The 144,179-nt window shown below is 27.1% G+C and overlaps 5 protein-coding genes and 1 long non-coding RNA gene across 9 annotated transcripts; all 6 read right to left on the bottom strand.

Moving 5' to 3' along the window:
• Positions 1-87: 87 nt before the first annotated feature.
• LOC135924574 (14 kDa phosphohistidine phosphatase-like) lies at positions 88-908 on the bottom strand. Its single transcript, XM_065459646.1, has 3 exons — positions 773-908; positions 609-730; positions 88-563 (listed from the first exon to the last, which is right to left on the bottom strand). The coding sequence occupies exons 1-3, from the start codon at positions 897-899 to the stop codon at positions 468-470; spliced, it is 345 nt and encodes a 114-aa protein (XP_065315718.1). The 5' UTR covers positions 900-908; the 3' UTR covers positions 88-467.
• Positions 909-25,223: 24,315 nt separating this feature from the next.
• On the bottom strand, positions 25,224-34,364 carry LOC135923956 (retinol dehydrogenase 13-like). 3 transcript variants are annotated; one of them, XM_065458986.1, is made up of 8 exons: positions 34,200-34,364; positions 33,890-34,035; positions 33,688-33,843; positions 33,524-33,628; positions 33,295-33,481; positions 27,064-27,188; positions 25,927-26,146; positions 25,224-25,522 (listed from the first exon to the last, which is right to left on the bottom strand). In XM_065458986.1, the coding sequence occupies exons 1-8, from the start codon at positions 34,268-34,270 to the stop codon at positions 25,396-25,398; spliced, it is 1,137 nt and encodes a 378-aa protein (XP_065315058.1). In that variant the 5' UTR covers positions 34,271-34,364; the 3' UTR covers positions 25,224-25,395. The 3 variants fall into 3 exon arrangements, with proteins under 3 accessions (XP_065315058.1, XP_065315060.1, XP_065315059.1); XM_065458988.1 differs by having other exon boundaries at positions 33,890-34,008; positions 34,216-34,364; XM_065458987.1 differs by having other exon boundaries at positions 25,249-25,522; positions 33,890-34,008.
• A 34,751-nt stretch (positions 34,365-69,115) lies between these two features.
• LOC135924315 (uncharacterized) lies at positions 69,116-90,744 on the bottom strand. The gene is made up of 13 exons (XM_065459369.1): positions 90,721-90,744; positions 90,420-90,652; positions 86,269-86,420; positions 81,624-81,928; positions 80,644-80,832; positions 78,627-78,731; positions 78,142-78,375; positions 77,499-78,059; positions 76,664-76,997; positions 76,341-76,493; positions 75,980-76,224; positions 70,027-70,062; positions 69,116-69,711 (listed from the first exon to the last, which is right to left on the bottom strand). The coding sequence occupies exons 1-13, from the start codon at positions 90,742-90,744 to the stop codon at positions 69,208-69,210; spliced, it is 3,075 nt and encodes a 1,024-aa protein (XP_065315441.1). The 3' UTR covers positions 69,116-69,207.
• An 8,218-nt stretch (positions 90,745-98,962) lies between these two features.
• Positions 98,963-100,450, bottom strand: LOC135924314 (zinc finger BED domain-containing protein 4-like). Its single transcript, XM_065459368.1, has one exon. The coding sequence runs from the start codon at positions 100,448-100,450 to the stop codon at positions 98,963-98,965; it is 1,488 nt and encodes a 495-aa protein (XP_065315440.1).
• Positions 100,451-100,786: 336 nt separating this feature from the next.
• Positions 100,787-101,767, bottom strand: LOC135925283 (uncharacterized). The gene is made up of 3 exons (XR_010571604.1): positions 101,716-101,767; positions 101,605-101,669; positions 100,787-100,940 (listed from the first exon to the last, which is right to left on the bottom strand). It is a non-coding gene; the product is annotated as an uncharacterized LOC135925283 (long non-coding RNA).
• A 1,909-nt stretch (positions 101,768-103,676) lies between these two features.
• On the bottom strand, positions 103,677-137,480 carry LOC135923737 (segment polarity protein dishevelled-like). 2 transcript variants are annotated; one of them, XM_065458650.1, is made up of 7 exons: positions 137,399-137,480; positions 127,057-127,701; positions 126,367-126,563; positions 125,336-125,839; positions 120,575-120,887; positions 106,638-107,093; positions 103,677-104,166 (listed from the first exon to the last, which is right to left on the bottom strand). In XM_065458650.1, the coding sequence occupies exons 2-7, from the start codon at positions 127,598-127,600 to the stop codon at positions 104,003-104,005; spliced, it is 2,178 nt and encodes a 725-aa protein (XP_065314722.1). In that variant the 5' UTR covers positions 127,601-127,701; positions 137,399-137,480; the 3' UTR covers positions 103,677-104,002. The 2 variants fall into 2 exon arrangements, with proteins under 2 accessions (XP_065314722.1, XP_065314723.1); XM_065458651.1 differs by having other exon boundaries at positions 127,057-127,659; positions 137,399-137,431.
• Between the last annotated feature and the right edge of the window lie 6,699 nt (positions 137,481-144,179).

The raw sequence follows: 144,179 nt of genomic DNA, 5'->3' as shown, positions 1-144,179 counted from the left end.
GAATTAAATTATTGGTTTATGGGTCCTGAGGGCAGGTATGCCAGCAACACTATATTGTTATCAACATTAAGATAAAATTATAAATAATTTGAAAGGACTAATTTTTTATTTCAAAGTTAATAAGAGGGGTATCTAGAAATTGCATGGTTTTAAAATAATAGGCAAATAAATCGTATTTATATAACAAACAGGGTATATTATGAGGGGTGCCAATCCCTTCACCAAAAAATTAAAAATAATATCTTCAACACAATTAAGTTTTATAGACCCCACACTTCTTCCTTTTAATAATATACCCTAGTATAACATCTTTTTTAATAATTATTAACAACAGTAATAGTTGATAAAAGCAGGACAATAATTATCTCTGGTATCATTATCAAAATGATATTGGATCTAGATAAGCAACATTTATTGATATATAATTGAGGCAGTAATTGGTAGATATTAAAGTATTTAAAATCTTTTCAATATCCTTCGTCAGACCAACTAATTTTTGAATAATCTTTAAAATGATTTTTGAGAATACCAACTGTTATATCATGATTTGCTTTTCCAAATCCCTGTTAATAAAAAAAATAAAACCAATTGGAATGTATATTTATAACTTGAGAATAACCATATACCATTATCTCTTTGTTTTCCGGATTATGGTTAATACGACCACCTCCCAAACATTCCAATTTTAATTTTTTATTAAATGATTCACTGACTTCATCAAATATATCCGCTTATAAAAATATGATTTATATTATAAGACACTAATATTTACAATGATAAGGGGATCGCTTGTATCCCCTAACGATTAGTTTATTCTCGTCATTTGAAGATATCTTTATCAATATATACTTAAAAATTCCTTCATCAATAATAACATCTGGTATATTTAAAAGTGACATTTTTATGACAATTAGGCATATAATGTTCTGTTAATCAGCTGGGATTAAAATAATAATATATTTCTAATTTTTTTGAATTATGGCTAAAGAAAGGGAAAAATTATTAAATTAAATATCTATTGTATAAAATTATTAATAATATTAGGCGTTCTAAAATATATGTATAAGAAAAAGCCTTCTATTTTTAAATTATTATTTACATCTTTCGTATTGATCATGGTTAGATAACCAATATCAGTGGCCAATGGCGTCGCTAGGAGGGGGCGCACAGGGGGTCAAGCCCCCTGAAAAATTTGAATAGCCCCCTGAAGCAAAACGTTTTTTTTAATGACTCTTTAATATCCCCTTGAACTAAAAATAAATTTTTTTAATTGCTCCCTAAAAATTTATTTTATAATTCTATTGAGCAATATATAGATTTAATTTTATTATTTAAATTTTAATAAGACTATCTGAATTTTTATTAAATGAATACTATTTTATTAATTATTAGATTATATTAATACATATAAATTATATTTTCACTATGTCAGCTTGCGATCAAATTCTGTGTTAAAAATATATCAATATCACTCACTAAATATTAATTTAGCATTAACAGTTGAATCTTAATTGACGTTTATTATTTAAATTAATATAATCATTTATTAATTGATTAACAAATATAATTGTAATTAGTCGAGTTTAACATCACTAATCAAGTATATTATTGATTTTTAAATTTAATTATCATGTCTCTTTCTAAAATTATTCTCAAGGTCCAAATCTAAAAAAAATATAAGAGATTTATTTATAAAAAGTAAGTATACATATAGTTTATAATCCTCTATTATATATAATTATTTATAAAATATTAGGTAAAATGTCACTTTTGCAGACGTATTTGACATTGTTGATTACACATGAAACGCGAGAGGATATTAAGAAAATCTCAGAGTTTTATTCTGATGATTTATCAGGATCGTGTGATAAGTTACTTTGTGATGTCGAATTTTGGTATAAAAATCTCGACAGAATAGAGTACTCTTTGAGACCTAAAAATGCTTTGCAGGCTCTTTCCATGTGTAATTGCACTTTAGATTCCCTGCCAAATATCAATACATTACTTTTATTTTAGCTACTTTACCGATTAGTACCTGCACCAATGAAAGGTCTTTTTCAACTTTGAAAAGGTTAAAAACCTATTTAAGAAAAAGCACCGGTGAAAACCGTTTAAATGGATTAGCCCTTTTAAATATTTATAAGGAGATTATTCTAGATAAAAATTTGATTCTTGATGAATTAGCCAAATCTCAGAGAAAAGTAGACCTCTCTTTATAAATTCAAATCTATGATTATCATATTTTCTTAGTCATAAAATTTTTATATGCAAAACTTAATTATAATGAATTCTTAGTCATAATATTTATATATTTTTAATAAAAGTATTGCTTTTGCAATAAGAAATATTTATAGATTATTTTGTATTAATTATAATTGTTAAATTATATTTTTTAAAATACCGTACAAGAATTACTTATATTTTATTAAATTATATATTTTTTAAATATAGTTATTTACAATAAATTTTTAATATAATAATCTACATAAAAATTTCTACATTTTGAAATTTTATTGTATATTATCATTAAAATAAATGCATAGTTAAATAAAGAGATTTTATTTATACTAAAGTATTTTAATAATAAATAAAATCTATATCTAAAATTTAAAAAAGAATTATTTTTAACACTCAATCAGGTATATTGAGTGATCTTAAAAAATGTAAGGTTCGGGGGGCAAATTTTTTTCTTTCTAAGCTATATGGATTAATTTACAATTGACTAAACATAGATTAAATTTTTAGAATAATGTTTTCAGTGTTCAGTCGCTTATTAATCATAAATTTAGCCAAAATTGTTACTAATATTTTTTTTATTCATGCTTGTTACTATAGTGATTAGACACTAATAAAGCACATAATATTGCCAATAATAAAAGGTTATAAATATTTTGATAGATCATTTAATTATAAGTAAAACTTTTTGATAAAAAAATATGATTTTGTTTCGTATACCTTCTAAAAAAATGAAAATAAGCGGTTATAGAGTGGTATTTCTTTACTTGGAGCGAGAGCTAGCTCCTTTCAAAAATGTAGTAGCGGGAGCGGGAGCTAGCTCCTCTTGAGAAGGTAGAAGCGGGAGCTAGCTACTTTTAAAAAGTAGCGTTAACAACTCTGCTTATTAATAATGTATATATTTCTATGCATTTTAAAATAAAAAATATTTAAAAAATTAATACCCTATTTGAAATAAATGTTAATTATGACACAATAAAATACTAAAATTTTTGAAATTGCAAAAAACTAAAATCGTGTTGTTAAAAAATGAAGTTTTTACCGTTCAAACCTTGAGTCGGAGTAGTAAAAATTGGGTCAGGCTCAAGCCCACTCAGGAGTTGGATTAAGCCGGCACTGGAACTTCTTGAGTCTAATTTTGAGCCAAAGTTTATATATTTATTTACTATTTAGAAAGAATATAAAAAAATAATAATCTAGAATTTGTGTACCATGCCTAGCTGCCTCATATATATATATTTTTTTTGCTTTTAAATTTTTTTTTACATAATAATTTATTTTTTAATATAGAAATTAATATATAAACCATTTTTTTTCTTCCAAACTAATGATATTTTGATAAATAATCCTTCATTAACTCAATGTTCCCCGTTTTCATGAAATGTTGTTTTAGATCTTACCACAATCTTTCAATTGTTTAAAGAAATTTTGAGAAGATTGCTCAAAGATTTTTTTAATTTTTTAATTTTTTATTTTATATTTTATATTTTTTATGATTTTATTTCTTTATTTTTTCATAGAATTTGATGTAAATATTAAAAAAAATTTTTTTTTGAATTTTAAACATTTTAAAGGTGGTTTTATTAATATTAAATATTCTTTGATTTTTTTAGCATTTTAAAAGATGGTTTTATTGATTATTTTTCATATAGAGCCTTTTGAGTTGACTATTGACATTTCTATCATATCAACAAAGTTAAGTTATTTTACCTTATAATTATATTCATTTTGCCTCATGTTGGAAAATCCTCTCGCTGAACCACTTGAGTGGACTCTAGAATCTTAGGTAGCTCACATTCTTATTTTTAACAAGTATAAATATATTTAAAAATTCTTCCACTCTATATACTTTTTTTGGATAATTTTGAATAATGCTTCAGTTTCTAAAGTAACTTTATTTTAAGAAAATAATAAAAACACAAAAACATCTAAGATTAATTTTTCTTTTAGTGCTGCTTCATCTATTTTACTTTAATATTTTTTTTGATTAGGTAAAGAATACATTTATATATAATAAATATGATAATATGACACTAGTGGCTTAGGAATGGGGGGGGGTGTGTGAGTTGACAGTGTTTTTGCTGATGAGACTTCTGACGTGGCCTATATAGAGCAACTATCTATAGCCATTGGTTTTATTGATCTGGAATCAGCAGATTTTAAAATGAAGGAACTGTTTTTTAAATTTATTTCATTGCATTATACTAAATCGGAGACGATAGGGAAGAAATTATATCATCACTTCAAGGCTTAGGGTTAAATTTTAACTTGATTAGAGGCCAAGGATATGATGGACTCCCTCGTTGAGTGGTCATGTTACAGGTGTGCAGTCAAAGATAATAGAGCTTTACAGCACAGCCTTCTATGTTCAATGTAGTTCACATTGTCTAAATTGAATTATATCTGAGGCGTGTGAAATAAGGGACATCAGGAACAGTTTATGTGAACCGATTTTAATTTAATTAGAATTTATTAGTTTTTAATATTTTTATGTATGTTTAATATATATTAACTTTAATAATGCTAATATATTTTACGAAATTTAGAAACAATATCTTTGATTTAGAACTATTTCACACCACCCAAGAAGAGGGAATTGTTTATTCAAACGTATCATGACATTGACTAAAAATCAAAAATAGAAACTAAAAAGATTTTGTTCAACAAGATTCTATTTATTTAATTTAACCTGACGTGATAATTTTGAGCCAAGCCCTATAATATTATACACAAACACACTGAAAATGATAAAATATGAATGAAATGAATGATGTTGATTTATTATTGATGAAAATAAAACAGGATAGAAAGAAATTTACAAACTAGACATGTTTTATTTTAAATTTACTTAAAAATTATCAATTACTGTCTCAATTATTTATATATTAAAAACGTTAAAATGCTAAACAAAATTGTGCGGGAGAAATTAAAAAATTGCGGTAGATTTTTGCGGGAGGGAGATTTCCAATAGCTGTAGTTTTGCGGGAGTGAGATGTCTGCGTGTAAGCTAATAAATTGCGGGAGTCTCCCGCTGATAGGGGGAGACATGGCAACCCTGTTCATGAGTCGGTGAAACTATTTATTGACTATATTATGTTGTATTTGCAGCATGCAGCACTGGAATTTTATACATCAAGCAAGGAAAGAGATTCGGCATATGCTGTGAATCTTTTGCATGCTATTATTAAGCCACAATTTTTAATATCAATTCAATGTGTTTATTTTTTATTTAATTATACATGTGATTTTAGCAAAATGCTACAAAAAATTGATTTGGATTTAGAGGTTATGAATAAGCGTTGAAATATTAACAAATTCAGAGAATATGGATGAAAAATTACATGAAATATATGAGTAAGTAAAGGAGATTGCTAGTATGTTTGGGTTTGAAATTTTTAAACCTAAAGTAGTTTCTAGACATTTCAATCGCTCAAATATTGATACATCTACGATTGAGAATTTTAATAAAATAAACATTTTTATTCCCCTTTATTTCAATTAAAGAAAAGATTTGTTATTCATAATTTTATTTTAAAAAGCTTTTATTTTCTTTTGCCGGTCGAGTCTAACTGTTGATTACATTTGAAACACGAGAGGATAGTAAGAAAATCTGTGATATCAAATTTTGGTAAAAAAATCTTGACAGAATAGAGTATCAACCAAAAAATGTTATGCAAGCTCTTTCCATGTGTAATTGCACTTTAGATTCCCTGCCTAAAATATCAAAATATTATTAATTATTTTAGCTTCCTTACCAATTCGTATCTGCACTAATGAAAGATCTTTTCCAACTTTAAAAAGGTTAAAAACTTATTTTAGAGATACCACCGGTGAAAAACATTTAAATGTAGCCCTATTAAATATTTATAAAGAGATTATTCTAGATAAAAATTTGATTCTAAATGAATTAGCCAAATCTCAAAGAAAAGTAACCTAATAATCAAATTTTTTCGTAAAATGAAATTCTTAGTTATAACATTTATATAATTTTTGTATTAACTCTTAAAATTTATGCAATTAATCAGGGTTGGCAAGTCGGTCAATTGGCAGGTCAAATTCAGTCAATTGAGATGGTCAAACACTCTAAAAAAAATCTGAAGAAAAAAAATATTAAAAATGTTTAAAAAGAGAAAAATGAAATAAATACATGTGATCATAATGCTTATTTTTTTTAGGTCCCCGATATCAAGAGGAGCATCATTGGCAGTGAAGAAACAGCCATTTTACAAGGTGGTGACCAAAATATTTTAAGTGATATAATTAATTTCAGAAGTATAAACGACATGTTTAATAGTTATATGGTAATCAGTAATTTCCATAAGAAATAATCAATTTCGACCTAGGGTTAGTGGAATACTTTGCCAATCATGCCCATTAAGAGACTAACAATTCCTAGTTTTACTTTTTCTTTAGAAAGAAATAGGTTGATTTGGGATATTCTTACAAAAACAGAAATCGATTGAAGATCTTGACATCAGGAAAATTGATTTAAAAAATTAAAGAAAATGATAATATTGAATATGAATCAGAACAAATTTCTGCTACTGAGAGCTGAAAGTTAGTTATTAAATTACAATGAATTAAAAAATTGTTAATATCAATTCATTCTACTATTATATTCAAAATAAGTTAATATTGACTTAAAAAAACATTTATTTGAATTTTACCATACCAAAATGTATTTGACTGGTCAAATACAAAGTACTGTGTATTATGTATATTTGATAATATCGTCATATTTTTATTATACAGTAAAAATTGTTAATATTATAATCTGTATAAAATATCTACATTTTGAAATTTATTTTAAATAATGAAAATCTATAATGAAATATTCTCTAAAATTTTGTTATATGCAAATATTTAAAATAAAAAATATATTCTATAAAGAATAATAGCGCCTGGCTTCTAACACGAATTAAATATATCTATTTATTTGACAAAATATAGTAATATCGCAAGATAAAAATTTAAGCCAGACCCTGTTCGAAAAAAATATATTAGGCCCTAACCTAAATTATTTTTTAAAAAATAGGGTACGAGCCAGGGGTATAGTGCCATCTAAAAGTTATGGAACAAATTTAGCTAGCCCACTCATGTTGCTCATCGAGCTAGCTTAAATTTTTTCCCTCAAAATAGAGATAGAACACTATTTCTACATAATTATAATATTAAATGTCTTATTCACAAATAAATAAATTTCTGCTCAAAAGTCGGCTTGAGCCAACTCCTGAGCCGTTTTGAGTCTGAGTCGATTTTTTGACTCAAAAACTGATTGAGTTTAGGGCTAAGTTAGCTTGGCTCAGCTATTAAACAATACTAATCTTATTACTTAAAAACGAAGGTTAAACAAGGTAAAAAAAATATTTTAATTATAATCATCGTTCGTTACAAATTTTCGGCCTAATAATTTTACGTCTTTTATATATTAAAATAAAAATTATTTGTTGATGTACTGCAATAGTTCTATTACACAGGGAGCATTTCCTTTGCCATTTCTTCGGCGTTTCCACAAATATTTTTTTGCAAAAATCATCGCTAGATTTCAACGAGATCAAACTTTCAACTAATATCTTTAAAAAATTATCATTTATATGATTTTATAGCATAGCTAACAGAAATATAAATTTACCTGAAGATCTTCACCAAATTAAGATTGACTATTCAATAGTGAAGATTCAAAATTTGTGGAATCATCCAAGAATGATAAACTGTCTGATGGGGTGAAAATAATGTCATCCTGATTGATCCATAATTTATAAAAGTAATCAATTTTTTAAAATTAAAAAAATTTTTTATTTTAATAAAAGTAATAAAAATATTATATTTTAAAATAAAATTATGTTGGTTTATATATCGGGCAGCAAAGGAAATTTTCTTTATTCGAACGAAAATGTAAACAGAGGAATAAAATAAAACTTCACATCATTTTTAATTTAAAAAAAATATCAATTGCACAGGGAGACCTGACAAAAATAATAATGAGCCTATTATCGCCTTTTTTTAATTTTGCATCCTCTTTTTAAATCCCTTATTAAAATTGTTAAACGAAATTATAGCTTTGCATTTCCCTAATAAGCCTAAAATAAACTCAGGTAAAACATTCATGAAATATTGATCTTTTAATATAATTTTAAGCCAATAAAAAATTTCTAAACCATCCCTCCCCCCGCAACATCTTCTCTCAAAAATGTTTACAATTTATTAAAAGAATTTGAAATTTTTGAAATAACGACCATAATGTAAAATTTTTAGAAAAAAGCATTTATAAAAAATAAAATCAAAAATACTCATCGTCGACTCGCTGGGTCGGCTCAATTTTTTAAATTTATTTATAAGTAAATTATAATTTTTTATATCTTCTTATCTTATCTATCACATTGGTCATAGATCTGCCGAAAGTGAGCGAATGTGAATTATAAGGAGACCCACCCTCCCTATAATTTTGCTGATTTTTTTTCTCAGGGATACCAACACTTGTAATACAGATGTATATTTATCAAAATGAGTGGAATTACGCCCTATCCAATTTGTAGTTCTAGAGTGAGGTATAGTTATGAGTGTGAAGGAGGAAAAGGTAAGAAAATAAAAACTATATCTTCTAAATGCAAAATCGCTATTAATTATTTAGTTAAAAAAAATTTCCATTTTAGATATTGTATTTTAAACATTTAGTAAATATTATGTACAGTAAAATACATATGACTTAATAGATTATCCTTATATATCTTAGTTTCACTTTGTAATCGGAAAAAATTATATTTTGCTTCTCATAGTATTTCTAACATCAAAAATTGTATAAAATCAAAATAGAATTTAAAATAAATTAAAAGAATGATAAAATTTTTAAAACTATTAAATCTCATTAATTTTGAACTTTAACGTAAATAAAGAAAATTATATCTCGTTAAATTTGCATCAACAATTTACTAAGGATATCAATAAAAAATGTCTACAAATTATTGTATCTCATATTTGCCCTAAGCCTATTTTAAATTTACTAAACGTTCTTTCACAATTCAATTGCGTAAATTATAATGTTAAGATATATTAATAAAAAATAATCGAGATTATTATAATCAGTTGTGTGCAGATTTTGGGAAATAGTTTAAAATAGCAAATTACATACCTTAATAACCTTGTTATTTTCACATTTTTAAAATCTAACGAAGAGCATATGTTGACAATATATTGTGTGTCATTTAACGTAATCCTTATTTTCATTATTTTTAAAGGAAAATCCATGATTTAAATTTTTATTTTCAAATTTTATAAATGTTTTGTTGTGGTTTGATCTTGTGTTGCATAATTGGCGAAAAACTATTTTAATTAGGTTTAGCCTAAAAATCAGCTGAACTAATTAGGCATTGGCTAAGGATTTCGGCTAATTATCCGTAGGCATTACACAATTTTTCTTTATATTTATTAAAAATTATTTTATTTATATTTATAATATAACCATAAGGGTGATTAGAAGAAATCCTTATCCGATGTATAATTTTTTATTAATTAATATTATGCTATGTAAATTAAGATTATTACTACAGCTGCTGAGAGCATATGATTGCATATTTTAGATAAACAATATGGACAACTGTGTAGTCGTTATATATCATTAAAGGTGGAAGATAATCTTTTAGAAATTTAATATCTCACATTAATTTTCTCGATTACTTATCTAGCTTCCATCATGTCATCTAAAAGGAAGATCTAATTACCATATAGTTTTATGATTTGATTTGGTCTTTTATATTCTCTTCTTCAAAAATGGTTGATTTATTTTAGGCCTATAAATTTTTCCTCATTAGTCCATTTTGTAAAACATTGTCTAAGATGGTAAGAGAGAGTTATATTAGTTTCATGACAATGTAAGTTGCTAAGAATTATATTATATTATGTGGTTTTCAAAATCCATTATCCATTGAGGCATATGATTAATTAATCTTTTTTATCACTTATAATTCTTTAGACGCAAAATTTTTTTATATCAGCAATCGAAAATATTTTATACTATAATAAATAGATTTTGTATTAAAAAATATTATTTTTAGTCTTGTATTGTTTTAATTATTTATATTTTGGTATGCATAATATAATAAATGACTATGAAATTCAAAATAATTGTTCAGAGTAAACAAATTTTAAAAACGTATTATATATTAATATAAACCCTGCCGAAGGCCGGTAGTTGAGCCCCCTGAGATTGTATAGGCTAGCGACGCCCCTGAACAATATAATTATAATCTATAAATAAATAACGTCCCCTTACAACAGACTCCCCTCCCCGTGCTAATAAGAATAATATAGCGAATATAATAACCATTAACCATTATTGTTCTTTTTCGTTCCTAAAAATTCTTTTTATTTGCTATATATGTATACCAATATTTGTATTATATCCCTTATCGGAAATTTGGTTTTTATTAACAATAAAGCATCCAAATATAGAAGCCTTAAAGGCCAATATATTTGGGCTAAATTTTATCATGTAAAAACATAAGCATATTGTTAAAGATGAAAAAAAAAGTTTTTTTTATCCCCCTCTTTTATTATGGTTAAGATGAAAAAGTTTTTTTAATCCCCCTCTTTTGTTTATGTTAAAGTTAAATAAAGTTTTTTTTAATCCCCCTCTTTTGTTTATGTTAAAGTTAAATAAAGTTTTTTAATACCCCTCCTTTGTTTACAATATAATGAAAGTTAAAAAAAAGGTTTCTCTTTTTGGTCCCTCTCTTGTTTTAAGTTAAACACAGTGAAAGTAAAACATATGGCTTTTATGTTTTCTCTCACTTTACTGGATTTCTTACTTTAGGAGTCCTCAGTAAGGTTATCCGAAGATATGAGTTAGACCGTTGGGTCCGGGAGACCACCCTGCATTCCAAGGTATATTTTGAGTTTCGGGAAGTATAGGGGGTTGGTTTTATCCCCAATTATGTACGATAAAACTAACACAACTCGTTTTCACAAAAACGTTCTTTTTTTCACTTTGCGCCAATTTAATTTTAATTTATAATTGCGCCATTTATTTTCCCTATAAAAGGGACGAATTTTTTATAGTTTAGATATACTTTATTTTTTCTGTAAAATAATTTTGAAAATCTTTATTAATACACACTTTTTTATGTTTAAAAATAATTTTGAAATTTTTATTAATTTAAACTTTTTAGTTTTGTAAAATTTTGATAAAAATTATTTTAGTTATTTTGTTAAACAATAAATTTTGATAATAAATTATTATGACTTCGACCCGATCTCAAAATCATTCAAACGAAGTGTCTCAAAATTCTTCACATATAAAATTTAATAGCGTAAAGTCAAGAGCGGTTATAATATTATTCTACATCTATCTGACAATTATTATAAAAATTTCCTAAATATTTATTTATAAGTCTAAAATAACTGATTATTACCAAGTATCACACAAAAATTCCAAATACTGGTTAACAATTGATTATTATTCATATTTTTTATAAAAAATTATGGTCAAGCATTTATCAAGTGTCAACGTTCATCAGTTCCATACTCCTTTACATAAATCCCTTTTCATTGTTCATCTTGAGTTAGAGTGCATCGATTACCAATTTTCATACGTAGTCAGAGTGCATCGGCTATCATATTTCATACGTACTTTATTTTCCATGGTTCCAATTAAAATTTTTTAAAATAAATTATTGTTATATAAAAATATCAAGCATACATTTATTAGGACTAATAACTATTTCTAATATATAAATTAATATGAATTATAAAAAATTAAATATATAAACCGATATATAAAAATAAATTTGATTTAAAAAATATTAAACGGATATAACCGGCGGCATATAAATACTTTAAATAAATCTGAATTATAAAATATAAAGTGGTTATAACCAGGATATGATGACTATAAAATAAATAATCCATAATAGAAATTTAAATTTTTTTGAGCTTTTAAAATTTATATATAAAGTATAAAAAATCGAAATGTTGGAAATATGAATAATTATATTTTTTATGTAAAAGAAAAATATATAAGACATTAAAAAATGATAGCACAAAAAATATAGAAACATTATATTTTTATAATGTAAAATCCAATCTTTGTTGGGAGTGAGCTAATTTTTCAATTATCTCATCCGTGTTTGGCGTCAAATGACTATGAATATTCAAAAGGGCCAGACCATTCAACCTACTTTCAGAAGTTGTACTTCTTAGGTACGTTTTTAATCTTCTTAAAGAAGAGAATGTTCTCTCATTAGTTGCAGTACTAATGGGAAGAGTTGCTAATATATATAATAATTTCAATATATTGGGAAAATAATCTAAAAGATGTTTGAAATGATGCAAAGCATCCATAGAATTTTTTGGGACTATATCAACCATAGTTAATCTTTTATACCATAGTTGGCATTCAGCTAATAAAGCATCATGAGATACATTAATGTCTTCATGATAAAACTCTTCCAAATATTTTATTTTTTTTCTATCACTATCTGAAAAAGGTTAAGAGGGCTTTTGCGGAAGTAATATCTGCAGATTGATAAGTGCTTCTTGATGAATTAAAAACCTTTCATTTACTTGGGTTATAAATGTATCCAAAAGAGGTATAAAGACATTTATTTTATAATATTCTTCTATTGACCCTATATTAATATTTGGCCGATAAATTTGCCTTACTGCAAGTCGAGGGAGACAAATATTGAACTCGTATAGCTCTGCTTTTGATTCAACATTAACATATAAAATATGAAATTCCTCATCAGCATTAGCTTTAATTTCTTTGAGTTCTAATAAAATTGTCTCTGCTATTCTCATCATCTCAATCAAATCAATATCAGGTTTTTGAAAAGTATTACATAAAATAGTTGTATAATTAAATAATTTATTAATACATTCTAATGCGAAAAAAAAATTGGTATAAGTATTGAATCCAGTAACTTGCTTGCTTCTGAAGAAATATCTCTTTCAGACCATTGTGATATTTCTGTAGAGCATTAATAATCGGCTCTTCTAACTCAATAAAAGCTGTTACTGCTTGATGTCGAAGACTCCATCTTGTTGGACAAGCTTTTTGCAATTTTTTTCTCCTTGTTGGGCAAGGAGTTTCAGATATAATTCTGTTCAAAATATTTTGACGCTTGGGGTATCTAAACATCTCATAGATGCTAGATATTTTACCTGATATAAATATAAAAAATTTAATTTTAATAATTAAAAACCTAAGCAATTTGATATCAATGGTAAAGAACATGAATCCGATATTGCTAAGTTGAATGAATGGGCAGCACAGTGGACATATATAGCTGTTGGGCATTTTTTTTTAATAAGTGCCTGAATCCCATTGAATTGAACTCATCGCACGTGCTCCATCATATCCTTGCCCACTATCATATTTATATTTAGCTATATTTTTGAAAATAATTATATAATAAGATTAATTATTACTTTTAATTTTTTAAGATTCACAAATATTACATCAGCTAAAGCAGACCCAGTCATGCTTGAAACAGGAATAAATTGGAGAAACATACGACATCTGCTCAATGCCAGCAATGTCCGTGGTCTCATCTGCCAAAATTGAGAAGCATGGGGCAGAATTGATTTCAACAATCAATTTTTCTAAAATGATATTGTTGCAAACATCAATTATCTCATTTTGTATCCTAGGGCTGAGATAAGTAGCATTTTTATTGGTACTAATGAGGCTCTCCATTAATACAGGATCACCTAATGCTTTAAATTTTAAAAGTCCACGGAAATTACCTCCGTTATCATTATTATTAAAATTTAAGCTTCCTGAATCCTTGTGGCCACGAAGTGCTAGGCCTTGCAAGCCACAATATAAAATAGCCTCAATAGTTAGTTTTATCTTGCCTCTATTTTCTTTTGCAATTTTAACCCTATTTTTATCAATTATTGATGAAATGGGAATCATATCCCCCTTTTGAATTGATTCTTTTGAGGATATCATCAGTTCACAGCTTTTGTTTATTAAATTATTATACTATACTTTTTTGCTTTTTGGCATGATTTTCACCTTCAGCGTTTTTTAAAAAAAGTCTAATATCCATGACTAGAAATTTGAAAATTATAATACCGGGAAATTTAAAAATAATAGATAAATATTACCCCACAAGGAAAACTTGAAAATGAAATTAATTGATAAAGTAAATTAGTAAATGAAAAAGATAATAATATAAAAATTTAAAAAGAAATAGATATGAATATTTATAATAAAATATAAAAAATAATATTTTTAAAAAATATGTCCGGCATCTGCATTTTGGCTTTGGGGGGGGGGGGGGGATTTGTCTTCCTTCCCCCCCCCCCCCCGCTGCATACGCCAATGCTCTTCCCATATGTCTTCTGAGATTTTATTATCTCTCCGCTAATCAAAGGTTAAATGTAGTAAATATACTAATATTACCGCACAATCCATTAGCTTAATTCAAATATTAAAGTCGAGTTTATTATCATAATAATTTTATATAATTATTAATTAACTTACAAACCTCAACAATGGCGATTTACAAATATCACCTTACGCATTTTATTCTTTTATTTCTATATAATATAAAAAGTTAATAAAATTGAGATTTAGACAAGTAAATAAATTGACCTCTATCTCATTTTTATTACCATAATCTACAAATAATTTTACTTATTGTTCTCTACCCTTGAGTCGATCATTATTACATCACATCCACTCTTGTTCCCATTCTTATGCGAATTAACTTCTCACCGATATTGTTCAATACAATACCCTTTTATCATTTATTTTTCTTATAAACTTTTCCCTTGGATTTATGGTCCGAAGCTCCATATTTACCTTCGGTTTCAATAAATTAAATAAAATCTTGGTCCTACTTCCGAAATACGCGAATTATTATAATACAATTTGGTCATCCATACGTCGCTTTTTTCTAATGGCCTTTCTTATCCAATTTTTAACAATCGCTACCATTTCCTCAGACTGTCCATTGGAGCTGGGATGATATTGTCGCGCCAATAAGTGTCTGGTTTGTGTCTCGGCAAAAAATTGTCTAAATCGTTCACTTACTAAAGCCGAACCCCCATCGGATACAATGGTCTCAGGTATATCAAACCTGACCCATAACATTTGTAACATTTTAATAATCCCTTGTGTCTTTAAACCATGGACCTCCTTATATTCAGTCCATTCTGAATACGCGTCCACCATCAAAAGAATTTTTTCTTGTTTAATCAAAAAAATCTGTGTGAATGCGATCTCATGCTCGATTCATCTTTGGCCAAATACTGCCCATCTCATTTCGGGGTATGGTTGCTCAGGTATTACAAGAAATACATTTCTTTGTAATTGTTTTAATCTCCGCTTCCTGCTCGGCTATCACACATATTCTTGAGTCCAACGCTTAACCCTTTCCGTTCCTTGGTCTTCAGTATGATAGGTTAGAAAATTGTATCCCTCAATTTAAATAGTAACCTTGCGATGTCTACACAGCGTCTACATGAGCGGGAGAGGTAGGAACAGTTTGCATCCTATTTTTTTGAGGGGGTAGTGGGTAAGCTGCTTTAATGGGGGTCGGATAAATTTTTTGGGGGGTTATCTATTAAATTTTGAGATGAACTAGGACAAAATTTATTGCTGTAAAAATTAATACTTTTATTATAGAATTATTATAATACAATTATCGACCAAATCTATATATTGCACAATCATACACATTGTTTTCCAAATAAAACTTTCTGCTATCCTTTTAAATTACATTTAATAGGTTTAGATTTATCAGCAAGCTCATATACCATAATAATTAATTCACTGTAAATAATGGAGATTTTGATTGAATTTATTATCTAAAAAATAAATTCTTCATAATCAAAAAAATAAATTCTTAAAATTAGTTGGTAGAGATAGATAAATTTAAGTTATCTTTATAAATTCTTCAAAATATAAATAAAAAGACACCGCCGCCGAAGGCGGCGGCAATTTTTTAAGGGGGTAGGCAAATGTTTTTGAAGGGGGTTTGCATCCAATGAAAATCCTGTCATGTAGACGCTGTGTCTACATATCACACATTCGCCTTCGATAGAGAACACGATTTTTTAACTCCTATAAATAATATTTTAACTGATTAATTCTTTATCCTTTATCATATTAAATGGGTCTCCAATTAGTAAGACCTCCCTTCAGAGAACGAATCAATGCTTCTTCTCTAACTGTTATATCTTTCTAGTTTCCATCGGGATCTACGTTGCTCGTGACTGACAAAATATCTGGCTGGTAGTTTTCTTTACCGATATCCCAATTCAAAATTGAAACTACCTAGGATCCACAACCATCATTGCAAATAGGGGGATATCATTAATTCCTTATTGTTATTTCTAAAAAGGGAAATTAATGGCTTGTGATCAATATATACAATATGTTTTATACAGATCAAATATTCGCAACATTTGGTCATATCAAATGTTATTGTTAACTCTTCTTGTTCAATTACCGAGTATCGCAGCTCAACCTCCTTAAAGGTTGGCGAGAAAAAAACTAACCCATCTATTACATGTAATAATGTTCCTCCTACACTCTTACTAGAAGAATCCATCGCTAAAATGATTCTAAGTCATTGTTAAAACAAACTAAAATAGGATGTTCTTTTTTAACATATAAAATCTATTGTTCTTCACTACCTAGAAAAGACTGCAGCTTCGCTTTATTTCATGGGTGCACTCATATCTTCTATATTAATTCAAATTTTTTCTTGAGGATTTACCTTAATTCCATTAATTTTATCACCTAAATACACAATTTTGGTAACCCCAAAAACACTTTTATCTCGGCTGGCTCTTAAACCCTTGTTAAGAATCATCTTAAAAACTTCTTCCAGACGATGATTATGTGGTTCCGTGGTCACTGACGTAATAACACATTGTTCACATTATAAAAAAAAATCCCTTTCAAACCTTGGAATATCCTTATATAATGAAATTTGCCTAAAACTATTAGGACTTTTGTTATAATTCCCAAGAAAAACCATCTTATAGCATTGTGTGATTTCTACCAAAGAAATATTTTAACCTTAACGTACGCTTCCACCAAACAAAATTTATGACAAGCAATCCGTATATGATATAGCAGTAATTTTAGTGGTTTTATCGGGGCTAATAAATGGTTAAAGAATAATCTTTTAAATTTACTGTTATCAAAAGTCTTGAATAAACAACTTTCCTCACCATCAAATGTATCATCTTCTAATGCTAAGGCACACCACATAAGCTTTAACAAAATTCACGCCTTTATCTGTTACAGAGCATTATAACATTCAAAGATATTCCAAATTTATTATGGACTTTATCCATTGTATTAGTGATTTTCTTAAAGTATGACACCCTTCAAATTTTCTAAAAACCAGGACCTTTGAAATAGTTTGAAGGATAATTTAATCATTATTGCACTCTCAACGGGGTACAAATAGGAAACGTTGTTTTGGCATCATTAATCTCTTCCTTAGCAAATCATGCATTATCTAGATAATCTTTAAGCTATATTGGCGATTAACTTGAATTTTTCTGTCTAATATTAGCTCTGTACTAAAAATGAATATAATATGCGCTTCCCCATTCCAGTTCATTTGACGACATAAATAAACAAACGCAATTTGTTAGAGTTTAACTCGGATCACAAATATTGGTTTAATTTTTTAATTATAATTTAGTATTTTTTTATATTTTATATACAAATATAAGATCATAATATTAGTTTTGTTGATTCTCAAAACATTTTTTTCCCAAATATAAATCACGAAAAATATTTTTTGAGAAATTTTTACCTGATGTTATTATTTTCAAAATTAAGTTTATCTTGAAATCCAAAATTTTTTATCTTTGTTTCCAAGCCGTATATTGATACTTATGGAAGAAAATTAAAAATATCAATTATAAAGAGTTATATAAACTGAATGTAATTCATTGATGAATAATAGTAACACTACGCTATCCAAATATTTTTCCAATCAAATCACTAATGACTAATTAGTATTATAAACTAATATATTTTTTTCATTGAATTAGACAAATATTTGAGGGTGTCTTCTGTTATAAACTTCATTTAAAAATAGTTTCTTTTTTATCCTTCGTATTTGTCTTCAATACATAAAAAATTAAATAAAGTTTTTCTTTTTTGTTACCCTTTTTTTGTTTTAAATACATAAAAAATTAAATAAAGTTTTTGTTTTGAATTAAGTACATTTAAGATTAACAAATGGTTTTTGTGTTTTCTTTTTACTTAGGAGTTTTTCTTACTTTTGGAGTCCTTAATAGGGTGTTTGGCAAATATAAGTTAGATATTTAGGTCCGGGAGATCGCCCTGCATCCAGAGGTATAATTAGAGTTCCGGAAAGTATAGGGGGGTAGGTTTTATCCCTAATTATGTAAGATAAAACTAACACAACTCCTTTTTGCAAATACGTTCTTTTTTTCACTTTGCGTTAATTTTATTTTATAATTGCGCGTTTTATTTTCCCTATAAAAGGGACAAATTTTTATATTTAAAGATATACTTTATTTTTTGTTTAAATTATACTTAAATATTTAATTAATTTTTATATTAATAAATTTGATTTAAAGTTTTTTTGAGTAAATTATTTATGTCTCTTACAAGATCTCAGATAGATGAACTCTCTACCTGTTCAACAGTTACTGAAGCCCCGACACTTCATATTCATTGATTAATTTAAGGTTGTAATGAAAGATCTAAGAAATACTGCTTTAGAAAACAACTTCTATAAAGTAAAATTCGCCTTTATAATATAATATTATAATTTAGGTGTTATAGGGAGGGTCATATCACTATGGGTTAAAACTATTGCTGTAAAGAAACACTGATGAAGGTAACGTCGTTACCTTTTTTGAGGAAAGGGAACTATCTTACTCTCTTTTTTGTTATCTTACTCGTTTTCGCTTAACACTTATAAATTCACACTTTAAATCTATTACCTTTTATTATCGAATTTTCAAATCTTTAATATTAAATATCAAATATTTTTTACAAAACATACAATATTTAATAAAATATTTCGTAATGTCATAATTTAATAATGAATCAAAAAATTACATCTTCTATTTTCAAAATCATAATAATCATATTTATTTTTTTTATTATTATTTTATTCCCGACCAATAAACAATATGCAAATTGTTGATTGACTGTTGCCTTATAATTTAATACATATATCCTGAAAATTGCATAAAACTGGGACATACCACCTCTTTATGGGCAAGAGGCATTTACCAAAAAAAATTATTATACATATTATATATCAAAATGTATATAAAGAAAATACATTAAATTTATTATATAAACTAATTAAATAAAGGCCACCTTTATAAAATATTTTCAAAAAAAAAATATAAGTACCAAGAAACAATTTTTAAAAAAAATAAACACAACTATAACGGTTTGACTAAACTACAAATGCCAAGGTAAACTGCAAATGCTTAGGTACAATTTTTTGATATATTCTTTCTTAATTGGAGCGAGGTTCTTTTCTTATTATATAAATAACTTATAAAAATTAAATTCTTAGATATATTCAATAATAAATGAATAATTATAATTACTTTTTAAATTTCATTAATATTAAATCCGCAAGGGCGTATTAATATTTAATGAAAAAAAATTAAAATATAATACGCCAAGTGGCGGATTTTATATTATTGTAATTTAAAATCTTATTATAATCCTTTTTTTAAGATAATTATATTTATACATTTACCTATTTATTATGAGATAAAAGAAAATACAACTATTAATGTCTATTCATTTGTTATTGATTTTTTTTCCGGTCATGGGTTACTTTATTTGAATTTTTACTGATATGATATGATGTCAAAATGTATTAGCAAATAATTAATTTTTTTAAAAGGTAAAATAAATAAAGGTGAAATTGTAGAAATAGAATTTACGGGAAAGGATAGGGGATAAAAAAAATGGAAGCTTGGAAAATGGAAGGTTATTCAATGGAAGAGATGAAGCTTAGATAGTTAGAACGAATGATGGCGGTAGAGGCTGGTCAGTTTTTTCGCGGATCTGTTTGCCTAAATCCTTGAAAAAACGTTGAGCTTTGCTACCGAAGGTGGTGAGAATGGTGCAGGCGATGGGTATGAATAAGAAAGAAGGTTCTAAGGAACTGTACTTTATGGTTTTGAGGTATTCAGCGAGGGTGAGGGCATCGACGTTATGGTTAGATGGTGCATTTGGGTCAATGCAGGTGAAGTCCCAAACCAGGAGCTGACCCCTTTACCAGGAGATCAAGGACATTCCATCAGGACGTTTTCCATCGGTTCTGAAAATTCCGTATGGTTCTAGTCTAGATGGAATGCCTCCTGATTTGAGGGCGCGTAAAATGATGTCATTGTATTTGGTGTGCCGTGAAAAGTGGCCACGACAAAAGCTACAATGGAGGCAGTGCCTACCCTTGCTGTCGACGCTGGTTTCGCAATGTTTGCATTGGTACGGAAGAACAATTTCGCAATTGAGCCGTAGTCCAATAGCAAATCTTAGCTCGTCAGCAGTGAGCAACAAATCGAGGTTGTTGGAGGGTATGGTTTCCAGAAACTCGTAGCCAGATCCTTGGTTCAATTGGTGAAAAACTGTGAGATCGTCGTCGTGAAGGCTCGATTTTAGGTAAGCGACGGAGCCTTCGTTGAGTGGAATATCCCAGTCTCTCTGTGAACATGAGGAGGGTCGTGTTGTCCCAAATGGTCTGGGTTTCGGCTAATAAGGGGTCAGGGAAGTTGGAAAGCTGGCTAATGTGTGAGTCGGATGAAAGACGAGAGGCGATGAAACCACTGATGGAAAGAGTTAGAAGTTAGCGTAAGCCGATACCCCCAAGCTTACATGGAAGTGATGCTTGTAACCATGAATTATGGTTAACGCTGAGATTAAGGATCTCTACGGCGAGAGATTTGACGGAGATTTCAAAAGATTTTAATGAGTTGGGGAATTTGAAAATTGAGGTGGATCGAAGGGCGTATAGAATTTTAGGAATGTAATAAAAGTTTTTGAGGAGAAAAAAAGCTTGATGTGGAGGGAGAAGAGTTGTTTTTGAAATGAAGTAAGCTGAATGATGCGTTAGTGAAGAAGTGATTGATGGATTCCAGGCCACCGACTGGAGAGCCGAGATGACTGAGGGATGAGAGTTCGGTTGTGTGGAAGTTGTGGTTGATGGGATGGAGCAATGAAATGGGCAGATCTCAGTTTTTTGTTCGTTGAGTGAGAGACTCATAGCGTGGGAATGTGTTTTGATGATGGTGAGTGCATTAGCAACCTCGTTAGGGGGACCGCAGATATTCCGTCACTAACATTATTTTTATAACATATCATAAGAAAATGAATCTCACTCAATTATTACAGAATATGTCAAATGCTTACTATCAAGTGAATGTATGGAAATATTTAAAATACCAACCTAATTTGCTAAATACCGACCAAAATTTATTAAAATGTACCTTTATTATTTAATATATTATAACGGAATCACGTGGTCGAGTCCGGCCTCCTATATATCATCCCCCCAAGGATGGAACCACCAAGTTAAATTAAGAAAAAAGAAATGACCATTTCCGGGATTCGAACCCATGACCATGTGATCAGTAAGCGAAGCTCTTGACTACTAGGGCATAGAGGCTTTCCAAAAATAACGATTTTTCAAATATATATTATAAATATATTTGGTAGTGCCTATCCAAATGAAAAATAAACAAAATTCAAATTTGATAGGCATTACTTGGCATTTGAGTTTAGTTAAACACCTTTTTAAATAATAATATAATATGATTTTAAAATATACTAAAACAAAAAAAAATTTTCATGAAATAATAAACGCCAACTTGCGGATTTAATAATATTGAAATTTAAAATGTAATTACTAATTATTATTATTTTTAATTTAATTATATTAAAGGATTTAAACTATTTATTATGAGATAAAAGGAAATAATGTATTTTTTATTGATTATATCTAATTTTTATAAGTTATTCAAATCATAAGAAAATGAATCTCATTCCAATTAATAGAATATATATCAAAAAAATTTACCTAAGCATTTGCAGTTTAGTCAAACCCCTACTATAACCTATTTATTTACAATTGTTAAAAAAAATGTGCGGTGCGAAAAATAAAACTTGTAGTGGTGCGTATGTAAAGAAAAATGGAGAAGGAGAAAAAAATCTCTTCTGACGGGATTCAATGAACCTGCCATCACTGTTTTCTACCAATTTTACTCCTTTTCATTTTCATAATAATTGAAAATGTTACTTATCGAAACTAACAAATTTATTAAGTACCCTCAGGATTATATCATAAATCAATTAATTTCATGATTTTTTTTGTGCTACATCTTACTCAAAATTGTAAACTATAATATCAGGCAATCGTAAACTATCATATTAAAAGCAATGTTAATGTTAAAGCACATTTATCATATTATCCTATACATTTTTCTCCTAATCGAAGATCGCCATAACCCCATTTATTAGTAATATTTCATTTAATTTCGAACCTATGATCTACTACCTTGCACCAACTTAATTTTTTGTTATCAAATAAACGTGGTCAAACCATATGGCCCACAATAAATTTAACCCTTAGATCTATGGGGATTATATCACTATTTCTTTTTAATTTTAACAAATATAACGGAACCTTGGTTCTTCGACCAAGAAGCAACTTTGAAGGATTAATACCTTTTCGGTTACGAGAATTAAGATAATAAAATTGAGACATATAAGCCTCGCCCATTTCTTTTCTAGCCTTTCTCAGCTAATTTTTCACAATTGCCACCATCCTCTCAGCTTGTCCATTTGAGCTGGGATGATATTGTGGGGCAAACATGTGTTTGTCGGCACTAAACGGTTTAAAATCACCGATTAAAGAGGTTGACCCTTTATCGGAAACAATTGTATCCGGTAAACCGAACCTAGTTCATAATTTTTTAATAACAATTTTTGTTGTATAACTGTGCACCTCTTCCTATTCTATCCACTTCAAATATGAATCATCTTAAAAGAATGATTTTTTATTCAAATCAAAAAAATCGACGTGGATATGGCCTATTTGATTTGAGCCAACTATTGCCTACCTCATTACGGATAACGGCATATGAATAATAGGGGATACATTTCTTTGTAATTTTTTCAATATCATTACCCATACCAGACCACCATACATATCCACGAGCCCAAGATTTCATTTTATCCCGATCCTGATGTCCGGCATGTAATAAATTCACAATTTTACTTTCAAAGGAATTATGGCCCTATTTCCCCGCATTAAACAATCATCCACAGACAATTCTCTTTCACTTTTTCTATAAATTTTATAATTATTTTTCCCATAATTTTATTTGACTTAATTTCTAATCCTTTAAAGTATTGAGTTGAGTTTGAGATCCTCCCAATTCGTAGGATCACCTTTCAACATATGTGAAAGAGAACAAACCAATGCTTTCTCATTATCCATGCCTTTATTCTTTATTAGATTGAGATCTTCGCTCGATCCCAACGTAGATAAAATATCCGGCAAACAATTTTCTTTATCTCGCCTATATCTTATTCCACATTAAAACTTCTCACTAATAACAACCACCGTTGTAATGTTGAGACAACATCAATTTTCGATTACTTTTTTTGAATAATGGTTTATGATCGGTTTAAATTACAAACATTTTACCGATAAATATTCACGGCACTTGGTTAAACCAAAAATGACCGCTAACGCTTCTTGCTTAACGGAATATCGTGCTTGCACTTCTGGGAAAATCTCGAAAAAAAATATAATTGGTCTTTCATTTAGTAACTTTTATTATTCAATTTTCAAATCTTTAACATTAATCAAATATTTTTTATAAAATATACAACTATTTAATAAAATATAATTTCATGTCATAATTTAATAACGAATCAAAAACTTACATCATCGAAAAATCATCTATTATCAAAATCATAATATTCATATTATATTTTATCATTTAATATATATATCCTGAAAATTGCATAAAACTGGGACAGAACATTATTGTCACTTATTTTTAAAGGTAAGAAGTAACGCATTTTTTTGAGTAACGATAACGCAAAAAGTTCCTCGTTACTTTAAATTTTTTCTTAAAAAAGTATAGAAAATATATATTATATTTTAAGGCAGTTTTTATTTCAGATCAACCACCCTAATCCTCCATTTTTAATTTATTTATAATCAATCTTTTTTATAAAAAATTATATAAAAAGCTATAAAAATTAATAAAATATATTTAAAAGAATATAATATAAATATAATTAATTAAAAATAAATATTTGCGTTCCCAAATGGAGTCGTATTTTTGTCGGAATATTACAGGTTAAATTCTTGTCGGATAAAATGGTATTTCGTATCGTTGGTAAAATATCTGATTTTGAGGCTGGAGTTTTTAAAAGTTTAGGCGAAAGGGACTTTTGTGGAGATCATTATCGGGGTAAAATAATATTGTTAAAATCTTATTTTTTAATCTTTTTTGATTTTGGCTTGGGGTTAATAAATTTTAGTATGTTAGAAGATTCTGATTGCATAATCTTAGTTTCCATTTATTTTGATTTAGTTCTAAGCTGCCTTCATAGTGAAGACTGATATTTGATTAAAAGTCAATCATGTTTTTAGATTGAGACTATCGAAACTAGCAAAGCAACTATATGAAAAATTATATCATTGAGATTGTCTTTTGACGGATCGGATGTGAAGACAGCTTATGGTAATTTTAAACATGAATATCAATCACAATCAAAAAAATTAAAACTGTAAGCGTCAGAAAATATAATATTTGATAAGAGTGGCTTTAATTAAAAAAATAATAATTTCTAAAATTTACAAAAAATTAAATATTTAGTGTGAATAATTTAAATTAATTATTTGTCAATTTTTTTTATTATTATTCATATCTGATAATAAAAAATCGAATAATTTTCAATAGGCCCGAGCTAAAAAATATTTTACATAAAATATCATTATTAAAAATTTTATTTATGAAAGCTTAAACGTGCTCACACACAACTGTAAATCAAGGCAATAGGTCTAATATGTTTCTAAACTAGTTCTATTCATCAAATTTGATTGCACAATTAAATAATTATGAGTAATATAAAAACTAAAAATATTTATATAAATAAATTAGGAATCATGATTGATTAGCATATTGGGCCCAGTTGATACTTAACTCCCATAATTCTCGGGACAATTTTTCTTTTCTATCATCAGGATCAACTATTTTTGCTAGCGGAGTTTCAATAAATCTGCCATTTTTACTATATTAATAACATAATTAAATTTTTTGTTTATTAGAAAAATTTCAATAATAAATTTTTTATATGTTAGTTTTTAGCCAAATTTAATTTAATTTTTAAAGCTTTTATATAAGTTAATCAATGTTGATGAAAAAATAATATAGCGAACCAGATCATTTAATATTTCCAAGGTATATAAAATTTAAATAATTCCCGAATTACAAAATTTCTCAGATAGAGTGCAACATGTCTTCTAGGACCTTAAAACCAAAACAACAAAAATAAACTGTCAATGCCAATAATAAAGATGATAAATTAGAAATACCAAGAGGTCCAAAAAATTTCACAAAGATGCTTAGATAAATAATTAAAAAAAGGCGACGCTGTCCATGCAAGTAAAATAAATAATAATTTATAATGAAGACCTAGTGACATAGATGACGTCGTCTTCTTTTTTAGCGCTATCACCAATCTCATGTAACGAGGCATAAATGGCAGTTTGAGCGGCGTGACGAGCGTCTTTCATGAACATATATTCGAAAATTGATCGCCATGTGTATCTGGCTAGCTGAGATTTTTTGTAAGGCAAATATCGCCTTAATTCTGTGTTAACCAATCCCGGATCAACGCAATACACTTTCAGTTCTATATTAATTAATAAATGTAATACGTGAGGAATATTTTTAATATTTTATATCTGTAAAAATATGATAAATATTTTTTTGCAGGAATTTAGTCAATATCTTTAATTCAGTTGCAAATGACTCATAAAATTAGTGCTATAACTACTGGGGGAGGGGGCAATTGGTGAACTAGCCCTTCCAACTTGATTTTTTGAAAAAATTTAAAATTTGTCTTATTGGATAAAAGTTAATTGTAATTGAAAAATAAGCTAACAAATTTTTTAAATTTTTGATTTAATCACCAGGATAATATATATTAGAGCCAATGAGTGCGAGTAAATGGCTCGGCTCAATGCCACTCCGAAATGGCATGATCGAGTTTTTCGTTAAAAAACTAGTCCCATGCCTCAACGCCAAGACGACAAAAAGCCCTTTGCACCTTTTTCAAAAAAAGGGATTCACTTGGAGTTTTAAAAGAAAAAAAAGGCTCGCGCCTTGAGACTGAGCTGGAGGTGCCTAGTCAAAAGTGTTTGGAGTCTGAAGGTTCCTGGAAAGTGGCATCATTATGAAGGGGTAAAAGGGTGATCGGTGTCTAAATAAGATTGCACGTATAGAATATTTCATATATTTAAGAATAAAACGTTTTTTGCGCAAGTCAATAAATAAAGAGTTTACCTTATTATTTTTAGCAAAGCGAAAATAAGGGCTAGCGAAGCTAAAACATTTACCATAAATCAATCTGATAATCATCATTATTTAAAAAAATATACCAAAAATTGATGTGAATTTTCTGTGTTGTGATTTTATGTGCTTATGTAACTTTATTAAACTTTTCTCATTTAAATATTTAAGCTTATAAATATTTATTTTTAAATTAATGAAGATAATATATATATTGGTATCATTTTAAAATGTTACACTATAAAAAGTATTCATTACTAGATTTATAATTATGGGCTAGAGAATCACTCATCAAAACTAAGGCTAATTTGCTATCCATGTAAGCTTGCATAGCTTCGTATTTGGTATCTGCATATTCTAGCAGAGGCTGATCTATATTATCTCTTTATAAGTGATAAATATTAAAGAGTGTGTATAGAGGTCGTCACTTTTATGAGTTGGGTTAATTATATTTAAACATAGAAGATCAAAAGATTGTCTTTTTGGAAACGAAAAATCATTTTTTTATTTATTAAAAAAGAATTATATATTTATTTATTACTATTACAGAGTTGGCAAATCAGTCAATTGACCGATCAAATCAATTGACTGAACGAGTACTCTAAAATATTTATATTGACTAAATTAACTAATATGTATTTAAAGCATAATCTAATTGCGTTACAATTTATTTAAAAATATATTTGTATCATAAAGGCATCAATCTAATTTTAACTTTATATTAAAATATAAGATTTTCATTTTAAAATATAAAAATAAAAGAATTTTTATCATTAGTAATTTGACTAGATCTCAATATATAATATATTGGGTACATTTATTCAAACAAGATGGGCATCATCATTAAAACTAAGGAGCAATACAAATATGCAAGAAATCTCTGAGAGCTGCTGTTGAAGAAGTTGGATATTTGCCCAAAAGATATAGAAATATTTTGGACGAAAAATTTAAAATATTCTTTAACATTTAGCTATCTTATTGTTGCAAGTGGAAAGGGGTAAATGTACTTTGGCCCACGTAAAAAACGAGATGCTTTTTGGGAAACATAATTCAATCATGCCATGATTTTATAATTTCCACCTGAAGAAAAAGAAAAATACGTTTGAAAAGAAGACACAATACAAATACATGTGGTCACACTGCTAATTGGACCCTTAATATAAGGGGAGCATCTTAGTGTTAGTGAGTTTGATAAAGCATGTGATATAATACAAGAATTATGCATTTACTCAGTGATGATAATTAAATATTTTAAGTGATATCATAAATTTCAGAAATAAAAGTGGTGGTATATTTAATAGCCAAAATATGTGGGAAACAATAAATTTCATAAAAAACAATCATGAATATTAATAGAAGTGACTACTAACAATTCTTAGTTATACTTCTTTTTCAGAAGGAAATTGGTCAGTTTGGGGCAATATTCATACGAAGAAAAGAAATTCGAAGATCTCATGAAAATTAGTAAGAAATTATCATAACCTAAGATTTATTAAAAATTTTATTTATTATAATTCACATGACTCTGCTATGGAGAGCAAAACATTAATTATAGAATTTAAAAATTAATTTAATATTACATAGATTCATTTATTAGTATATATATAATAAAGTTAATTTGTCTTAAAAAACATTTATTTGAATTTGACCATATTTGATCAGTCAATTGACCAAATCATATTTGACTTTTGCACAACCCTGCTAATGACAATATAAAAAATAATAATGTCGCTATAATAAAATTTTGAAAGATACAATAAATTTAACAATTTGTATTTATAGAGATATAGATTAAATTTTGACAAATTCTACAAAAATGGGTAGTTCCTAAAACTGGTAATATATTAGACCTTAATATATCATTGCCCAAGTATAGTGTTGCTAAACAGCTCCTTTGAGCAAATTTTTTAAAATGACTAACTCAATATATTAACCAGAAAAATATTGCCAAAGCCTCGAGATTTCGCTGAAAAATTTTCAGGCTTGCATAATATTTTTTGGATAAAATATTGAGTTGGGTGTTTTTAAAAATGGGTTCAAACCAAGCTGTTTAACAACATTGTTAAAAGTTACAGTGTTTTATATTCATTTTTTAAAACATTTTTAGGGAGAGTATTAAGAAAATGTCTTTTATATTTTAAATATGAGATCATGATGTATATTCTAAATTATATTTTAACATTTTTATTGTTGATTGGAAGAATATATATCAGAAAAAAGTGGGTCACTGAATATATTACAAATCCTCTATCCTAAATATTTAGTCACATCTCCTACAGTTTTCCTCATAATCTAGATTCATTTTATAGATGGCTAATATCTAGTCTACCTCTGTCAGAAATATTAGAAATTTTAATTCTTGTTTAAAAATATAGAGCATACTTATTTATACATTCATTCTTTAAAATCATTTATTAAATTATTCAAACTCAAATTGATGATAAATAAGGTATCATTTTATAAATTTATTTATTTATTTATTTATTTTTTTTTTATATTAAACTGTATTTTATTTTTTGATTTTCATTAAAATTACAGAGGATTAAAAAATATATATTAAAATGGATATATTAAAAATTAAATATAAAAAAAAAGAAATATATAATATATATATGATCTATGAAGACATTAAAAAAGACTATAAAAAAAAATATATGGGTTTTAAAAAAAGGGGGGGGGGTATATATCATCCAAGAGAAGAGTGAATACTTAAAAAATTAGACCGGCAAATTTCTAGGGAAATCTGCTGGCGAAGGTAAAATCCTTCATTGGGGTCCCCTGAGATCTGTCTCATTTTTTTTCCTATAATTTTAATGAAATTGAGGGCCTCGTTTCCAAACATGCCTAGGGTATTGGTAACGATAGGAATGAACATAGTGTTGGCGAGGCAAGCGTATTTATTTTTTTTAAGGATTTCTGCCTTTTCGATAGCAGAAAATGAGAGGTTAGACTTGGCAGCAAAATCAACGCAAGTGTAATCCCATGTTAGCGGAAGACCATTAGACCAGGGTATGAGAGAAATACCATCCGGGCGTATGGCGTATTCGTTTGAAAGACCCACTGGTTCGAGGGTAGATGGGATATTAACTTTTTTGAGGGCGGCTAGTAAAATGTTATTGATAGACTTATGACGAGGTTGTCGTCCACGGGAGAACTTGCAGTGCAAGGGATGGTAAGCCTTCGATTCAATGGGCTGACCACAATCGATGCAGATGGAGGGAACTACGACATTACAGCCGAGGCGGAGAGTTATAGATATACGTAGCTGTTCGCCAGTCATGAGGAGACCAAGATTGGCGCTGGGGATGGCTTCCAACCATTCGTAGCCAGAGTTTGCATTTAGTACCAAATTATTGGGATTTTCCTCAAAGGGCCTGTTCGAAATAAGATATTCAACGGAACGGGCGATCAGAGGAGCATCCCAGTCTTTTTGGGTACTGGAAGCGGGACGGCTAAGGGTGGGAGAGCAGTTGTTGTCCCAAGAGGTCAGTATCTGAAGGAGTAGATCCATTGTCGATAATAGATTGAGCAGCAAGACGAGATGAGATAAAGGCTGAGAGGGAAAGTTGTAAGGGGGATCGGATACCAATACCACCAGACTTGCATGGAAGGGTGGCCTGGAGCCAAGATGAATTGGAGAATTTAAGGTTTAATATGTTTTCTAGGAGATCCTTAATTTGGGTTTCGTGGGAAACTAGCAAATGGCTGCATTTGAAGATCGGTGAGGATCTCAGGGCATAGAGGATTTTGGGTATATTAAAATAGTTTTTGATTAAAAAAAAGGATTGATGAGTGGGTAGGTAATTAAAAAGTGAGTTTAAATTAGATAAATTGTTGAGGGATTTGTTTAAAAAAGTTTCGATTGCTTTTTCACCCCCTATCGGTGATCCAAGATGTGTCATCTCTTCTCTGTTGATGGCGAGGAATGTGGTTTCTGAAGGGATGGATGTTGTAGGGTTTAAGAAGCAAATCTCACATTTGGGGAAGTTGAGAGATAGTCCTGTTATATAAGAGAGATTTTCGATGATGGGGGGAATGGACATGACTGTGGAGAGGTTGCCTGAGACTATACCGTCATCGAGGTACCAGGAATTTAGAGTGAGGTTAGATATAGATTGAATATCTAGGATTATCTTGTGTATCCCGATGCAAAAAGGGCTGGGCCTAAGGGGTCTCCTTGTTAAATTCCCTCCTGAGATTTTATTATGTTGTTATTGTACTTTAAAAAAGTAGGAACTGTTGAGAATGTATGTAGAATATTGAGGATATTTGTGGCAAAACAAGGGAACGAAATATTGACGTTTGATTGTATTGAAAGCATTTTTGAAATCAAGTTTTAAAACGACATTGTCAGGAATATTATTTGAGAGGGTAATGCGAGCAAGATGGGCCGAAATTTCAGATCCTCCAGGTACACCAAACCCTAGCTGAAGTGGCGACAGGAATGAAGAAAGAGATTCCTTTATTCGTGAGGCAATGATCTTAGAGATAGTCCTTCTGAAGAACGACCCAACAGCAGTTGGGCGGATACCTCCATCCTTTTTTTTGAGGGCTATAAGGCGGGCACCAAAGAGAATAGGAATGATAGGTGGTGGGAGGGGCCCATTAAGAATTAAATTTAATAACCTGGTAAGGTTCTGCAAGAGGGTTTTGCATGATATGTTAGGTTTTAAAATGTCTTGGATGAAAATAGCACGAATGCCATCAAGGCCTCCAGAAGAGTCTCTTTTGAAAGATCTGACAGCTTTGATCGTCTCATCAGAGTTGATTTCAGGGGCTATATGATCGTTTTGGCTTGAGAAGGCAAATTCTGAATCACATGAAGGGTGTTTTAGAAGCAAGGCTTCTAGAGTGGACTCATTGTTTGGAGCTAAGGAATCTTCAGAGGTCATGACCCGAAGGGCTGAATTGATATTAAAGCTGTTTATTTTGTTTGAAACTATTTTAGCCTTATGGGCAATAGGGAGTGGATTGGATTGGTGGGTCTGAGGTGTAGGGGTTGGAATAGAGTCAGGTTTGAAAAGAGATATTGAAGTTTTAATGTGTTTAGATAATTGGATATTTTTATTATCGGGAATTTTAAGGGTGGAATTAGTAAAACTTAGTAAGTTTTTCCAATTTGATAGGTTTGCAGGATTGTTTACTGTTAATAGGATTAACTTGTTAAAGGATTCTGCAAAAAAATTGCGAGCACCACGCGGAATACGGGATATGGTGGAAACATTGGGTACTGATAAAAAATCATTGGCCCATGATTGTAAGTTGGGAGTTTGCTGACTAGGGGGCAAGTTGGTAGCAACAATAGGCAGGGGATGGCTTGCTAAATTTAATAGGCTGAATGGAGGAGGATCTGTAGGTGTTATGCATGGTAACCCTGAACCTAGGCATCTAGAGGATGGGGGGCCATGAACTTGAAACTTTCTAGCTTTGGTAATTTTAGTATATTTATGGCAAGAGGGGCATAAATTATGCATTTGGATTATAGTTGCCAAACTTATAATTGTTGTATTCTTGCTTCACATAGCTATTTAGGCATGTATTATCCATTAATTTTGGAATATATGTAGGAATAGTTATCAAAATTTTGCTTGACAAATATTAGGACAAGGACCACATGAACCATTTGTTTGTATTTTTGAGATTTTTGGTGATGGATTGTTAGATTATATGGGTTTTGTTGTAGATGAGTGCAGAATAATCAATTATTTATTGTACCAGTGAGTGTTTATTTTTATTTCATTGAAAATGTTTTATAGCTCTGAAGATATTGATGTAGGTGGTGGGGGAAAATTAGAGGGTTTTAAAGTTGTAGAAGGGGTCAGAATAATTAAATATGTATAGTGCATGTAAGTGTTGTATTTTTATTTCCTTGATGTGTTGTAAATAGTTTCAATAAGAGTAAGCTTGTTATAAACTATGAAGTTATAGGTGCAGGAGGTATAGAAAAAATTAAATTTCAATCATTTATTTATTGTTTTTAAAAGGATTTCAATTGGAAATATGATAAGAACTTATTTGTATAGCTTTGATTCCATGAACAGCTGTAAGGATGGATGTATTACACATATGGAAATAAATTTTTTAAATTTTTTATAAATTTTTTATTTTACTTTATATTTTATTGAAATAAATTTAAAATAACAGGTAAATTAAGTTTAACTTTTTTTCTCAGTATAGAACTCAATTGCTAATAAAAATTATAGAATTCCACCTAAAAAATTTTAGATCTGGTATATCTCAAAATGAATAGAAAATATAGCATTTTTATGAACGTTTTCATTACAATAGTATTGTAGACAAGTTTTATATGCAGTCATTATGATGATAGACCAATATTGCTCCCTGGCTGGTCAACAATTGTCTTTTTCATTAAAAATATGTTTATATTTTAATTACATCCCTATATCCCTCAGAAAAATGTGTAGCTTTATAAAAGTAGTTTTATTCATTGGTCTGGAAAATTAATACTATATTATTAAAAAACAGTACCTATTATTTTTGTTTGTTTTATTAATGACTTGCAAATTTCTATTTCTTTCTTCCTTGATCATTTCTAAATCTAAAATTCCACCTATAAAACTTTTATCAATCACATTTATGATTTTGGAAGGTCTATTATCATTGTTATCTTGTGATAACAATTTAGGTAACAATAAATATGTGAGTAGAAAATGGCCTGTTAAAAAATATTACATTAAAATAAGTTAATTCAATTTACCTAAATAATTTACCCCAAAATGAGCTTCAAATCCATTTTGTGTAAAAGATTTGGGACAATTCATTATTCCAGCATTATTTATGAGTATGTTAATGTTTGTTTCACCTATTGATATAAAAGATAATATAGCATGTATGTAATTTTTATAATATAAACATTCAAACTTTTTGTTATATTTTGCGCAAAGGTGTTTATAGATTTAAATGAGGCTAAATTTAGATATTTACAAATAACATTTGGATTTTTTGTTTCTAAGACAATTTCTTTACGACTTTCTTCACATTTACTCATGTCCCTACATGCCATTATTATTCTGGCATCTATATAAAAAAAAACAGTTAAAAAAATAACTTAATTTAATAAAACTTTTGGAGGCCAATGTTCTGGCAATTTCTTTCCCTATTCCCTTATTTGAACCTGTGATGATAACTGTTTGATCTTTCAAATTGTCTTTACATTTGTACACTGGCCCATTTATGTAATCTCTTACATAAGGATAAATATAAATATATCTAGAAAAGCTATACTACATGTACTTAATTTTGTTGGAAATATATATTAAAAATTAAAAGTATAACCAGACCAAATATTTTTAAAAAATAATTTATAAGCTTAGGGTGAGAATTAAATATTATTCACTAGTATGAATGGGTATTTAAATTAGTAAAAAAATCACTTGAATATAAGAATACCGCCACAGACTGCGCCAACCGTGGTGATGATTGTAAATGAAGGGAGTTTGGACATCAAATACCATCGAAAAGTTATATTTATAATTTTTTTAAAGGGTAACCTTAACCTCGTCTCCAAAGGTTTATTATGGTTGATAAAACTTTCATATAAAAATTCATTAAATATTTGCGAAATTTAATATATATATATAACATAACAATGGTAATATTATGCTACTAAACCCTTGGCTTAATTCTAAATTTTTTTTAAAATCTTAGTTTAGGTAATGGCATTGTTAAAAATCCTATCTGTGTTTTTAAAAAGGGGCCAATTAATATTTTAGCCAAAATAATATTATATTATGTAAGCGTAAAGATCTGGCATATATAGATCTATATTTTTCTGCTGTATATATGAGAAATTTTTAGGCTTACATTTATTTTGGCTAAAATATTAATCGCCCTTTTTTTTTAAATTTATAAAAATCGGAGTTTTTACCAACACTAATAGGTACAAGTAAACAAGAATAGGGGGAGTTTTATGGAAATTTTACTTTATACAATTGTCGGGCTTTCATCTTGGTATTGTCTAATCTTTGGCCTTACAATAGTCCTAGTCTAACGGCAGTTATGTAGCCAATATCTAATGAGGGGGTTTACATAGACTTATTAATCAACTTTTCAAGCGAAAATCTCAATCTCAATTTGTTTAAAAAGGGTACAGAATAATTTTTTAACAAATAACATATATATATATGCATGATTATTTTTAATAGGCATAGCCAGAGGGAGGGGGGGGGGGTTGTCCCATCGAAAATCGTCTGTTATTGTAAATAATATTTTAGGCTAATGAAAATCCTTCATCCTTATTTAATCACCCCCCCCCCCTCCACCGAAATGTATAAATAAAATATTTTCTTAGATTGTTAAACGGCTCATTTAGGTTAATTTTTAAAAACGATTCCATGAAGATTTCAGCCAATAATATAATTTTGCCAAAAATCTTAATCGATCTGCTTTTAAAAATTGAACCAAATCGAACTGTATAACAACACTACTGTTAAAGTTTTCTAAAAATATTTATAAAACGGCCGAGATTTTAGGTGAATAAATCGGCTAAATCTAATTAGGCTAAGCCTAAAAATCGGCTAAACCTAAAAATTGGCTAAGCCTAAAAATGGGCTAAGTCTAAAAATTGGCTAAAATAAATTAGTCAAAAATTCTGCATCGATGTCTAGCATTAATTATTATTTATTTATTTTAGTAAAATAATTTATTTTATTTATATTTAATGTAAATAATTTATTATTACCAACAAATAATATGATATTTAATATTTTTTATTTATATTGTTTTATTTTGAAATGAAAATAAATTTATTTATTTGATGTTTTTTTTAATAAAACAAATAATATGCTGCCATTGTAAAAATGTAATATTCTTTTTAATATAATTTATTAGTGATTTTCACAATATTCTTTGTAAATACATTTTTTATTGAGGAATTATATTGTAAATTTTATTAGATAAAAAAACAATCTTTTAGGTGAAATCTTTTATAAATTTTTTTCAACAATTTTGTAAAATTATCTATTTTTTTTTAAATGATGTGTTTTTTTTAAATAATGTTTTAAAAATATTTATATTAAACTTTTTTGATGTTATTTTATATGATCTGTTTAAAGATAATATTTTAATGTGACAATTGTCATAATCGTTATTTTTAAAGTTTTTTGATTTTTTTTAACGAAAATAGATTAAAATAAGTATTGATAACATGTTTAAATAAAATTTAATGAAGATATACCGTAAAAAAGTGACAATTGTCATAATCATTATTTTTATAGTTTTTTGATTTTTTTTTGACGAAAATAGATTAAAATAAGTATTGATATCATGTTTAAATAAAAATTTAGTGAAGATGTACCGTAGAAAAGTGACAATTGTCTTAATCGTTATTTTTAAAGCTTTTTGATTTTTTTTTTGATTTACATCAAATTTTATGAAAAAATAGAAGAAAAAATGTCGAGTTAATAATTGATTATTTATCAATCAAATTATCTTTAGCTTAAAAAAAAGGAATATTTGTATTTTAATTTCTTAACCTATAAAATTAGTTATAACACTAATTTTAACCCATTTGCTTCAAAAAACTTAAAATATATGATTATGACAATTGTCTCTTATCTAGAGCACATCTTCACTAAATTTTTATTTAAACATGTTATCAATACTTATTTTAACATATTTTCGTAAATAAAATTCAAAAAACTTTAAAAATAACGATTATGACAATTGTCACTTTTCTACGGTACATCTTCATTAAATTTTATTTAAACATGTTATCAATACTTATTTTAGACTATTTACGTCAAAAAACTTTAAAATCTACGATTATGACAATTGTCACTTATCTATGATATATCTTCACTAAATTTTTATTTAAACATGTTATCAATACTTATTTTAGTCCATTTACATTAAAAAAATTCAAAAAACTTTAAAAACTACGATTATGACAATTGTCACTTATCTATGGTACATCTTAACTAAATTTTATTTAAACATGTTATCAATATTTATTTTAACATTATTTCGTCAAAAAAATTCAAAAATTGAAAATAACGATTATGACAATTGTCATTTTTCTATGGTACATCTTCACTAAATTTTATTTAAACCTGTTATCAATACTTATTTTAATCTATTTTCGTCAAAAAAAATCAAAAAACTTTAAAAATAACGATTATGACAATTGTCACATTAATATATTATCCTTAAAAAGATCATATAAAATAACATCAAAAAAGTTTAATATAAATATTTTTAAAAAAATTATTTAAAAAAATACACCTCATTTAAAAAAAATAGATAATTTTACAAAATTGATAAAAAAAAAATTATAAAAGATTTCACCTAAAAGGTTTGTTTATCTAATAAAATTTACAATATAATTCCTCAATAAAATATGTATTTACAAAGAAGATTGTGAAAATCACTAATAAATTATATTAAAATGAATATTACATTTTTACAATAGCAGCATATTATTTTTTTTATTAAGAAAACATCAAATAAATAAATTTATTTTCATTTCAAAATATAAATAAAAAATATTAAATCATATCATGTTTATTTGTTGATAATAATTAAATATTTACATTAAATATAAATGAAATAAATTGTTTTACTAAAATAAATAAATAATAATTAATGCTAGGCATAGATGCAGAATTTTTGACTAATTTATTTTAGCCAATTTTTAGGCTTAGCCGATATTTAGGCTTAGCCGATTTTTAGGTTTAGCCTTATTAGGCTTAGCCTTATTAGGCTTAGGCGTAGTTTTTAGCCGATTACGCAACACTAGTAGTTGCTAACAGAGTTGTTAAAGTAGCGCGCTACTAGCGCGCTAACTTTTTTGGTAGCTATAGCTAATAGCGGCTACTTTTTTTGTAATTATTTAATTTTTTAGCGCGCTACTTTTTTTGAAAGTAGCTAAGTAGCCGCTACTTCGCTACTTTTAAAAAATATAATGAAGGTAAGTATAAATATGAAAATTTAAATATAATATCATAATTAATTATAATTTTTATGATTTATTATTTAATTTTGAAATTAAAATATAATTTCAATTTGTAATTTATATTTTCATTTGTATTATAAACCTAAATCACGTGTTAATAATTTAAAATGTCATCGCTTATGGATATCAAAATCGTTGAAAGTGATTCAGACAATGATATTAATGAAATGGAAGATACCAGGGAAGAAAATGTTCTTAATAGCTATATTATAAATTTCCCATTCCCTAGATTTGAAAATTTTTTTAAATAAATATATAACCAAAACTGGTTTCAAATTTATTTGTTTAAAATGTAGAAAAAAATATTTGCTCAAATCAATCCAGTAGCTATAACCTCTCAAGAACGACCTAAAGGTAAATTGCATTTTTACATCCTAATAATATTTATTAAAGACTGTTCATGAGTTTTAAGGAAATGGAGAAACATCTAAATATTTTTGGTATATGCGACTCTACATTCAAAAAGACTAATTCAATTCAATCCAGATTAATTAATAATGCAAATGACAATATTTATCAGAAATTGGCTGATAAAGTTATTGTTGATTTTATAATTTATACAGTTCAGCCAATGTCCTTAGTTAATAATCCATCATTTACTATGATGATTAAGACTCTATCCTCTGGTATAACAATTTTATGCCGCAAGACACTAATGATAAAATAGCAGATAACTTTAAAATGATGAAAGATTCTCTAATAGTAGAGTTATCAGAGATAGGGAGATAGTTGAACACATAACAGAAGGTAAAAACATATTTATATTTATAAATTGATCTGATTAAATATTTTTGAGCTTATTTGGGAATCACAGGCGATTGGCTAGCACCTAGAACTTTAAAAAGAAGATCTGTGGCATTAGCTCAAAATGATAATAGGATGCAAGACATACGATGTACTTGCAAATAAAATTATTGATAATCAATCTTATATTAAAAATAATTATATAAGATTAGATACGCCCTTATCAAGTGCTAGTGTCGAGAGATTATTTAATAAGGTAAAACTTATACTTTCTGATCGTCGCTCTAGACTTGGGGATGATAATATTGAAATGATTTTATTATTAAAATGCAACAAATTACCATAAATATTTATTTTTATCATAAATTTTTTTATAATCAAAACTAACTATATTTTAATATTTATAAATGTTGATTTTTATATATTTACTATACAATAACATTATAAGCAAAAAATAAAAAATTTGTTTGTAAATTTTTTTTATAAAAAGTGGCTTAAAAAGTAGCTAAAGCTATTTTTAAAAGGTAGTAGCTAATAGCGAGCTACCTATTTTGACAAATAGCGGTAGCGCGCTATATTTTTTAGCAAATAGCAATAGCGGTAGCGCACTACTTTTAAAAGTAGCGTTTAACAACTCTGGTTGTTAATTGGTTGGTTGTGTATAACCCACACCCGGTGCAACATGCTTGAATCACTCATGTATTTAAATCACTCTTTATGGCCTATTTTAATGAGTAAATTTAATGAGTAAATTTAATGAGTAAATTTAATATTTATTCTTCTATTATAATGTATTTACATATCTGAGTAAGTTTTTAACAGTGTATTTGCAATAATGATATAATTTTAAAAAATGTTTTATAATTTAATTTCAATTTTTTCTAACTTGTCAATCAAAAAACATAAATTTTCTATAAAATTATTTTTTTTGACCATTTCCTATTAGCCATGACAGTTGATAATGAAGAAAGTAAATTAAATATTTAAATTTTATATAACTTTTTTAGATTATGAAGAAATTAAAAATTTCATAATGTATCAAAAGTACCCCACCCGTTTAGCAAAGAAAAATGGGGAAAAGAGGAATTTAAGGGTGAAAGCATCTAGGTTTACTATGCGCAAAGAAAAATTATATCACCATACGCACAATGGTGAAGTCATAATGATGACTACTAGACGAATTGAACTTATTAAAACATTTCACAGTGGATGTGATGATAATATTAAAGCAGTCTCACTTGATGGCCATTTTGGCATTAACAAGACTTATAAAAAATTGGCTAATTCCTGTGACACTTGTCAAAGGTGTAATACAAGATTTGATAAAACTACAAATGAGTTACAATCAATTCCTGTTAGAGCAAAGGTAGTAAAATTTATTATATAAAAATCATTGATTTGTTAAATTTTTTATAGTTTTAGTCATTTTAACTGTATGTTTTTTAATATATTTTTTACTTATAGTCTTATTAATGGCATGACAATATTATATATAAATATGTGACACTTGTTTTTATAAGTTATGTTATTTTCACATATTGAACCATTTAAATTTTAAGTTAGTTAATTATATCTTCTATCCTTATTAGAAGAACGGGTATGACTAAATACTGTCTTGCTAAACTGTCTTGCTAAAAAGCAATTAATCATAATCAATCATAATTTGATGATATAATATCTTTTAAAAAAAATTTTTCAAAAACATTTTTTTTATTTTACATAAATCAATTTTTAATCAATTAAAAAATTGATATTAAATATCAAATAATTAAAAATTCTATTTTTACTTAATATTATTGGAAAAAAAATATATTTACTAGCTTATTACAACTTAAATTTTATTTTTCAATTACAAAATTTAACAAATTTATGTCCATAAGAGGGCGTTAAATACATAAATATGAAAATATATTCTTAGGAAACCAGAATAAATATTGGATAGCGCTTTTTTTGTATTTGGTGTAAATACATGTGAAAAACCTTAAAAATTTTTTAAAAATAGAGGTTTCTTTGAAATTTAATTAATGAGTAGGTTTAGAATCAAAAAATAGTAGAAAGTTTGTAAGAAACATATTGCTGGCATTATTGATGAAAATCTCTTCATTTTTGGTTTATATCTGTATATTTAGGTGTTAAACATTATCCTAAAAAATATTTTGAAAATATTATGATTTGACCGAATGCCAAGCTTAAAACCGACCATTTACTAAATATTCGATCTACCAAATTTGGTAGTAATATTATTTGGAAAATGTTCATTTTTGGTTTAAATATCTATATATACGTGTAAATCATTATCCCAAAATATATTTTAAAAATATCGTGATTTGACCGATAACTGATTTGAAACCGAAATACTGCCTTGCTGGCGTTATACATTAAAAAATCTTCATTTTTGACGTGGTAAGCATCATCCTAATTAATTTTTTGAAAATATTATGATTTGACCGAATGGCGAGCTCAAAACCGACCACTTACTAAATATTCCATCTACCAAATTTGGTAGTAATATTATTTGGAAAATGTTTATTTTTGGTTAATTTAAAACCGAAATACTGCTTTGCTGACGCTCTCCATAGAATTCTTTATTTTTGGTTTATAAGTTAACAATAAGGTGTTAAGCATTATCCTAAATTATTTTTTGAAAATATTAAGATATGATCGAATACCGAGCTCAGATAATCTTAATTATAATACATTTTTAATCTCCAAAAAAAATAATTTCTATAAAAAATCACCCCTCCCCTCACCTCCATCGAAAATTCTCGTGTTCCTGTTATTTTTTTTATTATTTTTTAAAAAATAATTTAGCATATTCCTAAAAAAAATAAAAATTAATGTGCATAAAAAAATAATAAATAAATAAATAATTAATTTTAAATATTTTCCGTTAAAATTTATTATTATTATATAATTATAAATATTCTTTTTGAATGCCTGATTTCCTGCCCTATATGAATCGGTATGTTTTATAAAATTATAAATATTAATTTTTTTTTATATTAGATTAATAGAGAAGCCATCTCCTCGAAATTCTTAAAGAGATAAAAAAGGAAGATATTGTGCCTATGATGTATCATTCTTCAAATGGACTAGTCGGGTATGTTGATGTTTACTAGGCATATATTAGAGAGAATTCAGCCAACAATATCATTGAAGTAAATATAAATATATACATATATTACAAAAACAATCAGAGACTTTTAATCTTGGCCCCGGGTATATGTAGCAGGCCATATTTTAATTTTTTAAAATATAAAAAAAACAATGGCCTTACCAAAAAATTTTCTAAAATAAAAATTCTACCCGGGTTGGTATTTTTTTAAAAAAATTCGGCCAAGCCGTTTAAAAGGAAAATCTGCTTTTATATGAATATTGATTAGATAATATGAACTATATTAAACTTTTATTTGAATCATTTTTAATTGTTTAATAAATAATGAATATTTTTTTAAAAACAAACTATATTATTAAGATTTTCACCAAGGAAAACGATTGGTGATGGAAATTGCCTATATCGTGCTGTGTCATTAGCAATTTTCGGTGAAGAAACGTACCACATTTATTTACGTATTATAGCCGCAATCGAGGTCATACTCAATAGAGACTTTTATGATTCACAAAATGTTAATTATATTTTACCAGTTTCCATGAGAGAACGTATTTTATTTTATTCTTATAATCATACTTTAAATAACATACTTAAAATAGGGGATTGGTCGGGCATGATTATTATTTTTGTTTTAAGTGGTGCTTTAAATACGCCTATTAAATCTTTTTGTCCCCCTTTATCATTTAATTTATTAAGCCCAAGTCCTTATACCCTTGATATATATGGTCGGGATGTTAGCAGATGTTCTGATATAAATTCAACATAATGTGGACATCTTGTAGTATACCCGATGATATTTTAAATATTTCTATAAATCATTTTATTTATTTACAAAAGCTTAATTTCAAACCACATGATAAAATAGTTAATATTATTTGATACTATATCTATTAATGAATCCCATGATTTTACAACTATTACGGATAATGTTAAAAAATCGAATTTAAATTATATAAACTCTTCCCCAATTAATGATATCAGCGGTAATTATGATAAAAAATCTATTAATGAATCGCCTAAATTTATAACTATAAGATCAAATTTAAATAATATAAAATTTTTCCCAATTAATGATGATTATGATAAAAAATCTATTAACGAATCGCCTAAATTTATACCTATAATTTTAAATTTACATTATATAAACTCTTCCCCAATTAATGATATCAGCGGTAATTATGATAATAAATCTATTAACGAACCGCATGAATTTACACCTATAAAATCAAATTCGGGTTTGAGCTCGCCATTCGGTCATATCTTAATATTTTTAAAAAATTAATTAGGATAATGCTTAACACGTTATTCACATATAAACCAAAAATGAAGAATTTTCCTTGTATAACGCCAGCAAGACAGTATTTCGGTTTCAAATCGGTTATCGGTCAAATCACGATATTTTTAAAATATTTTTTGGGATAAAGATTTGCACGTATTTATAGATAAATAAACCAAAAATGATTATTTTCCAAATAATAATACTACCAAATTTGGTAGATCGAATATTTAGTAAGTGGTCGGTTTTGAGCTCGCCATTCGGTCAAATCATAATATTTTCAAAATATTTTTTAGGATAATGTTTAACACCTAAATATACACCTATAAACCAAAAATGAAGAGATTTTCTATGTATAACGCCAGCAAGACAGTATTTCGGTTTCAAATCGGTTATCGGTCAAATCACGATATTTTTAAAATATTTTTTGGGATAATGATTTGCACGTATTTATAGATATATTAACCAAAAATGAACATTTTCCAAATAATATTACTACCAAATTTGGTAGATCGAATATTTAGTAAGTGGTCGGTTTTGAGCTCGCCATTCGGTCAAATCATAATATTTTCAAAATATTTTTTAGGATAATGTTTAACACCTAAATATACACCTATAAACAAATATGAAGAGATTTTCTATGTATAACGCCAGCAAGACAGTATTTCGGTTTCAAATCGGTTATCGGTCAAATCACGATATTTTTAAAATATTTTTTGGGATAATGATTTACACGTATATATAGATATTTAAACCAAAAATGAACATTTTCCAAATAATATTACTATCAAATTTGGTAGACGAATATTTAGTAAGTGGTTTTTTTGAGCACGCCATTAGGTCAAATCTTAATATTTTCAAAAAATTAATTAGGATGATGCTTACCACGTTATTGCTTACATATAAACCAAATATAAAGAATTTTCCAAGTATAATGCCAGCAAGACAGTATTTCGGTTTCAAATCGATTATCGGTCAAATCACGATATTTTTAAAATATTTTTGGGATGATGATTTGCACGTATTTATAGATAAATTAACCAAAAATGAATATTTTCCAAATAATATTACTACCAAATTTGGTAGATCGAATATTTAGTAAGTGGTCGATTTTGAGCTCGCCATTGGTCAAATCATAATATTTTCAAAATATTTTTTAGGATAATGTTTAACACCTAAATATACACCTATAAACCAAAAATGAAGAGATTTTTTGTATAACGCCAGCAAGACAGTATTTCGGTTTCAAATCGGTTATCGGTCAAATCACGATATTTTTAAAATATTTTTTGGGATAATGATTTACACGTATATATAGATATTTAAACCAAAAATGAACATTTTCCAAATAATATTACTATCAAATTTGGTAGACGAATATTTAGTAAGTGGTTTTTTTGAGCACGCCATTAGGTCAAATCTTAATATTTTCAAAAAATTAATTAGGATGATGCTTACCACGTTATTGCTTACATATAAACCAAATATAAAGAATTTTCCAAGTATAATGCCAGCAAGACAGTATTTCGGTTTCAAATCGATTATCGGTCAAATCACGATATTTTTAAAATATTTTTGGGATGATGATTTGCACGTATTTATAGATAAATTAACCAAAAATGAATATTTTCCAAATAATATTACTACCAAATTTGGTAGATCGAATATTTAGTAAGTGATCGGTTTTGAGCTCGCCCTTCGGTCAAATCATAATATTTTCAAAAATTTAATTAGGATTATGCTTAACACTTATTTTTCACGTATAAACCCAAAATGAAGAATTTTCCATGTATAACGCTAGCAAGACAGTATTTAGTCATGACCGGTTTCAAATCGGTTTTCTGTCAAATCACGATATTTTTAAAATATTTTTGGGGATAATGATTTACACTTATATATAGATATCTAAACCAAAAATGAACATTTTCCAAATAATATTAGTACCAAATTTGGTAGATCGATAATTTAGTAAGTGGTCGGGTTTGAGCTCGCCATTCGGTCAAATCTTAATATTTTCAAAAAATTAATTAGGTTGATGCTTACCACGTTAGTGTTCACATATAAACCAAAAATAAAGAATTTTCCATGTATAACGCCAGCAAGGCAGTATTTCGGTTTCAAATCGGTTATCAGATATCCAAAATATGATAAGGGTGTGATTGGAAATGATTATTCTACCGAACGGATTATTGGTGATGGGAATTGATTCTTCAGGTATTTTTATTTACAATAAATTATTGTTAATCATTATTATAGATGTATAAGCAAAGAAGTTTGTGAAGACGAATGCCATTATGATTTTCTGAGACAGCAATGCTGTCTCTTTATGAGAAGCAAGGATATTGTTGAACAGAGGGAGAGGTTTTTGGGAGAACCTGTTGATGTATATTTGGAGAGAACAGGCATGACCCTAAATGCAACTTATGGAACAGAGATGGAGATAGTTGCTATGGCAACTATGCTTCAGACAAATATTATTATTCATACTATTTATAAATGGGCTTATTATACCCCAATAAAAATATTACATAATGTAAATATATATTTAAGAAATTATTGCGAGCATTTTGACCGCATAATAAATTTTATTTAATCTTATTTATATCCCGTATTTTATTCACATCATATATAGGCAGAGGCGTCGCTAGCTTTTACAATCTCAGGGGGCTCAACTTAAAAAAATGGGGGGCTTCGCCCCCATACTCCCCATTTACGGGCCTTCGGCCCGCTTTTGCCCGGTCTTCGGCCGGGTATTATATTAATATATTATACTTTTTAAAAATTTGCTAACTCTTAATAATTATTATGAATTCTATATTTTAAATTATGCATACAAAATAAACTAGCCTATAAATAATTAAAACAATAAAACATTTCTAAAAATATTATTTTTTAATACAAAATTTATTTATTACAGTATAATATATTTTCGATTGCTGATATAAAAAATTTGCGTCTAAAGAATTACAAGTGATAAAAAAGGTTAATTAATTCATATATATGCCTCAATTGGTAACTGTTTTTATAAACTACATATTATAAAATTATCAACTTACATAGACAAAAGGTCAAGAAACTAATATAACACTCTGATACCATTTTTAGACAATGTTTTATAGAATGGACTAATAAGGAAAAATTTATAGGCCTAACCAAATCAACATTTCTTGAAGAAGAGGATATAAACGACCAATCCAAATCATAAAACTATATGGTGGTTAGAGCTTTCTCTTAAATGACATGATGGAAGCTAGATAAGTAAATGAGAAAAAAATTGTGAGATATTAAATTTCTAAAAGATTATATTCCATTTTTAATGGTATATAAACAACTACACAGTTGACCATTATTGCTTATAAAATATGCAATCATATGCTCTCAGCAGCTGTAATAATAATCTAAAATCAAATAGCCACACAAATAATAGATGCTGGTTAATTTGCAGTCATAGCCATTGTTGTAATTGTGGTAACATGCAAATTTACTAGATTAAGAAAAACGCCAGACAGGCAAATTATTTTTAAACAAAATTACGAAGCCCAAAGATATTCAAATCTACAAGAATTAAATCTCGGTACAAATTGAAACTATGCAAATGTTGATTAAAGAAAGAGGATATATAAAGAGAAATTATGATGCGAAAAAGGATGATTAAATTATGATTTTACGAACTTAATTTTTTTTAATCTTTAATTTTTAATTTTAATTTATATTAATTTATTTTGATTATGTTTTTATCTTATTATTTAATAAAGATTTAGTATCATTTTACTGCTAACTTTTCTTTATTTGACGAATATTATAGAAAAGTATATATAATCGAGGATATTAGTCTGATTTAGTATCATTTTAGATCTAACCTTTCTTTATTTGACAACGGTTCTAATCACCCAATCCTTCTAAATTCTTCAAAATGTTACATGGTTGTTGGAGAGCGGAGGAGACCGGGCCATTACAATAATTCAGTCTAATTAACTCTGAAAAGAGATTCTAAATTAAGGGGGAAGGGGATGTATGAAATGACTATCGACACAAAGACAAAGAATGAGGTCAATGAAACATGGTGTCAATATCAATGGGCGTAATTCGAAAAAGAATAGAATTAGTCGTTTAATTAAAAGGAATTCGTCACAAGAGATCGTTATACGTACAAGTGATCGATGTAGCTAAAAGAAATTCGTTATAAATTGTTATTAAAGATATACGGTTAACTGTTATTTAAGTTGATAATATTTAGCAAAATATCAGGTTGTTGATTTAAAAAATCTTCATAAAGAGAAACGGTTTTTCGTCATTAGAAAATTTATGCCGCAATCGAGCTCAATTAGAGATCGGATTATTATTTTGGATCAAAAGATACAAGAAATCATTATCGTATAAGAGATCTTAAGGCAACGAGGATATCTTGACAAGTGACTAGGTAGAACAAGTGGTCAAGACCAGGATGCTATCGTTAATCGTTGACAAATTATCGCCAGTTGCTTATCAAAACTTTAGTATAGGATAAAAAATCGATGATCTTAGAAACAAGAAGTCGTGGAAACCATCGTTACTCGCAGACAAATTATCGGCAATCGTTTACCGTCATTAGTTACTAGAAACCGTTAGAAACAAGCAAAGACTAGGATAATTTGGGATTAAAACGAAATATAATTAAAAGAGCTAGAAGAATGTATCGGGAATCATGTTAGTTCGTCAATGGCCTATAGAGATCAAGAGATAATCGTTTACAAGGGGTTGACAAGAAACAGAAGGAATCAAGAATTTCGGAGTGTAATCGGATACAAACAGTCCTTAGAAGTGAAGAATATTAGACAATAGACCGCCGTCGTTAGAAACTAGAAGACATTAAAGATTAAGACGAATAGATTTGGTGGAGAAACAAGATCAGTAAAGTCAAAATCGGAAGAAAGGAGATCATTCGCAGAATGGTGGGACTAATATAAGTGGAAAGGTGTTGTAATTGTGGTAACATGCAAATTTACTAGATTAAGAAAAACGCCAGACAGGCAAATTACTTTTAAACAAAATTACGAAGCCCAAAGATATTCAAATCTACAAGAATTAAATCTCGGTACAAATTGAGACTATGAATGTTGATTAAAGAAAGAGGATATATAAGGAGAAATTATGATGCGAAAAATGATGATAAAATTATGATTTTACGAACTTAATTTTTTTAATCTTTAATTTTTAATTTTAATTTATATTAATTTATTTTTATTATGTTTTTATCTTATTATTTAATAAAGATTTAGTATCATTTTAGTTCTAACTTTTCTTATTTGACGAATATTATAGAAAAGTATATATAATCGAGGATATTAGTCTGATTTAGTATCATTTTAGTTCTAACCTTTCTTTATTTGACAACGTTTCTAATCACTCAATCCTTATAAAAACATCAAAATGTTACAGCCATGACATTCACTATATTATCTTATATCAGAATTTATTATGCTAGATAAATTGATAAAACAAAAACACTAAAAATCTTTAGAAGAAATTATGTAAATATAATGAAGTCTTGAGTTATTTTTACGGCAATGATGCCATATTAGAAATGAAACATTTTGTAACTATAAAATAAGAACCAGAATGATATGATTAATGTAATTAAGATTTTATATATTATTATCGCACCACCTCTAATTGGTATATTATATCTTAAAATAGTAGTAGTATGTATTAATATCAAAAATATACTAGTATTAAAAATTTAATTCAAAACTGTTTTTCAAATAAGAAAAAAATAGCTTTCCAAAAACACATAAAAAAGAGAAGAAAAGTTATTTAATTTATTACATACATTCTGGGATAAATAATAAGATGTTAAATTTTTAAAAATATATAAATAAATAGATGGCGTTAAATATTTAAAAGCAATTTTTACTAATATTTATTATCAAAAGCATTTATTAGTATAATTTATTAAAATATTAACTGTAATTTATTATATAACTGCCAACGTCTGTAAAAGTGGTATTTAAACTAATCTTTTGTAATCAATTATATCTAATAGAGGATTATAAACTATAGGTTTACTTACTTTTTATAAATAAATCTCTTATACTTATTTGGATTTGGACCTTGAAAATAATTTTAAAAAGAGGCGGTAATTAAATTTAAATATAAATAATATAGTTGATTTGTGATTTTGAACTCGGCTAATTAGAATATTAAATTTGTTATTTTTCAATTAATATTTATTTAATAGGGTTATATAATAATTTAAATAATAAAAGTCAATAAAGCTTCAACTGTTGATGCTAAATTAATATTTAGTGAGTGATATTATATTAATATTCTATTTTAACACAGAATTTGATTGCAAGCTGACATAGTGAAAATATAATTTATAAGTATTAATCTAATCTAATAATTAAAATAGTATTCATTTAAGAATAATTTAGATAGACTTATTAATTATTAAATTATAAAATTAAATCTATATATTACTCAATAAAATTATAAAAGAAATCATTCAGTGGGCAATCAAAAAAATTTATTTTTCAAGGGGATATTAAGGAGCCATCAAAAAAAAAATTTTTTGCTTCAAGGGGCTATTCAAATTTTAGGGGGCTCAAGCCCCCACGCTCCCCCTCCCTTGCGACGCCGCTGTATATAGGTATTCATATCACGTTTCTTATTTACAGCATATATCTTAACTATATCACGTATCTTATTTACATCATATATCTTAATTATATCGCATATCTTATTTATATCGTGTATTAATTATATCGCGTATCATTAGTGTATCTTATATTGACATTGCGTATCTTAATTATGATCATACGCGTATCTTATTTATATCATATTTTTTTAATTAGTTTTGACCTTTTCAAGTTATAAATAAATTTTGCAAGGAGAATAAAAAATTGTCATAAATGTCAAATAAGTGTGTAATTTTTATAATGATGTTAATATCACTATATTTATTATATTTAATCTTTACAAGTAGTCAAAAATGTCAATTTCCTTAACTAAATGAGTAATTTTTATAAGGATAAAATAAGTCAGTTCAAAATGTCAATATCATTAAATAGAGTAGTTAATATAAGGAGTAAAATATTTCAGTCAAAAATGTCAATTTCTTTAACTAAATGAGTTATTTTTATAAGGAGTAAAACATGTAAGTCAAAAATATCAATATCACTAAATTTATTATATTTAATTTTTACAAATCAGTCAAAAATGTCAATATCACTAAATTTATCATTTAATTTTTACAAGTCAGTCAAAAATGTCAATATCATTAAATATATTCTATTTAATTTTTACAAGTCAGTCAAAAATGTCAATATCACTAAATTTATTATATTTAAGTCAGTCAAAAATGTCAATATCACTAAAAAATATAATATTAAATTTATGCACGTCAATCGTAAATGTCAATATCACTAAATAAATGAGTAATTTTAATACAGAGTAAAAATAGCACGTTGCACGGGGTTGGGAGTCTAAAAAATTGACCAAACTAGTTACGAGCCACGAACCCCGAGCACAGACCCGGAGTTCAGACCCAGGGTCCAGATCCACCTAATAAAAAGTAAAAAATAAATCTCAATTAAAGCTTTGTTTATTATTTTATTATATATTAATCTAATTTTCTTTCAATTTAAATATTTGTTTAAATTTGGGATTTTATTCCAAATAGTTCAAATAAAAAATATTTACCAAAAATATAAACATGACATTTTCTATGGTTAGATAGTAAAATACTGCAAGCAACTCAGCTTAGGGTTAAAAATTTTTAATCGGGACCACTTAGGGCTTAGAAATACCAAAAAATAGGATTCAAATGAATTATTAAATTGGTTAGCCGAGCGATTAATTACAGCTATACCAACCTAGTTCAGAATTAGATACGAACTTTCTGGCCGGATTTGTTTAATTTTAACGCTATTCTTTTTTCTAATTTTAGAAATGTATGTTAGATAAGTACATTTGATAACATTAGTTTATAAATTCGGGCAAGATTGAGCTTGAATGGGATATTTTTACTTTTGGAACGTTTTTATTCAGGGGGGGGGGGGTTGGTTATAAACAAGCATCTTTTTTCTTGCTTATTCTGAAGTCAAAATATATAAAATCTCCAATTTACACTTTTTATAAAAAAATAAAAATTAATAATAAACTTAACAATTAAAGTTAAATTTAATAAAAAAATATTTCCTTAAAAAAAATAAGTAAATAACTAAAAAAATAATAATTAATAAACAACTTCAAAAATATAAAAAAAACGCATGTGACTTTGCCATTTTTTATTATAAAATTATAAATTTACAACATAATTTATTTTTGTTATTTAAACATGCATGGCGTTTAATTTAATTTTTATTTTTTGTCCATATTTTATTTCAATTAAAATCTTACTTTGTTTACCCCCTTTTATTGTATATTTAATAATAATAATACTCGTTTCACTTCACTATAATCGGAAATTATGTGGGGGTGAAATTTGTTTATAAAAAATAATACATATTGTTAATAAAAAGTAAAAGAATTATATTTTTTATTTATTAATTTATAATTATATATATTATTAAAAAAAAGAAGGAAAAGTCACTGCAGGATTTATATTTTGATTTAAAAATTTCAAATAAAGAATGTTGCATATTGTATAATACATTAGAAATCGGGCTGAGCCTAATATTTTTGGAAAAAATTACGGCCAGGTTGGGTCGAGCCTTGGAATTTTTTTTTAAATATATCTAAATTTATCAATTTTATAATGAATTTTTTATGTAAAATAAAAATATTTTATTTTATTTATAGAAACTAGAGAGAGACGACACGCTATAAAACATATATCTTTTATTTTGAGTAATTATAAAAATTGATTTCTATATTTAAATAATTCTGGCCGTGCCGGTAAATATTTTTTAAAAAATATTCGTGTATAATAAAATAATAAACAAAGCTTTAAATGAGATTTATTTTTTTTACTTTTCATTAAGTGGGTCTGGACCCCGGGTTCATGTTCAGAGAAGGCCTGAGCACATAATTGGGTCGTAAGTTTTACTACCAAGCAAATTAACAACACTACCTGCAGGTTTCTGATTTATATATGTATATAAATACTTATTTTATTTGGCTCGAATAAGTTAATTTATAAAAAAAATTGTTTATTCATTATCTTAAAAAAAATATGCACAAGGATATTAAATTCATTTTACATAAATTTAACAAATTATAAAAGTAGCATTTCTATAATTTCGTTCAATTAAAAAAAGTTAAAATCTTTCTTTTTTTTTATTTATTACTCGCTGTTTCTATAAATATTTTCCAGCACTTTTATTTTATACTTCTTTAAATTTGTTAACATTCTATTTTTTGTAGTGTTGTTAAAGTAACTAGATGCAATAACTAGTTACCTGCTAAAAAATAACTGTAACTAGTTATATTTTAAAAATTGTAACTAGTAACTGTAACTATTTATATTTTTTGAAATGTAACTGCCAAAAGTAACTAGTTACTTTAAAAAAAATATACATGTATAAATCTAAATAATTTATTCCAGTAATTAATTTTATTTTTAATATATATTTTTTTAAAAATAATATAATTATTCATTAAAATTATTATACTATATCTACATTCTATGTAAAATATTTCTTTCTTTCTTTCAAATAAAATAAAATAATGTGTTTATTGGTCGGCGTGTCTTAATGACGTAGGTATAGATATACATTTGAATCGACAAATTTTGATTGATATTCTTTGTCGTAGGTAGAAGCCTTTTTTAGATCATCTGTGATTAAACGTAATCTTTGCCCTATAGTTTTGAATAATTTTAGGGCTTGGGGTCCAAATGATCCACAGGTGTCTGAGATTACCCGAACGAACAAAAGATCATTAAGGTGGTTATATTTATTTGTTTTTGTATTTTCAGCTTTGTGATAGAGTTGAAATAAGATCTGGCGAAACGATCTACACATGTATAATCCCAAGCGAGGGGTATACATTGGTCAACGGGACTAGCGTCATCCCATCAAGGCTGAAGCCAAAGGGTTCTAGTGTAGAGAGAATATTTGCGAATTTTAAGATTCTATTGATATCGTGATGGCATAATGCCTGGATAATTTGCCTTTTTAAAAACGACAGTATGGGGTGAGGGGTGTCTAAGGCTATCGATATGAGTTTCACAAGGGACACATGATATCGGCGTTACGATTTCACAAAACAAAGACCTATAGCTATTCTAAGTTCTTCGTTGGTTAATAAACAAGCCTAAATTAGAACTAGGTATAGTTTCTAACCATCCGTAGCCAGGGTGGCATATGGCTGAGGCTGGAATTATTTGATCTATCAAAAGAGTCGTATTGTTGTCATTCTTTATACTCGGGGTTGCGTTTTAGGGGAGAAAGAGCGATGGAGATTTTCTGTGAACAGCTTTGAAGTGTAAGTATTCAACGCAATGCTGTATAAATGGTGAATTCAAGTCTCTTTGTCTTAAATTTGGATATGAGCGGCTTGGAGAATCTTTGCTCCAGTGGTTTAATCTTGCCATATGATGTGGATTAGTGAGGTCACAGTCCGGTCGTCGGGACTGGATCGATACCCTCGGACCGGACTGGACCACAGTCCTTAAGAAAAAGATCGATCCAGACCGTGGTCCTAAATAAAAAGACCGGTTCAGGACCCGTTTTTTTATTTGTTTAAAAACATATTTTTTTTAACCTAATTTAATTTATTTTATCATTTTATTAAATATAAGAGTATTATATAAACAATATAAAATTAATTGTGAATAATATAATGATTAATACAAATAGTTAATTTAAAAATATGCTAATGTCTTTGTTTATAGAACTTCCATGGAAGGAATTAGTAGGGACTTAATAAAGGCGGTAGATCTATTCCATTCTTTAACCAAGAGCCCATACACATCAAAGCTTGTATTATTTTGTTTGAAAGCCTGTTCCTTTTTTAGTGACATTATCTTTTGCTTTCGAAAATATTTGTTCACAGGGGACAGTTGCTGCTTAAATTGCTAAAAAATTTCTAGCTGCTAATGAGAGGACTATTATATTGACTATTTACAAAATATAAAAAACCTTTCACTATTGGCTTTCCACCATACTAATATGTCATCCTTTAATGAAACAAGAAGTTCATTCAAATAGGTGTGAATTCTGTAAAATATCCATGCTTTTTAGGATGTTATTGGCATTATCTGAAGTACAGGCCAGTATATTCTCCTCCAATTGATATACATCAATTACTTCTTTTATAGCTAAGGATATTTCTTCAGAAGTATGAGGAAATGGGATATGATTTATATCAATAAAATATTTTTTAATAAAAAAGAAGAATCAATATAATGTGCAGTAATGGCTATAAATGAAATTCTATTTATATTGCTCCACATATCTGTGGGCTTATTAAAGAATTATTTTTATTTAAAATATCTTTTAGAGAATTTCTTAGTTTCTCAAAATTAGCTGTATAAAAATTTTTAACTTTGTTTTTTGACCAAATTGTAGCAGTTGAGTTTAAATATTTGATTAAATTATGAAGACCTGAACTTTCAAAAGTCTTCGTTGGCAGATAGTCCATTATTACCCATTTTATAATGAGTTGTTCATATGATCTGTTTGGAATTTATCCAATGGTATTGAAGAAGGTGATTTTGTGAGGGCATATTAAAATTAACCCTTTGACGCCCAACTTTTTATTAATTAAAAAAAAATTTTTTTTTTATCACTCCATAGGTGTCTAATATTTATTTCAACTTTTATTTTTTAAATATACAATTAAAAAAAATATGATGATGCCAAATCAAATCATCAGGCTTTTGTGTAATAAAAAAATACAAATATTTATTTATTATGAAAATGTCGAAAACAATTTCTAAATTGATTAAAACATAAATATATATTACATTTTCCACAGTTTGTTCTTGAGTATGCATTTATGCATAACTTGCACCTTTGCCTAGTTTTGCAGGAATCTGGCCAATGACCTATGTTATCATATCTGATATAGGAGCCATTATAGAAGAAATTTTTTTAAATCGGTTTATTTAAAGGCCTCCCTGATTTTCTTATACTAGTTTTTCCTGCCGATAACAATGCTTTAACAATATGTGTTTTAAATTGTATAAGTTTCATGATTTTATTAGCCTTTTCATGGCATATTTGCCGTTTATACAAAAGCCATGAATTTACTACACATTTCTATGAGATGAAAAATAATTCTTAAGTAGAATCTTTTTCCTTTGATATCTACTCTATAGCATTCAACAAGCATATTGTGTAAATCGACTCCTCCCATACCTTCATTATATATTTTTAATACATTTGGTCTTGGAACTTCAATGTATTATTTGTTACTCAGTGACCATCTTTTTACATTTACTACCGGATGAACACCGACAAATGTTGAGATGATGTGCACAAATTTATTGTCATACCATTTGACAATTATTATATTTTTTTTTATCAACTTTATATACATAGCTCCCACGACCTTCTTTTTTTAAGTCTTTATCGCATTTTAACTTGCAATCTTTCAAACGGTTACTTCTAATAGTCCCTACCATAAATATACCTTTTCCTTTTAATTTTTTAGCCAATGCTATTGAAGAAAAATAATTATCGCAAAAGAGTTTATGATTTTGAAATTCCGGGATATTTTTAGCCAATTGGAGGACTATATCACCACTTATCCCTAATTCTGAGGGTGTTAAATTAGTTTGCTTTCCCGCATAAATCTTAAAATCATATACAATACCGGAGGATCCAGCTAATGCAAAAATTTTGATACCCCATTTATGAGGCTTCGATTTTATATATTGTTTTAAAGAACTCCGCCCTTTGAACGGGATGATTAATTCATCAACACATACTCTTTCCTCCATCTCTAATTTTTGTATATTATTTTGAATCTCTTTAATAAATGGCCTAATTTTAAAACATTTATCATATCCAGCGTCTACATGAGCGGGAGGGGTAGGAACAGCTTGCATCCTATTTTTTTGAGGGGGTAGGCGGCTTTAATGGGGGTAGGATAAATTTTTGGGGGGATTATCTATTGAATTTTGAGATGAAATAGGACAAAATTTATTGCTGTAAAAATTAATACTATTATTATAGAACTATTATAATACAATTCATCGATTAAATCTATATATTGCAAACAATTATACATATTGTTTTCCAATTTCTGCTATCCTTTTAAATTACATTTAAAAGGTTTAGATATTTCAGCAAGCCCATAAAGTTATAATAATAAATTCATTGTAAATAATGGAGGATTTAATTTGAATTTATTATCTAACAAATCAATCCTTTAGAAAAATTTTTAGGGGGGTAGGCAAAGGTTTTTGAAGGGGGTTTGCATCCAGTGAAAATCCTGTCATGTAGACGCATATCCATCTTGATTTCTTGGGATAAGTTGAGAATTATCATTAAAATGTAAATATTTTCGCAATATTTGGAACCTGGTTCGAGACATAATTTCGTAACCTGAGGGAACGCTAATTCTGCAGACCAATACTATCTATATGAAGGAACTTTGACCAAAGAAGAAAAAAGATGTATGCCTATAAATTGTTTTAATTCATTTATATCTAGATTTAGCGATCGATTTATTTGCTAAAAACTGTATAAATTACTTTGCTCACATATATTATTTAGCATATTATTTGAAATAAATAATTTGAAGTATTGATACGGAGTTAATATATTGGTTGAAGTGGAAAATTTATTAGCATAATTTGTGTCCAATTGATGTATATCACCTACTCTCCATTTCATATTATTTTGAATGATAATGTTATCATTAATTTCTCTATCCTCTATCTCGATTTGAAGATTATTAGATATTGGAGTTGATGAAGTTGAAGGGGAATCATCGTAGAGAGTATACAAATTAAATTCCTCATGATCTGATTCATCGATATCAGCTTCTAAAATATCTCCCTCCACTATTAATAAATTATTTGGCATCTATAAATTATATAGAATCAAAAAATATAATAAATGTAAAATTATAATATAAGTCAGAGATATAGGTCTTATGAACCCCAAATTCAAAAATCGTATGGTCTGATTGGATTTAGAATACATTTTATGGTAAAATTTAATTATAACTATAGAAAACCATTATAAATATAAAACGAAAAAAAATATTTAAAAATTGTATTCTAAAATCCCATTGACTTATTTTGGCATCGTGCACTTTGAGTTGATATAAAAAAGAGCATAGTCATTTTTAATAAAATAATTGATCATAATATTATACTCTTACCTTTAATAATTAATAAGAATTTTAGGAATAATATATATTTTCCACAGATGTTTTATTGTCGTTATAAAATCGTAAAATTCAGAAAAATGGAAAAAAAATAAATTATGAAAATATAATTGGTTCAAATTTAAAAATAAAAAAATATACGTTATTAATTTTAAGAAAATGCGAAAGTATTTTTATTATATTTATATCATATGATGTTAAATTAAATCTATAGGCTTTTATAAATTTTAAAAATATAATTATATTATATGATGTCAAAACAAATCAAGAGTAGATTGTGTTTTTGAGATATTTCCATTTTCATCATTAGAAGTATATATTTTATGTTTTATCAGATGTCTGCTTAATGTACCTAATTATTTTATTAAGAATAAGGTTAAGTTATTTTGACAATGAATTATTCAGACAGTTTCTTAAGAAAAAATAGAACTATATAAATAATAACCAAAATATTTTAATAATAATACTGCTTATTTTGATTATTTTATTGATTAAAAAATTATAAACAATTATTTTGTTACTTGTTGCTGACGATTAAATTTGGTACTGCAGACATATACTCTATATTTTTTATTGGGATTATTAGTAAAATGTTTCTTGGACAAACTTATGGTTTTCATATTGTAAAATAAAAATTAACAAAATCTAAAATAACTCCTCTAGAAAAATATCATAAAATAAAATATACAAAAAAATTATATTGTAAAGCAAACTTAAATATTAATAAAAGACCGGTTCGGACCGCGTTCAGGACCGTAAAAAATAAAAAGACCGGTCCGGACCACGGTCCTCAAAAAAGATCGGTCCGACAATCTGTCTGGTTCGGTCCCGGTGGGACCGTTGACATTTACTAATGTGGATTCGATAATATCCAAGTCTCCAAGTATGTATGGAAATTTAACAACTGAAGATAAAAAAGCTGAAATGCTTAAAGATATGGGGGAATGGATACCTATAACACCTAGCTTTGGTGGAAGGGCAGCTTGCATACTGAATAGTGAAGAGAATTTGATATTTAAAGTAGATTAGAGAGTATTTTTTATAATGAACCTCAAAATAATATTTCAAGGGATTAAAATTGTTGATGAACGAAAGGCATGTCAAATTTTAGGAATGAATAAAAAATATTTGGATAAATAAAAAGTCTGATGAGCAGGCAAATGTTTTAAAATATTTTTAATTCTATTAAATTTGACAAAAAATTTATCTCTGAAATGAAATATAGCACTTTCACATCCAATGGGTGAACCTATGTGGGTAAAGCTAGTTTTGTCCACTACAATAAAATTTCTAGGTGGGCAGACCGATTCAAGGAAAATAATTTTTTTTAAAAATTTAGTAATTTAAAATTTTGTTTAAATGTCTGATTGTGTTGACAAAGATGCAACAATAATATAATTTCCCGTCCAAATAGATTTTCTTTTCCTAAATTGTTACATTGCTTTAATAAACCTATTCTTTAATATTATATTTCTTTACCTATTTAGCACAATATATTCCATATTTTTTGCCCTCAAGTTGCTGGTAATATTTATGGAATTACATATAAATGTATTTTTTTTTTAAATTTTACTAAATTAGATCATAGAACTTAGTATAAGGAACGACAACGACTTAGATTATTTAAAAATTAGATATTTTTTGAATAAACTATTAGTAATCATTACTTACTAATAAGAAAAATTTAGACCCGATTTTTTATAAATATATTATATTTATTTTTGATTTTTATAGCTAATAATAGCGATTTTCAATATTCGGTTTTAAAATATACGGCCTGGCCTGGATATTTTTTTTTAAATTTCAGGCCCGACCTGAGTATATTTAAAAAAAATTAAAATACGTCCCAGCCTTTTTACCCGGAAAGGGCTTAGGCCGGGCCTGCAGGTCTCTAATAAATATATTCTATTTTCCGATATTTTTTTTAGGTTTAATTATTTTTTATATAAATAAATTGTATATTTTTTCAAATAATTGATTATAATTATTATATCCTAATTTTTTTATATTAAATAAATGCGTTCAGTAAATAAATAATGTGTTTATGAATGATGTATAAAGTAACTTATTATGTAACTAGTGTCTTTTGAAATATAACTGTAACTAATAACTAGTTACATTTTTATAACTGTAACTAGTAACTGTAACTAGTTATATTTTTACCAATGTAACTAGTAACTGTAACTATTCATATTTCAAAGTAACTTTTAACAACACTAATTTTTTGTAATTAATTTTATAGATAAAATATATTATAGAATTTTAAAATTGAATAGACTTGAATTTATATCAAAAAAAATGTATTTATCATAGCAATAATATTATTCATATTTTAAGTGTGATTTAATTTTAGCAGACTTAACATACTTTTAAAATGTATTAAAAAAACAGATATAAATGTAAATTCTAGAAAAGTTCGATACCAATATAAATATAATTATTTTCAAAAATATCAAATACATAACATTATTGATTCACTTTTGATTTATTATCGAAAGTTTTTAAATAATATTATATAAAAATAACAATAATTATCACTTGTATTAGCCAGGGACGTCGCTAGCCTTTATAATCTCATGGGGCTCAGTCTTCTGCCGAGTTTTATATAAATATATTATACTTTTTTTCAATTTGCTAACTCTGAACAATTATTCCGAATTTCATATTTTTAAAATAAACTAGCATATAAATAATGAAAACAATACAAGACATTTCTAAAAATAATTAAAAAATATATTACAATATTAAATATTTTCGATTGCAGATATAAAATTTTTGCGTCTAAAGAATTACAAGTGATACAAAAGGTTAATTAATTCATACATATGCCTCAATTAATAATGGTTTTTAAAAACCTCATAATATAATATAATTCCTAGCAACTTGCATTGAGAAAAGGTCATGAAACTAATATAAATCTTTCTTACCATTTTAGACAATGTTTTACAGAATGAATTAATAATGATAAATTCATTGGTCTAACTAAATCAAAAATTCTTGAAGAAGAGAATATAAATGACCAATCTAATCATAAAACTATATGGTGGTTAGTACTTCCTCTTAGATGACATCATGGAAGCTAGATAAGTAATCGATAAAATTATTGTGAGATATTAAATTTCTTAAAGATAATCTTCCATTTTTAATGATATATAAACGACTACACAGTTGGCAATTATTGCTTATCTAAAATATGCAATCAAACTCAGCAGTTGTAGTAACAATCTTAAATTATATAGCCACACAAATAATAGATGTTGTTTAATATGCAGTCCTAGCCATGACAGTCACGATGTTAACTCATATCAGAATTTATTATGTTAGATAAATTGATAAAAAAATACTTAAAATCTTTAGAAGAAATTATGCAAATATATTAAAGCCTTAAGTTATTTACACGGCAAGGATGCCATAATAGAAATGGAACAATTTTTACACTAAAATAAGACCAGAGAGATATGATGATAGCAATTAAGATTTTATACATTATTGTCGTACCATAGTTGGCAGTGGCCCCTACACTTTCTGAGGGTTGGAAGCAGAATACCCCTCCCCCCCCCCCTGAAAAGTCCCACCCCTCTCGAAAAAATGGTCAATTATTTTTTGACACCCATAAATTTAAAAATAATTTTTATTGCAACAATCTATAATAGAGAAAGCGAAAGTATTTATAATTATATCAATATTTATTGCAGAGACCTTCATGGGCCTTAATTTTTTGACCAAGCCAGGCCCATGCCCGCAGTAAAAAAAATTTTTAGGCCCAAGCCCGGTCCGACCCATATCTAATGTTAAAAAAAATTCCCAAGCCCAAGCCCATGTTAAGTTTCAAAAGTATTTCCTAAACCCGTTCCAAGCCCATATCCAAAAGTTTAATTTTTTTTATTTAATGAAAATAAACAATATTTAAATATATTTAGGCAATCATTTTGTTTACAATACTGAAATTTATTATTATTAGAAGAAAAAAAAGGCAATATTTCTTTAAATTAGCACCATGAAGTTGTTTAACTAAATTTTTTTCCAATGATAAAATTCGATTTCTCTCCTTCACAAAATCATGTGCTTTTGAAAAAAAATCCAATTCAGTGTTATTATTCATTAGTAAAAAATAATTAAAGACAATAATTTAAATTATATTTCTCAAATTAATCAGGCAATCTTTTGACAATTCAATTTGATTTATTGCAAACCCTATATCCTTCGTAATGGTTTGAAATTTTGTACAATCCAAACTTGTTATCAACAATATTTTATCCAAAACACAAAGTGGTAAAATAAAATGAAAATTTTCTATTCTAAAGACTATAGCACTAGCCATAGTGGAAGTGGCAGTATCTTCAGAATCCTTTAAATTTGTTAAAGCGGCCCTCAAGGCATCATAAGCTAGAAAAAATTTACAATAGCTTTATAAGACGATAGCCAGCTTCAATCTAAGCAAATAAGATAATATTACCGAGTGGTTTTCTTGATGCTTAGAAATCGTTGCGATTTTGTCACTGCATTACTCTCATGCTTTGAGCACCTCATATCTTTTAACACCATTAAAATATATTTAATCTGGTCTAATATTCTTAAAACATTTAGTAATTCATTTATTGATTGACATAATTGACAATGATTAATTTAATCGATGACAATAGCATCAAATAAAAGCTGCCTTTGGCGCCTCGGCTCTAATCAAAGCCTGCACTCCATTGATTCTTCCACTGATGTTTGAGACGCCATCATAGCTTTGTCCAACTAGGAATTTAAGAGGTAAATTCATGGAGCCAAGTTTGGATATTATATTCCTTTTAATATCGAGACCAGTTGTATTTCCCATACAATGTATGTCTATCAGTCAATCTTTCAATGGGCTTAGGCGTGTCACTATTTTTATATATTAATATCAAAGCTATTGCTTCTGATTTCGAAACATCATATGTGCCATCAACTATAATTGAAAAGCACCTGTAAAATTCACTCTCATTTAAAAAAATTTTTATAACCATATTCATGGTTTCAATGAGAATATTTTATGATAATAGATTTGAATATAATTTAGTTTTTAATCCCTTATTTTGTTTTCTCCCAGTACAGGCTCAGAATCTGCAATGAGTTTAATAAGGTCCATCATATTGCCTTATTGTTACCTGTTCCCCCAGAAGACTTGGTTACGTGATATTAAATAACCTAACATCATATTATTATTCTTATGATAGACAAACATTCTTTCTGGGGTATTATAAATTGTAATCTGGAATTTTTGTTGTGTGAAAGCCTTCCATAATCGGCCATCATATGTGCCTGAAGATTTATGAACAATAATATCACTATTAAATTTCATGATCATTAAAAGAGTCAGATATTTTATTTTCTTCTAACACATTTTATTTTTTTTGGTTAATATTTTTGGGCATATTTTGAAATTGGAATAATAATTTATGACAAGAAATCTCGGATAACAACCTAATTTACTAAACATCGACAAATCTTCCGTCAGTACATATTAAATTAAATAATAAGTGGGGGGGGGGGGTCTTATTATTACATACATAAACCAGAAATCAGGGTTTCAAACCGAACCGAAGCGCCAAACCGGAATGAACCGTTATGATTTTCTGAACCGTAACCTTAACCGAACCGTTATAAAGAAAATATAAAAAGAGCGAACCGAACCGTTATAAATTATAATAATACTTGCTAATAATTTAGGAAAAAATTAAATAATTCTACTATTAATAACTAACATCTAATAGAAATCAAGTATTATTTACATTCATTTTTATATTATATGGTTTATTTATTATCTCATTTTAAAAACTTAGATAATTGAATTTAAATGACAATAAATAAAATGGTCAGCAATATTTTAATGATATAATAATTTTTTATTTATAATCATATTGTTTTTTTAAATTCAGGATTCTAATATTCATTTAAGTCATTATAAATTATTTATTATTAAAATAATATTTTTAACATTTGAAGAAAGAGAGATCCCCAGAAAGCATCTGTAAAACTTGGAACTTGATACAAAGTCTTAATAATCAGAATATTGAAATTCTAAATACTATGCCTACGTGTTCGCATTCGAAAGATAATTTAGATGATGATTTTGAAGATTTCGCATGAAAGTCTTAATAAGAATAATTCTCAGGGCATAGAAAATTATAATAAATGTATAGAAAGAATATATAATTCGGTCATTTGATAATATAGAGAGATTAGAAAAAGATACTGATCTTTTGAATTATTGGGAAAATGTAAATAATAGTATGCCAGAACTTTATAAGTTAGCTATAACTGTGCTAGCAGTTCCAGCTACGCATGTATCCGTAGAAAGAGTATTTTCTAGCATTAAGTTTATACTCTCTGCGCAGAGAACTAAATTAAATCCTAAAATATTAGAAAATATTTTAGTTATCCGTTAGTATACATTATTTATGCGTTATTTTATTCATCATTGTATTCATGCATGTTTGTTTTTATCATATTTATTTATAAAATAAAAAAAATTAATTTGTCTAATTTATATTTACTAAGTTTAATAAAAATATCTATTAGATTATCATGGTTAAATTAAATAAGAAATTATAAATTAAAAAGATTTTTCTCTAAAATTAATATATACATGGTTAATGATTAATTTTTTCTTAAATCAAATTTATAAAAACCGGAACAAACCGAAAAGAACCGTTATAAATTATAAACCGAACCGAACCGATATGATTTTTTTTTAAAAAAACCAAAATGGAACAAAACCTTTATAAAATTCTAAACTAAAAACCGGAACTTAGTAACTATATGTTTACTTACTCGGCTAATTACAATATTAATTTGTTAATACTTTCAATTAATAAATGATTATATTTATTTAATTAGGGTTATCTAATAATTTAAATAATAAAAGTCAATTAAGCTTCAACTGTTAATGCTAAATTAATATTTAGTGAGTTATATTGATATTCTATTTTTCACAGAATTTGATTGCAGCTGACACAGTGAAAATATAATTTATATGTATTTATCTAATCTAATAATTAAAATAGTATATATTTAATAAAAATTTAGATAGTCTTATTAATTTCTAAATATTAAAATTAGACCTATATCTTAATAGAATTATAAAAGAAATCTTTCAAAGGGCAATCAAAAAATTTATTTTTAGCGGGGATATTAAGGAGCCATTAAAAAAAATAATTTTTGTTTCAGGGGGCTATTCAAATTTTTCAGGGGGCTCGAGCCCCTGCGCGCTCCTCCCTAGTGACGCCACTGGTATTAGCTCTTCTTAATAACTAGACACCCATTTAAGCTTTATGCATTTGTGGAGAATGGTAACTAATACATATTAATCGTATATTGATTTTTGGCTTCAGATGAGAATTACAATGGGCATCAAATTATTTCCTTTACCCGAAATCAAAGCTTTATTTTATATCTAATTTCATTACTATCAAGTGATTATAAAAGGATATAGTTTATACATTATGATGGCAAAACAAAATATATTAAAAAGCTTTGATGAAGTTAGGTCCAGTGTCTATTAATGCTTATTTTATAATTCATTATAGAATAGTATAGTTTTCAATCTTTACCATTGTAAATCTTATTGCTCAATAAAACAATATATAATAATTATAATGAATTATTAATTTAAACATAACATGGGTAATAATAATGTAATGTTAATTCAGTGGCTTAACCAGGATATATTCAAAGGGTTGGGGGTGGGGGTGGGGGTGGGGTTATGATTTTTTTTGGTAGACCTCGCACCCCAAACTCGTATTTGCTCTTCATTTTCCCGTAATTATTATTTTGCTTTTTAAAATATATAATATCTATATATCATTTTCGTTAAAGTTGATTGAACAACAGGAAACAGCGTTTACATGATCGAAGGGAGGGGGGGGGGTAGCAGTTTGCATCCCATTTTTTGAGGCTGTAGGCGCCAAGGGGGTTATGATTAATTTATTGGGGTGCTATCTATTAAATTTTTAAATGAAATAGGGCAAAAAAATATTCTTGTAAAAATTAATACTTTTATTATAGACTTATTATAATACAATGATATTGCTACTCATCGACCGAAATCAATATATTGCTATCTTTTAAATACTCAGCAAACTCATATTCATGCCAAGCAATATACTATAATAGTGCATTCATTGTAAATGAGATAAGGGGTTTTTAATTCAATTCATGATCTACAAAACACCGCTTTTATATTCACAATATTTTGATGTTAAAGCTAAAATAATTTAAATTATTTATTATAAATTTATGAAGGAGGTACCATTAATTAAAAAAGAGTAATCGGCGGCGAAAATTTTCAAGGAGGGTAGGCATAGGTTTTTGAGGGGGTTTGCATCCAGTGAGATTCCTGTCATGTAGAAGCTGACTGGATGTACTAATGCTTAAATCTGTGCCAATTTTTTCTTCTATCTTATTGTTTATAAGTGCTTCAACAAATATAGTCAGTATAAAGAAAAAATTTTTAGTAACAATATTTTGAAGGAGCGTTAGTGCTTAATTGTATATAAATTTAATACGATCAGTATAAAGAATAGGTATTAGCAAAATTTAAAAAAAAATAGGATCATGCTAGAATGAAAATAGAAAGATTAAATATGCGCTAATATTTGTGACTTAGCTAGTGCCAATTATATCTTTAATCTACTTTGAGAATCAGAAAAAAGGAATCGATTATAAACAAGGTAAAACTAAAAACTATGACATACGCTTTACGCGTAAAGTTAGCCAATCTGGAATTATTAATTCTAAAATTTATATCAAGCCATTAAGTAGTGCTTTATATATTTTATTGCTTTATTCGGTTTGGTAGACGACTTAAAAAAATTGTCAAAATTAACATCATACCAGAAAGGAGTATCTAGGAGTTCTAAATATCTAGTTTGCTCTAATATTTACTTTCACTTATTAATTCTTCAATTAATTTTGCCGCCCCGTAAAAAAAGTAACCAAGTTTCAAGTTTAATAAAATATGATATCACGCCTTAAACATGAAGGCTACACTTTTGTAAGCATTAATTCTGAAATTTATATAATCAGTGCGTATTTAGTATATTTTAATTCTTCAGCCCATTTAGTAGATAGTTTAATGACAAACGCATTATTGGAAAATAAAATTTTCATGATTAGCATCATACTAGAAAGGGAAATTATAGAAACATTGAAGATATGGGTGAACCAATATGAAATACCTGTAGTACTTACTAATTCCTGAATAAGTTTTTTAGTTGATAAACAAAAACCAGCTATAAGAGAAAAAATAAAAATAATGGAATGCCTAAGGCTAAGTCGTAAATATCGAATTAAATTGCGATTCAAAAATCAATTAGTCTAATTACAAGGTTTTTTCTGATTCAAAATATTTTTGAATCTTATAATTCTATGATCTTTATAGATATTATTTGTTCTTTTCAGTTTATATAATAGATATAGAAATAAAATAGTTTAAATCCCATTATATTTTGAATCGAGTTATATTTTTAAAAATTGTTATGAATATAATTCATATTACTAATCCCAAACATGAAATTTGCCAAACTTTTGAAAGCGTTAATTCTATCTAGGCCAATAATATATATTGCTAAAATGAAATATCTTTTAATTCAATCCGTTTTGTAAACAATATAAATAAAAAAGTTATTAGCAAAATATAAAAATTCCTAATATTTTATCAAGATTCATGTTAGAACGGAAAATCTAGAAGCACTAAAGCAATTATAGTAAAAAAATAAATAAACATAAAATCTAATAAAAATTACTATCATCGTGATTAAAAATAAACTTTTTATCTAATTTCAAAATAGAAGACTAGATGTCTCAGCTGTAGCTTTAATACTTTTATAATTTAGTAATGGTAGCATAAAAAAGTAGCCAAATAGATTTGTGGCACCATCGGTAATGTATACCAAAGTAATGGATTGGTTACCGTGAAATTGAAACCGATTATAATAGTTGATTTGTTACCTTCAAGGCTTAAGATTGAGAGATTTTTTAATAAATTATAGTAATACTAAATGCGCAATTAAAAATATGGAGAGGAGGGGGGGGGGGTCAATAGTCCTTACGAATTATGGAGTCTCTGGTAAGTGTCCCGTTTTGAAAAGTTAAAATAAAATTTATAACAAATTTATTATATGAAAATTTAATTTTAAAATGAAATGCATCTATAATATTCTTTATTCGTAGATTAAGATTTCAAGCACCTTTTTTAAATAAAAGAAGGATTTTCTGAGATTATTTTATAGAATTAGAAAATTAAGAAGGGGGTGCGTATTAATTTAAAAGAAAAAGCAAATTTTAGGCTAGATATCAATATAAAAGTATATTATGAAGCGAAAATTTTACTAATCATATTTTCTACATAGGGAAGGGGGTGGGGATAAAAAGTATTTTGTATTTATTTTAATTTTACGATTTTTAGACAAATACAAATATTATTTTTTTTATTATTATTTGATTTTAAAATGTAAATCCACATTTAATTATTTAAATAACCCGAGTTAGTGAAAAAATTAAAATTCATTATTTTAAATCCTGTTTAATTTTTAAAATGATTATATTACGAAAGCGAAAACACAAGTTTTTTTTTGAAGGTGAGGAAGATATAGTAATCAAAGAAGAGGAGTTTCTATGAGGAATCCAAACCGAACCTAAACCAAACCTTTAAACCGGTATATTTTATTGAAACTGATCTAAATGAATATTTAACCGGCCGAACAGCTAAAAAAATTTGTGAATTGGTTCGATAATTAATAATATTTAATAGAGAATATAATAAATTGCTGGATTTTACATTTAGCTTTCACTATATTATTGATTTTTGATGGATATTTTGAAAACCATCCAAAATTGTCAAATTACATGGATGTTTACGTTGCCACAGAATCCAGGCAAAAATATTTTATATAGCTTATATAGAAACCAGAGATCCGAACTGAAACAAATATCGGATCAGGTTCGGGTTGATAATAATTATTCATGGTTAGACTTCAATTCTTAAAATATCGGCTCGGTTCAAACCTATAAACCAAGTTGAACTCTTTTTTATACAAACTTACATTAGACTTATATATAAAAAGGCAAATTTTTATTATTTCATCAATATAAAAAAAGGAAGTTAAAAATATTAAAAAAATATTGTAAAATAGCAATATACAAAAATTTATAAAAATTGTGACTAAAACTTATCGATTAAAATTGATTGATAATAATCTTACAATTCGGATATAAATTAAAATTGTAGCAATATTAATAGCAATAACTTTCACATTATTTTATTAAGTATAAAATCATGAATTATCACAGAATTTAAGAGATTGCGGCAGTAGTACTGCCGCAACAATATTTATATTATTTATAATGTCTACATTATAGCAGATATTTGATAATTTAAAAAAAATGGTTAATAATAAAAATAAGTAGCACTTAAAAAAATCGACAAAATGTATTCGTCAAAGTATTTATTTGTCAAAATATTTGTATTAAAATATTTTTTTAGGTATTTAATCATCATATTTAAAATACATTTTTTTAAAACGTATTTATATTTATATTCAAATTAGAGATCTGCATCGGGTTCTAAATATCATTAGACCTGGCCTGAAATTAAAAAAAAATTTTTTGTCACCCGAACCAAAATTATATTTAAAAATTAAACTCACCCAAGACCAAAGTAAATTCGGATCAGGGGAAGGGGTCGGGCCTTGCAGACCACTATTTCAAATACTTTTTTGTAGTGTATTTATATTTAAGTTCAAATTGAAGATTTACCCAACCCTGATAAGGGCATAGTTAGAATCGAGTATATATGAAGAAACTTGTTTACCATCTAAAAAAGCTATAGTGAAAGTTTTTATTAGAGCTATTATTCAACCATCTAAAAATTTATTAATTAGTTAATATAAAACTTGATTTGAATAAAATATGAAATTGATCAAATAAAACAATTTAATTAGAATCTTTTTATCATAAAACTAATATTATTACAACCATAGATATGAGATTTTTTGGCAATCGCAGCTATTTCTTGGATTCATCGGTGTAAGCTGAACTGTATTCTTGAGATGCGCCATATTCCGAACCGGCTGTCTTAGACGCATCATAGGTTCCAGATTCAGTACCATACGCTCCACCTTCAGTTCCATAAGCAGCACTATCTGTCCCGTAAGTCCCACTTGCCCCACTGTCTGTTCCGTACGTCCCGCTTTCTGTTCCATAAGCTGCACTACCTGTTCCGTAAGTACCACTTTCGGTTCCATAAGTACCTTCGGTTCCATAAGTACCTTCGGTTCCATAAGTACCTTCGGTTCCATAAGTCCCCTCGGTTCCGTATGTTCCTTCAGTTCCATACGTTCCACTTTCTGTTCCATAAGCTCCGCTTTCAGTTCCATAGGCTGATTCGGTACCGTATGCCCCAGATTCAGTTCCGTAGGAGGCATCGTAGGTTCCATATGCATCGTAAGTGCCGGATTCTCCTCCGTAGCTAGAATAATCCCCGCCATATGTACTTGTGTCATAGCCAGACTTCAAAGTTTAACATTATGTTTTATATATAAGGCATAAGGAGTATAGAGGTATTAATTAAAAAGGATTAGTAGTTAAAATGTAAGTGGATAAAGATTATAATTATGGAAGCCAATAATTTGGAAGAAACTGAACTTACCAAAACCTAGGTTTACATCAATCAAATAAACTATGGATAGAATGAACTAGAGTTTTAATAATTAGGTTTTAGCCAATTACTGATAGTGACTAACAGTAAAAAAAAATTCTTTAAAATAATTTTGAACTCTCATATTATTCATTTCTATTATTTATAATTATAAAGTAAAAATTTACTTTGGAATCTTTGGAATCGTCATAGTCGTAGTAGGACTAAATATTTTTTGAATAATATATAATAAAAAATAATTATTATAAGTATGTATCCAATAAATATTAGAGGGCTTGGAGAACAAAAACAACAATTATATTTAAGCGTTAGATCAATTTCTTGAATATTCTGGAATAAATTTTTTTTATTCAGTTACTTGATGAATAACAAATCAATTCGCTCTGATTATTTTTTTAGAAAACCTTTTTTTTACTGATACCTTGATCATACTTCACAGAATTAGCTTAAATTTTTTTAGGAATTAATAGTTATAGGTAAACCATGCCAAGAAATTTTTTAAAAAAAAGAAAGAATTGGCATAGCGATTAGTAGATGAACTTTAAATTTTTCCAAATAATATTAAAAAAGTCTAAGAAAAAAAAATAGAAATATTTGATATTGTATTAAGAGGATATGGAGATAAGAATATAAATTTTAAAACTTATTAAACTTTGAATGATTACTTTAAGAACTTATTTAAAAATTATCGTAAAATAAAAATACCTTACCTTCCAATATACCAGTTGAAAGACTTATTAGTGTGCCAGAAAATGTCTTTAAACAGAGATATCTCGGTGATGAAAACGATGAGAATGTTTTATTAATAAAAGGTAACAATAATATTTTATAATCATTTAATTATATGTTTTATATATAAATAAAATATCTAACTGAATGGGAAAAAAAATTGGTTTAATTAACAATTGGAGTTTAGCAATATATTTCCAATTTTGGCATTAAGTATACTTTATAATATTATAATAAAAAAGTATCTTAATTATATCTTAAATATACCTTTTAAATAAATAAAGGTAGCATTTGATTGAGTGGGATAAAAATTAAAATAAAAAGCCATTACTATTATATATGTCATATCGAAAAATGAATCCACGGGGATTCGGAATTTCTCAATTTTACATCGCTCGCGAAAGGTATTTCTTAAATTTCAATTCAGAAATATATTCCAACACGTGTAGAATATATTCCCCATACACTTTTATGTATTTTTTAAATAATTTTCATGAAAAATCTATTTAAAAAACAGATATAAATTAATAGCAATAAATCGAAGCAAAATTATTTGAAATTCAAAATTTGGACACTCCATAATAGAGACCTTCATGCGCCTGGATTTATTGATCAGGCCCGGCCCAGACCCGCAGTAAAAAAAATTTATAGGCCCAGGACAAGCCCATAATAAATTTCAAAAATTTTGTTTCAGTGCATTTAGGTGATCATATTTTTTTTGATACTGTAATTTATTATTATTAGAAGAAAAAAAAGTTGTAATATATTTTTTAAGTTAGCAAATGTTTTATATATACTAAATATAAATATAAATTTTTAGGGTTAAGCCAGGCCCAAACCTATTTAAAATATTTCCAAAACCCCAGGCCAGCTAGAAAATATAATTTTATGGGCTGATGGCTGGTCCGGCACATGAAAGTCTCTGCTATATGTTGTAATACATTTTCATTCAAATCAGATATTTGGATTTACTTCAAATAATTTAAAATTGAGAGATTCAGAATCCCAATGAATTTCAAATCTCAACCGACATATATTATTTTTTAAATATATTTTCAGAAATATAAATATTATTTTTTTTATTTCCAGATTCCCCATTAAATTTACAGTTTAAAATGATACGCCCCTTGATATGTTAAATTGAGTTTTTAGATAATATAAAATTTTTTTATTGTAGTGTAGTTGGCATTAAATAGTAAAAATATAAAATTCTATTTAAACCATTTTAAATTATATATTAACCCTATCCCATATCCTTCTAACCTTTCTACCCTCCCTCCAATCTACACCCCCCCCCCCACCTTTCCACTGAGGACCCTAATTCTAAAATATAAAATAATTCAATTATAAAATGGTTACATCGATTATGTATGTTGTCTAAGAGGTTGTCCTTCTAAAATTTCAATTACGTCATGGATTCACATCCACATCGTGTTAGAGAGCCATGAAAAACATGGGGGAAGGTTTGTATGTGATTTTAATAAATTTTTTTGAAGACTAAATTTAACAACATTAAACTGCAAATTTTACGAGTATTCTTAATATTTCGAGATTTATCCAAAAATTTACAAAAATTTTAAACAATTTACAAAAATAATTTTAAACAATTTAAAAAACTAAACTTAATACATTACGCTCAATTTCCAATTTTTATGGCTTTGTTTTGTAATTTTTTATTTTTACCCCATTCACCCAACCAAACATTATCTTAAATTTTTTAAAATATGCAAATCATGATCCTCTACTTTCATGATTTAATTGGGTTCTTTCCAGTTATTTGAACTTCAAGAAGCTAATATTGTGAAATGATCATTTATTAAAAAAGAATATATAATTTTATAGAAGCAATTATTTTTTTGACAAAAATAGCCAAGGATTTTACAGGAACCAGAAATAACAATATTTGTGCATTCTTGTTCCCTTAGGGTTCAGACGAATTTGGAACGTTCCTAGAAAAATGTATAACTTAATATATTTGTCTAAATCAACACATTCCATTCATTAATCTTTATTTAACCATTAATATATGGAATTATTACATCAATGCGTTTTTAGATGTCTTAATAAATAATCTTTGTTTTCCGACAATCCTGGTTTTACAATGATGGCACTTGGATGATTTTTTTTTATTAATATCAAAAATAAAATTGTCCATTGAAAATATTTATTTTATAAGATAAAATCCAATTTATATTGTTTAAAAGATAAAATGTTAATAAAACTAAATTAATATCCCTCATTTATTAATTATTTTATTCCAAATTTTGTGTGCCATATCATATTCATTTAATTGTGTTTTTTTATGTTTACATTCTATTAATTTCTTAATTTGCTACTTGTTTGCTGTTATTTTCTACGACTATTGATTATGAATATTATATTTATAAAGAAAATAAAAATAATTTATCTAGGTTGCCTTTTTTGTATAAATAATTATTAATATTAATTATAATTATATATCCATTAATCCATTAATCACCAATGTTGATTTTTGGAACATCAACTTTGGCGTTTATTTTGAACTTATTTTGTAAAATTTATAAGCTTTTAAAATTTTCAATTTCTTAATTTTTTTCAAGTATCAAAAACTTTAAAAAAAATTAGTTCCGATAAAATTTTAATTCAAAAAAATATATGTAAAATATTATTATGTTCCATTTTTCAAACATTGGTAAATAACGATATCTAAATTTAAATTTATAAGCTCATTTAAAAACAGCTTTAGACGCATTATTAGAAAATTCGGGTGAACATGAAATTATTGTAATACAATCAGATAATTTAGAAGACGTTACAGATGAAGAAAGTAACGATCATGATATATCGTCAGAACAATTAGAAGATATTGTGGGGAAAGTTGAGAAAAATCAGAATATGATAAAAAATATTCAACTTTCTAAGTGAATAAAAGTTTCAAAATGGGAAAAAAAATAGTGAAAAGCATTATAATGATATAAGTACCAATTCTTAGAAAATTCTTTTCATGATATAAATGTAAAATCCCCTCTAGAATTATTTCGTATGTTTTTTGATAAAGACATGTATTCACTTATAATAAATCAAACAAAATATATGCTAATCAATAATTAAATCATTCCTTTGACATTCAAAATTTGAATTTGGACATTTTTATAGGTATTATTTTATATAGTGAATATCATATTTTTCCCCAAGAAAATTTATATTGGTCTCAAGATGAAAATGTAGGTTCACATTTTATTTCCACAAAAATGTCTAGAATCGTTTCCAAGGAATAAAAAGATATTTACATCTGGCCAACAATCCCGATATCAACTGACAAATTAGCAAAGGTCAGACCAGTTAGATATTATTTGTTCGAAATCCACAACAATTTGGTATATTCAAAGAAAATTCAATTTTGTATGAACAAATGATCCCCCTTTTATGGAAACCAAACTATAAAATGTACATGCGAGGAAAGCCAGTAAAAATTGGCGTAAAAGTTTGGGTTTTATCTTCATCTTGTGGATATCCTTTTGCTTTTAATATTTACGCTGGGAAGGATGACAATGAAATTAGTCCTTGGTGAAAGAGTGTAGCCCAAATTAACAGCTGTCATTTCAAGAACATGCACCATTCTTTGATAATTTCTTTACTTACAAATTTATGCAGAATGCTAGGAGAAAAAGGTTTACATTGTATTGAACAGGGAAGCAAAAATGTCCATTAGATCAAAAACTAATGAAAAAACTCCCAGAGGATCTTATGCAGTGATGAAATGATTGCTGTTTTATTGGAATGATAGTCCTGTAGCAGAGGTGAGCAATTATCAAAGAATATACCCTCTAAAGTCAAGCGATGGAGAGTTTGAAACATAAGGTATATATTGATATCGATCAACCAAATATGATTACTTCATATAATCAACATATGGGAGATGTTGATTCATTGGATGAATTTTTGAGCGATTGTCCTCGACTGCCCCCCCCCCCCCAAATGGTGGTGGTGTTTATTCTCTAACTTTCTTAATTTATGAGTTGTATCCACTTGGAAAATACATATTACTTTTGGTGGGAATATGTCTTACCATATATTCAGAAGAGCACCTAAAAAACGATGCCATCCGGGCCCATCCAAGATGCCCAATTGATTCAATCTGAAAGGTAGATATAAGTCATATGCCAATTAAAACCAACATCAAGGTCGTTGCAAATGGTGCAAAATAAATACGACATATAAGTGCGATAAATGTGACGCACTTATTTATATAAAATTCTCAAAATTATTTCACCAAAAAATCAACTCGCTCAATGTTGATTTTTGGAACATTCAAAATTCAATGGAAATATTTTTTTTTGAAATTTTGATAAATATGTTTATATTAATGTATAAGAAATTTAAATTTTTTAAAATTTTACTTTATGTCTTTGATACCTTGGTAATTAACGGGTTAATCAAAACTAAGTATAATAGTGAAATAAAACATCTATTTATTTCCTATTATAATTTTAATAGATTTTTAGGAACGTTCTGGACCATCTGGGAAGGTTCTGGAATATACCGCTCCGGTTCTGTTCCAATTTAACTCAAAGTTCCATTTTCTGTTACGTTCTAGGTCCCTGCTTTCAACTAAACAGTATAACTAATACGTGATACTATTAAGGTGGCACGCTAAATATAATCCGAAAATAAATAATTCTCTGTTGATAGCCTTATCTACAAAATTTATACGCCCCCCCCCCCCATTCCCCAGATAAAATTATATGGACGTCCTTTTCCAGGACAGTTGTATCTTTCATTGTGACTCATCAAAAGTAAAAAAATAAAAATCCGCTCTAGATGTAGAATAAATTCGGTGGTAAATTTAAAACTAATGTGAAGCTTGGACAAGGTATTATAGACTATGAAGTAAACAACAATAAATTATTTAGAAAGATACAACAAAGAAAATACAAATTGTTATTTTTTGAAATTAAAAACCAATAATCTATAGATAATAAAAATAATAATTTTTTTGTATTTTGCTAAAAAAGTCAATTTATTTTTAATCACACATTATCTACTATATATTCATTTTAACAGAATCATGGACAGAAATGTACTACAAGAGCTGGGAAAGAAGACACTGGACAAAATCCCCAAGGACAAAATGCATCGAACACGGAAATTTCGTTAGATGCTTAAAAAGATATATTTTAAAAATGTTAAAATTGGAATATTTATCTTGTGTCTTTTTGTCTATGGGTATTTTTGTCCAAAGTAGAACATTTCTGTGCGCATCATTTAAAAATATATTTTAAAAAATAATCATAATCTCTGGATTATTAGAGTTCTAAGCTCCACTAATAAAATAAATTTCGCCAATTTAATAATCTAAAAATAAATATTTGGAGATAAGAAATTTAACGATTTATTTAGGCATATACTTACATCTTTACTGTAAGAATCACCATAAGACGAATCATAATTATCGTACTCGCCATAATCTCCATAAGAATAATCGTAGTCATACTTATAATTAGTATCATAATCATCCATCTTTGCTTGCAAATTCATTTCTATAGGTTTTGATGTCTGTAACAAATTGCTGAAGAAGCCACCTCCACCTCCCCCAGCTTTCTTTTTATCGTCACTACTACGGCCCGAACCTCCCAACATGAGAGGAATCTTGATGACTTAGCCGACCATTTGAAAAAAAATAATATAAATATTATATGTGATCACTAATTTTACAATTTCCTATCGCTTTATTTAGGCGTTTCGTATCACATAAAATATAGTAAATAAATACCCTGTGTCGGCTTCTGCCCTGTGCTGTATGCATAAGCAATTACTCCAACAATTAGCAAAAGAAATACGATGACAATAACAACAACTACCAACGATATCAAAGGTGCTATCGAGGTGTCAGTGGCTTGGGAAAGTACCTTGTCAACTTCTCCAGCTTAAACACAATAAAATTATTTATATATAATCAAAGTAAGTATTATAATGAAGACTCGTTTTATAAATTAGAATTGACCACTTATAAAAGTAAGTGTTTATTCGCAATATGTATTATCACTAAATGACTGTAAAAAAAATTAAATAATTTTAAAATGAAGATTGAATAACCTGCCGGCCCAAAATAACTTTTCAACACGACTTTTCCAACTACTTCCTTAGGTGGAGTTCCAGTGTCAATGGCTTTCATTGTTATTTCCTCACTCACCCCTGGTAATAATGGCCTTTTATCATGGGTCACTATACCACCTAGTTCGGGTGAGTATCTGAAAGAAGCCGATGAAGGGTCGTACTGTTTGTCAGTGTTATTTTGAGGGCCCGTAATTTGCTGATAAGTAAGTTTGCTGTTTATATTATCTTTATCGATAGCTCTGATATCTAAAATCTTGCTCCCAGTTGGGGTCAAACTTGAAACTTTTAGTATTGGTGGTAGACCCACAAACTCCTAAGCCCAAAAATATATGATTACCCATCGATTTAATAAAAATAGAATGAACACACAATAAATTATGCTTTTCCTATCGGAGTGGGGGGATGTTTTTCTCGCCAAATTTTATTGTAAGTCTTTAGGTTCACATATTATAAGCCTTTGGCTATATTATATTTTTATAAAATTATTTTGGGTTTTTACTAAAAATTTTTTCTAAAAATTTAAGGTAGTTCTAAAAATTTATTAACTTTTACTAATTTTTCTTTCAAATTCTACTTTATAGTGAATTGTATTTATTTTTGGGAGAGAGGGGATGGGAGGAGATTGTGGGGGGGGGGGAGGATTTTTATTGCCTAAAATGACATTTATGAGAACAGGCAAATTTGCGATGGGGCAGAAAATTTTTCCCTCCTCCCTCCTTGGTTACCTGCTTTATTTTGAGTTAAAATTTATGGGACCCAAACTAAATACTTAAATAAATTGAATAATTTTATTTTTTTTAAAGAAAATATTAACCGGTTCATATTTGTTAATGGGAATAAGTGCAACCAAAATACCCATATAAGACAACAGAGGTTTAGGACCCATATCACTGGCCTGAACGAACAAATAATAATTTTTCTCTTCTTGATAATTTAGAGGTTTGACTACAGTTATCTTTCCAGTAGTTGAGTCGATAAGGAAACATTTTTCCTCCTTCCTGTATGAACCACATTCGCCCCCCTTAAGGGAAAAAGCTATGCCAGAACCATCTACAGGATCTGGATCTCTTCCTTCTACCTGGGTGATCACGTAACCCACGGGAACTGACTCGGATATGGATACTTTAAACTCAGTTTGGCTATTATCATTCCCTTTTTTGGGCGCAGGAGGGGGTACTTGACGGGAAGCATTGCTGTTACCAGCCGGCAAATCTCGCCCTGAGAAACCATCTGAATTATCTTGCAATGCCCAAGATTCTCCTCTCATGAATGGATTTCCTAAAAATTCATTGCCAAAAATATCCCTTTTAGCCTTTGAATCCTTGTATTGGGCTGGTTTAGAAATTAATTTTAGGAGAACAGGATGCTTATTGACCTAAAATGGAAGAAATAAGAATGCTTTATAAATTCAAAAATTTAATGAATGGCATATTTTTTTAAAAACAATGGGCATTTACTTTGTTTGCTATTCTTATTTTGACTTCAGTAAAGGCTGCGAAAATTGGTGCACCTTCATCAATGGCCTTGATTGTCATAGTATATTGAGATTTTTTGACAAAATCTAAGGATGACTTGACTTTTACTTCTCCGCTGTCTTCCTTCACTTCAAACTGACCTCCACCTCCTTTTAAAAAATATCGAATGGGTCCTGGCTTCCCGTCTACGTCTAAATCTCTATCAGTTGCTTTGACCTTATTATAATACATTTTTATCAACAATGTGATCATGTATATAGTGTTGAATATATTTTTTTAAATAAAGTTTAATAAATTAAAATTTATATATTTCTTCTCCGTCTTTACCCAATTCGATTTTACAACAACAAAAAAAAACTTAGTCTATTCTTTCCATAATTCCTATTCCTTAAATATTTTAAATTTCGTTAGCATTGCAATTCTAATAGTCATCATTTTAACGATTTAATGAATTTTTGAGTATTTACCGTTAAGACCGTGGTACCTACAATAATGTCACTTCCCACATCCTCCGTAGTGTAACTAGTCTTCTCAAAAACTGGTGGATTGTCATTAATATTAATTACCGTTACCTATATTTTAAAAGAAAAATAATCGACTTCTAGAATGAAATCATGAATGATTCCAAAGATTAATTAACAATATATATATAATATATAATAAGTAAGCCTTATCAATATGAAAATCTAATAATCCATTGGTTCATTCTTTATTTTAATCTATTAAAGTAACATATGGTCAATGTTATGTTATTTAGAATTTTTAAAAAAACGTTTTTATAAAGTTTTTCAAAATCCTACAAAAATTACATTTAAACAAAATGTTTCTGAAAATTAGAAAGAAAAAAAATTTCCAGAATTTTAGATTTTGTGTATAGATTTAAAATATTTCTGATTAGTCAGCATTAAAAAAACACGTAAATCCTTTTATAAATTCTTAGACCCAATGATTATTATTATATAAATAGACTGATAATCGTTTGAAACTGCGAAACAGTACTAAAGGAAGTCAGCTCTTTGTTATTTTAAATAGCCTAGATAGTTTTTCAAGAGTGAGGGGGGAGGGGTTATAAAAAAATTTTATTGGAGGTCTTTACACTTACTTATTGGCCATTGGCTATATTATATTTATTTTATATGCTTTTTTTTCTAAAAATTTTGAATTATATTAATTATTTTAAAAAGTTATTAACATTCATTTTTCTTTAAAATTGTTATTTATAATAAGATCTGCACGTCTAGACCGTTAAAATTTTACGAAATGTTCGCCCCGGCCCGTTAAATTTTTTCGTATAATTTTTCGGCCATTACATTTTTGATATCTATATCTAATTTTTCCCAATGGTATTTAAGAAGCTTATGTATCTATTTTGGTTACCTATTACTACAATAATGGTTTCATGAATTGGTATGGTGTATTTGTAATTTGATCATATCATAATTAACTAGTTTTTTGTGAATTCACTATTGTTTATAGATTTAGTATTTTTGTTAGACAACTCTTATAATACAAAAATCATGTTGCAATTTATTTTCAAATAGTATAATTAGCTTGAAATTAAGAAAAATATTATAAAATTTTAACGCTCAGGCTGGCCTCTTAGAATCTTAGATAAATAAAAGATTTTCGAGGCTTGACCTTTTATATATTTATTATACGACTCGGTCAAAATTTCTTTCTGTACGAATTGCCCGACCCTTTAAATCTTTTTTAAATTTATCGAGCCCGGCCCTTGTCGGGCTGCGCAGATCTCTGTATATATTAATTTTTGAGAGAGGGTGTGAGGTGCATAGTGGGACATTTTTTATAAGCTTAAAATGATATTTATGAAAACGGTCAAATTTTGGAAAGGGGGAACGTATCTCCTACTCCCTTCCCTTCACTACACCTTTGATTACGCTAGATAATAAAGTACAAGTATAGGAATTTGCACTTATATTATTCTTTTTTCTTTAAATGATAAATAATTATTTCAAATATTTTCTTATTGAATTTTGATAATGTTTTGTCCCGACCATTAAAATATTCACTTGTTTAGGGAAAGTGGTTATTATAAAATCTTTATTTATGTCGTCCATAAAAACAAATATAATATAATTTTAGCCCCTTCCCACTTTCATCAAAAATACACGTTTGAAATTGAATTAATATCGATTTAATAAAAAATTTACACTCTCGAAAGATGAAATCTCGGTTTCAGATTGACAAATGTGCAAATTAGAGGGATAGTTTATGTGACAATGAGTAATACATGTCTTTAAATTGGCATTAGACAAATTAGCAGTATTGCTAATTGGAAATGTTTCGCCAATGAGGAATCAATACAATAGAGCCCTCATGAATTGGTTAGATTATTTAAAAAAAAGACTCAAATTAGACATAGTTCTATAAATGCGTAATATTACAAAAATTATTCCTACCAAATCATATTGATGCTCCAAAATATATTATATTAAAAATGCCTCAAAATCTCGTAAAATTTACTATGACATCACTAGGTTGGGAGGATACTGATTTGACAGCTACTTTCACTTGAAAATTGTAAATAAATTTGATTTCGAAATCAAGCATCTTGGTAGTGCAAATGTCACCATTTTCATGTATCACAAATTCTGCTGGTGGATTAATCAATTTGTATGTCGGTTCACGCAAGAAACCATCGAATCCATTTACCTAAAATATTACCAATCAAATCGAATTGATTAAAACAGCAGATTTATTCCAGAGTAATGAAAAAAATATTTTATAATATAAGCTCATAGGTCAAATTCTTTATTTTAGGCTAGTATGCAACACTGACGAGGTGTCAAGTTTACTACTAAGGAAGGAATCGAAAATTTTTTTTTATTTGCTTACCTAATGCTTTATTTTTTTAAACGTGAAATTACACAATACATTCGCATGATTTTCTCTTTATTTATTAAAAAAAATATGCAATATTAAATTTGCTTCCCTCACGTATATTTTTTTCATCATAGTAAATATAATAGTATTTTTTAACGTAGTAAAAATAATAGTAATTCTCCTTAAAGTAGTAAAAATAATATTTATATTTTAAACGAAGTCAGAGTAGTTTATTTTAACATATTATAAAGATTATATTAAGTTTATTTAAGAATTATGTAGGAAAAATTTCAAGGGAAGCAATGCTTCTTTTGCTTCTATGGAAGTTTTGTCACTGGTATGCAATTATATTATATTTTTTTAAAATTAAACCCTAGTTTATAACATAAAATATTTCAAATATATATATCTTCTCATCTATCTAAAATATTCGTATATATTGTGAATACGGTTCCGAATTGGTTTAAATTAAAAGTGGGGCTATGTGCGGGCCTTAAAAATATTAATCCAATCGGTTAAGGCCACTTCCCTCCTAGACCTTATAGTAGTGGACTGTTGAATCGGATCTATGACTTTTACTAGATTTTAAATATATACACAACATATATTATTATATATACATTCATGAAACAAGTTATTGAATTTTCCTCAACACTTCCAGTGTAAGTCTGCTTGCCCATAATAGGAGTCAGTGGATTGTACACCTGGTCCGCTCCTGACTTTGGAATCTTTAAAACAATACCATTCTTTGCTCCAACTTTATGTGCTTTAGAATGAGTGGCTCTATGTTTGATTATTTTTGGTTTAATATAAATTACGTGGCTTCTTTTCAATCCACAATTCATTTTCTCCAAGTATGATAACTTAGTTCCATTCCTCGACAAAGCGGATATTGAAACTGAGACGTATTCTACATATCCTCTTTCTAAGATGATTGATTATTTAAAAAATCATTAAAAAATTAACTAAACATGTAAAAAATTGCCTGAATCCTATTTTACATATACCTTAAAAAAATTCAATAGTTATAAAATTAAATCACAATATACTCTTAATATCTAATTATATATAGGATATATGCTAAGGTACAGCCATTTAAGGGCTCTCCAAAATTTGAGGCCCATCTGTAAAAGTTCGCTCGTGATAGTTTAAAACTACAGGTAAGTTACAGCTATAGCGCCATTAGTAGGAATAATAAAAACGTTAAAATTAGGCCTATTCGAAAACGAATTAAATAGTAATATGAATTCTCTATTTAATCTTATATTATGTTAAAAATATTGGAAATAAGTAGTGTATATGTTTACATTATTATCTAAAAAAATAATTAGAAATCTCACAATTTAAAATTTATTTAAAAAATAAGCAAATTTCTATTTAAATTGTTAGATTTTTAATAAAAAAATTTTTTTTTTTTATTTGGTAAAATAAATATCGGATTTTAGGATTTAATATATGCAGTGGGGTAACCAGGGTTCATAAATATAGTAATTTAAAGTTAATATAAATCTACCCCCAACACTCCCTTCTCCCTCCGAATAACCATATTTTTAAAAAAGAAGTATATCACAATAATTTTAAAAATATACGTTATTTGTTCTTCTCGCGAGAGCTCATTTCCGCTTTTTGTGACTTGAATGATTAGTATGGTTTTTAAAATAATATTAAAGAAAATCTTATTTATAAAAACCTCTAATTTTGAGCAATAATTGGAGCATTGTTTAATTAATAAATCAATATTTATATCTTTATAATTAGAATTCCTAACTAATTTGAAGCTTAATGATGTGTATAATTTATATAATTTGCAATTTAACGATTGGTAAAATTTCTATTTTTTCTAAACTTATTATAAATGCTACCTAAGGCGTAGCCAATATATTGCCTAGGAGAGGGGGTACTATTAGGTGAGTTTTTGCTATAAATTTTATTGGAGGTTTTTAAGTTCACATATAGGCCTTTATCTATGTTATATTTTTATAAAAATAATTTTGGCTCTTGTCTTATTTTGAATTATATTCGTTTTTTTAGAAAATTATTAAAATTTGTTTATTTTACTTTCAAAATTATTGTTTATATCGTGATATATTTATACATTTTTTGGGGAGAGTTAAGAGGGATGTGTAAGGGGCGATTTTATATTATATTGTAAAACAGGCCAAATTCCCCCTCCCCCGGCTATGCCTATAAATTTTACTATCTCCTGTACAGATCTATCTACATAGGCAGGTTTATACCATAGATTCTTCCTCACATGAAGAAATATCTAATTCTCTTTAATATTTTGGCATAACTGGAATTAATCGGGGGGGGGGGGAATATTTTTTTGGACTTTATGCATCCCTTATTACCCCGGCATTTGGCTGGGTTCCATATGTTAGAAATTCTGATTAAGTATATATTTGATTTCCTCGTGTTTATTTTTAAAATATATAATATTTTATATCATCTCTGTTAAAGTTGGCTGAAAAATTGGAAGCAGTAATTCTAAAAATCTATGCCAGATTTTAATGTTTAATTGATGGAGTGCTATAATAAGTACAATGTAAAGAAAAAAGTTGCTGGGAAAAATTTGGTCTACCTAACAATTAAAAACTCTAAGTATTTATTCAAAAAGTTTTACTAATGTTTAGTTCCTAATAAATCTAATCAGTTTGGTAGACACTAACAATTAAAACAAAAAGGTTAATAACAAACAAAAAAATGGCTAACATTGATATCAGGTCAAAAGGAGGGTGTAAAATAATTGTCAATGTGTTTTAGAAAATTACCAAAATATTTAATATATATTTTTTGACTTTTTTTTGTATGTTAGGTGTTTATTTATTTTTTAAGCTGGCTATAAATTATTCGAAAAAAAAACTTTATCAAGATGTGATCAATAAGAATAGTGAAAGCAAAATTAAAAAATATATTTTTTTAAATCTGACCAAGCCTTTAAAACTATCCAAAAAAAATTTGAAGCAAAATATAAAACTTATTTACGAAAATTCCTAAAATTATTTTATTTATAAAATGGCTAATAAAAACTAAGATAAAAGGATAATAAAAAGCCAAAATATATGTTATAAAAGTATATAATATATAAATTATTTGACAGATTAATTTTTTCATTCTATCACTCATGTTTTTTTCTTTCCTATAACATAATAACTTAATTTATGGAGTCTACAAATAAGAATAAATTTCCCATTCCTTTCCTATTTTGCAAAAGGGTTGTTACTTGTTAATCGCTATTAATATTTGAATAAGGTTATTTCCTTAGTGAGTTTTTTTATTTATGTTAAGCCAAATGTGACTATATTATCATATAATTATTGGCATGACTGATACTGAGTTGTGATAATATTTTATGAGTAACAATTTTGATTAACAAATATCTTATTGCAGTATTTGATTATCTAAAATAGTTATAATATTTTGATATAATACTGAAATTACAATTTAAAAAAATATCATGTCTAGAATATAAAGTTTTGAAAGATATAGTTATCTAGCTTAGATATGTCTCATGATACCCCATTTTTAGAGAGGTGTAAGATAATTTTAAATTGAAAGAGGTAAAATGAGATAGTGACTTATAGGATATTCTTAAAAAATCTGACGGTTATTTAGGAATCGGGAGTTTTAGAGAGATGATTCGAGTCTAAGTATGTAATGTTTTGTGAAAAACAATGAAAAAGAGAATTTTAAAAACCCGTTCTCCAACTATCCTTAAAATCTAAGGTGAAAATAAATAACGCTAGATAATGTGAGAGGATGATAACGCCCAACCCTACACCTCTCCCACTTCCATATATATATCTTATAAATTTTGCAAATTCAAAGGAAATTTTACGCATATTTATTCTTTTAATGTTCTAACAAAATTATGCTTTTTGTAAAGGTCGTGATTGTTGTAATATTCAGTTAAACAAGAAATGTCTTATTCAAATTGTTTCAGATATACTTTTAAACAAAAAAGAAATGGCTTGTTCAAATTATTTCGAGATTATTTAATTTAACAGACTATGTAAATGATTATTTAAGAAAAGATATATAATTGAGATTCTGTGAATATTATACCATTTTCTAATTTTTGGGAAGTATTTTATTAATGTATTTTTCGTTTTAACCCTTTTCTTTTATTTTTTCTTTGTCTTTTAGCTCTTTTATTTAAATTTTATAATGTTTTTTATAATTTATTAAGGTATAATTAATAGTTATGAATAAAGAAAACTTTAAATTAATTTATGTTTCAAGTTTGATATATTTATTAATTAAATATATTTCTTTTTTTTATTTAGAAAGGCACAAAATATCAACTTATAACAGTGATTTAAAAATTGGAAAATTAACCAAAATAAAACATCATTCAATAACAATAAAACTCAATAGGGCAATTAGACTCCAAAAAGCATATCTAAAACTGGGCTAAAATAAAAAAAAAATTTTAGTTTACCAAATAATACACGGGAATAAATTAAGACGTTTATATAAAATCAACCCATATAATAGGGTTAGGGTATGAAATATAATTTTAATTTAAGAAATTTATAGACAAAATCGTCTATTTTACAACAAATCAACAAAATATAACTTTGAGAAAAAAAATTCTATTAATAAACAAATATAATATTTAAAAAAGTGTAAATTTGCTAATGTTAGGGGAATATAATATTGAAACATTAATATTATTTTACTTTTTTTTATCAAAAACTAACTATTAAATTTATAAAATATTTGAATAGCGTCAGTAACACATTAAAATGTTTATTCTATATTTTCCTCGGGATAATTTACTTAAACTGATTGATTTTGAATGAATAAATAAATTAGATACTATTTAGTATTTACTAAAAGATTTATATTATATACATTTATGTCAGAGACTAAGTGTAATATTAAAGAAAGGATGAACTAATACTGTTACTGACCATCTATATACTATATTAATATGACTTGTTTAACTTGTCATAATTATTGTTTTTTAAAATTCATCAATATATTATAGTATAATATTAATTTAAAAAAGAATAATTCGATTACAACAAATACAAATAAATTTTATTATTCGCCCTATATGATTTACATTCGTCTTTGAATAAGCCTAGTCTAGGTTTATAATTTACGATCGGGTATTTATTTTATATAACATGTAATTATTTAAGGTTAACACTAAAACAAGTTTTAAGCAATAAGGCTTATATATTTTAGAAATCTAATATTTAAAAAAAAATAATGTATTTACTTGATCTAATATTTAAAAAAAAATAATGTATTTACTTGTTCTGGCTTGAATGACAATATCCTCTTCAATGATCCTTCTTTTATTTAAATTGTAGGATGGACTTATAAACAATTGGCCGTGATTATCGATTAAAACAATCTCATAGATTGGATGAAGTATTTTCAAACGGACATCTTCTATTTTCAAGCTTAATTTTTTTTTGATCTTTATCATTAAAAAACAATTTTCAGATTTTTTTCTTTGTAATTATTAATTATTTTAAATAATAGAAAACATAAGTCACATAATCATTATTTTCTCTGGAATCTCGAATCATTTATATGAACACATCGGATTAATGTATGACAAGCCCCAAAAACAGCTTTAAAATTGGTAAAAAAAGCAAAAACTTTTTAAAAAACCCTGACTCTATTCAAACATAGTGCTCATCCAGAAATAATTAATATTGAAAATAGATACTATAAAATTATAAAAGGTCAAAAGGTCTATGTGTTTGTTTGAAAGAGGAGACTGTGCGATTAGGAAAAGCTATATAGAGTATAAATGAGTAGTTTGCTGATTTTATTTAAAAATTCTAAAATGATTCAATTATCATACTTAAAAGTATACTACATTCTTTTTGGTTATAAATTTAAATAAATACCTTTTGTCCTATTTTAGTATAAAGGTTATTATTAGTATATGTATATATATATATATTAAAATATTTATCAAAACTGCATGTTTCTATTATTACTTATAGTTTTATGAGCTTTGTTCGAGGATATATTAAATCCTCCAAGGATATTTTATTTTTTTAAAAAATATTTATCAAAACCACATGTATATCTATTAGTAGTTATTACTTGTAGTTTTACGAGTTTTGTTCGAGGATATATTAAATCCTCCCTAATCGAAACATGAAAAAACCTCTGAATAAATATAACTTCATGAGATAATGTCCATAATGTAATAAAACAAGAGAGTATTTTTAAAATTGTATTCATTAACAAACATTAATTAAAGATCAAAGCATTATTATTTTTTATTAATGATAAAAGCTAGTTTTGATATTATGAATTGACGCCGAGATGTCGTAACTATCATACATCATACATCATAATTTATTATTTATTTTTTTTGAAACGTAAAAGAGAAATTTCAAATTTAATTTTTTCCTTGATCATCTAAAGTTTGTCAAGCTATCCAAATCTTATAGGGTAAAAACTCAGAGACCTAGATACGAGAATGAACCTGGCTCAGTAGCGGGCCGAAAAATAAAATAATTTTATAATCCGGACCCGGTTTTATAAATTATAAACCAGGGGCTGGCCTAACTTTTTTTTACAAAATTCTGAAATTTTAAAAATACGGGCGGGACCTTCAAGTATTCTTTTTAAAGATCCAGGCATAGCTCATAAAAATTTGAGCCAGGCTGAATAAAAATAATCCGAGCGGGACTTGAAAATGAGAGGAAAATAAAATATGGGGGCGAGGGTAAAATTATGACTTCTGCAGATCTCACAATTAAGTATCAGGAGAGACCGTTATACTACAGATGGGGTAAAAATGGCAAACTATGATTTTTTCATCTTTATAGCTAATCTCAAATTTTATCAAAAATATATAATACCTACCATATGTTTATATTAGCGAAGAAGGGGCTACACAATTATTGATGTTAATATAAAAAACACCCTTTTTATCAATTTCTATTTTGGTATTAAGTTTCCTTTAAAATTTTATGGAATTTATAAGATATATTCCTCAATGTATAAGCTACCAATTATGCTGAGTTCGAGATTTCTAGTCTATCTAGTAAAATTTCTAGATTGATTTAAGTCAATCATGACCCTGAACTATACTGAAAGGGATAAAATGGCAAATTTGGAAAGTAAGGATTTCTCAGGGTAATAATCCCATAAAATATTTTAAATCAGGTTTCGGCGGGTGAAATTTACTAACTAAACCTTAAAATTTTTGCAGATTTCGTTAATCCTTTTGTAAAACGTTATTTATAATAATACCCAAAGTAATGATGTAAGTTTTGAAACATCTTTTGATATTATAGCCGATTTACTATCTACTCATTATAGCGATATTGAAACACTATTAAAGGATAATAATAATCTTTCATGATTTTATAGATTCAATCGAAACGTGGTTTTTATCTGGATTGCTGATCTTATAAAATTTTGAAGAAAATTTATGCCTGATTCAAAATAGAATAATATAAGACTGTTATATACACTGTGTTCCAATTGAATTACCTTTTTGTTTTATCAATAAATCTGTCAATTTTAAAAATAATTCAATAAAATTTTATAAATTAAAAGGGAGAAATTATTAATGTTTTTTGCAAATTTTATCAAATTTTATCGGTTCAAAGATATGCACATTAAAAGTTGGACGAACAAAATTCGAACTTTCCAACATGTAAAAATTCATTTATTATTTTATTTTTTATTTAAAGATGACTTGAATTTAATTAAAATTTTAAAAGAAATAAAACATTAAAGTCAAATGTTTTTGAAGAAATTTCTTAACAGAAACTGGTATATAGCAGCTTTAAATAAAAATCGGTATGGTGGTAGGCCATGCGCAGCTCGTATTTTGGAAAATGTTGATTCTGTTAAAACACTCGTGTTGAGCCAAGGACCTGACACCCAGAGAGCGATTTGTCATTGAAATTAGTGAATCGGTTATCCACAAAGAACTGCAGTGAAAATGTTTAAAAAAAGATAAACCCAGGGCCTAACCGATGAGAATAAGATTGCCCATCTGGAACGTACCAAACAACATCTACAAAAATACCCTCAGAGGTTAGTTCATTTCATATGGTTCAGAGATGAAAAGCTATTCACAGTAACAAACACCGAACATCGCAGTTTGGCAGTTTCAATAAAAAAACAAGTTGCAATCAATATATTGCTAGTTTGACTCTAGTTAATTTTAAATGTTGATGATTAAATGTTTTTGTCGAATTGTGAAGTTTAATTAAAATATATTTAGAAAAAGAATTTTTACATGTTGGAAAGTTCAAATTTTGTTTGTCTAACTTCGAATGTGCATAAGCATAACCTTAGACCCTGTAAATAGAATTTAATTATCATTTTCAGGAAATGATAATTTATCTCTCTCTCAACCTAAAATTTTTTTATTTAATTATATTTAGAATGATAGATTTATTGCTAAAACAAAAATGGTAACAGTTCAATTGGAAAACATTGTATAGTGTTAATTTATTTAAGCAGTTATTTTATAGTTATATAACAATAATAGTTTTATAATTATATAATACTATTTGGAATAATAATATAATAATCCTTTTCTATATCACCCTTTTATAAAAAAAATTCGAAATTAATACTCATCCACAGAAGGGCTTAAAGGTGTTGTTTCTTATTAGTGGTTAATCAAAAAAACATCACAATCAAAATTTCCAAAGTTATCCAGCAACTTTAAAACTATGCATAAATACAGAACTAAATATTGCCACATCAATTCCAATCTCATGGATCGCATCTTCCATCACGATTTTCCAATAAGTCAATCTTAATTAACTCTCTCACACTCCATTGTTGGCCATGGCTCTGCCATTTGAAACTTAAAAACGCTGACACAAATTGAAGAAATTCTACTCATACTGCCAGCTTATCAATTGTATTTTATCCTAATTTTTTTATAGCATCCCCAAAATCTTTTACATGCTACGCTCTACCGGCATCTTCAATATCTCAGCGACACTTAAAATTTACGAATATAAAATACGCTTCCCCTTCAACGATACTTATTGGGCAAGCCTTCCTCGCAAAACCAGATAAATTGAGTTGATCTAAGATCTCCAACGGCCCTCGCAAAAAGTGGATTTTTATCTTCGCGATTTTCCTGCCAATTATGATTAATTTAACTACCAACTAACGAACTATTATCTAGATGAAGTAGCAATTATACGAGACCAATCAAACCTACCTTATAAATCTAATTTTCCCTCTGTTAACCAGGGAACTTTTCTTGTTGAAAGTTCTGTCGATAACCTTAAATTGAGCTAAGGAATTGATATTATCTTATTTAAAGCGACAATGGCTACTAATTTTATAAATCAATTCCCTCCAAGAACTTAGTCCTTCTTTTATTCGAAGAAAAAAATCAGCATACAATATACCTAGGACTTAACTGCAGCCTTACGATACTGACTTATGCGAACAATGCCGAACATACACCGACTCCAATGGTAGACATTGTCTCCATGCCAATCTCGCAAAGATTGTTTTTCTTGGCATTCTGAGTGTAAACTACTAAACGAGCTTTAACTTCTGCAGGAATTCCTTCCAAATTAAAGCTAAATGAGCTCTCAATGACCAATGGAAGCCTTAATCCTATTGAACAGAGGTAATTATTAGTTTGGGACCCTTTGTGTACTGACCCTGTTATCCCTATCTAACATAAATAAACTATCTGCAACTGGGATTTCAAAAACCAATAAATACATTCGATTTATTTCATACCTTTTCATCTCCTTCATCGTGCATACTCTCTAAAGATCTTTATGAGCAGGGCTGGACCACGACCCATTATTATCTAGCGGACCTTGGCTGGTTTTTGAAATCTTTTTAATCGACTGAGGCCTAAAAATTTTTTTTAAATTTATCTTATCTAAAACAGTTTCTAACTTAAAATATTACAGTTTTTTCTAATAATAATCAATTTCAATAATGTAAACAAAATGATTGCCTATATATACTTAAATATTGCTTATTTTTATTAAATCAATAAATTAAATTTTTATATATTGGTTGGGAAATATTGTGAAACTTATTATGAGCTTGGGAATTTTATAATATCAAATATGGGTCGGACCTGGGCCTAAAAAATTTTTTACTGCGGGCCTTGGACGGCTTTGTTCAAATCATAAAGGCTCATGAAGGCCTCTGATACTCTCACGACGATTGGTATAAAAGTTAAATTTTCAAATAAAATGATAAGGAAAGAGGCCCTTGATGATCTTATAATAGAAAGTAGTGTTGTTAATCGACTAAATTTAGTCGACTAACAGACAACTAACTAATAGTTTTAGCAACTAAAATAGAAACGACTAATATAGTCGACTAAAACGACTAATTTTGTCGACTAAAACGATTAATATAGTCGACTAAAACGACTAATTTAGTCAACTAAAACGACTAATTTAGTCGACTAACTAAAAGAACTAATTAAGTCGACTAAAAGAAGTCGACCCGTTTTAGTCGAGTAATCAAATTTTCGAGCCGAACTTAACCTGCATAACTGTATAATCGGGGTTAGTGTGGCTAATTAGTCTAATTTTTCCGACTAATTGTGATATCATAGAAGATGAACTAAAGTATAGTGATTGACATTTATCTATCTTATCGTTATTTGTAATATTTTTTGAATTTTTTTAAAGCGACGGTAAAATAATAAATTGTACATGCTAAATTAAAATTTCAGTGAATATGTACCATAGAAAAGTGACAATTGTCATATTCGTTATTTTTGAACTTTTTTAATTATTTAGGTAGAAATATATGTTGTAAAGATGTAAAAATAATATTTCAGTGAAGATGTACCATCGTAGAAAAATAACAATTGTCATAATCGTTATTTTTGAACTTTTTTAAAGTAAATAGGTAAAAATATATATTGTAAATGTGTTAAAATAAAATTTCAGTGAGGACGTACCATAGAAGAGTGACAATTGTCATAATCGTTATTTTTTAACTTTTTTGAATTTTTTAAGTAAATAGGTAAAAATATATATTGTTAAGATATTAAAATAAAATTTCAGTGAAGATGTACCATAGAAAAGTGACAATTGTCATAATCGTTATTTGTAAACCTTTTTGAATTTTTTTAAAGTAAATAGGTAAAAATATATATTGTAAAGTTGTTAAAATAAAATTTCAGTGAAGATGTACCATAGAAGAGTGATTGTCATCATCGTTATTTTTTAACTTTTTTGAATTTTTTTAAAGTAAATAGGTAAAAATATATATTGTAAAGATGTTAAAATAAAATTTCAGTGAAGATGTACCATAGAAGAGTGACAATTGTCATAATCGTTATTTTTTAACTTTTTTGAATTTTTTTAAAAATAAATAGGTAAAAATATACATTATAAAGATGTTAAAATAAAATTTCAGTGGAAATTTACCATAGAAGAGTGACAATTGTCATAATCGTTATTTTTTAACTTTTTTGAATTTTTTTAAAGTAAATAGGTAAATTAATATATTGTAAAGATGTTAAAATAGAATTTCAGTGAAGATGTTCCATAGAAGAGTGACCATAGGCGTAGCTAGGGAGGAACAAGGGGAAATCCCCCCTTAAGAATTTTATCACTTTTTGTGAATATCATTTTAAGCTAATAAAAAATATCCCCCTTAGTCCTCCTCCCACTCTCCTTGAGCCCCAAAAATGTATGCATATATCTTAAACAATAATTCGAAAGAAAGAATGTAAAAGTTGATATTTTTTTATAAAACTATTCATTATAATTTATACATTTTTGGAAAAAAGCATTTATATATATAAAAAGTGAACCAAAAATGTATTTTAAGAAAAGGAATATAAGCCAAAGATAAGTCTTAAGACAAAAGTGAAATGTATTATAATTATTAATAATAGATCCATAAAATTACTAAATAATATAATATATCAAATATATTAATAAAGTGAGTAATTTTAATTTATTTATCTTAATAAAAGAAAAATATTATAAAAATATTATAAAACTATTTATTTTTTTTATTTTTTTTTTTTACATTTTATTATTTATTAAATTCGTGATGTATAAAACATGATAAAATAAAATAAAAATATTATATAAAAACCGTGGTGGGACTACAAGTTCCCAAAAAACAAAAATAATTATATTTTAAAATTATGATTTGTAGGTTTTGTTTTAAGAAATAAAATTCTTTAGTTTCTGATGTAAGGGCTCTTATCTTATCCCCTATATTTTTTAAAAACTTTAAAGTTCCACTTGGCATATGTCCAAGGGAAGAGATAACAATCGGTGTAAAAATATAATTTGTGAATTTGGAATATTTCATTGTTTTTTTTTCTCGGCTATATCAACCGGATTAGAATTTAAATTTTTTGGGAAAGAAGATACGCATGTGAAGTCCCAAATTAAGGATTTCCCTAAAGACCAAGGCACGGAAGTTAAGCCATCAGGTCTTAGGCCATCATCTAACGATAAATTTGTAGGCTCCAGGATGTTTGGTATTCGGGCCCTGGTAAGAGAACGGCTAATAGCTAAATTAATTGCTGCATGCCTTGCATGCCTGCCTTGACTATATATACAATTTAGACCATGTCTCCCTTTGGAGTCAACTAATGTTTTACATTTGATGCATGTATGTGGTTGAACAATGATTGATAAAATTAAATCATAAATTAAATAAAAAAAATAAAGCACAATACAAACAGTGGAATATTATATGTCGTAGATTTACAGTATATCTAATTTTATCAATATCAGAGCTGGTTTAGTCAATTTTTAGACCCAAGCCACGGGTCTGAACTAACCAATTAACAAAAATCTTTTTTTATTTAAATAGTTTTCAAATCAAGAAATTTATTTAGTAGATTTACAAATCAATCATCTTACTTTCAAATTTAAATGGTTATGTAATTAAAAAGTGTGCTCTCCTCCTCGCCTAATAAAATAAACGGGCATAGGCTAAAAGTCAGCTCGTTTCAACAAAAAAGTTCAAAAATAACGATTATAGCAATTGTCACTTTTCTGTGGTATCTTCACTAAAATTTTAATTTAACATTTTTACAATATATATATTTACCAGTTTGCTTTAAAAAAATTCAAAAAAGTTGAAAAATAATATTATGACAATTGTCACTTTTCTATGGTACATCTTCACTGAAATTTTAACTTAACATGTTTACAATAAATATTTTTACCTATTTGCTTTGAAAAAATTAAAAAAGTTCAAAAATAACGATTATGACAATTGTCACTTTTCTATGGTACATCTTAACTGTAATTTTATTTTAACATCTTTATAATATATATTTTTACCTAGTTTTAAAAAAATTCAAAAATGTTAAAAAATAAAAATTATGACAATTATCACTTTTCTATGGTACAACTTCACTGAAATTTTAACTTAACATGTTTACAATAAATCTTTTACCTATTTGCTTTGAAAAAATTCAAAAAAGTTCAAAAATAACGATTATGACATTTGTCACTTTTCTGTCGTATCTTCACTAAAATTTTAATTTAACATGGTTACAATATATATTTTTACCTATTTTCTTTGAAAAAATTCATAAAAGTTTACAAATAACGATTATGACAATTGTCACTTTTCTATACATCTTCTCTGAAATTTTATTTTAACATCTTTACAATATATATTATTACCTATTTGTTTTAAAAAAATTCAAAAAGGTTAAAAGATAACAATTATGACAATTGTCACTTTTCTATGATACATTCACTGAAATTTTATTTTAACATCTTTACAATATATATTTTTACCTATTTTCTTTGAAAAAAATCAAAAATGTTCACAAATAACGATTATGACAATTGTCACTCTTCTAAGGTACATCTTCACTATAACGTTAATATAACATGTTTCGATATATATTTTTACCTATTTGCTTTGAAAAAATTCAAAAAAAGATTAAAAATAACGATTATGACAATTGTCACTTTTCTATGGTACATCTTCACTGAAATTTTAATTTAACTATCATTGAATTTAACATGTTTCCAATATATATTTTTACCTATTTAATTTAAAGAAGTTCAAAAATAACGATTATAACAATTATCACTTTTCAATGGTACATCTTCACTGAAATTTAAATTTAACATGGTTACAAAATATTTTTACCTATTTACTTTAAAATAACTCAAAAAACTTCAAAAATAACGATTATGAATATGACAATTGTCACTTTTCTATGATACATCCTAATTTAAATTTTAATTAACATATATATTTTTGCCCATTTGATTCAAAGAAATTAAGAAAAACAAAAAATTCTTAAAAATAACGAATATGAGATTTGTGACTTTTCTATGGTTTATCTTCTCTGATATCTCAAGTAGTCGGAAGAACTAGAGTAACCTCGACTATACAGTGGTCAAGTTTGGTTAGGCTTAAAAAATTTATTTAGTTGACTAAATTAATAGATAAATAGATCAACTTAGTCGACTAAATTAGTTGTTTTAGTCGAATATATTAGTCTTTTTAGTAACGTTTTTAGTCGATTTTCATGACTACGACTATTAGTCGTAGTCGAAAGAACTCGACTAATTAACAACACTAATAGAAAGTGAAAAAGAATACACTTTCTTATAAACTCCTTACAAAATACTAGAAAGCAAAGAAATTCCTCAATTCGAGGCAATGTTATTCAGTTAGTTCCTATTTTCAAAAATAAAGGTGACCCAAGTAATTATAATATTTAAAGAAATAAAATAAGATTACACCGTCTTAACTCTACGAATGAATAACAGAAAAAAGGTTAAGAGACATAGTCAAAATAGGAGAGACTCAGTGCGGTTTCATGCCTGGAAGATCAACGCCTGACGCAATTAGACAATGAGTAAAAAATACACGAAAAGAAATAAAGTTTCGTAAAGCCATCTATTTAAAGAAAACAGATTTTCAGGAAAACTTATTTTTGGGCTTTACTAGCCAAATATATGAAAGGTTTATTAGAATCATATAGGACTAGCACAATAAACATACCACAATGATCCAAAGCACAAATGGCACATCAGTTTATTTCTAATAGCCGAAAAAATTCATCAAGGGCCAGCTCTTATCCACTCGTGTTTGCAACAGCAATATATGTTCTATCACAGATTAATTCGAGAGCAAACCCTATGGAATATGATATTTATAGATGATAGTAATACTTGCAGAAACAAATGATGAAATAAAAGGAAAATTAACTAGTTGAAGAGGAAAAACAGAATATAAGGTAATAGTTGGATATGAAACATAAATTAACAAGCATTTGAAAGCTACAAATAAGCGTTCCACTTTGCAAAAAAATTGGACAATTGAAAAAAGAAATAAAATGAATCAAGGGTTGAGATGGAGAAATTTATCAGGAATTCTCCTTTACAAAAGAATTCCACAAATGAAAGGGGAAGATATACTGTTTCATAGGCTAGCCAACTATGCTCTATAGTTCGTAAACATGGCCAAGAACAGATAAGTTTACAGATAATGCGGAAAATAAAAGGTGGGATAACCAAAAAGAAAAGATTCGAAATATATATGTACTTGGAAGTATAAAGGTAGTACCCATAAAAACTTGAAGACAGACTAAGATGATTTTAAGATCTTAGAATTGATGGGTAAATGGAAGAGAGGCAGAAGTGAGTCCATAAAGTGAAAGCCAATTCACAAAATATAAATCGAATCAGACGGTTGTATGCACATAAAATGGAGAGATGAAAGAACTTACCACCCGTAAAATTGTAAATAAAAATAGGACATCTCCAAACTTCTTCCACTTCAGAATGCTTCTCAGAGTAAATTTCTTATCCATTAATTTGATAAACTGATTATAATAATTTCAAGGAATTTTATTAGGGAACCATATATCTCCCCAATTTTTCGATATCCTTTATAATTTTTAACATTTTCAGCTTCTGCCGTTGTTTCGATTATAGCTAGAACAGCGTTGATGCTTTCAGTGTCTACATAGAGTAGTAGAGATTTGCATGCCTGGTCAATACATCTAAAATAAATATACGGGGCTGTCCACAAAAAAATAGAGATGCCAGGCGAGCTTAATAGGTGAAAAACATTTCCAACCTAATATATTTTATTTATGATCATTAATACATAAATATGATCCCCCCCCCCTAAATTTTGTGTTTAATAAGAAAATCATAAAACCGAAATCCTTATCATTATTGGTTTTTTCCATAGGATATATTTCTAGATTTTAAAAAATCGGGCAGGGTAACCTTAGTAAAAAAAATTGGAACCGGGCCGGGTATACATTTGGACGGGTCGGTCAAAACCTAAATCCCAAAAGAGCCGGGTCTAAAAATTTTGCCATGCAGACCTCTAAAATATTGCAGCTATTTGCCTTCATATATCTTTGAGGGGTGTAGCGAATAAAAAAAAATTGGAGGGGGGGGGGTAGGGATAAATGACGTATCGCCTCTAATTTTATTTCCACTATGTAGACCCTGAATGCTTTGGTAGATTATGGTGGTTCGTTTATTGTGCACATCAAAATATTATAGATATCCTCTAATTTCAGCTCTCCATTGATTTCGTCGGAAACTATGTCGTTTTCTCCAAGCCGCTTCAACAACTGTGATTTCCTCTAGATCTACATTTTCAACTTCATTAGTTATACACATTGATAAATCTAAAAATTATTTATTTTATCTAATTCAATATAAAAATACTTGTGAATCAGATTTTGTGTAAGTAAATATTATCTTGATTAAAATTTAAGAGGGAAAATTAAAATGTCTAGTGGATGCTTAAATATGATGGAGATAGAGTGGAATGAATTCGTTAATAATTGATATTAAAATTCATATTTTTAAAAATAAGAAATCTGTCAAACCAAGAAATATAAAATTGAGGAATATATCTATCATATGTTTGATCAAGACATAAGCGTAGCCAGAAGGGGTTGCAAGGGGAAATCCCCCCTTCCCCCAGAAATTTATTACTTTTTGTGAATATCATTTTAGGCTTATAAAAAATATCCACCTTAGTTCTCCCCCTACTCCCTGACCCCCAAAAAATGTATGCATATATCTTAAACAATAATTTGAAAGAAAGAATGTAAAAGTTGATATTTTTTTATAAAACTATTCATCATAATTTATACATTTTTGGAAAAAAGCATTTATATATAAAAAGTAAACCAAAAATATTTTTTTAAGAAATGGAATATAAGCCAAAGATAAGTCTTAAGACAAAAGTGAAATGTATTATAATTATTAATAATAGATCCATAAATATTTTTATAAAGTGAGTAATTTTAATATATTTATCTTAATAAAAGTAAAATATAATTATAAAACTATTGATAAAATTAAATCATAAATTAAATAAAAAAATTAAAGCACAATACAAACATTGGAATATTATATGCTGTAGATTTACAGTATGTCTAATTTCAATTATCATATGACAATCACGTAATTTTTACCAATTTAGCGAATTATATATTTTACAGAAAACTATAAAATATTGATGAGGACATCAGAAAATATCTTTTAAAGACATTGTGGGATGAATAATATGAAGATTAATTTTTAATATCCTTTTTTATTTAAAACAAATAGATGGCGTTAAATAATTGAATGCAAATTGTTGATAATCAAGAGCAGGGTTTCGAACGGTTCGTTCCGGTTTTTAGTTTAAAATTTTATAAAGGTTTTGTTCCATTTCGGTTTTTTAAAAAAAAATCATATAGGTTCGGTTCGGTTTATAATTTATAACGGTTCTTTTCGGTTTGTTCCGGTTTTTATAAATTTAATTTTAAAAAAATTAATCATTAACCATGTATATATTAATTTTAGAGAAAAATCTTTTTATAATTTCTTATTTAAAACCATGAATGATAATCTAATAGATATTTTTATTAAACTTAGTAAATATAAATTAGACAAATCAATTCTTTTTATTTCATAAATAAGATAAACACAAACATGCGCAGATACAATGAGGAATAAAATAACACATAAATATAATGAAATTTATATTATTTATTTTTAAAAAGAGAATTGGAACGGATAACTAAAATATTTTCTAATATTTCAGGATTTAATTTAGTTCTTTGCGCAGAGAGTATGAACTTAAGGCTAAAAAATGCTCTTTCTACGGATACCTGCGTAGCTGGAACTGCTAGCACAACCATAGCTAACTTATAAAGTTCTGGCATACTATTCTTTACATTTCCCCAATAATTCAAAAGATTTGCATCTTTTTCTAATCTCTCTATATTATCAAATGACCGAATTATATACTCTATTTCTACACATTTATTATAATTTTCTATGCCTTGAGAACTATTCTTATTAAGGCTTTCATGAGACATTAATAAATCTTCAAAATCATCATCTAAGTTATCTTTCGAATGTGAACACGTAGGAATAGTATCTAGATTTTCAATATTCTGATTATTTAAATTTTGGATTAAGTTCCAAGTTTTATAAAGATGTTTTTTGGCGATATCTTTTTCTTCAAATGATAAAAATACATTATATCTTGGGTCGAGATATATAGCTGAGCAAAAAACTTCATTTTTCAAATTAATCTCTCGTGCTTTGATTGTACAAACTAAAAGTTTGGCAAATGAAGTGTCTATTTTGCTAGTTTGCATGATACATTTGATCCATGCTGCATAAAAATCGCCCATGGTCATTTGTTCACTTTGTATATATTTTGTCAAAATATAAGATGGATATAAAGCTTTTAATATATCACTAATTATTTTCCATTCATTCTCTGACAAACATTTTTCACGATCATTACTTTGGGCCGATATTTCTTGGCAAAAGTTTTTTAACTCTAATAATCTTTCCAACATTAAATAGATTGAATTCCATCTTGTGCAACAATCTATTAGTGGCTTTTTTAAATTTAATTTGGACAAAATAGACATTGTAGTCTGATTTCTTATTTTTTTGCAAATGTTTCTTGCTTTATTAATAATAACAATTTCATTTGAATTTTTTATGCAATCATTCATTGCTAATTGAAATGTGTGGGAGGCACATCTAATGCCCATTAACATGGATCTCGTATGAGGTACAAGATTAATATTTTCAATATTAAAAAAAGGTTCTTCATTTTCATTAACAATTATATCATCATTGTTATTTAAATTATCATTATCTAAATTATCATTAAGGATATCATCTTCATCATCTTCTTCATCATGATGTATTAACAGCTTAATTAATTTAATCATGTTAGCTGCATTGTCTGTGGTTATCGTATAAATTTGATCAATTCTTATTTCATGTTCGTTTAGAACATCTAGAATAATTTTTTTTAGATATTCTGATGTATGTCTTTCTTTAATCTCTTTCATGCATAACGTTCTTAATTTTATTTCTCCATTATCTATAAATTGAATATTGATCCCCAGTATGGACCTATCATATCGAATTGCAATATCTAATTTTAACGATATAAGTTTTTGGTATATTTCTTTTTTTAAATTTTGCGAAAAATCAAATGCCATTTTTTTAATATTATTGCGTATATTTTCAGAATTGATGGTTAAATTACCACCCAATCCTACAATTATCGGATCTATAATATTTCTAAATGCTTTGTCATCAATTGATTTTATTGGTCTCCCATGAACTGTGATTAACTCAGTGCAGGAGCGGATTAAAGTGTCTTTATTAATATTAATTTGTATTGTATTAGTTTTGGTAAAAGCATTTTGAATTGTATTATGATTATTTGCATTTTTTGTTATTGTTTTTTTAATAGTCAAATTATCTTTTTTTTTTATAATAATTTGAATTCCTTATCGTGGAATCTTTCTATATGTCGTTTAAGATTTGCTGCATGGTCCCCGGTTAAAACTTTACCACAGTTTTCTAGTTTACAAGTAGATTGATTTTTTACAATATCTAATTTAAAATATGATCGCACAGGATTTGACTTTTCCCGAACCATTTAATAGATACTAATATGCTATATGATGATGAATAGATCAGAATCTTTTATTATAAAAATAGAATAAATAAATTTCTTAATAGAATCAGTATAATTTTTTATTTATCTTATCTGACAAGATCTCCCCCAAAAATGTGAATTATATGCAGGCCTACCCTTCATATAATTATGCCGATTTTTTCCTCAAAAATACTAACAAAACAAATTTGTACACAGGTGAAACTAAATAAGTGAATGGAGCTTACTAATACCATTTTAATAAATAATTTGATTTAATAGAGAAAAGAAAGAAGCAAAAAGATAAGATATAAAATAAGAAGAAAAGAAATAGAAAAGCTGTTTATAATTCCAAAAACAACTGTCTTTTATTAAAAAATTAAAGTTAATTAAATTAAAACTTTAATGGATACTTTATCATTTTATAATTATCCAATTGAATTTCATGTGTTTAAATTTTATTTGGTACTATAAGATTTAGAAGGTTAATCAGTAAGTAGTTATTATTTCAAGAAATTATCCACTAAAGTGTAAATGGAAATAAATAAATAAATTAACCATAAAATATAGGAATATTAATTAACAATCATATGTTTTTTTTTAATTTCAGAATTCTAATATTCATTTAAGTCATTATAAATTATTCATTATGAAAATATTAATTAATAAGAAATTAATATAAAACAGTATTTTATTAAAAGTAATCAGTACCTGATTTTCTTTAGATGTTAGTTAGAATTATGATTTTTCCCAAATTATTAGCAAGTATTAATAAGCTAATTAATAACTAATATACATATATATATATATATAAGAATAAACTTGTTAATTTAAAGAATAGTCTTGTTTGATTTTAAGATTCTTATCTAATTAACTGGTAATTCGTATAATCTCTTTTAAATTGAGTATTTATTAAAGTGAAAAGTAAAAACAATAAACATGGTGGTATTAATTGACATGTAAAAAAAATTCAATTTGAAAAGAAATAAAGAGTTTAAAAATTTCCCCAAGGAAAATTCAAATTTCAAATTTAGGTTAATAATGTTTAAATTTATTTATTTTTAAAAACCGTTTTGAACCGGTTTAAAATATTTATAAAGGTTCGGTTCGCTCTTTTTATAGTTTCTTTATAACGGTTCGGTTACGGTTCAGAAAATTATAACGGTTCATTCCGGTTTGGCGGTTCGGTTCGGTTCGAAACCCTGATCAAGAGCATTGATTAATAAATTTGTTAAATTAATAACTGTAATATTTCTCTAACTGTCAAATATGTCTGTAAAAGTGAAATTTTACCTAGTATTTTGTAACTTATTCTATATAATAGAGGAATATCAACTATATGTCTACTTAATTTTTATAAATAAATTTCTTATACTTGTTTGGAATAAATTATTACACCCCCTACACTGTCTTTTCTCAAAGGGCAGACTTCCTAGACATTATGCCATTAATTCAATAATCAATAGAACGCTGAGATCTACAAATACTCCCTCCACACTGGAACCTACCGGTCTTAGCTCCGATAATCAAACCAGACCGGATGGTTTGACGTTAGTCCCTTGGAACCAAGGTTTACCTCTCGCTTGGGACTATACCTGCGTTGATCGTTTTGTCAGATCTTTTTCTGCCAACTCCTTCTCAAAAGCGGAGAATACAAAAACAAATAAATATTGCCACCTTAATAATATTTTATTCGCTCCGGTAGTCTCAGACACCTGTGGATCATTCGGACCCCAAGCCTTAAAATTATTCAAAACAATAGGGCAAAGGTTACGATTAATCACAGGTGATCCGAAAGAAGGTTTCTACCTCCGCCAAAGGATTTCAATCGAAATCTGCCGTTCAAACTGTATATCCATTCATGGGTCATTAAGCCCCGTGGACCACACCTAATTAGATATCCCTCTTCTTTTTTTTAAAATAATTTTTTAATTTTTTTTCTCTTAATTTCCCTTCTTTTAATTATATGTTTTTATATTGATTTTTTTGTTTTTAATATATATTTTTAACTCAATAGTGTATATAAATGTTCATGTTTTAATTTTTTTACCGAATAAAGTTTAATATTTATAATATATAAAAACAACTAATTTATTATATTTTATATAAACTAATAAAAATATATTTCATATTTGTTCCAGGCTTATTTTTTTAATTAAAATTAACCTCCTATCTTGTAAAAATATTTGCCCAAAATAAGGTCTGGGGGAGAAGCCCCCAGTAATTTTTTAATTCCCCCCCCCCCCTTAGGAAAATCCTGGCTACGCCTATAGATCAAGAATATGAGTTATCACATATACAAATCTATATAAAATATATTATTTAATTGTTCAGACTTAAGAATTCTTTCTGATATTAAATACTTTTCAATCACATATTAGTTGTAAAATTTTTATACATCAAATAATCGAGCCAGCCCATCAACCCATCTCACTAGCCCATCCAATGGGACGGCTCATTAAGTTTATTGCATCGGAATCATTTTATCGACTTAAAACCGGATCCAATTAAAGGAAGTCGAGATTCGGCTGAACAATTTAACATTACTCGCAATTCATAAATTTATCCAAATTTTTTATGTTAAATTCGGCAATAGACAAATTATTTTTATTTAAATTCACAATAATGATACATTAAAAAAATTATATTTGCTAAGCACATAAGAAATATATTTTTATCAAAAACGGTTTTTTTAAAAAATATTTATTTAGATATAAATTAATTATATATAATTATAAAATGCATAATTAATATGTGTTTAATTAGAATATTTACAAATATTTTGATATATAACTTGTAATTGAGATTTAAAAATTCCTATAATTTTAAATATACTATATAAAATAACAAAAATTAAAACCAATATAATTATTTTAAATCTCAATTATCATTGAAATTTATTATTTAAATCATTGGCCTCAGTTAATAATTCGGCGTATTTTTTTAAAAAAATCTAAAAATTATTTTCCTAAATGTCTCAGTGACAGACAATTTCCAAAATGAATAACAAATAAATAAAATATTATGCATCCTTGAAAAAAGATAATATCCATATCAATAACAAACTTTTACAAACAAATTTGGAATCGATAAAAGAAATCTTTGATAATCATTTAATGTTTATAACGTAATAGCATTGTTCCGAGAAAGAATTTTTGCTGAGTGAGTGCTTTATCAATCCTTTTTTGAGCAAATAAGATGCCAACTTTTTTGCTTCCTGTTTACGATTTCCGCTGCTACCACTGCTAGCACCGCTGCTGGTTGAATGTAAATCTATATTTCCAAAATAAAAATAAGTTAAAATAAATTTGATTTTAAAAATTGTCATCGCTATATATATAGTCTATAAGAAATTAAAAGAGGGAAGAATATTAATTAGTAATGGTCAACGAAAAACGGTTTTTGCAAAAGGTTTTAGGATGAATCTTTTGGTCCAGACCGTTAAAATTTTTTAAATGCGAAATTTTTTAATTTGAGATTTTCAGTTCTTATACTAATAATATATGTGCAATTATATTTATAAAAATCAGAGACCTGCAGAGGTATCATTTGTACGACCCGGCCCGGATATTTTTTTCAAAAATGTCTTTCGGCCCGGGTTTTTTTTAAAATATATTTTATTTATTTTTGATTTTTATAGCTAATAATGGCGATTTTAAATATTTGGTTAAAAATTTTTTAGGCCTGGCCCGAGTATATTTAAAAAATTAAAATGCAGTCGAGCCGGACTTAGGGCCGGGCCTGAAGGTCTCTGATAAAAATAAATTTAATAAAACATTTATTTCTAATAATATTAAATATTCTTGCAATTATTAATATTTTGGTTTATAAAATTAAGTTCAAATGGGATATAATAATAAAAATATATTATTTTTAGTCAAAATGACTTAAATATTTTCTTAATGATAATGACCACCTCTTCTTATCATCTTGCTTCTCAAACCCATAAGGTCGTCTGCCCTGTTATTTAAAATGCCCATAAAATGTATTATATAGCCCAATAATCTCATAGTGGTAGGGCTGGGGGGGGATGCAAAAATAAGACAGAAGAATATATTACCTCAAAAAAAAGTCACACTTTTTATAAGAAACAAAAGGAAAAAAATATATTTCTTTTAAAACTAAAGTAAATTCTTTAATTTTATTAAATCCAATTAACCTTATAATTCTTCCTTTTGGTATAGTAAAAAGTTATATTTTTATGCATATAAGATAATATACTTTAAATTTTTTAAATAAAATTAGATGAAGGAGAACATTACATTAATTACACCTCCATCTTCTTAAATTTGTTTTAATCAAAATTAATAATTTTATAGCTTCAAAAGCATAAAATTTTATCTTTTTTAATTTTTAATTGGTAAATTTAAAAATAAAAAATGTCATATTTTGATTAACTCCTGTTTCAACTACCAACATTATATAACATGGTTAGTAAATTGGAATGATTCAAAATATATTTAATTTTAATATTTTGGTGGTTTCAATAAATATGATCTCATTATAAATTTTGTAAGTGGTTTCCGAATCATATTATCCTGCCTGAAAATGAAAAAAACCCATAAAAATAAATAATAAAAACTAAAGTCAAGACTAAATATTTAATATTTCCTGATTTAATTTGGACCTAGGTTTAATGGAGGTTTTGCAAAACTTTAAAAAAATCGGCCCGGTCTTTGACCTTCATTAATTTGAATAATGATAATATCGATATAAAAATAGGGTGGGGGGGGGGGTGATTTTATCTAGTTAAAAGAAAATTAACATTTATACGTATTTCAAATAAAATGTAAAACGATTAAAGATAGGGAAATCGATAATTGTGAAGTCCAAAAACCAAAATATATATAATGTTAAGGAGTATATTCAAATTTTTGTATAGTGGGTAAATATGAGGGTTTCAAACCAAATCGAACGGCGAAACTGGTATAATTTTATGAATCGTCACAGTGAACGACTCATTATAAAGAAATATAAAAAGAGCGAACCAATTGTTATAAATATTTTAAACCGGTTTAACCCGGATCTTAACGGTTTTTAAAATTAAAATAATTAATTTTAAATTATTAACATAAATTTCAAATTTTAATTTTCCTTGAAGGTAATTTAAAATCGTAATTTCCTTCAAATTAAATTTTTTTTTATACAATTAAATAGCCTTTATCTTCATATCAATCAATACCAAGTTTATTTTTTTTAATTTATATACTCAGTTTAATAAAAATTAGGCAAATTACTAATCAATTAGATAAGAAATAATCTTAAACAATTATCATACAAAACTATTTATGGCTAAATTAACAAGCTTATTCATATATATATATTATTAATTAATTAGTTTTTATAATAATGCTTGCTTATAATTTAGGGAAAAATCATAATTCCAATATTCTACTAAATCTGTATTTTGTTAAATTTTATAATAATAAAAAATCTCACTATAAATCTTCAATTTAAATAAGTTAACTAAAATTGCATTAAATTATTTTTATACTTTTATTTCATATATGTGTTTTATATTAAATGGTCTTACATTGAGTTAAAAATAATAATACATTTTAGATGTTAAATAATAAGAGTAATTTTTTTAAAAATAAAATTTATAAAAATCGAAACGATCAGATATAAATTCTAAACCAGAACGAACCGATATGAGTGTCTTTAAAAACCAGGAACCGCTCGGTTAGATTAAATAAGCAAAAGAAAAATTAAGATAATTGAATAATTTTTTTTATAAAATGAACCATTATTAATAGTCTCCCCGGATCCAATCCTTTTGTAAATGTCTCCCTCGTCCAATCTGTACCCTCTAGCAGCAAGCCAATCGACCAGATCAGAACCTAAAAAAGCATTTTTTATGGTCAATTTAAGCCAATTCCGGTCTCTAATATCTAAGCCAGAATCTGGAACGCACATCGTTTCAACTAACGAATGAAGCCATCTGTCTGCCCTATCCTGTTTAATCATGATATTATTAACGTTAGCGCAGGAAGGGTTATGGTTGTAAGAGGCCGAAGGGAGCAGAGGAAGATTAGGGTTATGATGTTGGTTGATGTTGTGATTGTAGGAAGAAGGAGCGTGATGATGATTGGAAGTCGCGGAAAAAGAATTCGATGTACAAGCTGAAGCGGCATCATTATGATGGTGGGGTGGAAAAGGTGGAAGAACGCAGGGGGATATTGAGGCAGCACAATCAGGGACTGAGAATAGTGTTGGGTATAAAATAGTGATATAAATAATAAAAAAACTATATCATAAGTGACTAGAAACCTGCACGCGACAAATTTTTTAAACCTAATTTGCAAGAAAAAAAGTCTTTCTCGACCTAGTTTTTTTAAAAAAAAAATAAAAATTTTCCAACCCCACACCCGAAATAACATTCACAATTTTCCCGGGTTTGGCAGACCTCTATAAGTGACTCCTTTATATGACTGATCTTAGTATAATTATAAATTTTGTTAGTCCCATCTAGAGCTGTACGCCGGTCAGTCATTAGCTATAATTTTTGTGCCCTCTAGAATGCGTCGCTGATTATTTATACAAAGCCAACACGTTGCCGATAGTCAGGGCAATTTTTAAAAATTTTTCTAACCATTATTAAAATATTGCTTATAAATAATAATAAAATTAAATACTTGATCAGAGGTCTGCAAGGCCCGGCTCGTTAAGAATTTAGCATAAGTGGCCCATCCCTCTAACTTTTAAAAAATATGCCTGAAGCGCAGTCCGATCCAAAATTTGGGAAAAATCGGACCCGTCGTGGATCGTTAAAAATTTACTAAAGATACCACGATCCAAATTTTTTCTAAGAATTTTCCGGCCATCAGATTTTTAATATCGATTGCTATTCTATTCTATACTATAATCTATATCTAAATTTTTCTCAATGTCGATCAAGAATCTTATATTATTCCACTCTTGGATGGCTATCTATTTCTATAACAAACGTTTTATAATTCATTGTGCTTGAAATCTCTATAATGTATTTGTTATTGAATCTTATCATAAATAACTTATTTAATTTTTTGTTAATTATCTATATTATTTATAGATTTAGTTTATAGATGGCTAGATCTTGGAAATATATCGGTCTCATGCCTTCAAAGCCATATGCAGAATCTTTTTAAAAAGTTGAGATCGCTTTTCTCACTTCCTCTTGGGTAAATTTTGCTAGATAACATGTGGAAATTACACTAGGTGATTCAGTTGCCTGTTGTGAAGGGTCCGTCACAGCTAATTGAGTGTATCTTTGAAAGCTAATGGCCAGTCTGTCTGATGAAGAGGCCAGAATGAGTCTCACCTTGCACCTCCAATGAGTTACCATCACCCTCCTTCTCCGATAAATTTACAAATTTACCTAAATCCACATTATCTCAAGAATCCTCTGAGGAGGCAGGCTTATTGCGGCTAAATCATACAGTGAAAATATTAATAATCTTCTAACCAATTTTAACTCCTTACAGCATTGGAAAAAGTTTTTTTTATTTGGCTTCCATGCCCTTCAAGTCCAAATTGACAAAAGTAAGTTGTCCCTCACCCAATAAATTAAGAACAGGTTAAAGGATTTAGACAATATTTTAGTGGGCATAATCTCCATAATGAAATTATCCAGAAATCTTAAGTTAACGGTAAATTTAATGGGGAAAAAATCGATAATTTAGCTATAATGAGGTTCCGGCCTTTTCATCAGACACAGTGGCCCCATTAATTTTCAAACCTACACTCAATTAGCTATGAATAGACCTGTACGCCGATGTTTCAATCGACGGCGGCGGTTTTTTAAATTTTTTTCAAGTAGAGTTGCTAATATCTAATGTTTAAAATATAATTTTATTAATAAAAATATAAAATAACTTGAAGTTCAGTAATGAGAAACTTATAGTCAAGCTTTTCATATTTTCTTTTAAGCATATAATATCTGAGCAATCAGATCTATTGATTTGTATATGAGCTTCTATTTCACTGAGAAATAATACTAAGTTTATTGTCGATCCTTTTTGGGAGGAAAGAAAATCCACCGACTCTCGGAATGGATATAATACTGCGTAAAGCTCATCAATCATATCCCATTCTTTATTAAAGAGTTTCAAAGATTGTTTTCCTATTTTATTTAGAACTTTATTTATAGGAATTTTGATTACACTGCGAACCCTTTCTAGCATAATCAATATGCTATGCCAGCGGGTAAGGCAATTTAATTTTAAAGTTTTTGCAATAATTAGATTGGTTGGTGCAATGCCATTTCTATTATCCGATTCATCAGACATAAAAATGGTCATCTAGGTATGGATCAAATCATTAATATCCAAGATATTACCTGTCTCATAAATTGACTGCAGACATTTATGATGTTCAACCTCAATTTCACATTCCAAATCAGCTACTCGATATCTGAGGGCTGAAATAATTTCTCTAATTTTTTTTAATGAGAATATCAATTTTGGTAACTTTTTTATGCCATCAATTGTAACCAAATTATGAAGTCCATGCCCTAAACATAAATGATGCTCATAATCCCCTAATTGACGCTTCTTTTGACATTGGCTCCAGCATCAGTTACCATTTGTATTATTTTGGCTATTAAATGGAACTCCTCTTCAATACTATCCATCTCAGATAATATTGTTTCCCCAGTATGCTTTTGAGTCACATTTCTAGTTGCTAGGGTAAAATATTTTAAATCAAAATTTACATCTAAATGATGAAGACTAAATGTGATATAATTTCGACGCTTGAAATGATAGGTCCATAAATCAAAAGTGATAGAACAAAATTTTGGTCCAGAATCAATCAGATTTACAACATGCGCCTTTATAGATAAACAAACATAATTTAGTGCACCCAGACTAATGGTTGCCCTATTTGGTAATTCTGACGAGGAATCAATTATCTTATATTTCTATTTTTTAGGCAATTTATTTTTTAATAATCATTTTATATAAATTTTAAACCTTTAGAAAATCTGTCATTTCTTTATTGTTTATAGAATCAAATGGCATTAAATATAAGCAGCATATCAAAACATAATTTCGCCATATTAGATTTCATATTTATTTTAAACATTAAAAAGATATTTAAAAAACATCAAAATAATTAGAGCTGGAATGAAACATATTATAAATTTGATTTAGTTTTAACTTTTAAAATAAAGTTTTACATAATTAATTTAATAAATTATATATTAAGTTATACATTAAACGACATTTAAAAATATAATAATTAGAGTTGGAATGAAACAAATTATGAATTTGATTTAAACTTTCAAAATAAAGTTTTATATAATTAATTTAATAAATTATATATTAAGTTTATACATTAAAAGATCTCAAAATAGAGCTGACAATAAATAAACTAAAAATTTAATTGTTTTGAACTTTCAAAATAAAGCTTAATAAAATTAATATTACAAACCAGTTAAAAATTTTAAATGAATAATAATAAACAATAATAATAACCGAAGAGCCATTTTTTATCTTTTATATTGTTGCTGCATTTGGTGTTGGCTTTCGCCAATTTTAAGCAAGGTTCACAATAAATATAATCAGGCATTATTGTGCTTTTCTTATTTTCATTCTTCAAAATAAGATTTCCAAAGTACCTCCAGACATAACTTGATTTATGATTAGTAGAGAGAGTTGTTATTTAATAATTGTATATAGGGTGGTTTAAAACGTGCAAGTCCATAAAAATAATTAATATGAATTGTTTGTGGAAATAAAATATGATGTATGAATGAATGTAAATGATATATACTAGTCTATGATATATAGCAAACAATTCATATTTTAATTTTATTAATGTTAATATTATATAAATATAATTAATATGCTTTCTAAATTACATACGCCACGCCGCCGCCATAATAAAAATCGGCGGCGAGCCGGCTCGCGCCGATGATCTCAATCGGCGGCTTTCCCGGCGTGAATAAAAATACCGGCGTGAGCCGGCGTCGCACAACCCTAAACATCATGCAACTAAATTGCCTGGTGTAATTTCCACATACAGCAGAATTCAGAGAATATGAGAAGAGCGATCTCAACTTTTCAAAAAGATTCTGCACATGGCGTTGAAGGCATGAGACAGATATATCTTCAAGACCTAACAATCCCTCTTTTAAACACTCAAACTAATTTACTCAGCAGTATAAATACCCTTTGCAACCGGCTCTTACATGGTGACGCACCTATCTTAGCCTAACCAATTCGGCTTGGAGCAAAATAATCGCCCTCACAAAACCTAACAAAAACTTACGCCCAATTGGCATAGGCATCCTCTTCAGGAGATAAGTATCAAAACTAATCTCCAAGTCTAGTGGTTGGTATCGAAGGTGGCTGCGAGTAGTGTTGCGTAGTCGGCTAAAAACTACGCCTAAGCCTAATAAGGCTAAGTCTAAAAATCGGCTAAGCGTATTAGCCTAAGCCTAAAAATCGGCTAAGCCTAATTAGGTAAGCCTAAAAATCGGCTAAAACTAAAAATCGGCTTAGCCTAATTAGGTTAAGCCTAAAAATCGGCTAAGCCTATATAAATCTGCTAAAAATTAGTCAAAATTCTGCATCGATGCTTAGTATTAATTATTATTTATTTATTTTAGTAAAATAATTTATTTTATTTATATTTAATGTAAATATTTTATTATTATCAACAAATAAACATGATATGATTTAATATTTTTTATTTATATTATTATATTTTGAAATGAAAATAAATTTATTTATTTGATGTTATTTTAATAAAAAAAATAATATGCTGCTATATTGTAAAATTGTAATATTCTTTTTAATATAATTTATTAGTGATTTTCACAATCTTCTTTATAAATACATCTTTTATTGAGGAATTATATTGTAAATTTTATTAGATAAATATCAATCTTTTAGGTGAAATCTTTTATAAATTTTTTATAATTTTTTTAAAATTATCTATTTTTTATTAAATGAGGTGGATTTTATGAAACTTTTTTGATGATTTTATATGATCTTTTTAAGGATAATATTTTAATGTGACAATTGTCATAATCGTTATTTTATAAGTTTTTTGAATTTTTTTTGAAGAAAATAGGTTAAAATAAGTATAAATAACATGTGTAAATATAAATTTAGGAAGATGTACCAAAGAAAAGTGACAATTGTCATAATCGTTATTTTTAAAGTTTTTTGACGACAATATGTTAAAATAAGTATTAATAACATGTTTAAATAAAAATTTAGTGAAGATGTACCATAGAAAATTGACAATTGTCATAATCGTTATTTTTAAAGTTTTTTGAATTTTTTTGAAGAAAATATGTTAAAATAAGTATTAAAAACATGTTTAAATAAAAATTTAGTGAAGATGTACCATAGAAAAGTGACAATTGTCATAATCGATTATTTTTATACGTTTTTTTAATTTTTTGACGAAAATATGTTAAAATAAGTATTAATAACATGTGTAAATATAAATTTAGTGAAGATGTACCAATGAAAACTGACAATTGTCATAATCGCTATTTTTAAAGTTTTTTGAATTTTTTTGACGAAAATATGTTAAAATAAGTATTAATAACATGTGTAAATATAAATTTAGTGAAGATGTACCAATGAAAAGTGACAATTGTCATAATCGTTATTCTTAAAGTTTTTTGAATTTTTTTGACGAAAATATTTTAAAATATAAATATATAACATGTTTAAATAAAAATTTAGTGAAGATGTACTCTAGATAAGCGACAATTGTCATAATCATTATTTTTTAAGTTTTTTGATTTTTGTTGACGAAAATATGTTAAAATGAGTAATAATAACATGTTTAAATAAAAATTTAGAAGATGTACTATAGAAAAGTGACAATTGTCATAATCGTTATTTTTAAAATTTCTTTGATGTAAATGGGTAAAATATAGATTGTAAAATTAAAATTGCCTGAGTATATGCCATAGAAAAACATATGGTAATAATAGATCCTTCCCCAAAAACAGGAGCAAATTGGCATTTTATTACATTTGTTCATCGGGTCAGAAATTAATATGCAAAATTTATATCATAATATCTAATCCTAAGTTAGAAATTATTATTTTTTTATCAATTTTCACCAGATAATCTTGTTTAAAATTTGGGTAAACTTTTTTTTCTATTTAAAATCAATATCGATGCAAGTTAACTATTTTGGTCAAAAAAAATCAAAAAACTTTAAAAATAACGATTATGACAATTGTCGCTTATCTAGAGTACATCTTTACTAAATTTTTATTTAAACAGGTTATCAATACTTATTTTAAAATATCTTTGTCAATAAAATTCAAAAAACTTTAAAAATAACGATTATGACAATTGTCACTTTTTTATGGCACATCTTCACTAAATTTTAATTTAAACATGTTTTTAATATTTATTTTAACATATTTTCTTTAAAAAAATTCAAAAAACTTTAAAAATAACAATTATAACAAATGTCACTTTTCATTGGTATTTCTTCACTAAATTTATATTTACACATATTATTAATACTTATTTTAACATATTTTCGTCAAAAAAAATTTAAAAAAACCGAAAAATAACGATTATGACAATTGTCACTTTTTTATGGCACATCTTCACTAAATTTTAATTTAAACATGTTTTTAATATTTATTTTAACATATTTTCTTCAAAAAAATTCAAAAAACTTTAAAAATAACAATTATAACAAATGTCACTTTTCATTGGTACTTCTTCACTAAATTTATATTTACACATATTATTAATACTTATTTTAACCTATTTTCTTACAAAAAATTCAAAAAACTTTAAAATTAACGATTATGACAAATGTCACTTTTCTATGGTACATCTTCACTAAATTTTTATTTAAACATGTTTTTAATACTTATTTTAACATATTTTCTTCAAAAAAATTCCAAAAACTTATAAAATAACGATTATGATAATTGTCACTTTTCTATGGTACATCTTCATTAAATTTTTATTTAAACATGTTTTTACTACTTATTTTAACATATTTTCTTCAAAAAAATTCAAAAAACTTTAAAAATAACGATTATGACAAATGTCACTTTTCATTGGTACATCTTCACTAAATTTATATTTACACATGTTATTAATACTTATTTTAACCTATTTTCTTCAAAAAATTCAAAAAACTTATAAAATAACGATTATGACAAATGTCACTTTTCATTGGTACATCTTCACTAAATTTATATTTACACATGTTATTAATACTTATTTTAACCTATTTTCTTCAAAAAATTCATAAAACGTATAAAATAACGATTATAACAAATGTCACTTTTCATTGGTACTTCTTCACTAAATTTATATTTTACACATATTATTACTACTTATTTTAACCTATTTTCTTCAAAAAAATTCAAAAAACTTTAAAATTAACGATTATGACAAATGTCACTTTTCTATGGTACATCTTCACTAAATTTTTATTTAAACATGTTTTTAATACTTATTTTAACATATTATTTTCAAAAAAATTACAAAAACTTATAAAATAACGATTATGATAATTGTCACTTCTATGGTACATCTTCACTAAATTTTTATTTAAACATGTTTTTACTACTTATTTTAACATATTTTCTTCAAAAAAATTCAAAAAACTTTAAAAATAACGATTATGACAAATGTCACTTTTCATTGGTACATCTTCACTAAATTTATATTTACACATGTTATTAACACTTATTTTAACCTATTTTCTTCAAAAAAATTCAAAAAACTTATAAAATAACGATTATGACAAATGTCACTTTTCATTGGTACATCTTCACTAAATTTATATTTACACATGTTATTAATACTTATTTTAACCTATTTTCTTCAAAAAAATTCAAAAAACGTATAAAATAACGATTATGACAATTGTCACTTTTCTATTGTACATCTTCACTAAATTTTTATTTAAACATGTTTTTAATACTTATTTTAACATATTTTCTTCAAAAAAATTCAAAAAAATTTAAAAATAACGATTATGACAATTGTCAATTTTCTATGGTACATCTTCACTAAATTTTTATTTAAACATGTCATTAATACTTATTTTAACATATTGTCGTCAAAAAAATTCAAAAAACTTTAAAAATAACGATTATGACAATTGTCACTTTTCTTTGGTACATCTTCACTAAATTTATATTTACACATGTTATTAATACTTATTTTAACCTATTTTCTTCAAAAAAATTCAAAAAACTTATAAAATAACGATTATGACAATTGTCACATTAAAATATTATCCTTAAAAAGATCATATAAAATCATCAAAAAAGTTTCATAAAATCCACCTCATTTAATAAAAAATAGATAATTTTAAAAAAATGATAAAAAAATTATAAAAGATTGATATTTATCTAATAAAATTTACAATATAATTCCTCAATAAAAGATGTATTTATAAAGAAGATTGTGAAAATCACTAATAAATTATATTATAAAGAATATTACATTTTTATTTTTACAATATAGCAGCATATTATTTTTTTTATTAAAAAAACATCAAATAAATAAATTTATTTTCATTTCAAAATATAATAATATAAATAAAAAATATTAAATCATATCATGTTTATTTGTTGATAATAATAAAATATTTACATTAAATATAAATAAAATAAATTATTTTACTAAAATAAATAAATAATAATTAATGCTAAGCATCGATGCAGAATTTTGACTAATTTATTTTAGCCAATTTTTAGGCTTAGCCCATTTTTAGGCTTAGCCGATTTTTAGGCTTAGCCAATTTTTAGGCTTAGCCGATTTAGACCTAATTAGGTTTAGCCGTTTTTAGGCTATACCTAATTAGGCTTAGCCGATTTTTCCACCTAAAATCTCGGCTAAGCCGTTTTTAGTTGGCTAAAATTAGCCGATTACGCAACACTACATATAACCCGCATATATCTTCAAAGTAATCCAGAAAACAAGCACTTTAAAATCGATTTTAGTAATGCCAATAATACAATAAAACGGTCTGTCTTCTTAAAATCATTCTATGCTACTCTAGCTAAACCCTAGATTCCTATGCTAACCCTTCCATCCTACAATATGTAGAATATAGGCCTTCTTTTTCAGAAGGAATCCAACAGGGTAATTTCTTAGGTTCGATTTTTATCTTAGAATGTGTTGTTTTACGACTCATTTTGAGCCGATTTTTTAAAACGGCTAACTCAATATTTTAGCCAGAAAAATATTGCCTAAGCCTCGAGATTTCGATAATATATGCCTAGACCTTTGTTCCTTCTATGAGCAAAATCTTGAGGCTTGCGTAATATTTTTCTAGACGAAATATTGAGTTAGCCGTTTTTAAAAATCGGCTCAAAACGAGCCATTTAACAACACTATTGGAATAGACAATCTAATAAAGAAAATTAAAAGCAACTGCCAGTTAGATCTTCATCTCTGTTACAAAGATGAAGGATAAGCGATAATCCAGAAGAAATAGTTAAAGTCTTAGAAATTTTACAAACGGATGGGCCAGACATAGGCCTTCTCCTACGTCTACAAAACAGAATCCTGTCAGCTCACTTCCTAATCTCCCAGCTGTTACGCCTTCAAAGAGATTTGGCAGAGGAACTAAAACATCTCGACTACCACGTTACTTAGCAGTTGAAGCCCTTTTTCAAACTACTTTTAATAATATGTAGGAGCTACTCTTTTTTGTTTTTTTTGTAGAGTAAATATTTTTTGTAATCAAAAATTTCTTCAACATACCGAAGACCATCTATGCTCCACCTTTAAAAGCATATGAATCCAAGATAAAAAAACATTATAGAAAAAATAACTAATCTCAAATTTATTTCCAATTCGTATCAAGCCATTCTACCCTGCAATAAAAGTGGTATAGGGTTACGATCATCCATAGCCTTATCGATCAGTGGTTTCATCTCGTCCAATCTGCATGCTCCAAAATATTAATTGATCACCTATCCTTGCTAGATACGCTGCTTGATGAGCCTACATCATATGAAAGGGCTCAGTTGGCGGTGAATGTCAACCTCCAGCCTCCCATTAACAAAAGGATTGGGAAAATCCAATGATTACAAGGTCCGATGATTACAAATTTCCGACCCTGCTACCTGAAGATCATGCCCTCATAGCCTCTTTCAACCAGGGTTCTGAATGTGAATATCTAGACGCCATTTCCTCTAAAAAATCGTGACCTCGAGCTGTCAACCGAGATATCAGATTCAATGCTTTCATTAAACGGGCTTTACAGTCCGGGGGCTTTCCTGCTACTTTAGAACCTCCAAGTCTTTTCACAGATAAGAAAACGCACGATGTAACTACACAAATTCCTGGAGAGAATGGCCGATTTCTAGCGTGAGACTTTTCCTCTTTGACCTCCTTTCACTCTCCAAAATCAATAAAGACATTTTAAAATACACAGAAGACTTTAAAACTAACAAATATGTGGACATGCCAGATGAATATAAACTCATACTAGTTATCATTACAAGCTTCGAATCCTTTGTGTGCCAGGCGCTTAGCCTGATTAAAAAGCTTGGCAGAGCTATAAGAATTAAATCACAAGATCCAAAAGAAGACGTTTATACGTCACATTAAAATTCAGTTATAAAATCCAATTTCATATGCTTAATAGGGTTCATGTCCTGAGCCGGAATTATTAAAATCTTGTTCCCCTTCCCTTCAATGTTTATAATCATTTTTTTTCTCCTTCTCAGATTAAAATATAAACTTCTTTTTTTTATTTTTTTTATTCGCGATTCTGATTTATATACCAGAGGCCTGCACAAGTACCATTTGCAAGGCACGGCCCGAATTTTTTTAAAATATATTATATTTATTTTTATAGCTAAAAATGGCGATTTCAATTATTTAGTTTTAAAATATACACCCCGGCCCCGGTCTAACCATGATAATTTTTGATAATAACCAAACAATCGTTTAATCAAATATCAAATCGTCGTATACGTCAGAAATGAACGATACAATATTAAAATAATAAGATGACAACTAACGGCAATAACATATAGATATCAAGAAAATATCAACGATGTGAAGTTCTCGCTCAACGTCGATATAAAGTGAGCATCAATGATGTGAAGTTTTGGCTCAACGGTAATGCTGTCACGGATATTATTGATGAACATGCAAGAAAAAGGAATTTTTTAAAAAATTATTAAATTATAAGTTATTCATGCATGAATTTTTGTACGCTGATTAATTTTTGTTAATAGTTAGTGGGATATACTACCTTGAAAAGGGGGTAGATGTTGTATTATAATAGATATTTATTTATTATATAAAAATAATTGATTAAAAAAAAATAATATTGAAAAAATTATATATTATATTTTGTTAATTTCTTCGATTTTGTGTTATATTGTAAAGTGTGGAAATTTAAAGAAATAAAATATTCAAAAGTGTAAAACAAACCTATTCTCAAAATTTTATAATTCAGAGCTTCTTAACAGTTAGGCACCGCCCTAATTTTTATAAAATATATTATATTTATTTTTATAGCTAATAATGGCGATTTCAATTATTTGGTTTTAAAATATACACCCCGGCCCGACCCGGATATTTTTTTTAAAAAGAATTTCAGGCCCGGTCCGGGTATATTTAAAAAATTTTAAATAGGGCCAGGCCCATGTACCTGAGCCGGGCCTGCAGGTCTCTGATATATATGTATATATAAATTTAAATACTAATTTCTGAATGAATAAAATTAATTTTTCCATTAAATTTATAATTACTAATTTATATCATTATTTGGTCTATTCACTAGATACTTAACTAGTTAAAAAAAATACATAGTAAGTATTAGTGATCTGCATCGGGCCTAATTTTTCAAGCCCGGCCCGAAATTTTTTTTAAAAAGTTTTGCGACCCGCCCCCGAACCCGAAATTATTTAAATATAGAAATTAATTTTTACAATTATTCAAAATAAAAGACATATGTTATATGGCGTTTAGTTTCAATAAATAAATTCAAAATTTTTTATTTTACATAAAAAATTCAATATAAAATTGATAAACCCGACACGGCCCAAATTTTTTTTTAAAATATTGGGTCCGGTCCGGCCCGGCCCGAACCCAATTATTTTAAATAGAATTAGGCTCAAGCTCGGCCCGTAAGTATATTTATCGGAGACTTGCAGGCTCGGCCCTAAACCTGGGTACACGAGTGGGCCGTATTTTAATTTTTTAAATATACCCGGGCTTAGTCTGAATTTTTTTTTAAAAAAAAATACCCGAGTTGAGCCGTATATTTTAAAAACAAATATTTTAAATCGCCATTATTAGCTATAAATAAAAATTAGAAATAAATATAATATATTTTTAAAAATCCGGGCGGGAGGTGCATTTGGTACCTCTGTAGTTTTCTGATATTTATATAATTTTTAAATGAATTTATAAATTTTATGTTCTTGTATTTTAACATATGATAGATTAAAATTATGATGATCAATAATTTTGAATATAAAATAGTTTATTTTAAAAAAGAAATATAACTAAAATAAATAAAAGTATTTTTAACATTTTGGATATATTTTAATAAAAAATGGGGGGAGGGGCTAGAAGTTATTTTAATTTTACTCTTTTTTTTTCATTATAAGGAAAGAAATCCTATATAATTAGAAAATATGTATAAAATTGTTATGAAAGCTTGGTTCAAATTTTTTTATTCAATTGTAAAGCCTGACCTGAATTTTTTTATGTATGACTTGACCAGCCCAGCCTAATTATTATAACCAGGCCTGGCCCGTTTTAATTTATTTAAAGAATTTTCCCGGGCAGGTCTTTGCAGATTTCTAATGATGATTCCAGTTATGATCTTTAAAATAATAACATTTTTTAAAAAAATAATAAAATTAAATTTCCAAACTAGATGGCATTGTATTTATTTATACTCGAAAATATTTCCAGGGCCAATAATAATCCATAATAATTTTAAAAAGAATAATAAAGCATTAAAATCTACAAATTACATCTAGTAGAAGAGCTGTTAATATTTCCTTCCAAAATTTAAGAAAATAATTTAATCCTATTTTATATTACATGAGAACAGAAATGAGTGCAAAATAAGTAATTTATATCTTTTCCAAATTAATTTAGGAAAATTCTATTGCTTATTCAACTGATAACTTAATATAGCTTTCAATTTTAAGCAATACCATTGACCGATACCCAAAATATTACTTAACCCTTTAAAGTATTATTTTTTAATTAGCCTACTAAGCCATGCGTTTAAAAGAAAAAACCGCGATCTACAAATCTCTAAACAAGAAAATTTGACACCATCATACTGTGTATCGAATGCCTAATATATTACTTTTAAATAATGACCATCATAAAACAAGATATTAATAATTAAAGCGTTAATTCTATTCCTATTCCTTATAACTATCTTTTTTGCGAAATTAACTTTATATTGAGGAATAAATCTCTAAAAAAAATAAATTACGACTATAATGTCCTTAAAATTCAAAAGTTAAAAATCAAAAAATATTTTTGTGGAAATGGAAAAATTTTATTTCAAATTATTGGATTATATTTTATTTTAAAAAATTCGGGTAAAAAAGTGTTAGTTCATCTCTGTTAGATACATCTTAAAAGTACAGGTAATAACTCTGGGACTAAAGAATGTAACTTTCTAAAATGTATAATAATTATTATTTCCCCTTTTTATCCAAGGTTCTAAATTTTTTTTAGTTATTGCTCACTATCGAAATCTCTTCTCCCGTTGTTCGTTCTTCCATCTATCCTTATGTCGCCTAATTTATCGGCTATCATCTCCCCTCCCCCATAACCTTTATCAGATTCAATCAGACCCCGCCCAGATATTATGTCACGTTCTGCGGCAGCGGAATAATACCTAGGCGGCGGAGGGTCCGGGTGGCGAAAGCGGGAAGCTGAGCAACTACCCCACATTTTAGCGACAAGTAATTTTACGGGCTTCCCTGGTTTTTTAACAGCATCGCGCAGAATGGCTATTGCTTGATCACTCGATACTCGATCAAGAGATGTGCCATTCACCTTTTTATTAAAAAAAATAATTGTTTTCTATATTAATTATATCGAATTTTTAAAGCATGTTGAGATACAATAAACATTAAAAGGCCTATCTTTATCAATCATTCATTACACAATAACTATTCTGCCTAAATATAAAAAGACCATATTGATTTTTTCGTATATCATTATTTTTTTTAAAAATATTTATATGAGCAATTTGATTTGGTAAAGCGATAGTTTGGGTTTCCCGACATTAGCAGTAGGTTTTACATTTTAAATCATTAATTGAGCGCGTTTTATTAAGTTTAAAGATGTGATTTTGTTGGAAATACATTCCAATATGTGAAGAATAGCCACCCTTAAATCTCAAAAAAATTTTATGACCAATCTTTAAGAAACCTTAACTCTCTATTGGGCGACATATAAATAAATGATATAAAAAACCTATTTTTGTCTTTAAAGGGCCCTTAATAAACTAAAAATAATATTTTTTTAAAAAATTTTTTTAAACCGTAAAAAAATTTTAGTGTGTATTTAAATGAGAATTGTTAAGGAGCGGCGCTACATTTTTTTCAAAAACACCTGGAGCGCGCCCCTCCTTTTTTTAAAAATGAGGAGCGGGTGCTAGCTCCTTTTAGGGCTGGAGTGGAGGAGTGCCGCTCCACCGCTCCTTTAAATTTATGGTATAAATTAAATTATTTTTTAAATATTAATAATATTTGTTAATTAAAATTCGATAAAAATAATATTTATTTTATTTAAATTTATACATTATTAAATGTTGAGCCGAGTTTTATATTGGCTGTCCTTCTAATCTTTTAAATATTAAACATCAAGATTTTCATTTTTATATTGAAAATTTTTTGGAGAATCTTGTAAGTCATTACAATAAAAAATAGTTTTCGATATTATGGATTTAGAGATCATAGAAGAAGAAATTGAATTACCATTTCCATCATACAAAAAATATTTTAAACTTCTAAAAAACCAATTTTAAGGGCAAAATATCTTTTGTGTTAAGTAAAAGCATATCATTTTCAAAAGTGAGCAGCTCCAATCTAAAAAAGCATCTAAAAGTAAAAAATCTTTCTTTACGAAATGATAACTATATTTTTTTTATTTTGGAATAATTTTTTTAAAATCGTTATAATTATTTTTGAGCAATTTATTAAAGTTGAGCCTGGGTTGCTAAATATGATGCTTTTTAAAAAATATTTTAATTTTTTCATTACTTGTCCAACCTCCTTTTTTATACCTGAATTAAAAAATATCTTTATAAAATACAATACCCCGCTTCCCTCTAGTGCTCTTATGGAGCGCTTATTTAGTATTGCAAAACAGGACTTAGGGGAGAGGCGTGGATGTTTGTTAGATTCTAAAGAAAATTTATTAATTTTAAAGGCTAATAAAATATTATAAATATTTTGATAGATCATTTAATATAAATAAAACGTTTTAATAAAAAAATATCATTTTGTTTCGTGTATCTTCTAAAAAAATGAAAATCAAAGGAGCGGTTATGGAGTGGCACCTTATTACTTGGAGCGGGAGCTAGCTACTTTTAAAAAGGAGCGTTAACAACTTTGATTTATATACACAATGCGCGTAAAAAGTATCATATTTTTTTCAATTTAAAACCTATTACAAAATAAATTTGATAAATAATGTAATAAAACAAATTTATATTAATTTTCATGAAATAATTTAAAACAATCGTTATTTGTAGTAAAACATAATGATACACCATATTTGTTACAAATCACTTTCGTAACCAATTTACAGCCAGGGTTTTTGCACCGCGCCTTTTTACTATATTTTGGCCAATGTGCTATTAAATCCTGTCTTATTTCTTTCTGAGTAATAAGACTTGTGGGCCCCTTGCTAGATTTTTTAATATTTGGTGTCAATTGATACTCGTTTTTTTATGCTAGCGTTCATATTTTTGTTACATTTATAGAGTATCTGCTATTGAAATTTTAAATGATTTTAAATGTTAATAATGGCATCTGTTCTTTTACCAGTACCTTTAAAGCTACAAAATCTCGCCTATACATTAACCAAGATTTATGAGCATCATATCAAGTATATGGAATACTAACGGTGATACCATTTACGTGATCTTATGTGAATCCACGCTCCATCTTTTAGAATTCTTTTTCAGTTGGAAAATGGCAATTATAAATTCTCTTAGCTCTCGCTGTGGCAATACCATTTTGGGCGAGTAATACTTGAAGTTCTATACCACAGAACCAATTATCAAAACACAATTTAAAATTGGAATGTAGTGGTACCAATAGTTGAAATACCGCATTTCCGTTAGAATCAACATATGCTAATCTTGAATCAAGAATTTCCTCATCTGATGAGCCACTAAGATTAGAATCAGAACTATTTTCTGGAATACTGTACATTTTGACTATAGATAGCAAATAAAGAAATGAACATTTATTAATAAAAAAAATAATAAAAAAAGCCCAAATTTATATTACATTTGTGTGCATTATGTATCTGGGTCACGTACCTTAAAATTTAAATTTTATGCACTATTAATGAATATAACAATCTATTTATATATAAAAAATTTCTTTTACCTTTATTTAATAGGATTTTTAACTTCCTGTTCCTTAAAAATTTGTACAAGAGAAATGACATAATTTATAAAATGGAAAAAATGCAACTATTAGAAAGTTGTAAACTATGTATTTTAGAATTTTTATATTGATAGCTGTCTTTCATTATTGACAAAATTAACTATAGAAATAAATATATGTGTATCTATTATACATCATGTGTTTTAACTATAAAAAATTTTATATTAAAATTTATAACTTTTTTTATGGTATGTGTATTCAAATATGATGTACGCAATAGAGGGTTAATTTATATTAATTTTTTAATAATTTTTCCATATTTTTAATGTAAATTAAAATTTAAAGTTCATTATAAAATTGTCTAATATTTATAGGGGAGGTATTATACACCTATTGGAATGCATTTCCGGCAAAATCAGATTTTTAAATTCAAAATAACGCGATCAATTAATAATTTAAAATGCAAAAAATAAAACAATACCAATCAAAGCTTTACCTTTTATTTAAATAAGATTTTATGATATCATAATGTAATCTTTTAGGTATAGAAATTAAACATTTATTTTCCTCCAGCCATTTAAGAATCACGAGAAGATTAAAAAGTGGGACTTGATTCAATAAAAAAATGACCACATGAAATCGAGTGAGATTTACAGCTGAATTTTTAGTTCAAGTGAAAACATTTGCTACTAATCTTACTTAAATAATATAATTAACTTTTTCCTAATTTGTTCATCTTTTGGTTTCTAATGACTCGAGGTAAGTGTTAAAAGCGGATGCTCATTTATTAGCTATTGATGCATACAAAGAAAGAAATTCACAAATAGAAATAACTGCTGACTCAAATGATTCAAAACAATTATAGATACATGGTTCAAGATATTATTCGAATATCAAATAGCAGTTATGTTGAGGAGAGTTCCGAGGAAACGCTTAAAATATATGATAGGGTTTTAGTTATAGTAAAAAAACTGGAGATATCTTAAATGAATGTAGTAATAGGAGGATTTAAAAACTGGCTAATTTATTTTATATACTAAAAACATTAGTGTATTATTTAGCTTTGCTATATTCTACTGTTTTCTTAAGGCTAAAAAAGGGCCTTCAAAAAACTTGATTGAACTTGAAATTTGATTTCCGAGAAATGGCAAATATAATATAATAATGAAAGCCAATTAAAGAGAGAGTATAATAACTAATAATAATTTTGTTATGGGAAAGAAAATTGAAGTTGAATAAAAGTACTTTGAAATTTCTTAGAGCCTGTGATTACATGACTGATAGATTATGGGGGAATTTCGTTCCATTGACATAATAAAATTTTATCTCTCAGTAGCTCATCCAATCAAGAAAGAATATTTTACAATGAGGAATACCTACTTCAAAAAGACAGAGTCCCGTGTAATTCATTAAAATCGACAAAAAAAATATTATTAAAAAATAGAATAGAATCGTCATCAAATATTGACTTCAACTAAATAGGAAATATACTGGGAGAATTATAAATGGCTTCAAAGCATCGTCCCTATACAAGGAGAGATTTGCAGAAAAAAATTAACAGATGTAGCATAAAATAACATCAGAGACTTGTCAACAGTTAATTAACTCTATTCCAGTTAGAATAATTATGATCATTTAAGCCAAGTTTGACATAATTAAATTTTACACCCTATGAAAGTTTTTAAATATATATATATAAATTTATGTAGCACTCGTTTTTTTATTAAAACACGCCCCATTAATTTCACATGACTAAAGGTCATAAAATGTTTTTATGTATATTTTTACGTATTTTAAAATCTAATTTAAAAGAATTAAGTCCTTTATATGTTTTTTTAATAAGGCAGAGCGGTGTATGTTGTATTTGAAATATTTTACCTCAAGTATAACATCGCCAGGTTCTATCCGCCCATCTCTAGATATGGCACCGCCTTTCATGATGGATCCAACGGATATGCCTGGAGCTCCCCCTGGTATGTTCACATTTTCAAAACCTCCATCTCCATTTTTATCCCTCCTACCGACAATAGAGATCCCCAGAAAATTAGTGGCCTCCACATCGAGTGTTACCTCTATTACATCAACAGAAACGACGGATTCAGTTATATCGGTGTCTGCATCAGCTACGCGCCTCGAATGAGCTTTATAAGATTGACGGGCTGCCGCGTCAGTCACGCTAGAGAAGCGGCTAGCGGAATCTTCGGTGTCAGAAAAGCCGTAAGGATTATTGTTATTTTGACGATTGTGAATATTTCCAAGAATAAATGAAGGATGAGTGTGATCGTGGGTAGGGTGAGAATGGTGATAAGGGGCGGGGGGCAGCGTAGAGTTGGAGGAGGAATGCGTGGTGTAAGAATGATATTCACGGGCAGCATGGCGTGCCTTGTATAATTCAAAATAGAATAGGCTAGAAAAAATTAACAGTGGCAAATAATTTGTTATCTTTGGTCTTTTAGCGAGGCTTCAAAGTGCAAAATTAAAAATGTAGGCTTTCACAATTGTGCCGGGCCTGAAAAATGTGTTATTGGAGAAAAGGTTGTTGTTGACAATATACTGAAAAAAAATCTAAAGGTATTCATAAATTGTAATAAAATTATTAGTTTTAAATTTAGAACGTCCACACCTCAAATTGAGAGATTGAAAAATATTTGAATAACTTTGGTGTATTTAAAAGGGGCTATATCCAATAAAAATATTATTCAAACTTATTTTTAAAAAGAAAATTGATCGAAATCGAAAAATTCCATTTAGGTGGTATATATCCTCATTTTTATTTGCTATCAAACTGCTCGGTTATAAATAGTTTGCTTAAAAAAATTTAAGATTTTGAGCGTTTAAAAAATTAAAGGTATTTTCAATAAGCTTAAGCATAAATTTAATTATAATAATTTTATATTTAATCCCATTACCTCTGGTCCGGCTCCTCTGAGATAACATTTTTTCCGCCTATGCTGGTGTGGATATTGTGAAAATCCAGCTTTGTTAATCGGGTGTTTATTGTTAAATCCTCTCGCCAGTCCAGATGTGCAAGTCGACGAGGAGATTATTGTGGAAGAAGATTTTTCATTATGAGCTAAATACCGACGGCGTCCCATTTCTCTTTTATCTAAAGTTGGTTTGATAATTCAATTTTATAAAAAAAATATAAGAAAATTGCGAGGCCCCATTTTCATTTTAAGTTAAAATATTTCCCTAAAAAATCGTAAATAAATTTGTATTTTTCAAAAAATTTGTCAAGAATCTCTGAGGATTATACACGAAATGTCTATCTATCTCATCATAACTGTTAAAAACAAATATAAAATTTAAAAAAGTAAGTCAAAAAAGCGTTCAAAAATAAAGTTAGGTAATAATGCAGATTTTAAGATTTGTACATAATACAGTCAGAAGGTCAATGTATTTTAAAGAAGGGGTAAATAAATTCGTGTTTTCTAACTATTAAATTAAAGTAATGGTAGAGATACAGTGATGGCCATCTTTCAAAATTTCATTGAAATTGGATCAGATGCTAGGCCAATAATATACATTTTGAAAACTCCAAGGAAGGTAACAAAGATTTTTAATGTTCACATTCAAAACTAAAGATACAAAAAAATTACCCGAACCAGCAGATTTTCCGGAATGGCCTGAACCGTCATGACTGTTAGGGCCGCCAAGTCCGGCTTGAACTATCCAGCATATAACACGCCCGTTAAAACTGGGGAGTCGAGTTTTATCCTCTACTATTTCTTCTTTGACTACTCCAAAATCATCGTCCATTGATTTAAAAAAATATTTGTAATCCCCAAACTCGTTTTCGCTGTTATTACTATTGTTAGTGGCTGAGTTCCCGATATTATTTGAGTTGGGGGGTATGTATTTTTTCAAATCGCCCAATGTTATGGTGTCAGGAGGTATTGGAAGTTTTACTAGATAAGGTGTGCTTTGGTCGTCGAGATGGTAGATAATTTTAGTTTCTAGTATAGTGGGTCCTTTATCGCTGGGATGTGGAATAACGTTCGTGTTTTGTTGTTCATGATAGTTAAATGGAGGGGAATGAGAGAGAGCGGGGGAGAGAGGGGAAGTGGAATCTAATTGTCGACTGATAAGAGGAGGCGATGGAGGGCTAGGAAATGTGCCTCCGGCGCCACTCAAATCCGACATTGTTTTAGTAGATTGTGTATTGAAATAAATAAGAAATTTTTTTCCTGGGTTCAAATTGTCTACATATATACGATAGTGGTAATATATTTATATTTTCACCTCTAGATTAATATATAATACAGGGATAAATATTTTTATTAAGAAAAGTAATATTGCTGTAAAGTAAAGAAAGAAGTAACGTAATTAGTAGCGGCATTGTTTTTTGGAAAAAGTAATTTCATACGTTACTTTTAATATATTAAAAAACGAATAAGAGTGCTTTTTGCATGTAAATAATGTTCAGATCAATAAATAATAATTGCAAATTTGAAGTGTGATGTGTGTGATTTTTAATTTTCTGCATATTGTTTAGTTATTAACAAAAAATAATATATCGACTAATTTAAATTGATCATAATCAAAAAAAGGGCATTTATATAAAATAAAAATAATATTATCATCAAAAAAACATCAATATTATAAAATTGCGTTTAGCAAGGATTAAAAAAACGTTTACAGTTATTATATCTGAATGGCCTGGCTAGCAGGTCGGGCAAAAAGATTCCCAGAACGGGCAATTTGCGCAAAATATTTGTTCGGGCTAGGTTGAATTTGACAAAAAAAAATTTAAGCTGAATATTAAACAAATTCATGTATTTTACCTTTAAAAATTATTAAGGAGAGGGCCAGACAACTTGTACAAAATAATTTTATGGGTCGGGGAAAAATTTTACAGTCCGGGCTGGTTAAGTCCGATCTCTAGTTACTACTACTTTTTAATTTTAAAAAGATTTAAAAGTATAAATAAACAATAATAGGGTCTCGGTCGGTTATTACATGTCAAATCACACACCTCTTTTGATTTAATGGAAATTTGAATATTGGTTACATATGTTTTAGATAAGCCAAAAACGAAATTTTATTTAACTTTTATATTCATCGAGATAGTATTGTTAAACGGCTCATTTGAGCCGATTTTTTAAAAGGGCATACTCAATATTTTAGCCAATAATTGCACAAGCCTTGAGATTTTGCTAATAGATGTCAAAACCTTTGTTCCATCTATGGCCAAAATTTTAAGACTAGCGTAATGTTATTCTGACTAAAATAATGAGTTAATCGAGTCTTTTAACAACTACCTTGAGATAATGAGAATCAAAAGTGCAAAAATCAACTATTTTTATCATTCTTGCTTAAATTTATTAATCATTATAATGATTTAAATGATGACTAATTAAGGTGAGGAAAAAATTTGAAATGTTTTTTTTTATTATAGTCATCGTCAGTTTTTGCCTTGGGTTTTTCTCTCCGTCAATTGATATACAATCTTTTATCATTAACACCATCCTGCTTATAACTAAACAATCGAAAGTTTTCCCGGCTTTATATTTTGGCAATGAGGGATTTCCTTTCTTTAATCAATAATTTAGATTTTCTCACTTTATGATTCGTCATGTTAAACATTTGTATAATTTTTTTTAATACTCCAATTATAAAATTGTAAGCACTTGATATTTTGATCATTAGATATCTTATCCAAATTTTCTTTCAACGTAGGAAGAATTTTATCTTTAATTATAAAGCAATAATTTTCGGAACCTATTAATTCCAAAACTTTATCTTTTATTACCTTTTGGGTTTTAGTCTTAGAATAAATATTTTAAAATCACAAATATCTTGTAAAATTATATTTAAGAAATAAATGCCACAACAATGTAATTAGAAGTTGTTGAAATAAATTGGCCAAGACCCTCATCAATAGTTTTCTTTGGTTATTGTAAATATAATGCAATTATTAAATCTAGATTCATACCAATAGACTTATAATAACTAGACTGTTCAACGCCCAATTCTAAAATGTTATAAAAACATTATTTTATATATATATTTTTTGTTTTTACTAATAATTATATTCTGAAATTTTCTTAAACATTTAACAATTTTGGTATAAAGAAAATTAAGTTAAATCTGAATATAAAATATCATGAGTAAAAATATAATTTTAATTATTATTAACATATATATTGTTTTATTATTTTGTAATTTATAGATATAATGTTAGTATCTCTGACTTCTTTTTTCTATTATTTTTATTTCTGATTATTTTATTATTATATAGAATAGGATGTGGCTTTGAATTAAAATGCTTAAATTTTTTTTAAATTATCTAGGCTTCCAATATCAATAAAGCTCTTCTAAGAAAGTGAGTCCATGCAGTAAAGAGAATTTTTTAAGCTAGATCAGGAATTATTAAGATACTTTAGTCATTTCCAAATATTCATTAAATTCATAGTTCCGATATAAACATTTTATTTCATCATCATGCAATAAAAAAAACTTAAATTTAAAAATAAATATTAGAAATAAATTCATTAAAATTATTATAATTTTAGGCCAATAATTATTTTTTTCATTATATAAAATATATTTTCATGTTTTTTATACACTTTTACGTTTTCATGAATAATACGGAGTTATCTTTCTTGCATTTTGTAATTTATCAATTCTTCCAAAAAAAAAATTTTTTTTACATGAATTTTAAATTTGTGTCATTTTATATTATAAAATATATATTCATATTATGTTGTAAATTAAACAGTCATTTTTGTTATATATAAAATATATAAAATAAATTTTTTTTAAATGCTCCATCTTGCAAAAAATTTTTTGTTACTTTATTTTCTTATATAATAATATTTAACGTTAAAACCATATTAATGTAAACTTACAGGGTTATAACAAAGGTTTAAAAAATAAAACAATGTTTTTATTTTTGCATATTACTTACAAAATAAATGACTATTCATATATATAATATATAACAAAACACTAAAAAAACATTATGGTATAAATTTTACTGTAATTTTTTTGCATTTACAATTTTATAACTTAATTTTTTTTCAAATGTTTAATAGATAAGCCAAAATTAATCTAGTAACACAAATAATACAAATTCATTTTCATCAATTCCTATTCTTTTTTATCTAATTCAATATCCAATATATCATCTACAAATAATTTCTATATTAACAATTACTCTTTTCAAGTGGTGATTCCATTGAAGATCCAACAAATTTAATCTAGGCAATACCAAGAAGAAGATATATAAATGGATTAAGGAAAAACTAGATATAGCAAAAATATTGTTATCTGTACCCGAGAGAGCGAATGAAAATGAAAGATATCGCAAAGTATATAAATATGTCTTTATCGTCTATAAATAAACTAAGATTGGAAACTTTTCTCGAAATCATAGGAGACGCTTTGACAGGTTACGTAATAGGAAAGATAGGTAGAGAACAAAAGACTCATTCAATACATAAAGAAAAATAATGGATCTTTTAATAGCTAACATTTATAATTAAAGATATTATAGAAATTTACCTCCGAAATTTCTTAAAAAATTAAGGAACTATAAAAAAATTATATTTTAAAAAAGGGTGGTCCAAATGTGCAGAAAAATAACCTGATAGGAGAAACACACCGGGTGCTCTCAATATACGCCAAATTCATTGTATAAAAATGTTAAAGGAATATATTTCTTAGACGAGACAGGTATAAACTTACATGTTGTTGTTTAGCCTGGGCACCATATAATGTTAAGCCGTGAAAGTCCCACCATCTATTGGAATTGAAGGTGTGATACTTTATCGCATTATCCAAGGACGTATAATAGTTTATTATTTCGAGATTATATCATGGAACTCACTAATATCCTACTAAGTGATGGGGTTGTTATGGACAACGCTTCGATCCAAAAAAGCCGTCTCATTAATAGCTTTAAGCGAATAAAATAATTTAACACCCTATTCGCCGCAGCTCAACTCAACCCAAATATAAATTTTTTTTGAGTATTAAAAAAACAGATGTCGATAAATCAATCCCCGACCAAATACAAAAAACGAAATCGTTTAAAATGTAACATTGATTTTTAATGAATTTACTATTTCTTATGACTTTTCAAATTATTATAATAAGATGCATTACTATTTAGAGATTGGTTATTGAGGACAAATGAATTAAGGTAATTTATAAAAATATAATTTACATGATAATATATTTTAAGGGCATGTAGAAAATGGGAATAAAGAAAGATCAAGATATCAAATTTTTTTATATGTATTTTTTACATCCGTTTTGTTTTATATTGGATCGTCATTTATTTTGTAAGTAATATGTGAAAATAAAAACACACATTGTCTTATTTTTTTAATTTTTTATTATAAATATAGTATCTCACCCTATATTAAAATAAAGGTCGCTATTTTTAAGATGGCGATTATTTTAAAGATGTTTTTTTTAATAGTTGGGCAGTCTATGTCAATATATGGCTAGGGTCATACCTTGTAACTCAGATAATCGATTGAAGAATAAATATTTTCAATTTAAAAATAGTATGATTGGTTTTGAGAAATTGAGCGTTTGGTTTCATTAGATAAAATGTAGAAATTATTCGTAATTAATAGTTAGTAAGTAGATGATAAAAAATTTAATGTGCAATGCGCTAGTAATATCTAAATATTTGCGAATGACATTTTGAAAAGATGATTTTTTTATTTATATTTTTTTAAATTTTTCGCTCAAACGGCTGGTAATGACCTTTAAAAAATAGATACTTTTTCTTACACAAAAGAACAGTTGTTCCTTCAACAAATTGTGAAAAATTAAATAATTATCACAACAAATTTTCCAAAAGGGAATAAAATTATTTAGCACCCAACCCCCCAAAATTAAATGGAAAAAGTATTTTTTTAAAAAATTTTATAATTCTATTTTTCAGGTATCCGGAAAGAATTGAGTTATACTAAAATGAACCTTAATAATTTTCTGAACCATAACTGAAACTTACCAAAGGAGCGAACCGTACCTATATAATTTTTCGAACCGGGTGAAAACCGTTTTGTATTATATATATAAATTTTATTTAAACCCATATTCGCTTTTGCATGTTCTATATTTTTTTTAAGAAAAATCTATTGTAAACGTGACAAAAATTTTAATAAATTTTAAACAAACATTACTATTACCATTCTATAAGAATACAAAAAAATAGAGATAAGCCTTTAAGACATCATAGGTAAAAATAAAATCGATGAAAACAAGTTAAAAAAATGAGAAATTTTTTAGGTTATTATAGATGGCATATTTTATTTTATTTGTTTAAATGATTAATAATGTTTTGTAAGATTTTAAATTATCATCTAAAAATTTCTGTAACAATATCTGACCTGTGAACGAAACTTTGGGGTGAGAGTTTTGCTTTGGGTTGTAAGCAACCGTAATATAAATATGGTATATTGTAGGGCTGTGCCGATATTAAATATCGGATGGGATCTGCGCCGATATTAAATGTTTTCCAAAAATATCGGATCGGGCCGATGCCTGTAAAACCCGATCCGATCTTTTTATTTACTTTTTTTTGTTATTTTATGTATATTTATTTTACATTAATAATATTTTCTAAATAATTTTATTTAAACAATGCAGATGCACAACACCCCTTAAATTTGATTTATTTTTTTAAATAGATTTATAGTATTTTAAAAGTATTTTTATAAGGAACACCCAATTATTTATTTTAAATCTTTTTAGATAATAACGCCAATTTTATTACTTATTATACTTTAAATAAAAGAATTTTTTAAAATATGGTATCTGAATTATGGAAATATTTTATAAAATACAAAGATAATTTTGCAAAATGTGTTATCTGCGGAATTCTAATTTCACAGGGAGGAATAATGAAAAATTCATTTATACTACCAATAACCGTAAACCTTTTTTAATTGTTGTAGAAATAAAAAAAATTAAATTAAATGCATAATTCGATTTTTTGCATAAAAATTTATTTCTTAATTACATTTGGTTCAAAGAAGGATGGTGAAAAATCAATATAAATATCAGATCGGATCGGGTTATATCGAATCGGTGAAAAATATGTGGATCGGCACAGCCATATATATATTTGCTTAGACTGAATTGTCCCGTTGACATTTTATAAAGGTTATTCGGCCATTATGTAGAACTATTTTTTAAGAATATGAGTTTAAACTTTATAAACGAAATTTTTATATTAAGATCAGATCTGTCCAACCCTGCCCAAAACCTATTCCATATCTCAAAGTCCTATGCCAGCAGGCATTGGAAATGATGCAATGATTAATTATTATTTAAAAAATATCATATAATATGATTAATTATTTAGGAGAAAAAATAAAATATTCCATCTACATTATTGATAATTTTTATAACAGTTTTTATCGATTTTACTTATGATGTCGTAAAAGCTCATCTCTATTACTTTCTATTTTTATAAAGAATGGTAATAGTAATGTTTGTTAAAATTTTATTAAAATCGGAGCGACCCATTTTTCTGTCTGAGCTCTTTAAATATTGTTCGGAGTAAAAGATGCCCAAAAAATTTTAAAAAGTCTTTTTAAATTTATTTATAAAAATATTAAGTATACGCTGCTAAATTTATTATTTACGAGAGTGTAATTTTTAATCTATCATTAATAAATGAAAAACGATATTCATAAAGAAGTTCTTACTGCTTTTACTCCTGATATTTCCAAAAGAATAATAGCTATGAGGCAGAAATTTGAACCAAATAAATGTTACACTAACCTTAGTTTATCCATTAAAATTTTAAGAATTGAAAGGAGTTGCGCGGCAATCAAGTTTTATTGATCTATTTGGAATGGATTCGTGCTATAATTATAGAATTTGGCTAGGATTTAAATCATATTCCATAAAAACCCCCCACTATTTTATTTAGCACTAGACGTTATATCGATAAAAACAAATTCTCTTAAATAAATGTTTTTTTAGAGGTTGTAACTAAACTTGTTCCAACCCTGATAAAATTTGATGTATTGTATATAATTACTAACCATATCCTAAAAAATCAAATTATCTCTTAAATTGACCTTTTATCATAAACTATGGCAGCAGCATTGAGCAATACTTTTTGCTCAGAGAAAATATTGTAGGCGTGCAAATTCGGAACATGCCTTTGTACTGACACGGGTAAAAGGCATGGAATAATATTGCTATATTTATAGTCGAGTAGTATATTGCTCAAATAATATTTTGAAATCATTTGAGTTTGACTAGTTTTCGTTTATAATAATAATAATAATAAATTACAAAATTTTTAATATTTTTTTTAAAAATCAATAATTATATATTTTAAAGTTTAAAAGTAGAATCATTTAATAAAATTTAAACATAGAAAAAGGGGATGAGAATCAGTAATAAAAATTTTATACTAATTGCCCATGGAATATTAATAAATGATATAGAGAAAATGAGATTATATAAATAACATAGGAGATGTATTGGACAATGGGTAGTATTTAATAGGGTTGTGCCGATATTAAATAACGGATCGGACCGATATTTTTTTAAAACCCGATCTGATCCGATATTTGTTATTGTTTTTAGTTATTTTATGATTGTATATATATATATATATTTTTTTTTATTTTATAAATTATTTCATAATAATAATATTTGTTGTAATGTTTAAAAAAACAGTTAAAAGTTTTATATTTTTTGTTAAATTACGTGCAACAAGAAATGGATTTTAAAATATTTAACGTATTATATTCATAGTGTTGTTAAATGGCTCGATTTAGCCAACTTCTAAAAAACATTTAGCTCAAGATTTTGACCAAAAGTAAATTATTCAAGCTTTTTCACAAATGGCAGAAAGGTTTGGACTTCTATTGGCGAAATTTCTAAATAATAATATTATAACGAAAATCTTGATTTAGCTCTTTTTAAAAATCGGCTAAATTTTGTTTAATAACATGACATACACTTATAAACATTGCAAATTTTTTAAATGAGATTATTAACTTTTGGATAATAAAAAAAATACATTTAATCATTCGTGAAAGTTACTTGTTTTTTTAAATAGAAAATATTGATATTTTTATGATATTGATACAAAAATATATGGTAAATAAAAATCAATATAAATATCGGAATCGGGTTTTTAGTAATAACGGAAAGTATCGAATCCAGAGCTCTAGTATTTAGATCTTTAGGATTGAGATTCAATCAGTTTTATCAAAATGGCGAGATAAAACGGTATGCTTAAATTAAACAATAAATAAACCCTCTAAAATGAATCAAACATTTTTGAACAATATAATATTACTATAATGAAACAGTTTCATTTTATAAACCGGTTTCTGTACCTGGAAATCTAAAAATAAATTCAGTTTCTGATTCCTATAAATTTTAAAAGAGTGGTTCCGGGTTGCATTGATACCATGTTCCGCCGATACCAATACCCAAAATATATTCATTATTATGTGATTGAAAAAAAATTATTTAAAAATTATATGAGGTGAGATATTCTCTACCCCGACTTTTTAAGATGTCTCAAAAAAAATTGGGATCTGTTTCAAAACATCATAAAACATAGAGCTGTTAATATTAACTCAACAAAAAGTAATGTCGTGACTTTTTGCCAGTACTCTGTAAAAAAAGTAACTTCGTTAAGTTACATTTTTTAAAGTGCCAGAAACATTCCTATGAAAAAGGATTTCATAAATTGTTTTCCTTTTGCTTTATATATTTATTGAATAAATTCAAAAATTAAAGAAATTGATCAATGTTAAAATTCACCAATAATGGAGCAAAATCTTAAGGCTTGTATAATACTTTTCCTAATAAAATATTGGGTTTGGCCATTTTTAAAAATTGGCTCAAAATGAGCTGTTTAACATCACTACCTTTGACTTTAAGAACAACTAAATAATGATGCAAAATACACTTTTCTTATCATCTTCACATTTTTTTTACCATACTAAATCACTAGTGTTGTTAAAAGGCTCTATGGGTCGATGTTAAAAACCACCCCAAAATAATATTATGTAAGCTTCAAAATTTGGCAAATAGATGACCAAATCTTTCTGCCATCTATGAGCAAGATATTCAGGCTTACATGATATAATTTTGGCTAAAATCTATCTTAATCTGGTCCTTTTTAAAAATTGACCCAAATAGGCCTTTTTAACAACACTATCAATCACTTCTCAACCAATAAATATTCCAAATGGGTTAATATAAAATAAAGTTTAAACAATTTGTGACTAATCTTTTTACAACAAAAACTTCAAAATATTATTTATATTGGAGATTATAATGCCCTCACCCCCATTAAAATTTTAATATGTTTCCTAGTGGCCAACCCATAAAATATTTGTGAAGATCTAAGTGAATAGATTGCTTGCTGATAAATTTTTTTTATCTGACCAACAATGAGGGCTTCCGGGAGATCTTTAATTTATACTACTTTAACTTTAAACATTATATACCATGAAAAAAATATTGTTATAAGTTATTTTAATGGTAGAAATCATGTATTAGTGGAATAATTAATATTTTTATAGTAAATAAGTGTTATAAAAATTTGCCACATTTAATTATGTGTCCAAATATAATAATTTGTGCCAAGTCATAAGTAATAAATAAATATAATTTTTCATTAAAACTGAGAAACCAGCCATAAAATACCGTGCAAGTCTTTATTCTAATAGTTAATTATAGTCATTTCTCTCACTTAAATTTGAATAAATGATGTAAAATACAATATAAGATACAACAGATAAGCATATATTTTACCAATTATTATATATTATGTATATTATTTAAATTTAAATTAATTAAAGCTGTAAAATATAATAATAATTTTACTTCTAGATTTACTAAAAAATTTCAATTTTTATTAAAACTTTAATAAAGAATATATTGAGTATGAATATTATAAATATTCATTAATGATATTTTGGAATATTACTTTACCTTCGATAAATTAAATTTTACACTGTCTTCTTGAATATCTATGCATAATATAAAAGCATTTAACATGACAGATCATGTGTTACACCTCAATTATGTAAGTATCAATAAAAATCATACTAATTGAATATTGACTGCATGACAGATAAAAAAAATTTTGAATGAATTAGTGACATTCATGGGCTATTTTTTAATTAGGCTCGGTCTGACTTATCTTTATTATTTTTATAAAATCCCAAGGCGGCCAAGCCCATATCCAAAAATTTATTCTTTGTATTCTAGGAAAATAAACAATATTTCAGTGTATTTAGGGCAATCATTTTGTCTGAACTAGAAATTTATAAATATTAGAAGAAAATGTTCACGTATATTTTTAAGTTAGCAACTGTTTTAAATAAGCTAAACTTAAATAAAAAAAATTTAAGCCCAAGTCCGCCATAATCCCATTAAAAAAATTCCCAAACCAGGCCTGTTAGAAAATATAATACAAGGCGCCGAGTATAGATCGCGGGCCCGTCCATTCTAGCATGTCTAATAGACTACCATATAAATTTTATGTCGCAAGGAAATTTTGTATATTTTTTTTAGTTTATATGAAAGATTATTATAAATTTAGAGTAACTCAAAATTTCAGGGTAAAAATACTAGAAATTTATTGTCTGGGTACTTTAAATGCTAATATAAATTTTCAGTCAAGTCAGATTTATATTTTTAAATCGTCCTAAGTAAATGATTTAAAATTAAGAGATATCCCTTTGGATTTCATAGCCCAATACAACATATACAAAAAAAACTACAATTTTGGAATCAGCCAACAGCTATGGCCTTTTACTTTCATTATACAATTAAAATTTAGTTCTTCTCTTTTTCGGTACTATAAGTACCTTAAACTCTATGATACATTTTTCTAGTTAACTATTAGAGTTTAAATTTTTTTATTGAAGTTTTCTTTATAAGGATCTTTAAATAAATTAAATATTTTTTATTATAATATGAAATTACTAGTTAATGATTGGATAAAACTCTAAAATAATAAAAATATGGGTTACTGGGGCTTCGCCCCCAGACCCTCTTTTGAGCGGGTCTTCGGCCCGCTTTTGCCCGGCTTTCGGCCCGGTTATCTTAGTCTCATAAAATATTTTTATTAGTTTAAATAAAATATAATAAATTAAGAAATTGATTTATAAAAAGTAAGTAGACATATAGTTGATATTCCTCTATTATATAGAATTAGTTACCAAATACTAGGTAAAATTCCACTTTTACGGACATATTTGACAGTTAGAGAATATATTACAGTTAATAAATAAATTTTACTAATCAATCAATGCTCTTGATAATAAATATAGCAACAATTTACATTCAATTATTTAACGCCATCTATTTATTTTAAGTAAAAATGATATTAAAATTTTATCTTCCTATTATTCATCCCACAATATCTTTAAATGATATTTTTTGATGTCCTTATCAATATTTTATAGTTTTCTGTAAAATATATAATTCGCTATATTTGTAAAAATTACTTGATTGTCATATGATAATTGATAAAATTAGATATACTGTAAATCTACGACATATAATATTCCACTGTTTGTATTGTGCTTTAATATTTTTATTTAATTTATGATTTAATTTTATCAAAAGTTTTATAATTATATTTTTCTTTGTTAAGATAAATAAATTAAAATTACTCACTTTATAAAAAATTATATTTGATATAATATATTCAGGGTTGGGCAAATTTTCAGAAAATTGTATTCGGATACAGATACAGATACTTTATAAAATTTTGTATTTAAGATACAAGATACTAGATACTTTAGAAAAATTTTAATAAAATATAAGATACAAGATACTTGTATTTTTTTTATAAAAAGTATCTAAGATACAAGATACATTTTTTAAAAACTTTAAATAGTCAAAATCAAAATGTATAAAACTTTATTTTCTTATCTATAATATAAATTTATAAAAAAATATTTAAAATAAATTGTAGAAAATAACAAATTTATTATAAAAGATAATGCGATATTCCATATAATAATTATATAATTAGTAAATAATAATAAATCAGCATTATTTTTTAATATTATTAATTTTTCAAATGATTTATCGTTCAATCTTTGATGATTTGGTCAATTAACCATATTAGCAAAGCTAAATAATCTTTCAACGGGGGCTGAGGAGGGTTATATTGTGTTATATTTAATAAATATTTCTTTTATATATTTATAACTATTTAACATATTTATACTCCGCCTGTCATCTTTCATATAATTTAGGACCTCTATTTCAATATCATTTATTGAATTATTAGAATTGGATGTGATACTTTTAAGGCAAAAGTAATCATCATCTTCATCAATTGAAGATTTTGTTAAAGTATTAATTTCAATTCTATACATTCATCATCATTGATGTCAAAGTCATACTCTACAGCTTCCATAGAATATCCAAACTCCTTGAAAGCTTTCTTAAAGTTAGAGCCGTTATCTGTAACAGTTGGTATAACTTTTTCGCAAAACCAAAGTCACGATGAATTTCTTTATTATGATCATCTTGAAGTACTTCAAAAAATTTGCCATTAAGTATGCTTAGTTTAAATTTATTATTATAATTTTCGGTTGAAGAATCATCTGAAGACGAAGATAAACATATTATTCTATTTTCTTCTTCCATAATTTTAAAATAGACAGATATAAAACGATTCAAATATGGTAGTTCTAATTGTTAGCAAATTGCTATATGACGACCAACGTCATATATCAAAAATTATCGTAAAATACCTAAATTTTGATTAAATTTTTCATTTAAATCTTAAAACAATATCATTTTAAATTTTAATACTATTTAAATTAACCAATATAAATTTTTTTAAAGTATCTGTATCTTTTTGAATACAAAGTTGGTTAAGATACAAATACTTTTAAATAATATGTATCTTAGATACTGGATACAAGATACTTTCCAAAATTTTAAAAAAGATAGAAGATACAAGATACAAAAGTATCTTGTATCTTAGATACAAATATCCGCCATACTGCCGAACCCTGAATATAAAATTTAGTAATTTTTAATTATAATACATTTCACTTTTGTCTTAAGACTTATCTCTAGCTTATATTCCATTTATTAAAAAACATTTTTGGTTCATTTTATATATTTATAAATTTATTTTCCCAAAAATGTATAATTATGATGAATAGTTTTATAAAAAAATATCAACTTTTACATTCTTTCTTTCAAATTATTGTTTAAGATATATGCACACATTTTTGAGGGTCAGGGAGTGGGAGGAAGACTAAGGGGGATATTTTTTATTAGCTAAAAATGATATTTACAAAAAGTGATAAATTTCTGAAGGGGGGGATTTCCCTTTGCCCCCCCCTGGCTACGCCTATGGTCTCAAAATTAAAAAATGGCCATCACTGGCTTGATCGTTTCCCTATTTAAAGCTTAAGGATATTGTTAAGTTAGGTGCGTAAGAAGCGGTGGGGTCTGGGAAATAAATATCTCACCTTCCAAAGCCAAAATTCAGGTGCCTGCTTAAGAAAATTTAACAATATTTGCATTTAACCCACCTCCTCCCAAGGCCAAAATTTAGATGCCGGCTAAAGAAATTATTCAAAGATATTATATCACATATATATCTCCATTTTAATTTATTTATCATATTCACAGCAGAATCGTTTACGCTGCCAATTTAATATATGAGTTTATATCGATTTCAAATGTTCCTAGCCTTATATTAATCCACCATTCTAAAAGTTCCCACCAAACAAAATTGTTTGAAACTTTTTCACTGCAAAGTTAAAGTAAGATGCATCAAAAAATTAATATTTAAGGTTTAATTTAAAATTTATTCAATGAATAGATATAAGGACATATTTTTACTAGTATTGATAAAAATCAGAATGGTAGTCATTTTGACAATGGTATGAGTCCTTACAATGAGTGGCAATTTTTTATAAAAAGGAAATGTCCAAAGGCTAAGTTAAATGCAATAATTATTTCCTAAGAATATTTTGTGTATTAATCTATATTTCTAACATTTCTTTTTTTAAAATGTCAATTTTTAAATATTTAAATTTATTTACAAATTTCTTTTTGGGATATTTATTTTACAACATACGCCGGTTATATGTAATGTTATTAATTTATATATAAATTTGTGTATTAGAAATTGTCAATATTTTGTAAACACTAGCCCATCAGCCTTGATAAATTTCTGAAACATAGATATTCCTAAATAACCTCAAGCAAAAAACATTTAAATTCCTTTCCTCCCTATCTCCCATCAAATTTGCATATGCATTTGTGTTAAGTGGAGAAGAATTATGAATTATGCCATTAATTCACCATTGATTTAGGTTCGATATTAGTCAATATTAAATGTAGACATTGCTTTTCTTGCTCTAATTCTATCGGTCATATCTTGTAACATAGAACAATCAATACATTAATAGCTAAAATTCTGATAAAACGGGCTTTCCTGATAATATAGAACCATTAGGCCATTCACTTTTTAATAACATGCTTCCAGATGTTGTCATAACTTCTTGGCACAGTTGAAGACAGCGTCTACATGAGTAAAGGAGGCGGGGGGTAGGAACAGTTTGCATCCAAATATTTTTGAGAGGAGTAGAGGATGGCCGCCTTTAAGGTTAATAGAATAAATATTGTGGGGGGGGGGGAGGTATTTATTAAATTAATAAAGGTATATTGCTAAACATCGATCAAATCTATATATTTAATACACATAGACATTATTTTCCCAAAAAAACTTTCTTCTATCCTTTTAACTATAATTTAAAGGGGCAAACTCATATTCATGCCAAACAATGTACTATAATAATACATTCATTGTAAATGAGGGGTGTTTTAATTAAATTCATGATTTAAAAAATAATTCTTTTCTATTCACAATATTTTGATAGTTGGTAGTAGAGCTAAAATAATTGAAGTTATTCTTTTAAAAATCTATTAAGGGAGTACCATTATAATTATAAAAATGTAATTATTAATGTGGGGATATCGCTACCAAAGGTGAAAATTTTTTAGTGGGGTAGGCATAGGTTTTTGAGGGGGATTTGCATCTAGTAAAAATTCTGTCATGTAGACGCTGGATGAAGACCATTCATATGGATTATTCATGTGTAATGTGAGTTTCCATCCACATTAAGTATGAATCTTATATAGTCAATGATAATGATAGCTCAGAATAATTTAATAACCTGGCCAGGGGCTAAAAAAATTTTTTTTTTAAATACCAGGCCGGGTTGTATATTTTAAAACTAATTATGTAAAATCGCCCATATTAGATATAGAAAAATAAATGTAATATATTTAAAAATATCCGGACCGGGTCGAATTTTTTTTAAAAATGATCCGGGCAGGCCAAATTTTTTTGAATCCAGGCCGGGCCATGCAAATGGTAACTCTGTAGGTCTCTGATAAATATTTTATGAATTTAATTTTTCATATAAATAATAATCCATAAAATGGTGTTTTTCATCTAACCACTCTTCAATATTATAAATATTTTTTTATTTTAATGTTCAATAACATATATTTTGGTTTCGGTCTTGTATTTAAAAAATAATTAAGAACAGGGGCGGGTGGTGGCTGCAACCTTAGTAAAAGATTGAAACTGAGCCGGGAAAAAACAAGATTCCCACTAAGCAGGGCCTGAGAATTTTACCATTTGCGATCACGATTTGGATTTAGAATTTAGAACCCAGCAAGTTTATCCTAAACACTGTAGATGGATAATGTGTAAATATCAGCTAGTTAGTCTCAATCTACAGGTTCGTGTAGGAGAAAATGCGTTAACATTAAGTTGTTTTAATTTATATTAGTATCTATTAAATTTGTGTTGCTGTATCTATAAAACCCCGAAGCTAAAGTCGGTTTAGCCGATTTATTAGCTGGCTAAAAATTGGCCTAAACGGCTAATAATTTAGTAGTTACCTGACCAGGTTTGATTATATTTAAAAAAAACTCAAATAGGGAGTTGGAGACTAACAATTTTAAAATTCGGTCGAGCTCGGGCTTAAAGAATATTAGAAAAATCTTTAAAAAAAATAGAAAATGATATTTTGAGTCTTTTATTTAAAGAAATGGTAATTAAAATTTCTCTGGGATCAAATATAGCAATTTAGGACACCCTATTTTGGTATGTATTAAATATTTGGTGGCATTGTTATTTTCGTATTTTTTGTCTATTTTCGTTTTTCTTAATTTTTTTCCAAGTTTATCTTCTACTTTTTGTTTAGTCAAAGTTAAATAACTGGCTATTTAAAGTTGAATCAGAATACGGCCATAAAGATTTTTTATTTTATTTAAGTGTTAAATTTATGTTAAAGCATTTGTAATGCAGGATTTTTCTAAAGGAGTGGGGGGGGGGGGTGTTAGATGACGTTTCTACATACATATTATTGTCGGTTCCTAAATTCACTATTTCAGGCTTGGCAATGAATTGGTTTGTCACATTTCTTTAATAAAATGCTTCATTTTTCTTTCAAATCAATATTTATAGTGTAAAATTTTACACATCGGGGAGATCTGTAGGGGAGTGAGGATGTGGAAGGGGGGGATTTTTATTACCAAAAAATGATATTCACGAGAACATACAAGTTTTCGAAGGTTCTATACCTATGGGCTGTTTCATATTTATGGAGTAGGCCAACTTTTTATAATTTTGTTTTTATCTTGATATTTTAAATATCTTCTTACACAAAATATTCTTTTTTTATCAAATATCTACCCTCTCTTTCTAAAG

Source organism: Gordionus sp. m RMFG-2023, chromosome 2, assembly GCF_954871325.1.
Source record: "Gordionus sp. m RMFG-2023 chromosome 2, tfGorSpeb1-WG-v2, whole genome shotgun sequence".
NCBI classification, from domain to species: domain Eukaryota; kingdom Metazoa; phylum Nematomorpha; class Gordioida; order Chordodea; family Parachordodidae; genus Gordionus; species Gordionus sp. m RMFG-2023.
The sequence above is the reverse complement of the archived record's forward strand: the minus strand, read 5'-3'. Positions and strand labels throughout refer to the sequence as shown.

Excerpts from the sequence above, each read along its gene's own strand:
- LOC135924574 (XM_065459646.1), bottom strand. The coding sequence starts at position 899 with ATGTCACTTTTAAATATACCAGATGTTATTATTGATGAAGGAATTTTT. Across the intron at positions 731-772 it reads CAAGCGATCCCCTTATCATT|CGGATATATTTGATGAAGTC; the intron begins GTAAATATTAGT and ends TATTTTTATAAG. Across the intron at positions 564-608 it reads TGGTATATGGTTATTCTCAA|GGATTTGGAAAAGCAAATCA; the intron begins GTTATAAATATA and ends TTTTATTAACAG.
- LOC135923956 (XM_065458986.1), bottom strand. The coding sequence starts at position 34,270 with ATGTCCAAACTCCCTTCATTTACAATCATCACCACGGTTGGCGCAGTC. Across the intron at positions 33,629-33,687 it reads TGCGCAAAATATAACAAAAA|GTGAAACAAACATTAACATA; the intron begins GTTTGAATGTTT and ends TTATATCAATAG. Across the intron at positions 33,482-33,523 it reads TTTTGGGGTAAATTATTTAG|GCCATTTTCTACTCACATAT; the intron begins GTAAATTGAATT and ends ATTTTTTAACAG.
- LOC135924315 (XM_065459369.1), bottom strand. The coding sequence starts at position 90,744 with ATGCACGATGAAGGAGATGAAAAG. Across the intron at positions 76,494-76,663 it reads AAGTTATTTTGGGCCGGCAG|CTGGAGAAGTTGACAAGGTA; the intron begins GTTATTCAATCT and ends ATTGTGTTTAAG. Across the intron at positions 76,225-76,340 it reads AGGGCAGAAGCCGACACAGG|TCATCAAGATTCCTCTCATG; the intron begins GTATTTATTTAC and ends TGGTCGGCTAAG.
- LOC135924314 (XM_065459368.1), bottom strand. The coding sequence starts at position 100,450 with ATGGCATTTGATTTTTCGCAAAATTTAAAAAAAGAAATATACCAAAAA.
- LOC135923737 (XM_065458650.1), bottom strand. The coding sequence starts at position 127,600 with ATGTCGGATTTGAGTGGCGCCGGAGGCACATTTCCTAGCCCTCCATCG. Across the intron at positions 120,888-125,335 it reads CTGGCGATGTTATACTTGAG|GTGAATGGCACATCTCTTGA; the intron begins GTAAAATATTTC and ends TTTAATAAAAAG. Across the intron at positions 107,094-120,574 it reads CGGGAGAAGAGATTTCGATA|TCCCTGATTGTGCTGCCTCA; the intron begins GTGAGCAATAAC and ends CACTATTCTCAG.